General features: G+C 38.8%; 1 protein-coding gene across 5 annotated transcripts; it reads left to right on the forward strand.

Moving 5' to 3' along the window:
• The first annotated feature begins 30,418 nt into the window (after positions 1–30,418).
• On the forward strand, positions 30,419–121,395 carry LARP4B (La ribonucleoprotein 4B). Of its 5 annotated transcripts, XM_081297551.1 has the most exons (19): positions 30,419–30,744; positions 58,298–58,417; positions 60,214–60,273; positions 67,098–67,166; positions 73,086–73,230; positions 73,476–73,616; positions 84,926–85,004; positions 86,247–86,383; positions 93,350–93,453; positions 97,773–97,883; positions 99,112–99,165; positions 99,253–99,462; positions 103,678–103,784; positions 104,285–104,536; positions 111,965–112,010; positions 114,817–114,981; positions 117,314–117,438; positions 117,535–117,643; positions 118,915–121,395. In XM_081297551.1, exons 2-19 carry the CDS (start codon positions 58,337–58,339, stop codon positions 119,200–119,202), a joined length of 2,283 nt encoding a protein of 760 aa, XP_081153677.1. In that variant the 5' UTR covers positions 30,419–30,744; positions 58,298–58,336; the 3' UTR covers positions 119,203–121,395. The 5 variants fall into 5 exon arrangements, 3 of the variants coding, with proteins under 3 accessions (XP_081153677.1, XP_081153678.1, XP_081153676.1); XM_081297552.1 differs by lacking the exon at positions 67,098–67,166 and having other exon boundaries at positions 30,420–30,744; XM_081297550.1 differs by lacking the exons at positions 30,419–30,744; positions 58,298–58,417; positions 60,214–60,273 and having other exon boundaries at positions 63,904–67,166.
• Positions 121,396–142,182: the final 20,787 nt, after the last annotated feature.

Genomic DNA, 142,182 nt, shown 5'->3' on the forward strand with positions numbered 1-142,182 from the left:
AAAGATGAACAGACTGAAATTCAACAATTCTTCTTAGAACCACGAGAGAACTGAAGTCACAGGGCAAACTGCCACCCCCAAAACTGGAGAAGCGGGAGGACACAGGAAAGCTGAGTCTGCCCTGGAGCAGCACTGGGGAGGAACATGAAATGATAACTGATGCTTGCTGGAGGCTCACAGTAAAAAAGAAAAAAAACATGAATCTAGAAATCTGTGTCCAGAGAAACTACCCTTTAAGAGCAGAAGTTAAATAAAGACTTTCTCAGACAAACAAAAAAATGAGGGTGTGTGTTGCTAGGACATCTGCCTTGAAAAAAAAAATGTCAAGAGAAATTCTTCAGACGGAAGGATAATGACATAAGTTAGAAATTCAGATCTACATAGAGGAAGAAGATTTCTCAAGGAAAAATAGAGGTAAGATAAAATTTTTATTTTTCCCTGACTCTTAATAGGTAACAGTTGGTTCAAAATAGTAATAATAATAACAGTGATATAACAGAAAATTAGAGCTTATGGATGATGAGATGAATACCAGCAATGTTACAGGGGTTGGAAAGGAGGCAAAGGAAGAACTAAGTGCTGGGCTATGTATAAGTGGATTTGATTTAATTACAAAAGTCCACTGAAAACTGTTGTTAGGCAACCACTGTTTCATGTTTCGTGTTTAATTCACCTTCATCTATCATCATACTCCACAGAATTGGTGTACTTACTTCAAAACTGAGTAAAAGTTGACTTCCATGCAGATACATCTCTGATTCTGCTTTTCTGAAATCTAGACTCTGTCTCAACTTAATTTTTCAGAGACATTTTGGGCATTCATCGCTCAGAAAGGCAATTATAAGCCAGGGTGGCGCACACCTGTAATCCCAGCAGCTAGGGAGGCTGAAGCAGGAGGATCGGGAGTTCTAAGCCAGCCTCAGCATCTTAGTGAGGCCCTAAACAACTCAGTAATACCTGTCCCTAAATAAAATATATTTAAAAGGCCTGGGAATGTATCTCAGTGGTTAAACACCCTAGGTTCAATCCCTAGTTCCAAACTTTTTTTTTTAAAGAAAGGCAATTGTAAGCACAAGGCGTAGTATAGGGACCCAGGGAAACCAAAGCTCAGCCTGGTGAGTGGGAACAGTAGAGTCTTTACCTCAGCCACGGAGCAAAGGCCATGCAACCAAAATGCCAGCAGGTGCTCTCCTCAGGTTCGCTGTACCCAGGCATGGGATCACAGGATGGTTAGAATGTTCCATCTACACTGGGGAGCATGTCTGGGATTCCCAATGATCCTTTCTAACCCTTTCCCCTCCTCCCACTGAAAGCTGCCATCCTTTCTGCTCCACTGAAGCATCATTGAACAACTTCACCAGGACATCCTCTTGCCAAATCCTCTGGCTCTTTCTAATGCTATTGACAGCTCAGTCCTGACAAGCCTCTCTTCTCACTCCATCCTGGGCTGGTCCCAGGGGATCTCTGGTAGCTCCACCAGACAATTACTGTCAATCCACTTTCTCTTCCTGCACCCCTCTATATATCCACAGTCCTAGCACCTTGTGGCTAGCTATTCATTGTCACTTCACACTCTTGGTGATCCATATGGTTTTAGTCAGCTTTTTCGCTGAAAGACCTTACAAAAACAATTTTAGAGGAGTAAAATTTATTTGGGGGCTCACAGTTTCAGAAGTCTCAGTCCATAGATAGCCAGCTCCATTCCTTGGGGGCTCAAGAGGAGGATGGACATCATGGCGGAAGTGTGTGGTGGAAGAAAGTGGCTCAAGGCATCACACCAGAAAGCAGAGAGAGACTTCACTCACCAAATACAAAATATATACCCCAAAGTCACACCCCCAATGACCCATTGGAGTCTTCCAGTCACACCCTACCTGCCTTCTGTTACCACTCAGTTAATCCTTGTCAGGGGATTAATTAACTGATTGGGTTAAGTCTCTCATAACCCAATCATTCCACCTCTATGCCTTCTCTCACTCATAAGCTTTCAGAGGAATGCCACATCCAAACCATAACACCACAGTTTCAGGACTATCTATATAGGAGTTACTCATAATTTTTATCTCCAATCCAGATTTCTTACCTGAGTTTCAGAATTAGAAAGGCATCTTCCCCAGCAGGATAGTCATGGGTATCACAGATCTATTCGGTCCATAATGAGACTTTCCTTCCCTCTTTTTTCAACACTGCAACGTCTCCTATTTTCTGGACTTTGAATAATGGCTCCATCCTCTATCTAATTTTTTTTTCTGTAGTGTTAATATTTTCCACATACAAATAACTCCAGCACAATAGGAAAACGGGCAAAATACATGAATAAGCAATTCAGATAAGTATCTAAAAACATTCATCATCCACAGTAATCATAAAATTGCCAATTAAAACTTTGAGATACTTTTCTTCCTTTTCAGGTTACAAAGATTAAACAGCATGATCACACTTCATATTTTAGGAAGGAAGCTCAAGGAAAAGGGTACTTTAAAAATTGGTTAGATCTTAATAAGTGCAACTTTCCCAAAGCATACTGAATGGAGACACATCAATGATTTCGTTTGCTGCATAACTTATAACCTGGTCATTTGACTCCCAGGAATGTTCCTTGTGTAAGTAATTATGAGTATGTACAAAGGTATATTTATAAGGACACTCATTATAGCATTATTTATAATGGCTAAGTGTTCTGAAGAAATGCCAATGTCTTAGAAAATAGATTGTTTTATTGAATTATGGTCCATGCAGAATTTGGCCTACTCTGCAGACTTTGCAGACTATTTACTGACATGGAATGGTAATTTTCATACAGAAAGATGAAAATCCATTTTATGAAGCATTATCTCTACATTGGAATGCCCCTTTAGAAACACCCATATCATTAGAAGGACTTACACCACCGGGCTGGGGATGTGGCTCAAGCGGTAGCGCGCTCGCCTGGCATGCGTGCGGCCTGGGTTCGATCCTCAGCACCACATACCAACAAAGATGTTGTGTCCACCGAGAACTAAAAAATAAATATTAAAAAAAAATTCTCTCTCTCTCTCTCTCTCTCTCCTCTCTCACTCTCTCTTTAAAAAAAAAAAAAAAGAAGGACTTACACCAACCAAATAGTACATATTTCTTGGGGATGAGGATATGGAAAATTTCTATTTTCCACTTTGAGTATATCTATATTTTTCACATTAATGGCAACAAACACTTATGCATTATTTTTATAAGCAGAAGAATCCAGTACAAATTATATCAAGAAAAGGGGGGAAACACCCTAGTCAACATGCAACAATAGCTGCCAAGAATCAAGAGGGTCTGAACCAAGGGGAAGGGAGGGGGCAACATCAAAAGACAGTTAGGAGAAGAGCCAGGGGCTGTTCCAGACTCCCTGAAAGGCCAACATCTACTCTCCCATTGTCAAAAATGTTTATGAATAGTGAGGAGGGTTGTAAGTTTGGGTTTAGGCTTAATTTAGAGTTTATTCCTTTTACAGAATGACAGAACGGAAAGCGGCAAAACAGACCACATTTCAGGCTATGGACTAGATCAGAAATGTAGATATCAGGATTTTGAAAATATCACACTTTTCTTCCAATATGTGTCTACATTAGAGCCCCATTTCTTTTTTCCCTTGCTTACTTCCCAAATGGAGAGTGCATGTAAAATTTTCTCGCCACCCTGAGTTTAGGCTGAACAAAATTATAAGTTAGGCTTTTCCCCAGTGAGACTCTGCTCAGGTCTCTTGGATGTAGGTGTAGCCTTGGGCACATAGACTGGAGCCCAATAAGCACTCTGGTAACAGAACTCTGTAGTTTGTAGTTTGTGGTGCAAATCAAGCTCCAAGCTGCCATTTACATCTAGCTTTAGGGGTTGGCGCATGTATAATTTGATTTAATCTCTCAAGGTTCATGGGGTCATTAACAGTTCCAGAGCAGAGAGGTAGTCTGAGTCAGCTCCCAGAGCAGTTGTACAAAGAAGGCGTCAGTTTGGTGGGTAGACCAGAAACCTGGCCTGGAGCCTTCTCTCCCACAGAGGGGTGTGTGTGTGCCACAGTCCCTCCCATGGCTGCTTGGCAGGCACCAGTATATACAAAGTGGAAGACACATGTTTCAGGGACCAGGGTAGGGAAGGAGAGAATTCTCAGCAGGCCAGGAGCAGTCTACGTCAGGTGGGATTAAAGAGGGAGAAATTGAGGCCCACGGGTTCCAAGAAGCCTCACACATTTTCCATCAGGCCAGGGTTTTCAAAGGATTATGTTTTTTTAAAAAATTAACAGTGCAGTTTCAAGTGATTCCAGTTAGCAGGGTAGTATTTACTTTGGTTCATTTCCTGCTACAACTTAAAGCAGAGTATTAAGCTCTTCCGATTTTGAAGTCAGGCAGCCTGGAAAAGATTTTTTAAATCCATGGGGTTAGAAAACAAAATAAACTATCAGGCCCAGGCAACAGGTAAAGAAACACATTGCTTGGGCAGTAAAATATTTGACTGAAAAGAGAATGACCTGAGTCAAAGTTCTCAGAGAATCTTAGGAGCAAAAATATCACCTGATAAGTACAATTTTGGAAGTTTACCAGTTACCAACATTGCTTGGTCAGCATCAAAACCAAGGGAAAAGGGAGCATTTTAGGAAAGAAATAAATGTCTCTAACCCTGTGAGAGACTGAGGGCCAGGAAGAAGATTCTGGCAGTTTACTCAGGGATCGCCAACCCATAGTTTTCCTGGCACCCGTGCTGCAAATTCATCACTAGCTGCAGTCCTGGGAGGAGTGCAGGGACCCAGGCAGGGTCAGAGGCAGGGGATACAGGATGACAGGAAAGTCAGGGTGCAGCGGGAGCAGGCTGATATGAGGGGCTAGAATTTGGGACCCTAAGTCCAGAAGTCACTGTGTTCCCTTTGCTGTAGTTGGAGCCTTAAGAAAGGGAAGAGAAAAGGAAGTAGATTCAGCTATTTGTTGAGAAAAGTGCCAAAGTCACTCTGGGAGGGAAGCATGTGGGATGGGACACATTGCAGGGGGAACTTGGGGAAGACATACGCCAAGCAGTGTAAATTCCCTTTGTGGTGTCGAGAGCTGCAGGACCACTTGGCCAATTGCGTTCTGTAGCCCCAGACTCCCTCTCTCATCAAGACCCTGAGCTCTCCATGGCTCCCTTCTCTGACTATCTAGTATAAATGAGTCCCCACTACCTTCACCACTGTGCCTCGTGACCATAGTGTAATTCCCAAATCACTACCTCAAATTGTAATTTTTGTGTATTTCTTTCCTAGTTGTTATTTATAGCCCTATCTTCCCTTGTCCCCACGTAAGTTTCATTAAGCAAGAACCCTTTTGTCCAGGTAATCAGGGGTTGGGACCATAAGAGGCCAGATGTTTTTGTTTTGAGGCTCTGGGTTACCTCTGCCTTTGGAGCTGAGAGTGACCATACACACATCAACAATGAGCTTGTGTTTTGGAGGGTTAAAGCCAGCCAACTTCAGGGCAAAAGACCTCTGGGCCACCTGCACAGTGTCCTGTTAGAATGCCAGCATCCTTGAGCTGACTTGCTCCTGGCTCGAATGACTTGTAGGTTAGACCCCCAGCGTGGTCTGCCAGGGCTCTGCCCATGCGGGACTGGTCTCAGCTCTTTATTCTCCTCGCTCATAGATCACGTGCAATTCCATCTTCACAGCTCATCTTTCAGATCAGCAAATACCTTCAGCACTGGAGTCAAATCCCCTCTTTCCCTGGCTCTTGTTTAGGAATCCCTGGTTATCTCGTTAGGCATTGGATATTTTTCAGAGGATTTCGAATATGTTGCCTCTGCTGTTTTCACAAGAATAGGTTAGAATTACAAGACTTCAAGACAGAAGCCGAAATCCTTGTCATTCTGTCTCTGTGTAATTTTAGTGTGTGTTCTAGAAGATTCCTTCAAATCAATTATATGCTGGAGTCTATTCTGTATTCATTTGGTTCCTTGAATTTTATAAGTTCTGGCTTATGTATTAAGTTGCCTAGAACTCTTTCTTACACTCTGATTATTCCTCCTTCCAGTCAAATCTGCCCTTTTCTTCATTCTGGTCAGTTTTGAGACTGGTTTTCCACTGGGCCCACAGATCAACTACAGGCAAAGAAGAAGCTATAAACACATGTGTTTTTGAGAAAAGCTAACACTAGGGCTTTGTGTGTTAAAGAAGGAAATGCTTCTGGATCATGAATGAGTCCATCAATTCTGCATTCTTTCTCTTTGGCCTAACTATCCGGTGGAATTCTAGGAGAAATAGTCATGGCTAGCAGGTATAAATGTTTATATCACACTTATTTACACAGCCTGCTGTAGTTGCAAAGTCCTCTTTGGAGCCGTTCTTTTTATATATATATATATATATATATATATATATATATATCTTTGTTTTTATTTATTTTTATGTGGTGCTCAGGAGGGAACCCAGTGTCTCACACATGCCAGACAAGCGCTCTACCACTGAGCTACAACCCCAGCCCCTTTGAAGTTATTCTTATCATGGATAGAGGGCTGTGTGCATGCTGAGAGGAGGTAGGAGATGGTTCACACTGGAGCTAAGTTCAGAACATTTAAATAGCTGTGTTGTTTGTCTACAGCTGCAAAACCCAGTAAGCAAACATCACATATTTCCTTCAAGCAGTTTCCACTGATAGCAAAAATATACACGCATCTGCTCAGGCTGAGTATTCTAAGTGCTAGAGTTTACTATTATGCTATAATTAGATGAAATGTGCCTGCACTGGGAGAAACCTAGGAGGATGTCATAAAAATACAAACTAGCAATATTTTCAGCAGCTGGCAGTCCCTCTCCTCCAGGAGTAAACATGGCTCCAGGCAGAAGCACACCAAGTTCTTGGTGGTATTGAGTTCACTCTGATATAAACAGAAGGGACCTCAATTATTATCTGAGGCTTTCTCAGGGAGTTCATCACTGTCAGTTTCTGTCTCTGATGGCGGGGATATTTCAGAGACATCTGCTCAGATATATCGCTCAGGGTCCTCAAATTACAAAGAAGTCCTATCCCCAAGCTAAGCCCTGAATGGTTTTGGGAATGACCTTACAAATGGTATTTCCACTCCCAGCTGACTCACCAAATACAACTGAGGGCTAATCCTGTGTCTTTTAAAAATATCTTTGTATGTATAATTCATACCAAGGGTCCACCATCAAGAGATGATCAATTGTGGAATTCAATGATAATGATGTCTTCTTTAGATGAATAAACAGAAGTTACTGCTGACTGAGTGACCACATGGGTTCGTTGCTTAATGCTAAACAACCTTCCAAGGCGGCATTGTGATCCCCAGTTGTAATAAGTAAACTGAGGTTCAGCAAGAGAAGCAGCTTCATCAACCCCCAATCAAGGCAAAAAGCTGGCAAAGCTTCTGAGGCTGGGTCAGCCAGACTAACAGGACAGGACACTCCATGTCACGCCACACTACTGGGCCTGAGCACAATATTCTGCAAATGTCACCAGCCCCAGGTTTTGAGGACAGAAGCTACATGGTTCAGAGAGGACGGAGGAACTGGGACAGGATGCCCTTGTCTTTCCTTTATGCAATCTGAACTTGAGCAAATGCTCTTCTGCCCTCAGGGCACTTGCCTCTGTGGCTTGTCTGCGTTGCTATGGGGATACCCCAAAGCTGGGCTTCAGTTTCATTCTCCTGGACCATCCTCCCTGCAGCAGCTGCTCCCTTATAGATGTGACTGGACCTTTCTAATGTGGTCACCTTCATGAAAGCTGGCAGTGCACCTGGTTGAAGGGGTAAATTTAGCCAGCATAAGGGGGACAGGAAAAGAAAGAGGTACCCTAAGGTTTTCTGTGGGTGCTTTTCTCTGAAACCACAGATCCCCTTGACATACTGCATTTATTCACCACAATGGCAAGACTGGAAGGGTTCAAGACCCCACTCTTTAATTTGGGATAATGATCTGGAGACTGCCTGTGAATTAGCATAAAAGATAGGAGAGTGGCACCTTTCCATGCATAGACCAGTAGGACCAAATTGGGGGTAGCACTGATTTCTAACTCGTCTAGTGAGATACTTTTGTAAAAAGAGACGCTGCAGTCTCCAAATCCAGTCATGTTATGCTGGTCTGATTAGGGATAGATGTTTCTCCTTCATCCTCAGTGGACCTCTTTGACCTCGAAGAACGTGCCAGAGAACCCTGCTCCTCTGTCATTGTTGTTCTCTATGGTAATTGCATGTTTCTCTTTTCAGCTGCTGTGTTTGTGTTTTAGTAGGTACATCATGCTTTACTAGGACAGCTTGCTTGTGTGACCACGTAATTTTGTCATTAATGAAGAATGTGAGGTATTCAAAGTTGAAATATGAAAGCAACAACATAAAACTACAGGTTCACACATAGAATGTGGTAAGCAAAAAAAAGAAAAGAAAAGAAAAAGAAAAAATTGCATCATTATACTTGTTAAGGTATGGGAAAGGCAGACTTTATTCAGGACCATCCTGATAGGTCCAGAGACCATTACCATGGGTAGCAATGAGGGAGAGAGGCCAGGCTCAATTCTGAATACAGTGTGAGAAGAAGGGATTTGTAGTAAAAAAGCAGAGTGGTGGTCAGTGGATTGAAAATTACTATGATCCAGGGTAAAGGGGATTCTAGCTAAATAGACCTAACAGGGTTCTTGGAGAAGACAGGCCAGGGTGATTAGACATCTCCTGGGGGATGGTGGAGGATGAGGAGCTTGATTAGATATTGAGGGGATCAGATATCCAGGATGGGGCAGCAGAAGGGGGATCAGTTCTCACTAAATGGACTTGGCAGGGCTCTTTGCCCAAACTTGACTTTATAAGGAAGTGCACAGATGGGCTTTACAGAAGATTTAGAAGGCTGACTAAAGTTTGACCAAGCAAAGAATCTTTGTCTGGTGTTTATTCCTATGATTATTCAGAATTAATCTTTTGCATGTTACAATGCATAGCAAGTATTAAGTCCACCTTGCATCAGGTCTTGGCTGAGTGAGTGCCACAAGTACGAAGTGGCCGAGATCCTCAGCAACAGTGGAGCCCCTTGATGACCAGAGTCCAGAGTCACTGTCAGGTGAGTACATTGGCTCAGAAATTTTCATCACCACACCAAGTGCTGCCACTCAGCCTGGACACATTGCTCCAGCACCATGAATCCCAAAGGCTTTTGATTATTCTAACAGATGCCCCTGTTTCCAATATTAGGTATTTGGTGAAGAGGATCTCAATTCAGTTTTTAAAAAGAACTATATTTTAAAATCAAAATAATAATTATATTGTAATGTAGAAAATGTCATTTTTTGGTTGACTTTGATGATTCAGAGTTTGAAGAATTTTTTATTATTACAGATTCATAAAGGAGTATCTAATGAATATTAGTGAATTTAATCTAGGCATACTTCAGGGTTTTGCCCTGAGTCCTTTCTGGCTTTCTCCTTATACTTTTTCTAAGCAGACACATCAGTTTTGGTGATTCCAGAACCATTCATATACTGAAGATGCTGGAATTTTTTACATTCAGTCCTGACTTGGCCTCTGAATGTCACACAGGAGACGACATCTGTACCTGAATGTCTTGTGGTTATCTCAAACCAGGCACATCGAAATGGAGTCCTGACCTCCATCCATGTTAGCCCGCCACCTGTATTCCCCTAGCTATCCCTCACTTCCCCAACCTCTGCCCTGTAATTCTCATCCTCAGCCCTTATTTATCCCCCTTTTCATGCAACAACAAGTGCTGGCTCCTCAGATTCTTCTGGGTAAAACACGACAGGAGATATGTTTCAGGTAGAGACAACGGCATGTACCAAAGCCCTGTAACAGTAAAAGAAGGCCTGTGGTTTATGGCGGAGAGTGAGAATGGGAAAGAAGATGGTGCCAGACCACACAGGTGCCTGGAAGACCACACTTGAATGAAATTCAGAGTAAGTCACAGAACCAGCCTTCCCTCTCTGGGAGGACCCAGCCTGGACTAAGTTGCCATGAGTCAGTGCAGAGAATAAATCTCTGTTCACTTGAACTAGAATCTAAGTACAAAAAAAATAACAAATGTGGAAAATGGGAAATATTCCTGAGATTTTTCCATGTTAAGTGGAAAGGGACAATTAGTACAGCTGATCACTCTGTTCAGTTATCACTGAGTGGGTATCTTTTTTTTTTTTCAGAGTAGAAATTAGAAGTTTATTAAAGGACAGCAGAAAAGACTTCTCCCGGAGGAAGAAGGGGACCCAAGAGGTGGAATCCCCTGAGTGGGTATCTAATGTCCCCTTTTGAAATGTAGGTTAAGAGGTCATGGCCCAAGCTCTAAGGCAAGAATTCAGATTATAGTTCATGAAAGGAGATGTAGGCTTATCTGTGTCATCTTAACTAACTATATGGACATTTTTCTAAAGTTACCACCACCTCCCTCAGAAGGAATATGTGACCTCATCAATATTTTAAGATCCACTAAGGCATTTACAACTTTTATCTCATATAAGATAGAAAACACTTTATCTCATTTCCAAATGTGACTCATTTATGTTAAAGTACTGGATTTTCTGATTCACAGTCACTGAATCTATAATGCAAACAACCTAAAGTTTTGCAAGTGGAATCTACTCTTCTCCAAAGGAGCAAAAAACTTGAAGAAATAGCATAGAGACCAAGTCTCTAGCATTTGCTGGGCTTTGAATAATTGGTTGTTTTTTTGTTTTCTTTTTTTAAAGAGAGAGAGAGAGAGAGAGAGAGAGAGAGAGAGAGAGAGAATTTTAATATTTATTTTTTAGTCTTTGGCGGACACAACATCTTTGTTTGTATGTGGTGCTGAGGATCGAACCCGGGCCGCACGCATGCCAGGCGAGTGCGCTACCGCTTGAGCCACATCCCCAGCCCAATTGGTTGGTTTTGACCCTGCAATTTTTGCCTTTCCATGTGTTGATTGGCCAGATGGACTGAATTCGTGTATTTTATTTGAAAGTTAGAAAAGAAATTATAGAATGCATAATTGAGGGCTGTTGTAGGAATAGAATAAGAAGATGGATGTTTTGAAATTGAGAACTGTAAGGGGCTTTTTTTTTTTTTCAAAGAAAGTAATGATAGGAAATAAGAATGATTCTTTACCATTCCTTAGTATCAAGAACACCAGAAAATAGTACAGCAATCCGCCTAGAACAAAGTGAGGAAAACTTCATTTCCGACTCCTGCAAAAAGCGTACAGTCAGAAACACCCTGAGTATTAGTTAAGTTCTTCCTATCCGCTTCCCAGGGATTTTGTAAGTAAACATCCTTTAACTTTCTTAAATGTGGAAAGAGTGGTGGCCAATTAATATATCTTGTCAGAACTACGTGACTTCCAGGGAGAAACTTGAAATAAGAAATGATCGTACTTTAAGACCTTCTTCATCAGCAGTTCCATTTTTATATCCCTGTTGATTAGCTTTATAAAAGTTTGCAAACACATAGAAAACTTCTTACTTAAAAACTGACTCTCTCTCTCTTTCTTTCGCTCTCCTTCCTTATTGCCATTACCTGAGCTGCTTTCCTCTGCCACACCTTTCCACCATGATGTTCTGCCTCACCTTGGGCCCAGTAATGGAATCGACCATCTATGGACTAAGAACTCTGAAATTATGAGATGCAAAGGCATTGAGAAATGAAATTGATCAAATTGTGTGTGTGTGTGGTTCTGGGGATTGAACATCCCTAGGGCCTTGTGGATATAAGGCAAGCACTCTACCAACTATGCTATATCCCCAGCCCTCAAATTGTGTTTTTATATGTGTGAATGTGTCACAATGCAACCTACGACTGCATAACTGATCTGTGCCAATAAAAATGAATAAATAAATACACTATGGATGATATTAAATATTTGAGAAATTTTCCGTGTCACAGGTAAAAAATCTAATGAAGAGATTAAGGTGTTTTAGATGGCTAAAATTCAAAGAACAGACTAAGGACCATATTGATGGTATTTACAGAATGCGATAACTTCTACTGAGTCAAAATGCATGTCAACTCTGTTGCTTTTACAGATTGGAGCCATAAAGCCCTGGCTGTGAGGAAGTGAACAGGAGGAAGCCAGACTCTCAGAGGATGGAGTTGGCCCAGAGTACAGGGTTGATCCCTCAGGGGGTATCCACAGTCCAAAGGATAGTGTTCAGACTTGAATTAAACAGAAATTTACTTCCTGGAAGAGGGCAAGGAGAAGGTGGGACTCCGAAGCAGAAGAACACAATGGATGACTCAACATGGCAGGAAGCAGCAGTGCTGTTCCTGGAACAAAGATAGAGAAGAAGCAGGGACAGGAGAAAGACTGGACAAAACTGCCAAATGTTTAGCCAGCCACGCCAGGTTTCTGGGCAAGACGTATTTCAGTAGGAAGCTGAGATTGGAGCCTGGCCCTAGAGTTGAGCAAATACACATGCATTAGGAGAAGGACACAGACAACCAAGAGTTTAACCAACCCCACTAAAGGTGCCAGACTGGACCTCAGGACGCCACAAATTATTTTTATGCAAGTGCTTTTATTTATATTACTCTATTGATTGAAAAAGAATGGTGCATATGAGGTAAAATAAATACAAACTATTCAAAATATGTATAATAAAAGTAGTTGATCTGAGTGGTAAAATACCCAGACCCAAAGATTTTCACTGCAGTGTTTTATCAACAGTTAAAGGATTAACTCCAATTCTACAACATCTTCCAGGAAATATAAGAAGAGGGAATAGTTGTTAATTAATTTCATGAAGCCAGTGTTACCCTGACACCAAATCTAGACAAAAACATTGGGAAAGAAGGAAACCTATAGACCAACATCCATCATGAATATAGGTGCAAAAATCAATATCAAAATAGCAAATATATGAAAACTTGCATAATTAAATTTACTCCAGGAATATAAGGTTGGCTTAATAGTCAAATATCAATCAATGTTATCTACCACATTACTTGCCAAAGAAGAAAATCAAATGATCATATCAATTTTTAAAAGAAAAATTATTGGACAAAATCAACAACCATTCATGATTTTTTAAAAAAAGTTACAAGCTCTCAGAAAAACAGAAATAAAGGGGAACTTTCTGAACTTAATAAAGAATATCTACAAAATGCTCATAGCTAACAATATACTTCAGGATGAAAGACTGAATGCTTTCTCCCTCAAATTAGGAATAAGGAAGGGTGGCTTCTATGATCACTCTTTTCAATATAGTGTTGAAAGTCCTAGCCATTGCAATAAGGCAAGAAAAGGAAATAAAAGATATATATATATGCAGTGAAGAAGGAATGATGAAGGGGGTCCTGTTTGCAGATGACATGATTGTCTACACAGAAAACTCCAAGGAATCTACAAAAAACCTTCTAGAACTAATAAATGAGTTCAGTAGGACCACAAGATACTGAAAACATACAAAAATTCATTGTATTTCTAAACGGTAGTAATAAATCCATAAGCACCAAACTTAACAATAAAGTATCACCTATAATCACTCAAAAAATTAAATAAGGAATAGGGATGTGGCTCAAGTGGTAGCGCACTCGCCTGGCATGTGTGAGGCACTGGGTTCGATCATCAACACCATGTGGAGATAAAATAAAGATATTGTGTCCACCTAAAACTAAAAAATAAATATTAAAAAAATTAAATAAGTGTAAATCTAACAAGACATGTACAGGATTTATATAGTAATAACTATAAAATGCCAAGCAAAGAAATAAATACAGATCTAAGTAGAGAGGTGTAGGGTGTTATGGATTGGAAGATTCACCATAATAAATTGTCAGCATTCCCAAACTAATATACAGAGATAATACAATTCTTATCAAAATGCCAGCAAGATGTTTTGTAGATACAGAGAAGATCATTCTAAAATCTGTATAGAGAGACATAGGAAATAGAGTAGACAAAACAATTTTGAAGAAGATGAATAAAGTGGTAGAATCAGCAAACCTGATATCAAGATGGATTATATATTTCAATGGAAATGCAAAACTTAATAACCTTTTAGCAAAAATAAACAAAAAATTTCAGAATCTAGAGCTAAACAAGAGTTCATAGACTTCACACTATTATCACAATACTTAAAAAGAAAAAAAAAATTGGTACTGGGGTGCTTAGCCACAGAACCACATCCCCAGCTCTTTTTATGTTTTATTTTGAGACAAGTTGCTTTGGGCCTTGCTAAATTGCTGGGCTGGCTTTGCACTTGCTATTCTCTTGCCTCAGCCTCATAAACCACTGGGATTACAGGCATGTACTGCCGCACCTGGCATCAAAGGAAAATTTGATAAATTTGACATCATTGAAAATAAAAATTTGGCTCTGTAGACTATGTGAAAATACAAAAATACAAGCTACAAACTGAGAGAAAATATCCATAAGCTACACATTCCACAAAGACTAATATCTCAATATATTAAAGAATCCTCAAAATTCAATGGTTATTAAAAAAAAAAAAAGCCTGTCCAGTTAGAAAACAGACAAAAGACATGAAGAGGGGCTGGGGATGTGGCTCAAGCGGTAGCGCGCTCGCCTCGCATGCGTGCGGCCCGGGTTCGATCCTCAGCACCACAGACCAACAAAGATGTTGTGTCCGCCGAGAACTAAAAATAAAATATTAAAAAAAAAAAAGACATGAAGAAACATTTCACCAAAGGCAAACATTTCACCACATACAGTCCGCAAAAAAGCATTGAATATGCTCAACATAATGATACTGAACATAGAGAGCCAGTAGGGAACTGCAGATGAAAACCACAGTGAGATGACACTGCATAGCCATAAGAATGACTGAAATGGGGCTAGGGGTATAGTTCGTTGTGAGCACTTGCCTAGTTTACCCACAGTCCTGGAGTCTCTCCCCAGTATGTGTGTGTGTGTACCTGTGTACATGTATGTAGGAACAGCTAAAATAACAGGGACACTACCAAATGTTGGTGAAGGAGGGGAGAAACCAGATCACTCATACATTGCTGGTGGAAACATAAAATGATACAGCCACTCTGGAAAAACAGTTTAGTAATTTTTTTAAAAAATAAACATACTAACAACCCAACAATTGCACTCCTGGGTATTTATCCAGAGAATGAGGACTCACGCTCACACAAAAACCTGTGCACAAATGTTCATAGCAGTTTTACTGATAATAGTCCCAAACTGGAGACTACCCAGTTGGACTTCAAAGAGTGAATGATTAACCAAACAATGGAAAGTTCATATTATGTAATACTACTCTGCAATTAAAAAAAAAAAAAGAAACTATACACACACCACAGCATGAATTGATCTCCAGAGAATTATACTGGATGAAAGAAGCCAGGGGCAAAAGGTCACATACCATAATGTTCTATTTAGAGAACATTCTTGAAATGACAAAATTATAGAAACAGAGGCCTTGAGTGGTTGCCAGAATAAAAGAAGGGGTGTGGGAGGAAGGTAGGTGGATCTAAGGAGGAAACAGGAGGCCCCCTGTGAGATGTTCCTTATTGACTGGGTGGATTATTGGATCTGGAGGCTGGCCCTTGGCCAGGTACCCAAGGACTGGTTCCTCCTGAGAGCTCTCCTTGGAGTACGGAAGCACTTTCTCACCGTGGGCTCATGTGGTATATACTCTAGTGGTCCATTGGCGGAATACAGGTATAGGGCACACAGGATTTCTTTGTGATATTCCCTACAAATGCATGTGTATTACAATCATCTCAAAATTAAAAGCTTAATTTTAGAAAGCAAGGTAGCACACCATTATATCTGGAGGCATGATTATACTCGGTAGGTCCCAGGAGTGCAAAACTGAGTGTGGAAGCACTGTGTGCTATGTTCCCAACTGCACAACAGAAGGACTTCCCTCTCCCTTCACAGTCAGCAGTTTTGCCACAGCATATTTTAAGCCTCTTTTGCTTGCTTTATTAATTTTTTTGAAAGTCACACAATTAACTTCGTGGTTTGGAGAACTTTTTATACTTAAAGAAGATGCCACTATTCATTAGTCAACCAACAAAATCCATGACTTCTAGTCCTTCCAGGACCAAAGGCTTGTTTGTTTTTCTTTTGCAGTACTGGGATTGCCCCCAGGGGTTCCTGCCTGCCAGGCAAGCTCTCTATAGTTGAGCCACATCCCCAACCCTTTTTACTTTGAGACTGGGTCTCCGTAAGTCACCCAGGCTGGCCTCTAGCTTGCAATCCTCCTGCCTCAGCCTCCAAAGTCACTGGGATTACAGGTGGGCACCATCATGCCCTGCTAAACATTTTGTTCTCTGAAAGGTTAAGTGACATCTTCCCATATTCCTAGCACTGTGAAAGCCATCCATAATTGGGGCAATTTGATACCCTTCATTAGAAGATGTGGGTCAGTCCCTGACCAACCACTGCCTGGAAAACCATAGCATTTTGCTGTTTGTATTTCTAATGCAACCGTGCCATATTTTCTCCATGCCCGAAAGAAGCAGAACAAAACTTTCCTTTGTTTGTTAGCAAGAATTGGCAAACGTGCTGGTTTTGATGAAGAAATGATGGTTCTGGCTTCCTTTTCAGGCTAAAGCAGGTTTGCTACTGGTGTACAGCAGATAAAGGCGTCTCAGAATTAAAGTTGTGATGGTTCTTGTGTCCTTTTATCTGGAACCCAAATTCTCATCATTGATTGTTTCCCGCCTCCCATCCCCCAATTTTTTTTTGAAGTTTTCTTTTTTTTTTTAATCTAATGTATCTGCTCTGTTTAGCCATGGTATAGTTTCTAACTAAATCTTTTGATTTAGCAAACAGGGGGAACAAGTTCCAAAGATATTAAATAATGTACCAAAAGTTAATAGAAATGGGATTCCCCCGGGGGCAGGCGGGGGGCGGTGGAGTGCTGGGATTGTGGCTCAGAGGTAGAGCTCTCGCCTAACACATGGGAGGTGCTGGGTTTGATCCTCAGCACCACAAAAAGATAAATAAAATAAAAATTTAAAAAAATAGAAATGGGATCCTGGGCCCCATTCTCTGCACTTACTGCCCTTCATCATGCTGCCACACTTAATGAGAGGATGCACTTTCAAGGAAATTTTATTTCCCTAAGTTAATATAATTCATTAATAACTGGAGAAACTACCATATTCGTTGCCATAGATGTTATCAGGAAAGTAATTTGCTCACTTTTTTTTTTTTTTAGTTTTAGATGGACACAATACCTTTATTTTATATATATATATATTTATGTGGTGCTGAGGATTGATCCCAGTGCCATTATGATGGCTAATTTTTTAATGTCAACTTGACTGGATTAAGGATCACCCAGAAATCTAGTGAAGTGTTATTCTGTGTATGTCTGTGAGGGTGCTTCCACAGGAAGTTAACAGGTGGGTTGGATGAGGACTGGGCCGGAATGAGCCATTCTTAGTATGGGCAGGCACTATTAGCCAGAGAGAACAAACACAGAACGTGAATTGATCTGTCTCCCTGCCGCAGTCTTGGCTGGGCACAAGATCACGAGCCACCACACACCTTGTAGATTCAAACAGCAATTCTTTATTCCCGAACTCACACCGGCCTCCACACACGCTCTGGGGCAATCCCGTTCTCCTCCGCCCAATTCACCTACTCCACGAGGCTTTTTTCAAATCCCATTTGAATCTCACGAGAACTCAAGGGGAACAAATAGCAGGAACACCCTAATCCCAGCAGCAATAATCTTCAACCTCCAACTTCCCTAAAACCCCTATTGTCTTAAACCGGGAACGCCTTAAAACCAAATTATCTTAAACCCGGATACTTCCTAAAACCTGGATCCACCCTGGTCATTGAGCAGGGTCACCTTTCTCAAACACACATGCAAGGTCACAGCAAATTTCCAAGGCAAGTCCATTTAACATGGGGTACGCTGGCAAGGAAATATCGATGCGTCATTCCTACTTGGCAATGGCCCTCAGCATCTCCCAACAGCTGGGACATACTCTCCTGTCACAGAAGTTAGAAGTCCGGACTCTGGCCTTTGGACTCTAGGTCTCCCACTCAGGGCCTCCTCCCTGGGCTCTCGGGCTTTAGGCCTCAAGCAGAGAGGCATCCCAGGAGCGCCAGCTTGCAAATCACCTGCCCTGGCACTTCTCAGCTGCATTAGAGCAAGAACTAACCCCCTAATAAACCTTTATCTACAGATCCTATTGGCTTTGTCTTTCAAGAAAACCCTAACTAATACGTCTTCCTGCATCCTCGTGGACAATTGTACATTTACTTCTAAAAAGAACAATTATTCCCTAATTTGACAACTTAAAAATCTTTATATTTCCATTGTTAAATAAACTTTTGTAATTAAGAATTGATATAAGACACATAAGCCAGAAAAAAAGTACTATTATAAGAAAGGATGTGGGCTGAGGTTGTGGCTCAGTGGTAGAGTGCTTGCCTAGCATGTGTGAGGCACTGGGTTCCATCCCCAGCACCACATAAAAATAAATAAATAAAATAAAGGTATTGTGTCCATCTAAAACTTAAAAAAAAAAAGAAAAAGAAAAAGAAAGAAAACAAAAAGAAAGAATGTAAAGATCTTGAGAAATTTTCAGAAAGAATATTATAATTAAAAAGATTGCTTTTATTTTTACTAGTTGATTTTTGTTATTCTTTGTGTGGTGTTGATCAAGAACAAATACATTTGGAAAAGTACCAAGAAACCAATTAATATCCAAAGAGAGACTCTTCCCACTTTTTCCATTCTTTCATAATTGGATTTTTCCTGGCTGGAAGTTAACCTCTACTCAGATGTTAAAAAGGTCAAAGGATATACTGTTGGAGAGTGTCTTAGCCTATTCTACCTGCCACCACAAAATACTACAGATTAGGTGTGTTAAACAACAGACATTTGTTTTCTCACAGTTCTGGAGGCTGGAAGTCCAAGACGGGGTGTCTTTGGGGCTGGTTCCTTATAAGGGCTTTTCCTGCAGTGCAGACAGAGCCTTTTTGCTGGGGCGAAAACACTCAGGTATCTCTTCTTATAAAGACACTGTCCCAGCAGACCAGAGCCTAGACTTATGACCTCATTCAATTTTAATTATCTCCTTACTCAGAATACACTCACACTGGGGTACTATAGCTTGGATCTGGAGTGCCTCTCCCAAAGTGCTAAAGGCCTGGTCCTCAGCTTGGTGCTAATGGAAAGTTGTGGAACCTTTGAGAGGTGGGGCCTAGTGGAAGGGTTTAGGTCACTGGGGACGTGCCCTCCAAGGGAATGGCGGGGTGGACACTGGCCTCTTCCTCCCTTCCCTCCTTTCTTTCTCATCTTGGCCTTGAGGTGAACAGTTTGCTCCACTGTGTACTAGTGCCACCTCATCACAGGCCCAGAGCAACAGGGCTCATCAGTTATGGACTGAAACCTTGGAGACTCTTAGCCAAAGTAAAACTTCCCTCCATGGAAGTGATCTCAGATATTTGTTAGAGTAATGGACAGCTGATTAACCCAGGGGATTAGGGTGTCAACATATGAATTTTGGAGGAACACTGTCAGTCCCTAACAGTAATGATAAAATGTCTTTAAAATATGTTACATAATAATGTGATAAAATATGAATTATAAAATAGGTTATAATATACACTTATATTTTAATGGATAAAAAACTGGAAATATTTAAAATCCACAAGCATAAGAATCAACAGACATTTATTGAATTCCAAACTTTGTTAAATACTATCAGCAATTTACTGACCTCCAATTTTACATATGATTTAGATTATATAGCATACCCCCTGGGGTTAAAACTGTCAGGGAATTAACCTTCAGATACTGACTTAACAAACAGGTTACCGACTGAATTTAATCAGAAATCAAAGAATACCAGAAACAGAAACTGAAACCTGGGGCAAGGAACTTCAAGATGAGAAAAAAAAAATAATAACTCCAAGCCAGAATCCAGTCAGTGGTATCTGTAGGGTAAAGTGCATCCCAGGGCAGGACAGGGTCATACCAAATAAGAGTGGGGTCAAAAAATATGTATCCAAAGGAAAGATCAAAACCAGAAGGGTTTTGGGAGGAGAGGAAATCCACTTTCCCCTAATATTTATGGAATGACCGGCGCTTGTACGTGGAACTGCCTTCTACTTTTGCAGTAGCCAGAAAAGTTGGTGTTGCTTTCTCTCTGCAAGTGAAGAAACAGAGACATGTAATGCAATGGTAATGGGGCAGAGGGCAAGAATGTGGGCTGAGGGGCTGGGGATGTGGCTCAAGCGGTAGCGCACTCGCCTGGCGTGCGTGCGACCCGGGTTGGATCCTCAGCACCACATACCAACAAAGATGTTGTGTCCGCCGAGAACTAAAAAATAAATATTGAAAATTCTCTCTCTCTCTCTCTCTCTCTCTCTCTCTCTCTCTCTCTCTCTCTCTCTCCTCTCTCACTCTCTCTTTAAAAAAAAAAAAAAGAATGTGGGCTGAGATTCAAACCCAAGTCTGCCAGTGGTAGATCCATGCCCCACCACCAGCTTTTCTAATATTTAGAACCTCGGAATGATGATGTTTGACAAAGATTTTCAAGTTCACCTTGTAATGAAAACCAACAAACACCTCCCCAATATAAAAGGTTTGATGAGCCAACAGTTCATGTAGTTGAACTTAATAAAAATATTTAAATCTCCCTACTTAAAATTTAGGTGACTACCAATTCACTACATAGCTACTCTCGAGGAGTGGGTAACAGATGAATATTGAAATCTTAGTCCATAGCTACATAGTGATACGTGAGTGAATAATTAACTCAGACTACTTTATTGAGATGTTAAAGAAATTTAATCATGTTGGTGTGTTATGTCAGATTCGTGGGACCCCAATAGACCTCCAGGAGCCGCATCCTATGCAATCACACAAGAGTCTTTATTGCAAGCTCGAGCCTGGACTCACAACCGTTCCCGATGCAGCGGTCCCAGGAGTGAGTCCCAGGCCTTTGCTCAGTGAGATTTTATAGGTTTTGGGGGGATACTCTATGCGTCACAACATCACACAGCAAATCATTCCATACCACGGGAAAATCAAACAACAACTCTTAACATTGATTAGCACATTCAATGGTGGGAACAAGTTGGGTAGGGGTGATTAGTTAGTACAAGAGGGGGATTCATTTGAACTGATTGGTTTAGGCCACGAGGGGTGTACATGCTAAACTACATGGTTTCACAACATGTTATCAACCACCATAAACTGTCATCTGGCATTCCAGGTATTTTCCCTGTCTCATGCTGATTGGAGGTTGCTAGGGGGGTTGCTATGGGTCCTCACCTAGCCTAACTGAGTCAGGGACACCTGGCATGGCAGACCTCTCCTGTTATTTACAGACAAACAATTCAGCGGGGTGGGTATGTGCTTAGGAGTGCTCTGTGGGTTTTTCCAAAGACAAGGGTCACGCCCCCTTCCTTAGGACAGGCCTTGAGGTAAAAGCTGATGTTATTTATTTATTTTTAAAATGGAGTCACATCAGTTTCTTAGGTGGAAAAGTTTGACCTTAGAATTCATTGTCTCTGGTTTATCTCTTCCTAATTCACATCAATCATACACTAGTAAGATTTGGGGATCAGCTGTTAACATTTTCCCTTAGGGCTGGGGATGTGGCTCAAGTGGTAGCGCGCTCGCCTGGCATGCTTGCGGCCCGGGTTCGATCCTCAGCACCACATACCAACAAAGATGTTGTGTCCGCCGAGAACTAAAAAAAAATAAATATTAAAAATTCTCTCTCTCTCTCTCTCTCTCTCTCTCTCTCTCTCTCTCTCTCTCTCCTCTCTCACTCTCTCTTAAAAAAAAATTAAAAAAAAACATTCTCCCTTAATTTTCTAAGACCTCAAAGTCAGTCACATCTACTCTTCCACCATCACCCCTCACCTTGTACCTCTCTTCCACTGAGTCAGGATGCCCTCCTGCTTACCAAGAATGCCGATCAGTCTACCTCTTGTAGTACCTCATATCATCCACTTCTCTTGAGAGGGATGGCACATGTTCCAAAGTATAGTGTGCCAGGAGCTAGAGGTGAAAGCATGGATCCAATGTCTTGGTGCCTTCAGGATGCCAATGAGAAAGCCAGGAAGCAAATGTTATTACTCTTCAGATGGTGCTGCTTTCCCCGGGGTCTCGTACATCAGTCCTGCCCAATTTCTCCTTTACAAATCTGCTTAAACACACACACACACACACACACACACACACACACACACACACACAAGATCTTATAGCTAGGTACAGTGGTGCATGCCTAAAGTCTCAGCTACTCAGGACAATGTAGAGAGAAGATTTCTTGAACCCATGAGCTCTAGATGCCTCCTCCAATTCTAACATCTTTGAGAGCTCAGCTGTATCACATGTAGTATTTCTTTTTATATTTACAAAAATATTAAGTATGCTGTTGTGTAGCCCTTAACAAAGAACATAGTGTCTGAGATCAGAATGGACCTTCCTCCTGTGTACTGAATAGTTCTGCGGGTGGGGTGGGGGTGCATATCAACATGAGACACACTGCCTGAATTAAATCAAACACACTAGGATATAGTGATACGATCGAGATCTCAAGACTGAAGGAATTCTGATTTCTATTAGGTTTCAAATAACTCACATCTTCATTTAGCAAAAGGTTACATAACCAGAGCTGAACCCATGAGACACATTTTTTATCTTCCAGTAGAATTGAAGCTATTCTGCTCTGAGCAAAGATATCACAGTCTGACTGAACTATCAGAGAGCAATATATTAAGCCTGATTACTTCTTTATATAGAAAGCCATTTGTCTTCCATTTGCTATGTTAAGCAAGGTATATAGCAAAAAATTTCCACTGAGTGAAATGTGAAATTTCCATATTTTGATGGAATTTCCATTCTGCTGACAGAGAATATAGAACACATGATAGTATAATGGGAAAATGCCAGAATCTAGCATGCTAGTTAAGCTTTCTATTTACTGGCAAAGGAATCCTGGGTAGATTATTTTATTCTGAGTTTCACTTTCCTTGTTTATAAAATTATGATAATTTACTTTCCAGTGTTATTTTAAGGATATAAGATACTGCATATGAAAACTATCTTGCAAATTCAAAGTGATAAATGATATTCATAATTACTTACATCATTATATAAAAGCACTTGGATTGCTAGTAAAAATCCTGTCATATTGGTAGAAATTTCAAATAACATCTTTATCAATATTAACTTATTTTTTTTTAAGTGTAAGAGTAGGATTTATTCAAGTGTGCATAGAAACAAAACTCCTGCAGAGTGAAAGGGACCCATCAGGGGTTGCCCTATTAATGTGATTTATTCAAGTTAGATTATCAGATCCATAAGTAGAGTCATTACAGTTTTGCATTTGAAGTCTTCCATTTTGCACACTCAAGTTTGCTCATCTTAAAAAATCTCTCCTTCTGCCCTATACTTACTCCTTGATACTGTCATCTCTGTCTCCTTCGGGGTTTTTATGAACAAACTTCATAAAAATACTGTTTATAACCAAGATCTCAAACTCGGAACTGTGACTCAAATAAGTCCATTTGTCAATCTGCCAGTTTGGACCTTTTTTTTTACAATGCTGGAGATTGAGCTCATGGCCTTGTACATACTAGGCAAGTGCTTTACCACTGAGCTATATTACCGGACCCTTTTTAAAAAATTTTATTTGAGACAGGTCTTTCTAAGTTGCCTAGGCTAGCCTTGAGTTTGTGATTCTCCTGCCTCAGCCTCCTGGGTAAGTGGTATCCCAGGTATGTGCCACTGCACCTTGGCCATTTGATTTATAAGCAAATGTGAGTGCCTTCAGGTTGGGTACGTACTCCTTATTTAGCCATAGACTCATCACTCCCTATTACCTCACTCTAGCCAGTTCACATGCTGATTGATGTTCACTGTCAGGTTCCTAAAGGTATTTGAATTTGAAATCCTTAGCAATAAATTTAACAATATAAATTAACTTACTCACACACTCAAAAATTTCAAATTAATTAAGAAAAGATTTGTACATTGAAACATAATTTACTAACCGAATTAAACCACAATTTCCAAATACTGTTTCAAACTTGGCCTACAAAAGCAGTGAATTATACACACATAGGGAATTATTAGCTTGGCTTTGCTCACTTGTTTTAATTATGCTGTTCCAAATTCTTTGGAGAAGCACAGAGTCCAATGAGCTGTGTGAAAATCAAAAGAATTAACTTTGTTCTCATCCTTTAGTTCAGCATTGCACCAACAGCACGTTGTAACCAGTGGTGAATCATAGATTCACTTAAATGGTTGCATCTAGAATGAACAAAAATAAAAGAGAAAGAAGATATCAGAGAAAATTGCACAAAGTAAAAGTATTGTGAAGTGTTTTTGGGAGGCGGGTACTGGGGATTGAATCCAGGGGTGCTTTACCACTGACCTACATCCTCAGTTCTTTTTATTTTTTATTTTTTATTTTTTTTTATTTTATTTTTTTAAAGAAAGAAAGAAATATATTTTTTTAAAGATAGAGTGAGAGAGAGTGAGGGAGAGAGAGAGAGAATTTTAATATTTATTTTTTAGTTTTTGGCGGACACAACATCTTTGTTTGTATGTGGTGCTGAGGATCGAACCTGGGCCGCACGCATGCCAGGCGAGCGAGCTACCGCTTGAGCCACATCCCCAGCCCAAGAAATATTTTTTAAAGAGAGAGAGCGAGAGAGAGAATTTTTTAATATTTATTTTTTAGTTTTCAGTGGACACAACATCTTTGTTTGTATGTGGTGCTGAGGATCGAACCCGGGCCGCACGCATGCCAGGCGAGCATGCTACCGCTTGAGCCACATCCCCAGCCCTTTATTTTTTATTTTGAGAAGGGTCCCACTAGGTTGCTGAGGGTCTTGTTAAGATGCTGAGACTAGGGGCTGGGGCTGGGGCTCAGTGGTAGCGCACTTGCTTAGCATGCGGGAGGCACTGGGTTTGATTCTCAGCACCACATATAAGTAAAATAAAAGGTCTATCAACAACTAAAAAATATTAAAAAAATAAAAGATTCTGAGACGTTTTGAACTTGTGATCCTTCTGCTTTAGCCTCCCGAGTTGCTGGGATGACAGACATGTGCCACCATGCTCAGCTTCATTAAACTTTTTTAAAAGTGTGTTTAAAATATACATAATATGAAACTTACCAGTTTAACATTTTGAGTGTACAATTCAGTGGGATTTAGTACATTCATAATGTCGTGCAACCATCACTGATATTTCATGAAACTTCTGCTCCAAGTGTTGTTTTTTCCCATTAGAATATTCCTTTTGTTTCTTAAGAAGTTGAGTGTTTTAACCAGCATGGTGGTACACACTTGTAATCCCAGGGATTTGGGAGGCTGAAGCAGGAGAATTGCAAGTTTGAAGCCAGCCTCAGCAACTTAGCAAGACCCTGTCTCAAAATAAAAAATTTTAAAAAGGGCTGGGCATGTTGTTAAGTGCCCATGGGTTCAATCTCAGCTACTCCCCACCCACCGACAAAAAAGAAGTTGAGTGTTCACTGGTGTTGGACTAAAAATAGTGTCCACTTTGCCAGGTCTCCAGGAGCTTACACCCTACTTGAGTGAAATGAACTTTTTTTTTTTTTTTATTGTTGGTTGTTCAAAACATTACATAGTTCTTGATATATCATATTTCACACTTTGATTCAAGTGGGTTATGAACTCCCATTTTTACCCCGTATACAGATTGCAGAATCTTATCTTATAATATGCTTATGAAACCTCCAATCCCAGACTGGGAAATCTCTCCAAAATCTCTTGTTCTCATAGGCTCATTCTTTTTCTCCATGAGAGCCACTGTCGGGCAGGCAATCAAGGTAGAAATGCTATCTTTTCTCAGGAATACATGATGATTTTATGCCTAAATACATAGGTCAAGTATTTCAGCAGGTACCCACAAGAAACAGGATGAATATAAGCTGCAGCCCCATCCATTCTAGACCAGAATGGTGTTAACCTTCAAAAACCCCATAAATCCAATGTCAGAAGGCTTGACTAAGGAGCCGAGGTCTTTTCTGTGGGTTTCTGTAAACGGGCTATCCCTGTGGTTTTACAAGCACACCGAGGGAAGCAGTTTCTCAGAAAATCTCTCTGGATATGATCCTTCTTCCCAAAGTTCCATGTCCATGCAACCCTGCATCTCTAGTTTCTTGCTACTTCCTTCCGAAGTCACCCTCCCCGGGGTCTGGTGTACTTGTTCACACGGTTCTACCATATCCGTCCCCAGTGTCCTAGGTTGTAAGTAAGGAGGTATGAGTATCCTGGGAAACAGTCCTCTTTGTGTTTTGAGCAATGCATTATCATGGAATATCTATAATAAATTAATGTATTCATCCACATGTTTTGATTATTGTGGGGAATTAAAAACATGCAAAGCAGGAAGAAGAGCTTTATGAGCCCCCATGTATCTATCACATTCAGCTTCAATAATTTTCAACATACTTGCCTATTATTTCCTATATATCTCTAACAACCTTTCAGATTATTTTGGAGAAAATCTTAGACATAATAGATAATATTAGGTCATTCATCAATACTTCAGTTTTATATCTTAAATATAATTTTATTTTGAAGAATTTTAAATTTACAAGATTTACCAAGATTTTTATCATTCTCCACACACACACACACAGCCTTTGTGTGTTTTTCATAAAACTATTTGAGAGAAACTTGTAGGTATCTTGACTTTTCATTCCTAAATAATTCAGATTATTATTTCCTAAGATCAAAGACATTCTCTTGCATAACCATAAAACAATATTCAGTTCAGGAAATTTAACCTTGATTATAAGACTTGTATAGAATCCATATTAAAATACCAATAATATCATGATAGCAACTTCTACTGATCCAGAATCTACTCTAGGATTACACATTACACTGAATCGGGTTTTCTCCTTAACCTTTAATTTGGAAATGACCATTAATCTTTCATTGTCCTTTATGACTTTGAAATTTTTGAAGAGTAGGAGTCAATTGTTTTGTAGAATGCCCCTGATTTAACTTTGTTCCATTGTCCTTATGATTGCATTTTTGGCAGGAATGCCACTTAACTGAGGTAGTCACAAAGGGAGCAGCACATGAAGTCAGTCAGGATGCCATTACTACTGGTGCTAACTTTGATCACTTGATTCATATGGGGTCTGCGTATTTATCTGCTGTAAAAATACTCTTTTCTGTTTGAAATACATAAGCAATAGACTTTGAAATGTTTAATAGAACATGTTTCTCACTGTGCTTTCACTCAGTGATTTTAGCATTTATTGATGATTCTTGTCTAGAGTGTTCTATTATAGTTGCAATATGGTAATTTTTGAAATAATTCCTTCTAAATTTATTAATCAGCATTCTACTGTAGAGCTTTCCCTTTTCCTTCCTCATCTTTTTTTTACTTACCTATTTCTTTTTTAAAATTTAAATATTTATTTATTTTTTAGTTTTAGGTTTTATTTATTTATTTTTTAGTTTTTTATGTAGTGCTGAGGATTGAACCCTGTGCTTCTTGCATACTACATGAGCATTCTACCATTGAGCCACAACCCCAGCCCTTACTTACCCATTTCTTTGTATTTCTTATTATCTGTACATGCATATTTTTAATTCAAAGTATTCTAATGTATTGCTGTCATTTATTTTGATACTTTCCCCAAATTTGACCAAGCCAGTTCCTTATGTGTTTCTCTTCTGATTACTTTAGTGGCAGGAGATAACTTTACAGCAAAAGTTTTTAAGCACACCTCCTTGCCTCCTAATAAATCTTGGCTCACTGAACAAGACTGGCCTGTCACCTACTTCCCATCTGGTGTTTCTTCCCTTTAGAAGGCTTGTGGGCAGCACCTCCATCCTTTGTCTTTGGCCTTGGGCTTTTATCACTTTCTGGTTCCTTCCCTATGCTGGCTTAAACCTCCCCTTTGGTTTGCCTGCTTCCCCCCCCCCCCCCCCCCGCCCCCAGGCTCTTAGCAGAATTCCTAAAGCAGACTAGGTACTTATTAATGGGCAAATGAGTAGTTCTAAATCATTAGAAATAAACTTTTGAGTACTATGGCTAAATAAGTGTGCTACATGAGAATATACAGGATGAAACATGTTTATTTTTCACAGAATATACAGGGAGAATGAAAAAACGTTCTCAGCAACTGAAACACTGACCTTTAAAAGGGAATGATGTTTTGCTTTTCTCATTGGTTAAATCAACATTCATTCATTCAACAGGTACCTATAATGTTACAGAGATCACTGAGCTGCATCTGGCCCTGGGAAACTGATCATTTTATTGAAGTGACAGTCATGTCAATTGAAAATTAGAGTGTAATATAATAAAGCTTTAATAGAGCTATGAACGAAGCACAAAGAGGACACAGAAGGGAAATCAACCATAGACAGAGAATAGATTTAAATGGTTGACATTTGAGCTGTTATTTGAAGAATAATCAAGGGAATACTTGTGGCAAGGGAAATTGCATTCTTTAGAACCTAGGGGCTCATGAAAGCATCATACATTTAAAAAAGAAATTCTTTCCTCTCAAATGCAGTGCTGGGGATTGAACCCAGGGCTCTGGAGCATGTGAGGCAAGCACTCTACTACTGAGCCACATCACCATCCCTGTGTTTTTATAGGACTTATCACAAATCTGTTGATTTGCCTTTCAGTAAACTGTACAGTCTACAGTGCAAAGCTTGTGCTACATTCCAGAGTAGCCCTAGCAACTCACCCAATGTCTTAAAACATGTTTGATACATGAAGGTGATCGGAAAGTTACGATGTCTAACCCCACAGAGTAGGAAAGGTAAGTGACTGGGTGGAAGGAAGACAGGCTAGGACTTGTTTTGTGAAGGGCCTTCTTTCCATGAAAGAGTGTTGGTTTTACCTGTAGGGAAAACAAAACAAAACAAACAAACAAACAAACAAACAAAAAAACAAAAACAAACAAACAAACAAAAAACAAGGAACCAGTGAAGACTTTTAATGAAAAGGTGGTGACAAAAATTTTTAAGGAAATGCTTGTTGGCACTATGAATGATGGATAGTAACAGAAGGCAAACATACTAGGGAGAGGGAGAAATGTTTTAATTCATTTTTTTCTCCTGAATTATCATATATGCTTTCAATATTAGAGGAAAACTCAATCTTAGGTGATTATTATCTGTAAAAATATAGCTATGAATATTTGCGATTTTTTTCGGATGTGACAGGTATTACAAGGATGGCATTACACATCTACCCAATATAAGGGGGGAGGAGTCCAGGAGGCTTTCTTCCAAAATGTAGAACTGTCAGAATTTGAACATCATGGATAGGAAGGAACAAGCAGCACAGGTAAACAAAGACCACGAATAGACATACCCAAACCCTCCACCATGCTAGGGGCAGAACCCAAAGCTCAAATCCAGAATAGTCTCCCCCCCTGTGCTTGAGGGGAGAACCCATGGCTAGGCAAGCACTCTAGTACTAAGTCACATTCCCTTAGCCCAACGCCTTTTTAATGGGGACGGGGGAGGGGGACCACAAAATTTGAAATAATTCATGTATGATATATATCATCAAGAGCAAGGATACAGAAAACCAGGCAATAAGCTTAAAGGAAATGCTTTGTGGTTTCCCCCCTAAAATTGATCAAGGGAGGGTAAGACATTCTTGTTTTGGAAGTCTTTCCATTCTCGTTGAAATCGCACGGAGTTTTCGTGGACCCCGCACAGGAGCTACTGAAAACACCTTTAGTTTCTCTGATCCAACCCTTCGTCCACATTCCTCACTTGCAAAAGCCAGTCTTCCAGACCCAGGGCCTCGCTGGGGGCGGAGGGGCGGGGAGGGGACTCTGGGCCAAGGTCGCCATCGCGAAAGGCGCGAGGGTCCAGGATAGGGGTCGCGGTCCCGACGGGCAGGGTTAGGAAGGGGTTTCCGTCCTGAGGCACGCAGGCAAGAATGGAGTCCAGGCCCTGGGGAAGCGACACAGGAACCAGTCGCAGTGGTGGGGGGGGCGCAGGCGTCCCTCTGTCGGTGGGTGGCACCGGGGCAAGGGCAGGGGTCGAGGTATCTGGGCAGGGAACAGAGGCAAGCGTCGCGGTTACAAGAGGGTCCTCGACCTGAGTGTTCCCTGCTGCCTATGAGAGGTACAAGCAGCGACCGCAGCACCAGGGTCTGATCGCTCCCAAGACCTGAACAGAAACAACCTCCCAGCCCACCGCCTGCAGGCGGGGCTGCGGGGCGTGGCGAGAGGCGTGCGGCGGCGTGGGGCGGGTCGGGCAGCGTGCGTGCGCCGAGAGTGCCGCGGGCGCGGGGCGGGGCGCGGTAGGGAAGGGAGGTGTGCGCGCCGCGGGGCGGGCGGACGGCGTGCGCGCATGCGCCAATCACAGATGCCGCGAGAGGGGTGCGCGCGGAGAGGCCAAGGGAGGCGGAAGGGCGGCCCGGGTGCCGCGCGCATCCAATCACCGCGTCGCGCCGCCATGACGTGAGACTCTCCCGGGTACCGATCGCCAGTCGGCTGGCCCGGCGGGTGAGTGCGCCGGAGCAGGGCGCGGGGACGCGCGGGGGCGGGACTTCCGCAGGTCCCCGGAAGTGGGAGCTGTGTGTTCTCATGCGAACGGGAAGGAGCGTTGGGGATCCGGAGTCTCGAGGTTGAGACATTTTCTGGCCCGAAAGGGGAAGAATCCATCCCCGCCGCAGCCAGCCAGCGCCCGCACTTCTTTCCTGCCTTCAGCCCGGCCCGGCCGCGCCGCCTCTTCCTGCCGTCTCCCTCCTCGGCCGTCCCCGCGTGTTGCGCGGTCGCCGGGCACCGGGGCTGCGGCGAGGAGCCCGCGGGCGGCCGGTCGGGCGGGGCGGGCGGCGCTGACAGGTGAGCCGGCCTTCCTTGGCCATCGGCTGGGCTGCCTCCCTCTTCGGCTGGTGCTCGGACCCGCGCCCGCGCCCGTCTGTCACCGGGCCGCCATCTTCCCGGAGGGACGCGGGACGCGGCCCGCGGCGGGCAGGGCAGGGCCGGGCCAGGTCGGGGAGGACCTGGGCAGGGCCGGGGCCAGGCTCCGGTCGGGGACGACTGCGGCTGGGGCCTGGGTTTGGAGGGTCGGGCAAGACTGGGGCCGGGGGTGACCAGTGGGGCCGGTGCTGGGGTCAGGTGGGGCGGGGAGGACTTGCGGGCCGGGGCCGAACGGGACCAGCACGGCCTGGCCGGCAGGGTTGTGGCGCGGCGGGGCGGGTCCAGGGGCGCCCCCGAGGCCGTATGCTTTAGGCCCGGCGGGTTCGCCCGTGCATCCCGAGGAGAATGGGCTGGGGTCGTAGGCCGCGAGCGCCCCCGGGCTGGGCCGGCGTCGGGACCCGCAGTGCGGCGCGGGGCCTCGCCCCCTCCGTCCCGCCGGAGCTCGGCCCAGGCGGCCTCGCTGCTGCTCCGTCAGGAATGGGTCATTAGGGAATCGCATTTCTTTAGAACCAGGAAGTTGGGATCTTGTCGCTCGAGTGTTTGGAATGCTACTTTTCCCACTTGATAGATCCGAGCAGGGGTACATCCTGAAGGAATTAAAAAATGAAAGTCAAACGGGTAGATTCCCAGCGTTCGTCACAGGACTGGGACCTACAGTCTGCACAGGAACTGGTCAGGAACTTCTTAGCCACCTCCTTCTCGGTGGTGTACGGTTGGAACGTCGAGAGCAATTTCGACTTCAGGTCATTGCTTATTGTAACTTTTAGTGAATGTAATCTGGCCTTCTCCCTCGTTTTCATGTAAAACGGTTTTGAATTTTAGCTGAGATGGAACCTGCGAAAATTATCTCTGCCTGTCTTTCATTTGAGACCCTTTCACTGGCAGCAAAATATCTGGACTTCATCATAAATTCAAAGTTTGAGGTTTTCTGTAACTGAATAAACGGATTTCCCTTGACTGTGTAGTAGAGTTAGTTTGTAAGTATGAACATAAAGTGCAAGGGGTTTGATAGAGATAATAGCAACTTGAAGTGAATATATAAATAAATATTAAAGTCATTTTCTCATTTGAATTTTTTTTTTGTGGGGGCAGGATATTTAGCTATTATTTTCGGTTGTGTTAAATACTGAATTTGTGCTGAGTTGTAGTTTGCAAAGGCCACAAAGGGAGAGAGGAGTGATGTTCACTTTTGGAGGGTGGTCAGACAGTATGCGATTTCCATACTTCCCCAACCTGCCTGGCTCCCCTAATTTACAGAAGTTGAAATGGTTGTGGCTTTTTCCTCTGTGTTTAATGTACTGAAAGGCAGTTTTGTAATCAAACTATACAAGAAATGACTTAAGGAGGTTTGCTTGAGTTGTTAAAGTGAAATACTTTCTTGAAAGGCATCAAATTAACACGTTATTTAGTCAACCATAAATTTAATTTATATACTTGCTTTGAAGAAAGGGAAATAAATTGTATTCTCAAATATTAATGTGACTGTTTACAGGAATAAAAAAATGACATGGCTTCTTATTTATTAGAAATTATTTTCTTGGTGCTTTGATTTTCTGTTAAAGAGGGATGATAATACCCTTATAGTCCTGTTGTATCACAAACGTGTAGATGTTGGCTGTTTTGGCCATTTTCATTATTGAACTGCTGTTTTAATGTTTACTGTGTAACTGTTAACTTTATTAGCAGAATTTGTTTGTTTGTTTTCCTTGATCAGGGGTATCTGGGCAGAGAAGACAGGTTCTAAAGGCAGAATGTAAATTTGGACAAAGGTGTAGGAACCAGAGAGAAAATAGATGATAATATAACTATAGAATTTTCTTAGCATTCATTTTGCCGTGTTCTCTAGATGAGTAGCTGAAATTAAGTGGCAACAAATTCAGGGAGAAAATTTATTTTACTTAATGTTCCTGGGAATTGCCCTTGGAAAAAATAAGATTTAGAGAATTAATTGAATTTAATGTGATTACCATAAATATAAACAAATTTTGACAAATTATATTTAAACTTGAAACATTTTACTTAGTCACCTGTTTTTATGAAATCATCTTTATCCTAAAACATAATTCTCAAATACTAAGTACAAATTGGGATATCAAATTGTTAATGGTAATTACAATAAATTGCCCTTAGTTACCAGAGTAGCTGCACTCTCTGGTGTAGATTGCAACAATATTTACAAATTTTTGTAGTGATCAAGAAATGGCTGACGAGCTGCTTTCTTTCACTGTTTTAAAAGTGTCATGTTGGCATTCATACTTTTCTACGAAACTATGAACTAGTATTATAATCTGGGTCTTCAGTTTTAGTAAGGTGTTATCTTTTTGATGGTCTCTTGCGGTTGCAAAAAATGCTGTGTTGGAACAAATTCCATATGTTCTTAAGCTAGAGTAAATTTTAAAATGTTTTATAACCCTGGCTATACTCTTGCAGATTTCTCTCAGTTTTAAGGATGTTCTTTCCGATTGATAGATGTAAGAAAATCCTAAGGTATACTTCTGTAATTTCTCCTATAAAACTATCAGAACAACCTTTTTATATTGTGTAGAAGAAAATGTCAACACTGGAATTATATTGGTGGGAAAGACAGTGTTAAAAATGGACCCTGCTCCAGGGGTTTGCTTTCACTTTGTTTTGGGACTTTTTTCATATGAAAGAGTTCTTCTTTTTCTGTAAGAGTTAATTTTAGAGTACACAGTACATGAAACACTACCTTCTAAGAGGGTTAAACTCATCAAATCTTAATTTTACTTTACATTAGTTCAGTTTAAACTTTTTGCTTTAGGCTTGTTGATATGTTTGAAGTTGCTGTACTTCTGAAGTTGTATTGAATGAAAAATTATTATTATTTTTTTTTTAAATCAGGACATGGAATTGTAAGGTAGAAAGGCATTGGGTTCCCTTGTGAAGAGAAGGAGGATAAATTCTGTCTTGGATTTTTTTCCCCTGATGTTCTAATGCTGTTTTCCCACGTGTAAATATCTCCTTTAGGAACAGGGAAAAATATTAGCTCAGCTGTTTCCTTCCTTTCTCTTCCTTGTCCTCCTTCCCCCATAGCTTTTACCTCTCAATACCTTATAAACTGTCCTTATACTGTTTTTTCTGTGAATCTGTCATGACTCCTATTTTTTTTTTAAATTTTTTTATTAGTTGCTCAAAACATTACAATGATCTTTTTTTTTTTTTTAAAGATAGAGTGAGAGAGAGAGAATTTTTTTAATATTTATTTTTTAGTTTTTGGCGGACACGACATCTTTGTACGTGGTGCTGAGGATCGAACCTGGGCCGCACGCATACCAGGCGAGCGCGCTACTGCTTGAGCCACATCCCCAGCCCTACAATGATCTTGATATATCATACATTTGATTCAAATGCGGTACGTAATCTTATTTTTCCACGTGAACAGATTGCAGGATCACATTGGTTATACAGCCACATTTATACATAGGGCCATACTAGTGTCTATTGTATTCATGACTCCTATTTTAATCATGAAGGATTTGCAGTTGAGTGATGTTGCTGATTTTACATCTTTCGTAGTCTTGTTCTTTCTTTGTTGTCAGCCTCAGCTAGTGTGATGTGGCCATAGAGTGCACAGTAATATTGACAATATTTCATACTTAACCTAAATTTGAAAGCATGGTAATTTTTTAGGGGGCATTTAATACTTACTGATATAACACCTAGTCTTCTCTGAAAATGTTTGTGAAATCAAACTTATAAGATAGGATGGTATTTATTTGCCTGATCAAAATAATTTATTATTTGCATATACTAATTTTGTTATACTGTAGTCAGATTACTATAAAGTTATATATTTATTGCTTGGCCCTTTACAGAACCTCATCAGACTGTCCCAGGTGCTCCTAAGCATAGCATGCCTCCCACTGTGTGACTGTACCACCTCTGTCTTCTTTCATTTACTGCCCCATCTTTCAGGCTGGACCACTGCCTCTCTCTTCTCTGCCCTTTCTTCTCCCCCTCCCCGTCAACTGAAGTGTTGCAAACATAGGTGCCTTTGCCTGAAATTGAATGTCCCTCTTTTAAATTTTTTTAAAAAAATTACTTAGTTCTTTAACTTATTTTTAAGAAAATATTTCAGGAGTTTTTGCCTCAATTTCCGAGGTTAGACTCAGGGCTTCTCTATTTTCATAGCACCTTATGTATACTTTGTCTTATTCAGCAAGTAATTAATATAAGCTCCTTGTGAGCAAGATCCTTTGTACATACCTCATTACCCAGTTCAGAGCCTGGTATACTATATATGTTTAGTAAACTTAGTTCAACTAGAGGGATAAAAGCATGCCTAATGACAATTTCCACCTTAGTTTTAGAGAAATTGTTTCCGGATCATGTATTTGCTTAAGTATATAAACAAATGTGAAAATCTTCACCTAAAAAAGATACATTAGAGCCAAGGCTTGGCATAGATTTGTTTTTTTTTATTATTATTATTGGTTGTTCAAAACATTATTGGCATAGATTTGTAATCCCAGTGACTTAGGAAGCTGAGGCAGGAGGATTGCAAGTTCAAGGCCAGCCTCAGCAATTTAGGGAGTCCCTAAGCAACTTAGTGAGACCCTGTTTCAAAATAAAAATAAATAAATAAATAAATAAAAAGGGCTGGGGATGTAGCTTACTAATAAAGTGCCTCTGGATTAAAGAAACTTTCTCCTAGTGCATAAAAGTTATATTTAAAAATTTTTAACTGACTTTTCATAGCTGCATCTAGTGCATAAGTGGTTTTGGTACAGTAATTTAACTATAGGACCTCCAGATTTTACATTCTCAGTCTTCCAATCTTGCCTTTTTTGTTGTGCTTTAAAATTAAAACAAATTAGCCAAAATCAAAGCAGTTATAATATTGGAAACATTTTTAATGCAGTGTTCTATTTAGTCATGTAGACTAGCATTTGGATGCTGATGGCTCTCAGTTCCAAGGTTCCTCAGGTAGATCCCTGTAACTGTAACTGAGTTTTAATAGTGAACAAAAGGAGTAATCCCCACCTCCTTTGGAGTTTACTGTCCCCTGAGGCAGGTAGAATTTCACATAATCAAATACAAAAGTACAGTGTGCTAAGAAAGGTCATAGATGTAGACCTGGAGGGGTGGGTCAGAGAGGCTTCCCCAAGAAGTACTGAGATTGAAAGAAGTGGGGTGGGATGGCAGAATAGTCTTCTCAGCAAAGAGAATAACATGTGCAATGACTGAGATGGGAAGGAGCAGAGATGTGGCTTAAGGGAGAAGGTGGCTCAGAAAAGTAGGTGTGGATCTTAGGTCCCATGTAGGTTGAGACTTTTGCTCTTTATCTTGAACAGTAGAAGCAGTTGGAGGGTTTTAAATGGGGAATTATATGGTCAGAGTGCTGTTTTAAAATGATTGTTCTGGTTTATGGACAGTATTCTTGGCAGCAAGGTGGAAGGCCCTCTTGCAGTTTATACTTCCTGTTGTCATAGTTGAAAAGGCCCATCCATCCCTGTCTAAATGAAGGAATAGTTTACTTAGAACACCTTTAATTTGTATTTCACAAAGCCATGCATGTTTAAAAAAAGACTTTGAAAATGACTTTAAAATATGCCTTAAATCTGCTTGCATGTGTCAGTTGTTTAAGTTATATTTGTTATTTCAGATTTTATTAAGGCAAACTAATTATTGGATTTCCTTTTTAGGAACATCTGAAAAATGGGAACATTTTGTTTTCATATTTCAAAATGCTTTGTTTTTATTGTCAATACTCAAAATGTAGGGATTAAAAACAGTGACTGATTTGATATGAATTTACAGGTTGCCTCACTGATTGTTCTGTGTGAACAGGTTAAACATTTCCTTTTCAAAAATATGAAATTCTTTTAAATGCTAAGATACCATACTTTTCTTAACATTCTTTTTTGATTGTGTTGATGAAATTTTTATCTATGTATTTTCTGCCTTACCAGTTCATTTGAAAGCTTGCTCTCAGTGTGCCTGTGTGTATTTGTATGTATTCATGCAAACAATAGTACTTCTCTATAGTCTATAGGAAGCCTTCAACACATTCTGAGTTTATTTATTTATTTTTTTAAGTGGGTCCTTATAAAGGGAAAGTTTAGTCACTTTGGGGAATTGTGGCACTTCTTCCTGAGAATCAAAACCAGACTCTCAACCTTGTAAGGTCCCAGTAGATTACCTTTTAAAAAGGAAAAGCCAAAAACCGAATTCAAACCTACATGGGGAAATAGTCCATTGCCTTAACCATTTGACTGTGATTACATGAAAAACTTAAAAGTCTCTGTGGGAAAAAAAAATGGCCTCTTAAAACTCTAGAACTTCCAAAGGTAAAGGCATTTTGTGTTTTTAGGAGGCCACTGTGTAAATGAGCAACTGATGAATCAGCAGTATTTGTCTCTTCACAACTTTAGCCATCTAGGGAGGGAGAAGACCATCAGGACGACCCAGGGGTGAAAATACATGAAGCTGTGGCACCAGTGGTTGTTGCATATGCTTGTATCCTCAAGTTTTTTTGCGGCTCTTCCCATTTTTTAGTATACCTTGATGAACTTGATTTTTTTCTTCTGTAATCATTATCCCATAGTGCAGGTGAATTAAACCTAAGCATGCAGGGACCAGAAGTAGAAAATAGAATTGCCAAAACCAATAAGCTGCAGTAGCATTTAGGCACATGGAATTTAAAAGTCATTTCAGTTAAGAGTGAACTGCTGTGTGATTAGAAATGTAAGTTCTGATAGGCTTTAGTCAAGCCTAAGGAGGCTCTATTTTCTTGTTTTTTGGTGGTACTGGAGATAGAACCCAGATCTTGCAAATCCCCAGCCTCCAAGTTCAGAATATTGAAAGTGTTTGTTGATGTGGTAATTTTTAAACTATAACTGGGCATAAGTTTTTCATAAAAATCATGTGAGGTTACAGCTCAAGATAGAGTCATTATATGCCCACAAATTGTATGCTAGATAATTTTTTGCATGAAGAGGTGAGGGTGACAAATAAATGCTGGCTCATTTAACTTCTGATTTGGTGTGTGGAGATGTGGTTAGATAAAGTTTATTGTAAGGAGTGTATTTACGAAATGTTTGATAATAATGAAAGCATTTAGTAAGCTTTAATCCAAGTGTATGAATTATTTTGTTTTGTCAGTGTCATTGCTGACAGTCTGGAGTTATAACATTGAAAGGGGAGACCTTTCATTCTTTTTGACTATTCATAAAATGTTTGGTGTGAATGAAATAGTACTTTGAAGTAGTATAGCACTTCAGAGATTTCAAGTTTTTATTTACATTATGTCAACTGAGGTTTGATAACTAGTTTCTGAAAATAACTGCCAGGAAAACAGTGTGATATTGTATTTGCATTCTCAGAGTTTTAGAGCTCTACAGACTCAGAAATTGAAGCCCACACTGGTAAACTTAGAAATACGGCTGGCTGGTTGGTGGCAGGGTAGGTCTGTAACTGGTCTTCAAAATTCAGTATCTCATTGCATTCTCAGTTACAGATCTTACTGTGAGAATACTTTCAAGTGAAAACATTAACTTTGTCACAGAATTTTAAACAATAATTTTAAAAAATGTAATTTTTTTAAAGATAGATAGAGAATTTTAATATTTATTTGTTAGTTTTCAGCGGACACAACATCTTTGTTTGTATGTGGTGCTAAGGATCGAACTGGGGTTGCACGCATGCCAGGCGAGTGCGCTACCGCTTGAGCCACATCCCCAGCCCCCCAAAATGTGATTTTTTAAAGCAGATTCTTCAAACAGCTATTTGTACTTTTTAAAAGTTTGAAATAATGTACATTCATGCATTGCTTAGGATGGGAATAGGTTTTTGAGAAATGTGCCTTTGGGCTATATTGTTATGTGAATATCATGGAATAAGTAAAAACCTAAATGGTGTAGATCAGTTAGTGCACATACACATAGATGCTGCTGCTGCTCCTTTTTTGCGATATTGGGGATTAAACTTGGGCCTTTGCATATGCTAGACAAGTACTTTACTACTGAACTACACATGTGAGGGAAGTGCTCTACCACTGAGCTACAACCCCAGCCCTTCATGTGACTTCTTGATGCAGTTGGGAAACTTAGAACTTGAAGTATATGACATTGCTGCTAGTGTAACAGAGTACTATTTTATAATAAAATTTAAAAAAATAGTATACCAATAAAAAGTATATTATGGAACATACATAAACCAGTAATGGTCATTTCTCATCACTGTCAAGTATTATCTACTGTACAGATTTGTGTGTGCTATATTTCTATACACCTTGCAGTGCAGTAGGTTTTTACCAATATAACCACAAATATGATTATGCATTACATTAGAACATTAATTATGCCATGATATTTCAATAGCTACAGCATCACTAGGCAATAGGAATTTTTCAGCTCTATTATAATTTATGTGACCATCCTTGTATATGCTGTTGATGATTGACTGAATTGTCATTTTGCAGTACCTGCCTACTTTTATTGTGGAAAATTAAGAATTTTTGTCATTTTAGATAATCCATTAACCTTAATCCAGATAGGTAAGTGCTAATGAGTGTTCTGATTAACACTCTCTAGTTTGTGTGATAGATACACTGCAACTTAGAGTTCATCTTTGAGAAATAGCCTAAGAGAAATTCATATCAATTAAATTATTTTCTTCCTAAAGTATTCGGACAGTTGGTCCATTTTAGTACCCACAGTTGCTAATGTGTGTTTGTGCTTAGGCTCAGGGGTCTAATGTGAGTTTTTTGCCTTCTTACCCATAACCTTTTTCTAAAGAGGAACTCAAGTTAGAAAATAACTTGCAATGAGCTCCCTGGCTTTTGATTTACCATCATCAAGCAACTTCTGTGTGTGTCAGGATCTCAAGTTCAACACAAGACAGCTTTCCTTCAGAGTGAGAAATTAATGCAAATTGCAGCTGCTCCCACTCTCAACACTCTTATTTGGCTCATAATTCAGAGAACTGAAAGCTCTTTCTTTCATTGTTCAGAACACCTGTTTTACTTTTTGGAAATCTGAAGTCTGGAGAATGTGCCTTATATCATGCAATATAGGTATAGCAGAAAATGGCATTTTTCTAGCTTACCTCCAAGCCCATTGCAAATAATACTCAACTCTTAGAAAGGGTTGATACCTGTGTTGCACTTTGGATCTAGGTGACATGATAGTGCATATTTGAGGGCTTAAATCACACATCATAGTTAAGCAAAAGAGATGTAGACTCTAACCAGAAAGTTAATATTGTCATTGAAGTTGGAGGCATCCCACACTACATTAGTGAGACAGGTTCGTTTACTTTGCTGAATAGTTATTCAGAATTATTGGTGCTGATTGGAATTTTACCAAGCTTTTGAAAAAATTGGTTGTTTTAGGGATTGAACCCAGTACTCCCGCATGCTAGACAAGCACTACCATTGAACTATGTTCCCAGCAGACTGATTGGAATTTTAAATGGCTGATTTTCATAGTTTACTTGTGACTTTTATTATGTTAGGCATATTGTTCAGTGAAATGGATGTGTAATCTTATGATGAGTTGTAATTTGGTTTATAAAAATAGAGATGGTGCTGTCTAGGATACATGTATTTTGGAATATTAAACCGAAGTAAGATATGTTTTTGAATTCATAATTTTGGAACTTCACTTTTTTTAAAAGAAAGTTGTATCACTATTGTAAATAACAATGTTAGGGAGTATTCATCACTTTAAAATTATACAGTTTATGTTAGAAAAGTTGAAAATGACTGCAATTATAATGTCTAATATTTGAAGATCATAGTTTGATTCTGTGTTTAGAGTCAGTAGCTCTAAGTTTCTGAGAAATTTGGTGTTTCAGAACTTTCCCAGGTCTGGCTGTTGACTCTCTAGTAATAGTCATGCTGTATGCCCTCAAACATCATCAATACCAGTAATAAGGAAACCAAGGTGAGATATGTATGCCTGATGTCATTATTTGGCAAGTGAGGAGCCATACTCACAGGATTCAAGCTTGTTGTTCATAGAGGGACTTTTAAGGAGTTCTTGAACTCTGCATTTATTTTTAAAATTTTTAGTATGTTTTTCCAATGAGAGGATTCATAGCTTTCAGCAAATTTTCAGAAGGACTTTTTTTTTTTTTTAATATATATTTTTAGTTGTAGATGGACACCATGCTTTTATTTATTTATTTCTATGTGGTGCTGAGGATTGAACCCACATGCCGGGCAAGTGCTCTACTGCTGAGCCACAGTCCCCTGTCCCAGAAGAACTTTTTGATGTTCTTCTAACACAAATAATCATTTTAGTGGGGCTGGGGCTGGGGCTGGGGCTGGGGCTGGGGCTGGGGCTGGGGCTGGGGCTAGGGTTTAGGCTCAGCAGTAGTGCACTTGACTGGCATGTGTGAGGCACTGGGCTTGATTCTTAGCACCACATATATAAAATAAATAAATAAAGGTCTATCAACAACTAAAAAAATATATTTTAACCCCCCCCCAAAAAAAAAAAAAACCACAAATAATCATTTTAGTCTGTGCTAGTCACTTAGGAAGTTCTTCAATGATTTGTTTTAATAATTAAATTTTAATGTCAGTATCCCTTTCTATTCAACTTTTCTGTATGTTTTGATCTCAGGTGCACTCATATGAACACACATTTATACAAACACTAAATCTACATTATCTACAATAAAAATGAAAATTTACTCGAAGTAATTTTACCCTAATACATATATTGCCTTTCCCCACATTAACCCATCCTTTGCAGTGTGTAGTGGGGGACACTTTTAGTTGAAAACATCTCATTCTCCGTTTATTGTAATTGGTAGGCATTTTTATCCCATAGGTATAGTGCCATAAAAGGAGAAATTATTAAACATGTACTAAGTGAGATTCTATTCTCTTTGGTACTGTATTAGGAGTACTGTGGTGAACAAGTTTTATCCTGCTCTCATAGTGATAGAACTTTTGAGTTGATGGGATGCTGATAATTTGATTGTGCTATCTTCCAGGGTATTAAGGGGTGTAAGAGCACATAGAATAACCAACCCAGACTTTGTGGGGAGAATGGGGAGTAACATCTCAGTAGCCATGTTTATTTCTATTTTGTCTTGGGTTCCATCTACTGGAGAGTTTCATCTGAGATCATGAGATGATTCACGTGCTCTAAGAAGGTCATTTTGTGAAACAATGGGGTCCTGAGAGACAGAAAGACAGAAGTCTGTTTAAGAAGTTGGGATAGTAATTGAGTTCAGAGATGGTGGTTTTCTTAACAGTTTAGTGGCAGTAGGAATGTGGAGATGAAGTTAATTTGAGAAGAGGTTAGAAATGTTTTCATAGTTTCCTGGCCTGGGCAACTAGGTAGGTGGTATATGTTTCCTTGAGATAATGATTGGTAGGTAGTTTTTATTTGTTTTAAATGACACGTGAAGTATCAGAGTGGCTTTCTTTAAACAATTGATTTATAGGAGACTAGAGGTTTATAAAATGTTTTCTGGACATTTGCTTCTAATAGATAGTTGAATTGAAATTCAGCATTTGGTTATGAACGGAAGCCATGGGAAGGTGAGAGCATGAGGGCATAACTCCAAGGAGACAAAGTAGGAGAACCTCCTTCACCATAAGGTGCCCTTTGTTACTATGAAATCTGGGACACTTGTGGAATACTGAGGGCTGTGGATAGTAGGCTCCTCTTTGATTCATGTCTTCTTTTCCTAACCAGTTAAGTTCTGTGCTTACTAAAACCAGTTCAGTTTGCTCCCAAATTGTTCCTATTGGTTGTACTCACTAGTGCAATTGCCATAATTATTACAAACTAATATTGTATTCTGTAAAACAAAATGACTAGAAGAAAGGGTTGTAAATGTTCTTATGACAAAGAAATGATAAATGTTTGACATGACAGTTAACTGAAAAAGAAAACAATGTGACATGTGGTATAGATACTCAATGGAATATTGCTCAGCCTTAAAGAAGAATGAAATGGCATTTGCTGGTAAATGGATGGAACTGGAGAATATTATATGTTAAGCGAAATAAGCCAATTCTAGAGAACCAAAGGCTGGAGGTTTTCTCTGATATGCGAATGCTAATTCACAATGTAGGGGGAGAATAGAGGCATTTAGGAATAGATAGGGGAGTGAAGGGGGGGGGGTGGGAGCATGGGGGTAGGAATGATAGTAGAATGAATTGGACATTAATACACTATGTGTGTATATGATTTCATGACCTGTGTAACTCTACAACCATGTACAACCAGACAAATGAGAAGTTAAACTCCATTTATGTATGATGTATCAAAATGAATTGTACTTTTTTGGGGTTAAAATTTATTTTTATTATTTCTTACATCACAATAGAGGAGTGCATTATGTTCATAATTTTTTTGCATTGCAGTGAATCGTACTTTTATGTATAATTAATTAGAACAAATTAAAAATATTAAAAATTTAAAAAACTGCAACAAAGTTACTCATTTGAAAACTTTGCAGTCTCAAAAATCACTAAGAAAATTTGTTGAATTAGGTATATGGATAAGATGATGAAAAATTGTAGGAGAATCATTCTAGAAGCAGTAGGCCATTTTATTAGGGGATGCACTGTAGATGTGATTTATGTTAGAAATAAGAACATCTAATAGAGTGACTGAATCTAGGAAATAGGTCCATGTGAAGGAACATACATAAGTTAAAATGGTTAATTATACATGTACTAGTCTTTATAATTACCATTTTAATATACTTTTTATAGTACTTTCAGTTGCACTGGACAAGAAAGCTTTTCTCTACTTAACACAGAGGACAAGCATTCCAGGGATGTTGAGAAAGTGGTTTAAGGAAGCAGTGGAGCAGGCCCCACAGCAGGTGGTCAGTCCTGTGCTGCTGGGAGGTTGGTCCCATTAAGTAGCAAGCAGGAAACTGGTGATGGCTGGTGATCTTGAGAGGAGCATTTTGGCAGAGGTTGAAGACAAAAGCAGCCTGAAGGAGGTGCCTATGGGAGAGCTTGCTTCCTGCAGTCCATGCCAGGAGGGCATCCAATCAGTGTTGGTGACCTGGCACCTGTTTTTGTCCTCCTCCTTCCCAGTCCTTCTCCTCCTCATGCTCCATCCCTTTCTTCTGTCTTTGAGACAGAATAGGTTTGGACATGTTTAAATAATGACCGGGAGGAACCAGAGAGGGAAAGATTAAAGATAATAGGAAAAGATGGACATAATTAAAAAGATAATAGGAAATGAGATCTTGACTATAGTTGGAGGGGCTGATGTTAGAGCCATTGCTGCTCCAATTAGTTTTTCTCCAAATCATCTTTAATGTACAAACTACTGAGAAATGAAATTCATCCATTTTTAACAAGTTTTTAAAATGGTCATATCCAGGCTATATTTAGGGAGTCTTGACCTGTGAGGTACAGTTTTCAAGAAGTATATAGGATTGATTGATATGAAATATTTCCCTTTCTTTCACTAAAGTACTAATATATCTACTAAGAATGTTAAATTCAAGAAGAGAAGGCTGCACATCCATGTATATTGGAAATAAGACTTTTTTTTTTTTAATCTTATAATGCTTTTATTTTTTACTTCCCCTGTCCTCCCCACCTTCCCCCTTTTTGAGATGAATTTTCCTGTGTTGCCCATACTGGTCTCTTAACTCCTGGATTCAAATGATCCCCACGCCTCAGCTTCCCAGTAGTTTGGACTCTAGGTACCTGCCACTGCTTGGTTCAGCTAAATAGCTTTTCATTTTTAAGGAAGGTGATTTGCATGTTCAAATAACAAGACTTGAGAGACTATAGTAAAAGCTGTGGTTTAGGGGCTATGGTAAGGACAAGAGAAAGAGAGGTTGCTGGGTTATTTTTTTTTGTTTTGTTTTGGTTTTTTTTTGGTACTGGGTATTAGTATTAACCCAGGGTTGCTTTACCTTAGCCCCCCACCTTTTTAATATTTATTTATTTTTTTAGTTTTCGGCGGACACAACATCTTTGTATGTGGTGCTGAGGATTGAACCCGGGCTGCACGCATGCCAGGCGAGCGTGCTACCACTTGAGCCACATCCCCAGCCCTACCCTAGCCCTTTTTATTTTATATTTTGAGACAGTGTCTCACTAAGTTCTGAGGCTGGCCTTCAACTTGTAGTCCTTCTGCCTCAGTCTCTAGGTGCTGGGATTACAAGCATGTCTTCACTGCCATATGCTTTGTTGTCAGCAACTATTATTTACTGCTTTAGAGCTTTGTAGACCCTTTGAAATTTCTTCATGGCCTGCTGCATTTCATTGCCCTTCATTATACATTCAAGATGTTCTCACTTTGTTTTGATTTAATAGTTGTTTGAATAATACAGATCAGAAGTACCTTTTCCACAAAGCAGAGTTTTCTTTTAATTTAACATGCTGCAAAACTGCATGAATGTAGTACTTAAATTTGTCTTTCAGGAGCACTTATACACGTTGGTTGAATTGTAAACTAGTACAGTCACTGAAAATTAGTACCCGGTTTCCTAAAAAGACTAGGAGTAGAATCATGTGACCTAGCCATATCACTCTTTGGTATTTATTTAGAAGAACTAAAGTCAGCATACTACATGCATATCCATATTTAGAACAGCACAATTCATGGTGGCTAAGTTATGAAACCAGCATAGGTGCCTGTTGATGGATAAATGGAGAAAGAAAATGTGATATATATATATATATATATATATATATATATATATATATACACACACACACACAACAGAGTTTTACATAGGCATAAAGAAGAACAAAATTTTGTCATTTGAAGATAAATAGATGGAATTGGAGAACATCATGTTAAGTGAAATAAACCCAACTCAGAAAGTCAGGGGTCTTATGTATTTTCTTATATGTGGAAGGTAGGAAAAAAGTAGGGGGGTTATGAAAATGGAAGACTGTTAGAGGAGATGGGGATCGGTGGAAGGGAAAGAGGAGGTACTAGGCAGTGAAATAGACAATTATTTAATGTGCATATACAAATATATCAATCCCACTCTTTAATTACAGTGCACCAATAAAAAAAGATGGAAAATTGATTTTATGGAATGAAGCAGTAGAAATAACCTGTCAGACTCAAGTGTACAAAATTTTTTTGCTAAAGCATTTTATATGTTGTCCCAAAATTCCAGTTTTTATTGTAGAAATTGGAATGTATCCCCACCCCCACCCCTGCACACAGAATAGTCAGAAACCTTAGTTTCTGGTTCCGTTCTGATTCCATTCCTAGGAATAAGCATGCCCCAGTTTGAGCAGCACAGGGTTAAAGCAGCTTAGAGCTGTTTTCCAGCTCTGACATTGTCATTCTTTAAAATGTTGAATTCTAAATTTGCTCTTTACTATCCCCATCTTCCTCTTTATGTTCTGTACATTTAAAAAATTCTTTTTCTGTTGTACAGGGGTACCACTGAACTACACTTCCAGCCCCTTTTTATTTTGAGACGGGATCTCCTTAAGTTGCTGAGGCTGGCCTCAACTTGAGATCCTCCTGCCTTGAACTTACTTTCCTCCCTCAGATTTAGGATTGCAGGAATGTGCCACCATTCCTGGCTTGTTTTCTACATTTTCAGTTGAAAGACTATTGCTATGTGATTATAAATTGGAAATCACAGCAGAATATGATCTATAGTCCTTAAAGAAATGCACAATGTATTCATAGGTTGAGGTCAATACTTTTTCTGTTTATTGGAGTGAGACAGTACACTCTTTTTTTTTTTTTTTGTGAGAGAGGGGGAGCGAGAGAGAGAGAGAGAATTTTTAATATTTATTTTTTAGTTCTCGGCGGACACAACATGTTTGTTGGTATGTGGTGCTGAGGATCGAACCCGGGCTGCACGCATGCCAGGCGAGCGCGCTACCGCTTGAGCCACATCCCCAGCCCGAGACAGTACACTCTTTAGAGTCTCTTTCCAAAGTGGTCCTCTGGGTCTCTTCCATGTTATGTCACTGATTCTGACTTTTCCTTGAAACAGTTGTGTTCTTATATTACTGCCTTGTCCATTGGCACTTTTGTTTTCAAATGAGAAGATGAAGATTTTTATGGAGAGTATCAATAATTGCAAAACGATCACGGTCAAAATGTAGTTACCAAAGTTACACAGTAAAAGAAGGAGAACTATATATATGCAGTTCTCTCTCTCTCTCTCTCTCTCTCTCTCTCTCTCTCTCTCTCTCTCTTTTTGGGGGGTGTGTGTGTGGTGTCGGGGATTGAACCCAGGACCTTGTGCATGTGAGGCAAGCACTCTACTAACTGAGCTATATCCCCAGCCCTATATATGCAGTTCTCTAAGGTAAAAATAAAATAGAAAATATATTGAATCAGGCAGCTCTATTCTTTATATGAGATGTCAACAGTAAGTTGTTCTTTTCCTTCTCTGGACTCTACATTTTGCTTGTCATCAAATCAACAGTCAGTGTGTGGCAAAGTTAGTAAAGAGGCACAGAATTTTGGTTGGAAGAGTATTTGTGCAAATGAACAGACCCGTCTAACAAAGACTTGAGAATGGGTTTGAAAATGAGGGGACACTTGGGGCTGGGGTTGTGGCTCAGTGGTAGAGTACTTGCCTACCACATGTGAGGCATTGGGTTCGATCCTCAGCACCACATAAAAAATAAAGGTGTCCAAAAAATGAGGGGACACTAAATAAGGCAGGTAAGATTTGAGTTTCTAGCTAGGCATTTTGTTAGGTTAGGAACAGCAAATTTAATCTATATCTGGGATTGACACGCTTAACGTAGAAAGTAGTTCTTAATGAAGAAAAATGTTGATAAAACAGAAAAATGAAGGTCAGAATATATTCCAAACACTGAACTCAAAGGATTAACTGTCTTTTCAACTATGGAATTTAACATTTCTATAAAGTTTTTACTTATACTTTACTCCTTCCACTTTAGGTTAACTGAAGTAAATGTGCTGCATTGTACCTGCAGAGGCTCTAGGTTTGGGGTTTAGCACTTCCTGGCGGCGTGTTTCCTTTCTGATCAAGGAACTATGTATATTGTTAAGCCTGCATTTTGGGAAGATAATCCTGATGTAGTTGTCTGCTTTTCCTTCTTGTGACAGTGTGTGAAGAACTTGTGGAAACACTCAAAAGGAGTGCAAGGAGGAGCAGAAAGGCAGAAAGGCTGCATCTTGGCAGGGCTGATTCCCTTTATACTGCAGCTTGGGGGTTGTGTAAAATAATGTTGTTCAAGGGCCATTGAAATTCCATTATAGCCACTTGCAGAGTGAGAGGAGAGGATCTCCACCCCTAAATCATATTGTTGCCCTTGGTTCACATCAGTTTTATTTATCACTGGGTGTGGTGGTGGTGCATACCTTTAACCCAATGACTGGGGAGTTTGAGGAAGGAGGACTGCAAATTCAAGGCCTGCCTGGGCAGTTTAGCTAGACCCTGTCTCAAAAAATAAGAAGGTTTAGGGATGTGGCTGAATGGTAGAGTGCCCCTGGGTTCTATCCCCAATGCTGCAAAAAAGTGTTTTATTTATTGGAATGGTGATTTGGTATTTGTAAGAGACTTAATGGTAAAATACTTCTAGCCAGAGGGTTAATGAGATGACCTAAGCTTTATATTTTGTGTTGTCTTTTAATAAGAATCTTAACTAATGTGATTCTTTAAAAACATTGTCCTCTCTAAAATGTGTCAGAGAACCAGGTCTTTTTTGAGGGGGTTGGGAGGTGGGGAGGTACTGGAGATTGAACTCAGAAGTGTTTTAGAACTGAGCCACATCCTCAGGTGCACACCCCTCCCCCCTTTTTAAGACAGGGTCTCACTAAGTTGTTCAGGGCCTCAGTAGATTGCCAAGACTGGCCTCAAATTTGCAATCTTCCTGCCTCAGTTTCCCAAACCTGCTGGGATTACAGAAGAAAAAGGTCTTAAAGGTGGAGGGGACTTTTTTCTTTTTTATGTGTGTGGTAAGTTCTAAATTAAAATCTATTAGTGGAAGATTTTTAAAATTAATTTTTGTATGTTATATAGATAACTCTTTCAATAAAATCTTGCCAACAAATAAAATTTTTAAGTCTTGTGTTTGATTTTACGCCTTTCCCAGGAGCAGAACCAACTCCAACTATAAAAAGTAAATTACATTTTCCCACTACTGGCCTTTTCAGTAGAAGCACAGGTATATACATATAAGAGGAAATTTTAAAAAAATTGATCTTGAAGTTTATTGGCAGCATCTGTTTAGGAATATTCCAGTGTTGGGTGCCAATTTAAGTGTATAATTAAACAACTGTTTTACTGAGGTTGCATTCATTTGAGGTTAGATTTCTTTCATCTGTCAGTATCTTTGACATATTTACTCGATGGAAAGAACTATGACAGATACTGAGAGTTAACAGTTTTCTGGCAAGTAGGAAATTTTGCTCTGTAAATGTTTCCAACTTTCAAGCCTATAAATTCATTTGAGTATATAATCTGTACAAGATATGCAGAAGAAACAATAATTTGCACTGAGGTACTCCCAAATTATTTGGTTTTGAAATAAGAATTTGCATTTTAGATATTATAGAGTGTTGCTGGCAGCTATGAGATAAGCAATATAATCTTACCAACAATGCAAGACGAATGAGGAATTAATTCCAATTATTATATCTCTGTTTAGAGATGGGCATATTGAACTTTTAAAACAAATGCTATTATTAAGAAATGTCCTTTTGGGATTCCATCTCTTGGGTCCCTTTCTTCCTCCTGGAGAAGTCTTTTCTGCTGTCCTTTAATAAACTTCTATTTTCCACTCTGAAAAAAAAATCCTTTCTTCTAATCCTAAAATACATGATTGTGCTTTTAATGACTTGTCTTTTTTTTTTGTAGTGAATTTATTTAGTTATAGAGATTAAAGTCTAATAGTTAACCTCTTTCTACATAATATGTTTAGACATTGAAAGTAACAAATTTAGACTTTTATTTGATCATAGTACTTAGTACATCTTTAAAATTCTTAGCCTATTTTTCTTATTTAGGTAAAGCTTTCACTTAGCTAGTTGAATTTTTTTCTTCCCCCTTGGGAATGATCCTAATGGTTATTTTGGAGTTCTTAGAAAAAATACATGTTTGTAGTAGCATCTTGTATCTCCTTTGCTCATGTTCCATCCTTAACTTTTGCTTTTTGTCATTGACATTTAGAGTTAGAGGAAATATTAGCAAACTTGACCCTTCCCTCATTTGTGAATGCAGATAGAGACATGGACTGCTTAGACAACACCATAATAAGAGTGTTGTATATTTGGGTATAATCCTAGCTACTTAGGAAGCTGAGGCACAAAGATTTCAATTTCATGAGTCTGGACAGCTTACTGAGACTCTGTCTCAAAATAATGAAAAGAAAGGACTAGAGATGGCTCCGTAGTAGAGTGCCCCTGGATTTGATTCAATCCCCATTACTAGAAGGTTTAAAAAAAATGATTTTAGCTATTCAGAGTCCCTTACATTTTGAAAGGAATTTTAAGATGAGCCCATCAATTTTTGCAAAAGGTTTCTGCAGCAAAAAAGCAGGTTGAAGGCTGGGGTTGTGGCTCCGTGGTGGAGCGCTTGACTGGCATGTGGGAGGCACTGGGTTCGACCCTCAGCACCACATATAAATAATAAAATAAAGATCCATTGGTAACTAAAAAAAAAGCAGGTTGAATTTGGTAGGGATTGTATTGAATCTGAGGTCAATCTGCATTTTGTTGTCATTGTGAAAATATGTTTGTCTATGAATACAGACATCTATCCATCAGAAGCAAGTTTTGAAATTTGTCTTAGAGCAGAGTTCTCAAACTTTTCTTCTGAGAACTTGTGTACAGTTTTATTACTGAAGACTCCTGAGGGTTTTAGATTATATGGTTTCTCTGTCAATATTGGCCATATTAGAAATTAAGATTCAGTCATTTTTAAAATGTATTTTCTTCAATGATAATAATGTCAGACCTGTTAAATGTAACATAAACAATACTTTATGAAAAGTAGCAGTTTTTCCAAAACAAAATAATTTAGTAGGAAAAATGTAAATCTCTTAAATAAGCGACAACAAAATCTGCTGGATTCTCATCTTCATCCTAATAAGACATCACTCACAAATGAAATACCATGACACATGGTGATATGTTATTTTGGTTGAAGTATGTGACAGAAATCTGGCTTCAAATGATAGTTGGAAAAGTGAGGAGTATTTTCCTACAGGCCTGAATGTTCTTTGATCCTACACCAAAAGGTCACTGTAGTTTTTGTTTTTGTTTTTTGGGGAAAATGAGATAAAAAAACAAATAACATCTTGGCATTATTTTGAGAATAGTTTGATGTCCTATCCCCACTGAAAGGGTCTTTGACATCGTTGTCCAGCTCACGCTTTGAAAACCATATGCTTAGAGAACAAGACTGGTGTAATTTTACAGGGAAGTTGCTCACCAAATGACATATTTATTAATCTTGATAAACATGGAATTAGTAAGTTGGATCTTTTATTAAGATATATAATAAAAGTAAGTTATTAAAAATTGAAACTACCTGAAACTTATTAGGTCTTAACAATGATACATTGTTAGTTTTTTGGTTTATTTCCTTCTAGTTTCTTTAATTTTCACTTGCAAAGTCATGTGAATTTTTTAAAAATATAGGTACAGGGGCTGGGGATGTGGCTCAAGCGGTAGCGCGCTCGCCTGGCGTGTGTGCAGCCCGGGTTCGATCCTCAGCACCACATACCTACCAACAAAGATGTTGTGTCCGCCGAGAACTAAAAAATAAATATTAAAAAAATTCTCTCTCTCTCTCAAAAGAAAGAAAAAAAAATATAGGTACATGTTTACTGTTGATAGTTTTACATCATGCTTTTTGCTTTATGCAGTTTTTTGTTAAATAATTATATTGCACTTTCTGCTTTTCCATAGTTATTTTGTCTTTTTTGTTTTGTTTTGTTTTGTTTTTGGCCTAAAACTGCTGTGAACTTTGTCCATAAAATGGTTTATACATTTTATATTTTATTATTGTAGGTTTTAAATAGAAATAGCTTAAGAAGTTTGAGGTATGTATTGACAATATATCCAAGTTATATTTGCTTTTTACTTCCATTACAGACAATTTTAAGCACACAAAAGTAAAGGGTATGCTGTGGTGATCCTCACATTGCCTGTATACCTGCCGTCTGGTTCTAGATACCATCAACCTGCTGCCATTCTTGTATTTTTTTGTTTGTTTTCTCCCTTTGGGTTTAAAATCATTTGTATGTATTAAAAGCAAGTGCCAGATATATTTGTATATTTCATCAACAAATCTTTTTATCCCTTATATTCAAGGTCTTTAAAATAAACATAGCAACACCACCTTGATTGAACTCAATAAAATTAGTAATTATTCTGTAATGCCCTTTATTACCTAGTCATTGTTCAGTTTTTACTACATCTAAGTGCCATTTTAAATTTAATTTGATTCAAGATCCAAACTCAGTAGTCAAATTACATTTGATTATTTTGGTTAAAGCTTTTATAATTTATAGCAATAAAAATCTCTTTATAAATGTATTTTATTTGCTATAGAAATGAGATCATCTGTCTTGTCCCACATTTTGGATTTAGCTGATGACTTTGTACTTTGTGTTATTGAACATGTATTTCCTCAGGATCCTCTTTAAATTGGGAGTCAGATCCAAAGGTATGATTAAATATAGTTTCTTTTTTGTCAAAAATAGATGGTGGTATTTCATCACATCAAGAAGTATATAGTACCTAGAGTTCCAGTTTTAGTGGTAAGACTGGAAAGTAGTTTCAGTCAGTGTCTGATTCAGCCATTTGTGAAGTTCCCAGTTGTTCTTCATTTGATCATTTTAACAGACATGATGATCATTGCCTTCATTGTTTCTTTAGATGTTAGAATATTTCCATCTTCTCGTTTTTCTATAGTTCTTGACTTAATCAGTTGTTTGGTTTTTCTGAAATTTGATTTATCTAGAAGGGCAGACAGAATGAATGAGATTCTTAAGAACCTTTAGAATAACCAGTTGGTACCTTTTTTTTTTCCTAAAATGTTTTTAGTTGTAGATGAACATAATACCTTTGTTTATTTTTTTATGTGATGCTGAGGATTGAACCCAGTGCCTCACACATGCTAGGCATCTGGTTCTAGACATCATCAACCTGCTGCCATTCTTGTATTTTTTTGTTATACCACTGATATAACAGTGATATACAACCCTAGACCTCCAGTTGGTATTTTAACAACTTCCAAAGATGTGAGCAGTGTGATGGTGCTGGTAATTTTAGCTCTCATGTGCTTTTATATATTGTACTTGTATTCCATTTATTTTGATCTTTACATATCCCATCTTTGGCCATCAGGAGTCCTTCCCTTCCTCCTCTCTTATGGCTCCAGTGTTCTAGTGACATTATCATAGTAGTCTTCCTTCCTTTCACAATAAGATGTCCCAGGTTCATCTGCAATAGAAGAATATTCTATAAAATAATCAGCCAGAACTAATGAAAAGGAACTGGGTCAGTTTGGAGGGGACTAAACAGAAATTTTGGCTTCTAAATACAGTGTAAGACCCTAGATTGGATCATGAAATAGGAAGAGGATGTTTGTAGGAAACACTGTTTTTATACTGTAGTTTAAAAAGATTCTCTGGGTCTTATTTAACTTCTTTAATTTTATATTTGTATCTCTTATATGTGAAAATCTGTGTGCCTAATAATATAATTTCTATTTAGTTTGTTCTGTGTGGCATGTAGATGTGTGTTCTTGCATACAGACAGATTATAAGACAATTTCAAAATAATTATGCCAACATTTACCTCAAAGAACAAGCTTAATGAATGAATATTAGTAATTGTTGAATTTTTAGAATTTCGTATGCAAATAGTCTTAAAATTGCAGTTCTCTGAATAGTTATATAACCTGATTATAAGTAAGTTTGAGGTCATTTATGTTCTGAAGGATTGCCTTGAGTGTCCAAAAAGAACATAAAAATATTTAAGAAATACCATTCTTGTATGTATGAAAAGAATACTTCAGAAACTGATAAGGCCTAGGAGATTTAACCTCTCCCAAGTGGTGAACAGGATTGAGAAAACTTCCTTTTTAGGCTGTAACTTTGATGGATGAAATTAAAAATGTACTGCTAGGTCACATATGAAGTTTAGAATACTTGGATTTGCCCTCATTTTGCTTTTTATATAAAGAGAGATTAAATCAAATCAAGAGAGTAGCTCCTGTGTAACTCGATTAAAGCTTTGTGAAGGATGTGAGACATTGAGGAGTGTGAAGATGCCTCAGACTCTGAGGTTCTGTTTCAGGAAATATTTGCTTTTGGTTGTCACATTCTTCCCCTCTTCAGTATTCCTTCCTTCCTTCCCTCCTTCCCTCCCTGAGATTCAACCCAGGCATGCTTAACCACTGACCCATATCCCCAGTCCTTTCTTATATTTTATTTAGAGAGAGGTTCTCACTGAGTTGTTTAGGGCCTCATTAAGTTGCTTTGAACTCTCAAGCTTTGAGGATTACAGGTATGTGCCACTGCACCTGGCAGTTATTTCTCTTTACAATCTAAAGATCTGCTTTTTGAACAGAAGACAATATAGTAGAAGACAATATAGTTTAAGTATCAAACAATGTTGGTCTCCTAAACCAGTAGTGGAATGTGATTTTGTTCTTTATTTAGACTATTATCAATACTTGCATTATCATACTCAAGTTTTATTTCATTCTAGATTTAGACATTTAATAATAAAGTCTTAAATTTTGTAATTTTTAGTGTTTACATCAGGTAACTATCAGTAATTATTCTGTTAAACTTCACAGTTGTAGAACTTTTTTGAAAAATTTAATTACTTTCTTACGAAACAGTTGCAGAGTAGTCAAATCAGAGTCACTGTTTCATTGTAAGATTATGCCATTATTACTTTTTAAAACCTCTTATATAATATTTCAAATGTGCAGAAGCCTAGATAGAATAGTGTAATGAATGAACCTCTGAGAGTACTCCTTTTTTAAAAAAATTTTTTTTTTTTTTTTTAGAGAGAGAGAATTTTTTAATATTTATTTTTTTAGTTCTCGGCGAACACAACATCTTTGTTTGTATGTGGTGCTGAGGATTGAACCCAGGCCGCATGCATGCCAGGCAAGCACACTACCACTTGAGCCACATCCCCAGCCCTGTACTCCTTTTTAAGATAAACAATTATGGGGCTGGGGATGTGGCTCAAGCGGTAGCGCGCTCGCCTGGCATGCGTGCGGCCCGGGTTCGATCCTCAGCACCACATACCAACAAAGATGTTGTGTCCGCTGAGAACTAAAAAATAAATATTAAAAATTAAAAAAAAAGATAAACAATTATGGACTTTTTTTTGGTCTCTGTTGCACATATTTTTGAGTAACATTGCAGACATCACGTTATTTCCCCCTGTTAATATTTCAGTATGCATCTTTATTTTTCACAATTATTTTTTAGTTATAGTTGGACACAATACCTTTATTTTATTCATTTATTTTTATGTGGTGCTGAGGATCAAACCCAGGGTCTTGCACGTGTGAGGCAAGCACTCTACCACTGAGCCCCAGCTCTCAATATACATCTTTAAAGAGAGATCTCTCTCCTTATGTATATATTAAACATAACCACATCATTATCACATTTAAAAAAAAAAGTCATTCTTTAGTATCATCAAATATTCTGCAAATTTTTTATCTTTTTTAAAAAATTGGTTTGATCCACTTATCTAAATAAAGCCGTTGTGTTGCTGGCTCATTGTGTGTCTTCAGCCTCCATGTTCCTCTGTCCCCTCATGTACTGTAAATATGTAATGATGATATTTGTAATTCAGTCTAGGGAATTAGAATGCTTATGTAGCATGCCCAAGGCCATGTGTGTGTGATCCCTAGCACCACAAAAGGAGAGGGGAGGAAAAAAAAAGATTTAAGGAGCATGATATGGTGGTGGTGGTATTTCCATCAAGAAGTGCATAATTTCCAGTTGTCTGTAAAACGTAGGTAGCATGTAAAGGATTCTTCTAGTCAAATTTCCTTTTGGATGCCATATCTTATTTTTAAGCATAGGTGCTTCCTTAAGAACAAACATCATTTCTTTGAGAATCTAAAAATCTTGGAGTTAATAGGGGTAGAAGCATTTAAACCATCTAGGACTTCTCTAGTTATTAATCTGCATCTTTATTTTCTGGATTTGATGCTTCTGTGATAATTGGTGTTTAGTGATACATAGGTTTTTTACAAAACTAGATCCATCTGTTTCAAAGCAATATCACAGAGTCACCCTCCCTGTGTGCTACGTCACCATTTCTTGGAAGTATGTCTTTGTTCAGGTGTTTCAGAATCATCTGCGTAACTTTAAAAAACACTCATATTTGAAGAGTTTTGATGTATTCCAGCAGTGTTCATAGTGGTATTTCAAATGGACTCATTTTTTTGCTTAATTTAACAAGAGGTTAATCAATGCCACAGACACATAAGAAAAGGATGCACATTAAAATGAAATGCATAACTGTTGAAATCTAACTTGTCATTCATTCCACATTTTGGAAAACAGTGATCTCCATGAAATAATGTATTTTAAGTATTTCTTCTCTGCTAGTTTATGTTTTCAGATCTGTTTTACAGCATTTAAATGTTTTGTGGTTTTTGTGATTTATGATACCATTTTGGCAATTGGGTGAGATTGGCTGTGATCAGATGTGTTTAAATTAACAAGGGTTTTGAGAATTTATCTCATATAGGCTATTGAGAATAGGAGGCAGCATTAAAGAAATGAAAAAACCTGTATGATTATGTAGTGAGAAATAGTTTTGACTTAAAGTTTATTTTTCTGGCCTTCTGATGACTCTGTTTTCAAAAGTGCCTGAAAATATACCTGGGTTAAATCAGATTCTTTGTTTGTGAATCAATATAGCTTATAGTGAAAAGAAGAAATGCTTATAGTGAAAAGAAGAAATCCTTTTCTTGGATTCCTAGGAGTCCTTATTATATAAATTTATGAAAGTTACTTCCTTTCAAGTCATTTCTCAAGTTAATTGAGGTATTATACATGAAGTTCAATGTTCAGCCATTGAGTTAGGCAAATGCTTTCCCAAAACTATAATATTTATTCCATTGCATTCAAATTGTTTTTAGTTTCTTGTGATTGAGGATTGTATTTTGGTTCATTTTGAATTATTGTTTTCCTGACAATAGTTATTCTTGAATAAAATAAAATTAATGGGACCAGTTAAAAACAACATGTATAAGTTAGGGACTCATCAAAAACTATGTTTTTATTCTGGAATTTATTGATTGTGTAATTTTGAGTTTTTTTTTTTTTAAACATGTTTAAGGTATACAGCACATTTTGATAAACATAGTGAAACGGTTACTATAGTCAACTAATTAAAATCACATTTTCACCTGTTTATGTATGGGTACTAAGAGCACCTGAAATCTTTCTTAGCAAATTTTTAGTGTATAGTGTAATTCAATATTGTAACTATAGTCCTTGCGGGTATTAGATCATAAGCTTTTTCATCCTACATATCTGTAGATTATGCCCTTTAATCTATTCCATGCCTCATTCCCTGCTAACAACCATTTTATTTTTTATTTCTGGGTAAATTAGTTTGCACATAAAGTAAGATTGTGCAATATTTGTCTTTCTGTGCCTGTCATGTTTCACTTAGCATACTCTTTTCTAGGTTCATCTATGTTGTAGCATATGACAAGGTTTTTCCCTTTTTTAAAGACTGAATAACATTCCTGTGTGTGTATACACTGCAATTTCTTTATTCATTCATCCATTGATAGATAAAAGTTGGTGCCATATCATGGTTATTGTGAATAATGCTTCAGTGGATGTGGGAATGCATATCTTCATGAGGTGGTGGTTTCATTTATTTCAGATATAGACCAAGGAATGGAATTGCTAGATGTATTATGTTTTTTTTTTTTTAATTTTTGAGGAATCTCCTTATTTCTTTTCAATAGTGACTACCCCAACTTAAATTCTTGTCAACAGTGTGCCCTGTTCTCCATGCCCTGAACAGCCTTTCTTTTTCTTGTCATTTGGGCCGTTGCCATTCTAGCAGGTGTGGGTGACATCTTGTGGTATTGATTTGCTTTTCCTTGTTGATTAGTGATGTTGAGTACTTTTTTATTTATTGGTCATTTTTATGTCTTTGGGAAAAATGTCTATTTTGGCTCTTTGGCCATTTTCAAATTAGGTTATTGCTTTTTACAATTGAGTTTGCAAATTTCTCTTATATTTTTGAATATTAAATTCCTTAATTTTCTGTTTTTTAAAAAACATGAATTTCTGGGCATAAAGGGATTTTTCTGTGTTATCATTATCACCAAATTGGTATGAAGAAGAATCTTACTTAAAATAAGTATTATTACTTCTTGGTGAGTAAGGTGTTAATTATGGTCAGTTTTTTTTTAAAACTACTTATAGTTCAGAGGGATAAACATGTCCTGGATTTAACTTTTTAGTAATTTCATTTAAGAATCAATCATACTGTGCCCCTCAAATGACTTGTTCACTTTCTTTGTCATTTTGCAGCATCCTGAGGTTGGCATTAAACTTATCCCAGTGGAGCCCATGACTTCTGATCAGGACACTAAAGTTGTGGCTGAACCGCAGGCGCAGCGAGTCCAGGAGGGCAAGGACAGCTCTCATCTGGTGGGTGTTGTGGGCCGGGAGGGCCGGGGGCAGCCATTTCTCTTTCTTTACCTTGAACTTCAGAAGCAAATCAAAATAACAGCACTTGGCGTACCTTAGGGTCTACGTATAGGTGGTATAGTCTTAACAGAGGGGAAAAGACTTCTCATCCATCTGAGGCTGAGATGAATAAGAGGAAAACATATATTTATTTAGTAATAAGTTTTATGTGACACATAGCCTTCAGAAATAAAGATAAGGAAAGCTATGTATTTTTCACAAGTCTCATACAGAAGTAGAGAGTTATGGAAAAGCATAGACAGAAGTGGTTATGATCTAATAGTAATAAACTGGGGAGAACTTAACAAGGGCACTTTGTTCTCATTTTTCTTGCCTTCCTTGTGTGGCATTCCTGTCCTCTGAGTGTAGAGCAGGACCCCCTCTGAAATGAGGGTCTTAATACTTATTTTCAGGAGAAGATTATCAGGTTTTATAACCCACTTCGGGAGAAAAAGAATGAGGTGAATATTCTAGTTGTTTGTGTAATCTATATATGTATATATTTAGTTGTAGATGAATATGATAAGTTTATTTTTTTATGTGGTACTGGGGATAGAACCCAGTGCCTCACATGTGCTAGGCAAGTACTCTACCCCTGAGTCACAACCCCAGAATGAATATTCTAGTTTTTATGGCCTGAATCTGCTGTTTTCTTCACATGCGAAGATGCAATGATTGGGATCTTGTATCCAGAACCTCATCAGTCTGAAAAAATGTCTGGGTAGCTTAATAGGGAAAACTGTAAGAACCAGGTGATAGAACAAAAGGTTAGTTGTAACTATAAATACTTGAAGTTTTGTTACTTATTTAGTTAGTACATTCTGTGGATTGAACCTAAGGGAGCTTTACCACTGAGCTATATCCCCATCTCTTTTTATATTTTATTTTGAGACAGCGTGTAAGTTTCATAGGGCCTTGTTAAGGCTGGCCTTGAACTTGGGATCCTCCTGTTTCATCCTCTCGATTACAAACATGTGCCACACTCATTTAAAATTTTCATATTTCAAAACAAGAAAATGCAATTGTAAATCCTAGACTAACATAGCCACTGTAATAAAGTAAAGCCATTATAGCCATTGCAGTAAAGAGTTAATTAGGATTATAAATTTGAGTACTTTCTCTTTTGGGGGAATACTAGGGATTGAATCTAGGGACGTTTACCCACTGAGCCACATTCCTAGTCCGTTTAGAGACAGGATCTTGCTGAAGTGCCTAGGACCTTGCTAAGTTGCTGAGGCTGACTTTGAACTTATCTATTCTTCTGCCTCAGTGTCCCAGGCCTCTGGGATTACAGGCATGCACCACTGTGCCCAGCTTGAGTACCTTCATTTTATCATCTTAGGAAATAATATTTCATGTTTCTGAATTGATTCTAGGAAAAGTCACTTAATTTTTTCCTTTTGAAACTTACAAGGAATTTTACTTATAATGTGCTATGAGAATTTTAAAAATCAATTTTAAGACTCCTATAGTCTGAATCTTATAAATTTATGATTTTAAAAAAAAATATATATATATTTAGTTGTACTTGGACACAATACCTTTGTTTACATTTATGTGATGCTGAGGGTGGAACCCAGTGCCTCACATATGCTAGGTGAGCGCTCTACTGCTGAGCCACAACCGCAGCCCCAAAATTTATGATTTTATCATATGAAAATATATTTCCCAGGAGCTTTGGTTTTGCTTAATTACTGTAGTTTGAAACTGTTGTCTTTATATTGCAGTGATGGTATCTTTTGTTTTCAATTTTACAGATGAATGGTCCTATATCTCAAACCACTTCTCAAACAAGTTCCATCCCAGCTTTGAGTCAGGTAATTAATTTCCAAGATTATCAGATTGTTTAGAGTCAGGTTATTAATTTCTAAGATTATCACAGATTGTTTAATCACAGTGGAGGCTCACAGATAGCTCCTCACAACAAAAGTTTATTGTTTAAAAACATATATGTATGTATACACACCCACGTGCATATGTGTGTGTGTGTGTGTGTGTTTATACACACACATAAATTAAATGTTAAATGTTTCTCAAAAAGATAATGGGGACCCGGTTCATCACTATATCCTCCCATAGTAAATGTCAATATTGCGTGTCCTTTTCTGTTCTCTGTGTAATGTACAGTTAACAAGCAGTGTGCTATATTTATTCTTAAACATTCATCATGTTTTTAATGGTTCACTGTTAGTATATGATTAGCCTTACATTTTGATAATCTCTTTAGAGCACAGAAGTTAAATAGTAAATAATAAAAGAATGAGGAAATGGAATTCCATTGTTTTTAAATCCCGATTTTTTTGCATAGGCATATGTGATGTGCATCTGGAGTATTCCAAATTCAATTCTTGAAATATTTATAGTAATCCTCATTTATTTGCTCAAATAAGCCGTTTACATAGAAATTAAAGGAGAAGTTGGGTTGGTAATCTCGTGTGTGTGTGTGTGTGTGTGTGTGTGTGTGTGTGTGTGTGTGTAGCTAGGGATCAAAACTAGGGCCTCATGCATGTCAAGCAAGTGCTCTACCACTGAGTTACATCTTCAGTCCTTGATCTAATTTGAATAAGGTAGAATTTCTAAAATAGAATTTAAAAACACTACCCTAAACTCGTGTATTTCATCATTTTATTATTCCTGTTGGATTGGAAGTATGCAGTTTGATATTCATATTTACTGAGTTGTGCAACCATGGTTGTAATGTAGTTTTAGAATATTTTCATTACCCCCCACCATGCCCACTTATAGTTAATCCCCCCATTCCTCCCTTATTCCTGGTCAATTGCAAGTGCCTTTTCTGTATCCTGTTGGCTTCCACAGTGGCTTGGTGTGCTGTTTCTAGTAGGCAGATAGGCAGTACTTTGAGCGAAATTTGAGTATTAATTTATTCAGCAACACTGAGTGCAGTTGATTAAGATGGTTAAGACAGTTAGTTCTATGGGGACATTGTTTACAGATTAGCATGGGATACACATATATCTATTGTAGCTGTATTACACCAGGAAAGTTTATTACCAATTTTTGTGTGAACTTTAGATACAGAATGAGTATAGCCATGGAGATAGGAAGCATTGAGGGGTAGTTGTGTCTACAGGAGAAATGTTCTTCTGTTTTGTCTCTAGTTAAATAAAGGAGGGTCATTTTGAATGTTCTGACTTTGATGTAATAAAGGGCTACTGTCCTTGAAGCATATTGTACTGATAGAGTTAAAGTACTAAATTTGCATTAAATTTCCCTTCATTTACAGAATGGGAGAATGATAAAAACTCTGGAACTCTGTGAGTATTTCAGAAATTGGAAGGAGACTAGGAAGGGAATGGTCAGAGAGATGTGAAGAAAAACAGATGGCAATGTTTGATTGAAATGGAGTGAGATAGTGGCCAAATGAAGTGACATGAAATAAGGATCTATTGATTAGATAGATTGGAGCAAAGTGGGTCTTCAGTTGTAACCTTAGCAAGAGCAGTTCCAAAGGGCAGTACAGGCAAAACAGATTCAGGATGTGGTGATGTAGTGTAGACAAGAATGTTCTACATAAGATATTTGCTTCCATGATGAGAGGATGGATAGGGAGAGCAAGAGATGGATCAAAAGGGCTTTGAGGCTGTTTGAGATGAGGAGGCAGCCATTCTGGCAGTGGGTCTCCATGAAGGATCTCCTTCATAAGGAAGAAACAGTATCTGACAGTGGGCATTTGGCAACAAGTCATTTGGTTAAATACCTTTAGTCTTACCTGTTAAGGCTACAAACTCCATCTGTAGCAAAGACCATTATCAAAGGTTTTGTGCTGCTGCTGAAGTCTATTCAAGGATTCCAGATTCGAAATGCTACTGCTCAAACAATACACCTTGCAGCCAGGTTGCCTGATTTTCCTTGGAGTAACTACTTTGACCTCAGAGTCATTTTCCATCTTGATGATCCTTTTGCATTTTACCATAAATGAATGGCAAGTTTGAGAGAGGAATGTAAGTGTGTGATGATGTTTAAAGTACAAGTAATATGAGGTAGAAGTGTTAGTGTTAAATTATATGCTGGGAAGAAAAATAAATAAGTCATGCCACATCTTTTCTAATCATAATGTGAAACTTAAAAGCTTAAATCGAAAATCAAACTGTTCTGCATACAAAACTTATGTTCTGTAAAATGTGATCTATACCAGAATAGTCTTTTAAAACTCCTTTAAAGGTAGTAAGATCAGAAAACTTGAGTCTTTCCATTTATTCATAAATTAAATTAAAAACCATTTCACTTTTTTTCTTTTCTCTTTGGTAGTGCTAGGGGTCGAATTCAGGACTTCATGTGTGCTAGGCAAGTGCCTTACAAATGATCTCTAGTCTCAACCCAAAACCTCACTGTTGATCACATAGTTTCTGAATGAATATTTATAACTAGTAATTCAGATTAATTAGTACAGCCTGTGTCTTGAATGAGAGTAGGCTAGCTATCAGAAAGTTCGAATTTCCATGAAAATATCCAGTGCCTATTTCTTATATATGGACAATAACTACCTCTTTTTAGCACATTATTTATCTTGCAGGTTAAACTTGTCAGTAGCGCATAGTGCTTTTGAGATACTTCCTGCTATGGGTACTAGATTAATTTCTTCTTTTTCTTTTTTCTCTTGCTTTTTTTTTTCTTAGTTATGATTTTCAGGCATCTACAGAATGGAGTGAATTATATAATGAGTCCTAATGTTTCCTTCATGAAAAATTATGACCCCTTCTGTTGAGCTACTCTTGTTTGGTTTTTCCTCTGCCTTATACCCATAATCATTTAGAATTTTATGTTTCTGTTTACTGGAGCTTGTGATGCTCCTGCCTCAGCCTATCATATAGCTGGGATAATAGGTGTGTACCACCACACCCAGATTTTCTGGAGTATTCTTAAGCAGATCCTAGGTAATTTGTCATTTTGCCATAATAGTTCATTATTATCTCTAACCAAAACTGTTCATTCCCATATCTGATATTATTAGCAGTAATTTCTTTATACTCACAAACATTATTTCTTGAAGCTGGAAAATTAGATATAACTGTAAATAGCTATGAATTCAGAGAAACAAAGTTCTAGAAATTGTTTTCTTTTGGGGAATTTACAGACTAACTTCTTTGGTTGACAATTATTCCATGAAAAGTTATTCAGAAAATATTAAAACACTCCAGAAAAACCAGAAGTCTGAAAAATTTTTCCTTTGGCTGAGATAATAATTTTAGTTGTTTCATAATTTAGTTTATGAAAATAAGAAAAACTAATGTAGCTCTGTGTGTGTTTTTTTTCTCTCTGCTGTTCTGAACCTTTGGCTTCCAAGGACTATTTGTATTTCAGCACATGGAGTATGATAGTTGTCAGGCAGGGTTCTCTTGTCATTAGGATTTGGATTTGAGTGGCAGGAACATGTGACTGCTGTGCAAGGAGTTATTTTTGGTGTCTGGGTGTTGGCTTCTCAAAAACCAAGTTTGTGTGAGATGCATTTGTAGAGGCTCAGAAAGGGACAAGCATTGTAATGTGAGTTTTTGATCTTTTGAACATGGGTTGTTGCTTCAGCACAGAATTAAGTAGTGACGATGACAATGAGAAAATTGGCCTGCTACAGAAATCTGTGGTGGAGAAGGAACCGGAGAACAAGATAAGTAAAACTTTATCTTCATTATTTGATACCCTTGAGGGTGAGGAGCTTCACAATGTTGAAAATGGAGCCAGCAGAGCAGCTGCCGGCATTAACGTGTGGACTAGAACTTTTACAAGATCTGGGTACAAAGGAAATCAGAGACCAAATCAGTCACTGAATTCTATTTCCTCTTCCATATATAAGTTCTTAACTAGATATCACAATTTAGATGAGAGAGATAAGAATTCAGATATTGTTGTTACTGAGCAGAATTCTGAGAGTATCCCTGACCTGCTGTGCATGGGTACTGACAGACAGGGCTGTTCTGAAGATGGCCAGCTCCTCTCATGTATGCCAGTATGTTCTGACCAAGGTCTCCAGGAAGAAATTTCTCCAAGTGACCATCTGTGCTGTTACATAGGCACTTGTGAGAACTCTTTTATAGAGAAAGAAAGATTGGTAAATGTTCAAATCAGTGGTTTTAAAGAGAATAATAACTCTTTAAATGTGTCCAGTAGGGTAAGGCAAGGTGAAAACCCTATCTGTGTTGATGACAAACAGTGTGAGAATTCAGGAAAGGAGTTTTATAGCATTTGTGTTGTAGACCCTGACTGCCTGCACATGGAAGAGGAACTGTGCACTCTCATGTATGGAGCAGCTGCAGGAGAAGAATGTCATTCAGCTGTTACTTCTGAGGGGATTCATAGGGTGGATTGGCCTCTAGATAACAGGAAAGAATGTTCAGTCTCCAATGCCATACAAGGGGCAGGAAAGTTACAGCTGCAGCAGCAAGAATTGTCACCACAGGATATGCTGGGTCTAAATGAAGCGAAGGAAATATTTAGTAAGGTAACTAAACCTAGTGTTGAGCTTTTGGTCGACAGTGATCCACCTTGTGAAGCAAACGTTGATAGCCTTCAGGTTGAGTCTTTAAGGGCAAAATCTTACACCAAGCCTCCTAAAGATTATACAGAAAGTAGTACCTTACATAATACTGGCCAACTCCATGAATTAAATATTAACATAGACAGTGAGTCGCTAAAATGTATGTGTGCCATCCCTGAAGAAAGAAAGAGCCATTTTTCAGGAATAGGAAGTCAGATACATGATTCACCTATTAATTTACTTAATGACACTTCCTCTGTTGAAGAGAACGATGAATCTGAAGCTGTCACAGTTAATGTTGATCAAAGTTTAAACTCTAAAAATGAAGGAGAAAATCAGTCCACAGAACTACTAAAAGACATTGATTATTTCCACTCCAATGCCAGGAGACCAGATAGCTTTCTTTCTTTTGATCTAGATGGAATTAATTTAAATCCCCAAAGGTTTATCACTTTGGAGGGCTTTGGAAATGAGTGTCTCCTAGTTCATGCTAATTTTGGAGAAGTGGCTCTGAGTAGACTTGATGACAGGCTGGATCCTGTTCCTCTCCCTGGGCCATTGTTGATGAAGGAGAAACACCCATGGAAAAGCATCTTAAGAAGTGGAAGTCCCCGACTGGTAAACAGAGGAGCACTGTCATTGCAATCAGAAAATAGTTCCTCTTATCAAGATGAGAATAGAATTCATTTTTTGGAGACTGAAAGTCATGGCAAGGAGAGCGTCTTTGCATTGAAATCTTGGTATCAGGCAGATCTGTGTGCAAGTAGCAAGGCAGACAAAGTTCGGACACAAATATGTGACTTAACTGACATAGGGTGTGAATCAGATGTAGAGGGGACAATCCAGATGATAGACAAATTGAAACTTAGAATTTCACAAGGAGTTCCTCCAAACAGTGAGTCTCATGATAACTCTAGATCTCTTCAGGGTATCTTTGTGTCCTCTGCATCTGTTTTCACCTGCATTGGTAAAGAAGAAAGGGAAAGAGGCCTGCATCATAAAACAGAAGATAAAATATGTGTGAAGAATTTGGTCAGTGTGTTAAATGACCAACTAAGTGATCTTCACAGTTTAGAAAATGCCAAAAAAGAGTCAAAAGAAACTATTTGTAGAGAAACAAGTGAAGAGGACATAGAAAATGTCAAGTCAGATTCTAAAACAACCCTTGACTGGGAAATAAAGTACAAGGCAATAGTCACTGAGGATGCACTAGCTTGTGTGTGTCCTAGTAAAATAGGAAATTCCGACCTAGAAATGAATCAAGTAGAAAAAATCAATGAAACCTATAGAGTGAATGAATACAAAGATACAGTTCTTAATGTTATACCAACTTTAAGCCAAAGTTCAAATTCAGACACACAGAAGACAAATGTAGTAGAGAAGAACTCTATTATAAATAGTGGTGAAAGCCCAAAACAGAAGAAGATTTATTCTGAACCAAATGAAGAAGTTTCTGATTCTTTTGGTAATAATTTATCTAAGTTGAATAAGCCAGAACTAACATGTGAAAAAAAGAGTGAGAGACTTTGTTTGCAGAAAAACAGTATTGACCCTAACATTATTGACTGCTTAGGTCCATGTGGGACAGTTGGATATGCAAATGATTTCAAACAAAGAAATGCCAGGTCCATGCTTAAAGAATCTCCTTTAAATGGTGAGATGCATTTTATGGGAAATTCTAAGGTAACTTTAAAAAATATAGAATTAAGCAACACTTCTGATGGACATTCCTATCTGGTTAATGCTGATCCCACCCAAGTAGACAGATACACAGCTATTCCTATAGTACCCCAAGTAATGCATGCTGTCCCCGTTGGCAGCAAAGAAATAGTAGTACCAAGTAGTGATAATGTTTTATCACTTACAGAAGATACCTTAAATATATCTGAAAATCCCCCAAAAGTGAATTGGCAGAGTTTTCCAGAAGACTTATACTCCCATTATTTAAATGAATTTTCCTATTACCCAGTGGAAGGGCTAACAGGTCAGATATTTTCTGAAAGACTGGCAAATGGATATGGTGGATATCAAGTGAGCTATCTCTTGACTAATACATTTGCAAAAGATGCATCAGAAGATGAACAGGTATTTAGTGAGGATCTACATAGTAAGCCACAGGACTTAGAAGATACTTCATTTTCATTGGAACAGACCCCTTATCGACTACCAGTGTCGGTGGACAGTGTTGTTTGGGGATGGCCAAGTAGAGGTGGACAGTTAGTAAGTATATTTTATCAGTGTTATTTTGCTGTGATATGATAGTCTTTACTTTTTGATGGCTTTTAGCTTAATATTAATGAAGTTTTATTCTAAATAGTGAGTGGTTATTTGAATTCTTATACAGTGCTGTGAATAACTGTAGCATCAATTTAACCATTTCCGAATAGAAGAATATGAAGTCTCTTGCTGTATTTAAACCATAGTTTGTGTGTGAACTCATTTGCATTGAAGCATGCTCCATTATTTACCCCAAATCAGCTTCGTGTACACTCTTCTCTGTGGATGTTGCTGCTGCTCTTTCTTCCTTGCCTCAGTGCAGTAGGGCCCCTTATGAGAGTATATGTTCACTTGGTGTGTTTCAACCCCTGACAATGCTGCTCACACTTGCAGAATATAAACTTATTTAAAAATATGTGCTTTCTGCTACTTTTGTGTTATATATATCTAAAGTAGGTAAATTTTGGTACTTTTAACTGGCTTTAAAATCTTGACTATTTTCTTTCAGTCAGAATCACTGTATGTAGCTCTTTCTCAGGTTCCTGAGATGGGGCTGATCCCATTGGTTTGGAAGAAGCTTTGCAAATGATTCTTTGGGCAGCTAATTTGAGTATCTTTCTAAAAATTCTGTAATAAATGCAAACATTATTCAATAATAGAAAAATAAATAGTCTTGTACATAAATCGGACATATCAAAATGTTGCAGTTGAAAGGACATATACTCGTTCCTCAGTATCCATGGGGGATTAGTTCCATGAGCCTGGCAGATACCAAAGTCCATGGATGATCAAGTCTCTTATGTAAAATGGTATAGTATTTGCATGTAATCTACGCATATCCTCCCATACTTGAAGTTGTCTCTGGATTACTTAACAATTCCTAATACAAAGTGAATGCTATGGAAATATTTGTGCTGTATTGTCAATGAAAGTAATGACAAAAAGCTGTACGTGTTGTTATACATGCTGTTGTTTTCCCAAATAATTTTGAACCACATGTATCCATGGACACAAAGGACTGACTGCTTGGAATACAAAATCTCATTTATTGAACCAGTAGTTTGTTATTTTAGTGATTTTTGTGGCATCAGACAAGAAAACCCATTGATAATATTAAGGCAGTAGGTACAATTCAAATACTAATATCTGTAGTATGGAAATAAACAAGTAGAAATCCCATCATATAATTTTAAGGAATTGCTCATTAACCCTTTTTTTTATCCTTCTACACCCATATTTAAAAGTGTTACCAGAGTCACTTTCAAGTTCATCCATTTTTCTCCTTAAATAGTTGTGGAGGAAAAAGTGTAAAATTAAGCCTTTAAAATAATATACATGGCTGGGTGTGGTGGTGCATGCCTGTAATCTCAGTGGCTCTCAAGGCTAAGAGGATCACAAGTTCAAAGTCAATCTCAGCAACTTACCAGAGCTCTAAGTAACTTAATGAAACCCTGTCTCAAAATAAAAAATAAAAAGGGCTGAAGATGTGGCTAAGTGCTTAAACACCCCTGGGTTGAATCCCTAGTACAAAATAATAATAATAAATAAAAAACATAGACACTTTCATGTAAGTACATACAATTAGCAGTTGGCTACTAATTGCTCAGTGTTTAGTAGTTGCATGCAGTGTGCAAAGGATTCCTGTTGCTGTCTATATTTGCATGGTTTTAACTGAGGTACATGCCTTCTATTTTAAATTAACTTTATTTAAATCATGAGATATGCCCAGTTTTATAAGTTGAAGCATTACCACATTTAATGGTGTTGCCTTACTTTTTCAGGTTATTTCCAAAGTGCTGTTACAGATCTTTTTAATACTAAATCTTAACATAGCAGCTGTTTCTCCATCTTACAAATAAACAACCAAAGGTGGACACTTCAATGGCTTTGAAGTCAGTGAATTGTTCTGAATTACTAAACTTCATTTAGTTCTACTTCCAAGAACAGTACAGACTTAACTTGGGGTTTTATTTCCCCTGTTATCTCACCTATTTTATGTTCGCCATCTAAGTGACACCTCTGGTATTAGTCACTCTAGTTCCTACTCAGTATCTTGTCAGATGGACCATTCTGTCTCCTTTCCATAAAATACAAACTTATGAATTTCTGCTACTTTTGTGTTGTATGTATCTAAAGCAGGTAAATTTTGCTACTTTTAACTGGTTTTAAAATCTTGATTGTTTTCTTTTAGTCAGAATCACTATGTAGCTCTTTCTCAGATCTCGGAGATGGGACTGATCCCACTGGTTTGGAAGAAGCTTTGCAAATGATTCTGTGGGCAGCTAATTTGAGTATTTTTCTAGAAATTCTGGGAGACCAAGTGTGCTGTAATAGCTCTTTGTTTTGTTTTTTAATTATTTCTCTATTCTATTATTATGGATTAATAATATTTTTAAAAATGGATATTTCATTTTGAGGGGCAGATGAGTTTTTGTTTGTTTGTTTAGAGTATCAGAAATTGGTGATTCTCTTCAGAGAAGTAGCATTAGCTGTTGGTGTAAAATCACTTCAGAGGGTGGCTGTTAAGGTCAGTCTGCTTCTGATTTTAATAACCATTGCTTGCTCATAAATTTTCAGTGTAAAAATAAGACTTGTATAGCCAAGCAGATGAAACTAGAGTTCTTGATAATTATTTAGAATTGTATATGACTACAAAGCAAATAAGCATATTTTAAAGAAATGCACCTTTGGATTTTTTAAAAAAATATCATTAATAAAAAATTCCGTATGTGCATTATTAGGAGTTAATGAATTATTGATTAATGTTTTGTTTTGCTGATATTAGAACACAGTGTTTAAAGAAAAAGTTAGCTCATTAATTGTATACATTAATGGGTTACACTAGAACTCAATTTTCTAATTGCCATTATTTTTGTTGGCAAGTTATTTAATCTTGCTCTGCCTTGGTTTTCTTATCACAGTATTTATTGAATATTGGTTAACTGCCTAAAATTGTGCTAAGCTTCTGATTCTTTTTTTTTTTTTAATATCTTCATTTTATTTATTTATTTTTATGTGGTGCTGAGAATTGAACCCAGGGCCTTGCTCGTGCTAGGTGAGCTCTCTACCGCTGAGCCACAATCCCAGCCCCTCTGATTCTTGATTTAAGCTAATTTACCACTTAAGAGATAATAACTTCTTAAGGGTAGGGTCCTGTTCATTTAAAACATAAAACTTTGTACATGTTGTCAAATAGTGGAAATTATCATTTTCTGTGTTGTCACTTCATTAGGTATTGATTCATTGAGCATATTTCTCAAGCACCTCCCTGCTAAGCTCTGACTCTACTAGGTATTAATGATACAAGGTGAGCAAACCATGGTCGCTGCCACCAAGAGTGTGTAGACAGTACACTCCAAGCCTAGACACCAGGGAGACCACATGTGCTGTAATAGCTCTCTAAGTGCTGCTCATGGCCACTTCACAGCCACCACAATGAATCATCTGCAATAATGAACTACAAAACATTGGTTATATAGGACCTTTGCTTGCAAAGGTGCTGAAACTGGAAAAGGTTAATGTCATTTGGTGTTAAGAATTTAAAGAATGTGCATTGTGTACATGAGATAAAAGGAGTCTTAAGTGGGAGGAATGAAACTGAGGTAGGAAAACTTGATTGTGTGTAATTGGATGTTGGAAAGAAAACTGGGCCTAATTAGAAGAGGCCATTTACACAAGTAGTAAAGTAGAAAATAGAATAGAGAAATAATTTAAAAACAAAACAGGTCAAAAAGATGCAAATACTTGTGAAAGCTTGGTGTGGTGAAGTATGGAGTGTCTTCTGCTCCCCTCAACTCTGTGAGGCAGGAGGCAGGTCATGTGTTCTTTGTTGTAGCCTGATGTCTTAGCACTGTGCTTGTCACGGCCAAGCTAGTGAGCATTTACTTGTTTGATGGGTGAGGGGATGAGAGAGGAGAGAGAGACTAATCTTGTACAGAGGTAGAAGCACAGATGAACTGGAAGGTTAGAGGTAAAAAGGGAAATTGTAGAATCAGTGTTTCTTGACTATAATATTCTTGAAGGAGAAGGAGAGCCCTATATTTTTCCTACTTAAAAAAGTAAAAGAATTCCAGATAGGTACTCATTTTAGCCTCTAATTTTGTGGGCATGATGTTTTAATTATTACCCAGTGCCTAGAAAAGCAGTCAATAAGTTGCTTCCAAAGCGTGAATATCTGGCATTTTATCCATAAGCCTGGTACTCTGTTTCAGAAAATGTTGTATGGTTTTCACTGCCAGCCTCAGCACCTGAACCAATGTGAATTTATTATGTCTTTAAATTTTCTAATCTGTGTGTTTCCTTGATAGCTTAATATAGTAATTATAAATAACTGGCGATTTCCTAGACTATCTAAGACGAATCACAATTTACAAATTTGAATACAATGTAGAGGGGTAAAATTTTAATTATATTAATTAATAATTATAAAATTTTAATTATTATTTTTGCATGCCGTGGAGCACAGAAAGTAGTACCATCAGCACTGCACCCTGGCATAGCACAGCAAGGCTGCTCTCAGCTGGAGTACTAGCCTGAAGAACACATGAGACCAGGACCCCATCCCTTCTTAGGTAGCTCTACCTCCCTGCACCATGGTGTGAAGGCTGGTGGTGTGTTTGAAAAGGCAGACAATTTATATAGGTTTGTCAAGGGATTGTAATGGCAAAATTGAAGTTAAAATTTGGGGAGCAATTGCCTCTGGGATGTTTGTTTTTTTCTTTAGACCTTGGAGAGTCATTCAAGGTCTTTAAGCAGAAGTAAGCTAGACTAGTAGAAAAACTATGAAAGTGGGGACTATCCAGTGTGTGTGTGGGGGGGTGGCTCTTAAGTATTTTAGGGTGTATCTGGGAATGGTATTCTAGACAGACAGGACAGGAGGAGACAAAGTGCCAGTGTATTTAGAAAGAGCAAGGAGGTCTACATGATGAAAAATTAGCTCAAAGAAATGGTGATCCCACAAGGGAGTTGGGCTGCAGTAAGAACTTCACCTGTTACTATGAATGAGCCAGGCAGTCTTTGAAGGGATGACTCCAGTGTTTGAGCAGAGGACTACCATAGCTAGTCTAAGCTACTGAACACTCTTTATTATAGTAATTGCTAGTCAGTGTGCCTGGTGTGTGCCAGGCACCATGCTGGGTTCTAATCCTAGAAGGTGGGAACTGCAAAGCTCATTTCTCAGGTGAAGTTAAGTTAGAGAGTAAATCACTAACTAGCCCCACGTTGCACACCTGTTTGTGGAGAGTTGTAAGCCCTAGTGGAGTGAGGGCTCATGTAAGAACTTTGGGTGAGCAGCATGGGGATCACCTGGAGTTCCCATTCCAATAGGATTGGGAAACTGTGTTCTGAGAATGCTCTGAAGGTGAGATGGAAGTCCTTTTAGGAATGGAAACAGTATTGTAGCTCTGCTGAAAATGTGAGAGATTTTGTTGTCTTGCTTAGTGGATATTTTAGCTTTCTCTCATCCTCCAGTAGCTGACAGTCCTGTTCTTAGGAGGAACTTCCATTTTGTATATCTTTGGCTTATGTGACTGTTTGAAGCTTTATATTTAAAATTTTACCCCTCTACATTGTATTCAAATTTGTAAATTGTGATTCGTCTTAGACAGTCTAGGAAATCGCCAGTTATTTATAATTACACTGTTTGTGAGACACTGAACTCTTCATGAAGGCAGGGACTATACCTGTCATTTTCAGCATCTAGAAGCCTTATGCCTAGGAGAAACTTAAGAACCTGGGGGCGAATTAAATGTTCTGAGCACTTCTTCTTTGTGACTTTTGGAATCTGATTATACTGAGGTATGTGTAAAGAGATAGGCTCAGCTTTTTAACCCTAAATTCTCTTAATGTAGATGCAGTTTTAACCCTTCAGTAGCACTTAGTTGAAATTTGGAAACAAATGTATATATATATTTTTTTTCCTAGGTACCAACAACTAAGGTTTCAGAGCTAAACCCGAATGCGAAAGTATGGGGGACTCATATGTTACATTTGGAGGCAAGTAGTGCTGCTGTTGGTGTGAGTGCTGCGTGGGAGGAGGTGCCCAGCCATCGTGACTGCGGCCAGCAGGGTGAGTTGTGAGCCTGGCCTTGACCAGGAACAGCCCTATTGTCAAATCTTTGCCTCTGTTACTATTTAATCTCTTTGAGAAGCTGTTGATTTTTTTTCCTTTGTTTCCTGATTTGTAATTGTACTTGGAGCCTGGAGATCTTTTATAATCCAATTAAAGATTTTGAGTATCTGCAAGTGTAAGTTTTGTATTAAGGGAACATTATTCTTCTAACACTGCCTTTTGGGATAAAATTGCAATTATAGGATTGGATGCCAGTGGTGATGGTGACAAAAGTCATGAGAATGCAGCATTACCGGACTTACAGGAGTCAGACCAAACAGACATGAACACTTTGGCTCTGGATCACTCAGAATATGAATCTCTGCCTGAAAATAGCGAAACAGGTGAAACTATTTTATGAATTTTTTTTTCATATAGAATGTGGGCTTTTTAATTATTTATCACTTAGCTTATTAAATATTTCCCTAAAAATGTACCTTTTGTTGCCTCCTTTTAATTCTCCTTTCAATTCAGTCTCAACATGGATGCAGAGATGAAAGACCCTGTGGGGGAAGCATCATGGAACATGTAAGACCCGAGTAGCATCTGAGGCGAGTGGCATTTATTTAGAAGTAGAAGATTTTTCATAGGTGAAGCATCAGTAAAGTGTAGAGATGAACCTTTAATGCTAGAATTGAGAGTGAAACAAGTTGGATAGAGAGAAGGGCATAAAGAGGGAATATAGTGGTAGATGAGGACAGTTGAGGTCACATTCAAGAGTCTTAAAAACCAGGTGGATATGAACTTTATCCCCATTATTGATGAATGAGTGACATAAAGCAAGATATTTGGGAAATATAAATTTTACAGAAATGTGAAACAGTGGCTTTGAGGAAAGAAAAACCTAAGAATCAATGAAATAGGAAGTTGTGTTATTCCTGTTTAGGGTTATAAAGACATCAGCATTAGAGTAATGGCCATAAAAATGGAAAGAAAATAGAGTAAGTAGGGAATGCAGATTTCTGGACTTAGTTACACAGTCTGCCAAATGACACTAGAAATGTGATTGTAAGATGCCCACTTGCTGTGGGCATTTGAAAATATGAGGAAGCATTTGGTTATCACAGTGACTTGGGAATACAGGCAGGGCCATGGTATGAGACATAGTGATGCACGATGACTTAAGACTCAAAATATGGCAAAATCAGCAGTGTCTCTTAAGCAGGAAAATACTGTCCTATAACACTATTCTTCTTTTTAAAACTTCAGTTTAGCTTACTGTATTAAATAATTTGATCACATGACTCAAGTATTTAAAAAGGAAAACAAAAATAAAACCACGTTGCTTTCCTTTAAATATAATTGAGATAAATTGCAATTATAGGATGCGTGAATTTAACTCGAATTACCCCTTTTTGTTTGGTTTGGTACAAAAATTGAACCAAATTTTGAACCCAGGGGCACTTAACCACTGAGCTACACCCCCAGCCCTTTTTTATTTAGGGTCTTGCTTAAGGACTTATTAAGTTGCTGAGGCTGGCCTCAAACTTGTAGTCCTCCTGCCTCAGCCTCCCAGGCCACTGGGATTACAGGTGTGCACTACCACACCAAGCATATAGTTTTCTAAATCTGATTGGGGTAGTACCAGTGTGTAACAAATTTAATTTGATTAGTTCCTCCTTGTTAACCCAATACTGTTTAATGATCTGGAAATAGCAAAACACTGGGATAAATTAGAGTTACTTTGAAGTTGAGTGAACTCTTTAATGGCAAAAGAAGGGAATTCTAGTCATTTAAAACATATTTCAAAAGAAAATAAAAATGTATAATAATCAAAGGGAAAGGAATCCTGATGGTAGAAAATAAAAAGGATTAAAAGTAATTTAAACATGAGGTTTATATCTAAATAATCCAAACCTTGGACTTGAGTCGGAAATTATACAAGATGAAAGATAGATAACATTACCAAAAATGAAATGATAAATGTTAAAAAATATTCCTGTAAAGTTTAATTTCAAAAGAAGTTGGTTCTTTGCAAAAGGTATTTAAAGCTGTTTTCAAAAGAAGAACCAAGGAGAAGGTATTAGTTTTCTTTTAGGGTCTGGGATGGGCCAACATAAAAATAGTTTGAGGTAATGGGAAACTGATTGTTCACCTCCAAATTTATTTCTGGCTTAATCTAAAAATCAATCATTAAAAAACAAAACAAAACCCACAGACCTATAGTTAAGCTACACTCGTTATTATCATTATTTTAGAATATTTTTTAGTTGTAGATGGATACAATACCTTTATTTTATCTTTATGTGGTGCTGAGGATCAAACCTTGTACCTCACACATGCTAGGCGAGTGTTCTACCACTGAGCCACAGCCCCAGCTCCAACACTATCACTATTACCATTTGGAAAGGGCAAATGAAGTGGGAGAAATGACTCCTGTAGATTGACTAGTAGGAATAGCCCAGAGAATGCTTACTGAATGTTGTTTTTAAGTCATTCTGGTTATTCTACCAAAGACTCACTTAGAAAACAGACCTTCCTTTCTGTTCTTGTTCACTCCTTACTACTGAGTCTGTGTTGTATATGAAGGATACTTAATAAACACCTGTGTGTTTGCTGTAAAGTATTTGCCTGTCTTCACTGTAGTATCACCAGTCCCTGTAGTGCCTTTATTGAATGACTCTGTTGACCTGTGTAATTGTCCATGACTTCCCCCTGCATCCTCATGTCCCTCCTCATTCTGTTTGTTACCCAAACTATCTTTCAATTACTTCATTGTGTATAACTTGAATTCCCTTCATAATTGCTTAACAAGTGCCTTGAATTCGTTTACCTTTAATTCTGTACCTACTGTGCGTCTATACCTGAGCAGATAGATAAATGTGGCTGAAAAAGATATGCAGCAGTGTAGAATGGTCTTGTTTTTAAGTTTATGGTCACATATTTCCAGTGAGCCTCAACATTGCTCCACAATGCTGTTGTGTCATCTAGTAAAGCCCTGTTGCTAGGCAGTGGTTTCACACTAACTCCTCTTCTTCCCTCCTCCTCTTCCCTTTTTTTTCTTTTCATTTTTTTAATGTACAGCGTAACATACAATCAGGGTACAATAAACACCATATATTTTAGGTATCCCTCAGCTTTTCTATAAGTTTTATGTTCTTTAGATTAAGGTGAGTTAAGGAAATATTCAGTATAGTATAGAACTGGTTTGATGACTCTTTGCTCATTATTTTCTCTGTCTGGTTTGGAAAGTTATAAAACTATCACTGCAGTGTAAATCATGGACATATCCATCACCAGGAAAACCTTCCTGTGCCCTTTCCTTTTCTCATGCAACCACTGATCTGCTTTCTGCCAGTATAGGTTAATTTGTATTTTCTAGAATTTTATATAAATGGTATTTAACAGTATGCTCTTTTTTTGTCTGACATACTTAGCTCATTAGTTTTGAGATCTGTACATATTGCAACAGACATGAATAGATTATTCCTTTTATTGCCAAGTAGTATTCCAAAATATGGATGTACCTCAGTTTTTCTGCCTACCTCTTGACAAATATTTGGCTTATTTCCAATTTATGCCTTTACAAATAAAGCTACTATAAAATTTATAAGCAAGACTTGGGTAGAGACATATATTTTCCTTGGTAAATATTTTGGAATGGAATGGAATGGATGGACCTCTGGGATCAAGTTTATCTTTTTAAGAAATAGTGAAGCTGTTTTCCATATGGAATAGAATGGATGGACCTCTGGGATCAAGTTTATCTTTTTAAGAAATAGTGAAGCTGTTTTCCATAGTAGCGGTACCATTTTGTATTCCCCTCCATCCCCCTTCCACCCCCAGTAGTGGATCAGATCTCCAGTTAGTCTACATCCTCACCAGTACTTTTGATTTTAGCCAATTTGAAAGGTAACATGATAGGTCTTATTGTGGTTTTAATTCATATTTGATGACTGATGATATCAAGCATTTTTTTTTAACAGACCTTTTTGAAAAAGTTTAATTTTAGGTTCACAGCAAAATTGAACAGAAGGTACAGAGAGTTCGCATACACCTTTGCCCCTATACTTTCATAGCCTTCCCCATTATCAACATTGCCCACCAAAGTGGCACATTTGTTACAAATGAGGGACCTGTTATCAGTACATCATTATCATCCAAAATCTATAGTTTAAAGTAGCTCTTGGTGTTTTACATTCCAATAAATTCATGTATTATATACACATTTGGTAGCATACAGAGTAGTTTCACTGCCCCCAAATTTAAAAAATTCCTCCTTCTCCCTAACCCATGGCAACCACTGGTTTTCTTTACTGTTTTCATAATTTTGTCTTTTCCATAATGTCATAGAGTTGGAATCATACCATTTTGTAGCCTTTTCAAATTATCTTTCATGTAATATTATACATTTTAGGTTCCTTCATATCTTTATATGGCTCATTTCTTTTTAGTGCTGAATCATTCCATTGTCTGGCAAATGAGTTTATCCATTCACCTGCTGAAGGACATCTTGATTGCTTCCATGTTTTGGCACTTAAAAATAATGCTGCTGTAACAGTGTGCAAGTTTTTGTATATATGTTAAGAATTCAGCTTTTTTGGGTGAATGTCAAGGAATGTGATTGCTGTATTGTCTGGTTTGTTTTGTAGGAAACCATCAATCTGTCTTCCAAGGTGTCTGTACCAGTTTAGTTTTTTGGGGGGAACCAGTGGTGCTTAACTCCTAAGTCACATCTCTGGCCCTTTTTATTTTTATTTTGAGTTAGGGTCTTGCTGAGTTGCTGAGGCTGGCCTGAAACTTGCAATCCTCCTGCATCCACCTCCTGAGTCAATGAAATTACAGACATGTGCCACTGCACCTGGCTGTATGTTAGCTTTTGCCTCATGTATTTTGAGGCTCTGTTGGGCACATACATGTTAAGCATTGTTATGACTCTTGGAGAATTGATCTCTTTATCTTTGTACATTATATTAAAGAACCTTTCCTGGCTTTGAAGTCTGTTTGTTTCTAAAGTTATTACTGCTGTTTGTTTTTGATTAATGTTAGCATAGTGTTTCACTCTCTATTAGCTTTTATTTTCTTAATTTTTTTTAAAAAAATTGTTTTAGTTGTAGATGAACACAATATCTTTTTGTTTTTATGTGGTGCTGAGGCTCGAACTCAGTGCCTCACATATGTGAGGCAAACATTCTACCGCTGAGCCACAACCCCAGCCCTTCCCATAATTTTTTATAGTGATAAAACGTATACAACATGAAATTCACCATCTTAAGACTTTTGATTTTGTAGTGCTGGCTGTCTAATCCAGCATGTGCTCTACCACTGAACTTCTCTCAGCCTCTTAACCAGTTTTAAGTTTCCCATTAAGTAATATTAAATACATGAATTCCATTTTGCAGCCATTACCAGCATTCAACTCTGTAATTCTTTTTATCATAGAAAACTGAAATTCTGTGCCTGTTACACTCTTCAGCCCAACATTCATCATTCCACTTGCTATCTAATTGAGGGCCCTCCATATAAGTGGATTCATATAGCATTTATCTTTTCGTGACTGGAATGTTTCATTGTTAGCGTAATGTCCTTGGGGGTCATCCATATTATAGCATAGGTTACAATTTTTTTCCTTATTCAATAATTGCTATTGTATGTAAATACCACATTTTGCTTATCTGTTTTTCCACCTGGAGTTGCTTCCATCTTGTAGCTATTGTGAAAAATGCTGCTACTTTTATAGGTGTACAAATACCTCTTGGAGATGGTTCAATTATTTTTTTGTTTTGTTTTTTATAAAGCAGGGTTTACTTAAAAAGAGGTAACATAGATTTCTTCTGGGAGGGAGAAGCGGGTCATAGCTGATATCCTGGTATCCTCAATTATTGTTGATAACCAGAAGTGGAATTTGTTGATCATATCATAATTCTATGTTTAATATTTTGAAGAACTACCATATTCTTTTCCATAAAGGCTGCACTATTTTAAATTCCCACCAGTGGTGTACAAGGTTTCCATTTTCATAAATCCTTGCCTGTTGTTGCTGTAGAATTTTAGGAGGTCTCAATATATATGCTAGACATTAATTCCTTATCAGATAAATAATTTGCAAATATTTTTTTTTTTCATTCTGTGGGTTGCCTCTGAAATTACGTTACTTTAGAGTTACTACTCACTTTTTTGCATGTGGATACCTACTTTTCCTGGCACCATTTATTGAAGAAACTGTCCTTTCCCCATTGAATGGTCTTAACATCCTTAAAAATTATTTGGGCTCTTTGTTCTGTTCCGTCAGTGTATCTTGTTTTTATCCCATTACTTCCTCAACAGAGGTGTAGACACAGTGGAAAAAGTGTAATCTTTTCAACAAATGGTGCTAGAATAGTTTGTATCCATATGCAAAAATAAAGATAACTTTCAACCATATCACGCATGGTATACAAAAATTAACATGAAATGGATAACAGACCTAACAAACATAAAACCTAAAAAATAAAGGAAAACCTTTGTGACCATGGGTTAAGCAAAGGTTTCTTAGGTACAACACTAAAAGAAAGACCCATGAAGGAAAAAAATGATTAATTAAACTTTGTAAAATATTGTTCAGTTTCTGCTTTTCAGAAGATACTATCAGGGAAAAAAATGAGTATGGTGACTCACCTATATCATTATAGATTAGGAAAATGTATTTGTAAATCACAGATCTGATAAGGGTTTTTATCCAAAACATAAACTGATAAAATTCAGTAAAATAACCCAGTAATAAAATGAACAAATAGCACCAAAAACACAGGCATATGCAAGCATGTTTGAACTTTGTGTTCTTTAAAGTTACTGTTCTGTCCTAACAAGTGAAGAAGCTAAGAAAGGAGGAAAAAAAAAATCTCTTATTAGAAGAAATGTGTGATCACAGGGTAAACCAACTGCCTACAAAGTTGAAAAAGACAGAGAGGTGAATAGAGAATCAACAACTTACTGAGCAGAAACCTCTGCAGGAACCTGAGCCAAAATAGGAAAACCTGAATTATAACCAGTGAGTTGCTAGAGCCACGGGGTGGACAAGACTGAGTTAAAGACCACTTAGAGGCTCGGTCAGAATGAGGTCCCATGATTTTTATAAATTTTTACTTCCTGGAGTCATCCAGATACTTAGTGAGGGAGGGGAGGGGATCTAGTTTTTCTGGCAGGAGAAAGGGGAAAAGGAACCATTTTAAATTAAGACAGAGCATTCTGTTCATCTTAATTAGCGTGTGCCCCCAGGACAGACTACTTCAAATCTAGTTTTTCCTGTCAACATCTTACATTAATATATTTGTCACCAATACTAAAACAGGAGCGATACCTATTACCCTGATGGCTTTTTTCTGTATCAGAATCCTAGGATACCATTTATATTTAGTTAGAACACTTCCTTAGGCTTCTCTTGGCCTGAGTTCTCAAACTTTCCATGTTTTTGGCAGTCTTGAAGGTTTGAGTACTGTCAAGTGTCTTGTAGAATACTCTTCTGTTGGAATTTTTCTGATGTTTTTCTTATCATAATGTTTGTATTTGGACTAGGGAGGAGGACCACAGAGGTAAAGCACCATTTTCATTATATCAAGGGTACACACTGTCAAAGGGACATGTCTTGATCACCTGACTGAAGTAGCATTTGTCATATTTCTGAACTGTAAAGCTACCCTTTGGTTTCTCTTTCTTTCTGTATTCTACTGTTAGGATGGAAGTTCCTCTGCATAGAGAAAACTTGAGAATTTATGGTCTTCTTCTATAAAAGCAGAGTCTAACTAAATTGTTTGAAATTCTTGTACATGGGTGATTTGTTTCTTCTTTATTTATTTTTGCATCTATTTACTTGTATCAGTATGGACTCAGGAATGCTTATTCTGTACTTGGGTAATTATCCAGTAGTATTTTATTGCTCAAGTTGTTCTGGCTTTGGCCTTTGGGAAACTCTTCTTAGTTGGCTCCATTTGACTATTCCTGTCAATGTAGGACTTTTTGGGTTTTTTTGTTTTTTCTTTTCTTCCTACCATCAGCAATTTCTCCAAGGATCCCTAGTTCCTTGTATGGGAGAATGACATTAGAACCCATACCCTGGGCTCCAGGCATGTTCTCTTTTTGTCTCACATATTCTTTGTTCTTCATTTCCCCTTTCCATTAGATAGGCTGCTGCTTTTGTTGTTGTTTGTTAAACCAGGAATTGAACTCTAGGTACTTAACTACTAAACCACTTCCCCAGCCCCTTTTTATTTTTGGATCTTGCCAAGTTGCTGAGGCTGGATTTGAGTTTGAAATCCTCCTGCCTCAGCCTCCTAAATCCATGGGATTGCAATTGAGGGATTATCTGGACTGGCTGGATTAGGTTTCTTTTACTTCAGTTTGTTGCTTGAGTGGTTCTTTGGTTGGTGTTTATATTCTGTTAATTAACAGAGTATCCCTTCAGGCCAGTGTGTATCACTTTACATGGAACGCAGGAACCACCTTGCCTTGGTGCTTTTATCACTGTTCCATGTTACAATTATATTTATTATAAACTGGTTTTTAATTTTTAAAAAATTTTTATTTTTTATTTGTTTAAAAGATAGTAATTTGCTAAAGAGATTTAAATAGTACTAAGATAAAAAGCTTACATGTTTACATATGTTGTTACCATCTCTGGTATTCTTTGTTCCCATGTACATACAGGTTTTTTCTCTTTATCAGTGGCTTTGAGCATTTTGTAACATTGTCTCTTGTTAAATTAAGCTATTTGAAATTATCCCATAATTTATTTCTTATATTGCCCCCTCTGTCAGTTATAAAAATTGCATTTATTTTGAGAAGTTCCTATTGCTGAGTCTTCAAGTTTACTAGTCTTCTATAATGTCTGATCTCTTAATTTCAAGTATTTTTAATATCAGATATTATAGTTCTCATCTTTCGATGTTCTGTTTGGTCTAGTTCTTCTCTCAAGGTAGCGGGTTAAGGTCACCAGAAGGTTAATGCACATATTCTTGGTGCTCAGGGTTTCATGTCCTTTGTTGCCTGATGTCCCCTGTCTGGAAAATTTTATTTGTTTTGTTGTTATCATTGTTGTTTTTAAAAGGAAAATAAATCCAGTCTCTGGAAGCAGATGATCTGGTGTCTGCTGACACCACCCAACCTAGCAATCTCTCAAGTGAGCCCTCCTTTTCTACATTATCACAAACCTGGATCCTTTGTTTTGTCTACAGAGTCAAGGATTTCTTTATTGCTGGATCATTTCCTATCATTGTAATGCAGTTTCATCACTTATCTGAAGTGGAACCACCCTAGACAACCCATCTTCCCCCAGCAGGATGCTTCAAAACAGTTTTCTCTGCTGGCTGCCCCCACATCCTTATCTCCTAGGCAGTCCCTTCAGGCAGACAGTTGTCTTTTCAGCCCCCAAATTGCATTTGTCAAGCTCTGTAGTGATCCTCGTATGGTCAGATCCAGTAGTTAATTCTCACTATATACTTACCTAACATTACCATGTCTTTTTTATAGCTGCAGATCCTTCATATGAAACGATTTTTTTCTCTCAGCTCTCAACTTGCTGATACTATTCTTGACTTTTGGGCAGCTCCTCTGTGTCCTTTGGCCTTCCTCCTCTTACTTTGTACTGGAAGTTGGAATGCCCTGGGTCTAGATGCTGGTACTCTTCTCTATTGCACTCTTGACCTCAGTACTATCTGTATTTTGAGTCCTAAATGGTGTTGTCTCCTTAATTATTGTGTTAGCCTCCCAACTGGTCCCCCTTTTCCCTCTTACACCTTTCACAGTCAACATGCGCCATCAAACCGAAGAGGTCTTTCCAAAATGTCAATTCTGACCACCATTTGACCCAGCTATCCCACTCCTCAGTCTATACCCAAAGGACTTAAAAACAACAAATAGTAATAGTAATGCAGCCACATCAATATTTATAGCAGTTCAATTCACAAAAACTATAGAAGCAACCTACATGCCCTTTAGTAGATGAATGGATAAGAAACTGTGGTACATATACACAATGGAGTATTTATCACCATTAAAAAAGAGAATAAAATCATAGCATTTGCAGGTAAATGGATGGAGTTGGAGAATATCACGCTAAGTGAAGTAAGCCAATACCAAAAAACCAAAGGCCAAATGTTCTCTCTCTGATAAATGGATGCTGATCCTCAATTGGGGGCGTGGGGTGGGGTGGGGGGTGGCATGGGAAAAGTAGAGGATTTGTGATTGGGCAAAGGGCACACAGGGGTAGGAGGGAGCATGGGGCAGGAAAGATGATAAAATAATTAATTTAAAAAAATGTCAGCTCTGAATTGGTGTCCTATTAAATTCTGACATCCTTCTTGATCTGATTCATAGGTGCTCCACTTTGTGACCTCACTTACCAGGTTCTCTCACTCTGCTTCTCAGTTACCTTTGCCTCCTTACTATCTGTTGACTCTACCCCTCTAAGATCCCTGTACCTGCCCAGTTTAGAACTCACTTTCCACTGCCTGGCACATTCCACATCCTTCCCATCAGATCGGATGTCACTTCCCATCTAGATCAGCATCATGCAGCTCTGGCCTCTTATCCTGGTTTGTTTGTGGGTTTCTATCTCACATTATGTTGGGTAGTTATTTATTTAACTACCTATTGTCTGGCTCTCCCTCTGGAATGTTGGCCTTATACAAGCAGAGGCCTTGCCTTATTTGGACTGAATTCACAGTTCCTGCAACAGATCCCAGTATGCAGGAGATACTTAGTAAGTATCTCTTAAATATAGAGGATGGGATGTGAATTTAGATGGAATGACTAGGAGAAGCCTCTGAATGAGGGAATGATAGGTTATTTTTAGTTTTCATTTTCATGTCTTGTGGTTTCCTTTATTTTACTTTTGGTTGTTTTAGCAGTTTTGTTTTCTTTTTGCTATTGAAAGTGGATTTTGTTAAACCTCATTATATAATAGTGGCCTGAACTTTCTGTCCGTTTGTTCTAAATGCCCCCGCTTTGTTTTTTTTTTTTTTTTTTCATGCTCTTTAACATGAATCTTTCAAATTACCAATGTCTCTTATGTTATTCTTGCACATATATTGTTGGAACATAATCACATATATGATTGACACATAAATTAACCAGGCTGATTTATATGGCAGCATATGAAAAATCTTAGTGTTTCAGCACTCCAGTTCTTTTCATTTCAACATTATTGAAACAACCTGTGTCCAGAGTGTTGCAGGTGGTGGTGGAGTGTCTTGGCCTAAACCTGGGTTCAATTCAGTAGAAGGCCATGATCTATTGCCTGGTGTTATCTATGACCATACACACTTAAGTCACCTGTCATACTGGCTGACACCTTCTCATAAGCAACTTGTTCTGGGATTTAGAATGAACTTTTATGTCCTTTGAGTGTCTGATTTGTTTATCATCTGACAAGAACGTGACAGTTTCTCACTTATTGCTTTGCCTATCTGGAAATTTAAAGGCAAATTTAATGCTCTAGTGTAGAAGCTATTTAATCCTTAAAGTGTGATGTTTTAGATTTAGATGGAAGAGAGGGAGACTGTTTTGTTTACACGACTTACCCTTTTCTAATAGGTAAAATAATAGAAGTCTTCTTTACTTCATGCATGGGTACAAGTGTGTAAATAAGTATATTGAAAGTACTAGAACTGCCATACTAAATTATCAGGTTGGAAAATTTTAAGCTATTTTTCCTGAATTGATTATTACTTTTATATAGGAGGAAATGAGTCTCAACCAGAAAGCCAGGAAGATCCCCGGGAAGTACTTAAAAAAACATTGGAATTCTGCTTATCTAGGTAAGACTAGTTTTTCTAGTACTGAATATCCCTGCTGGTATGTATTATTTATTATCTATAAATGTGATTTTACATAGAAGACCATGTATATACTAAAAGATATGTGTGAATACTCTGTGAATTAGATATCTAGAATAATGAGTAAATAGGCTTTTGGCATGTTAGGTAATTGATCATAATCCTCAGGTCAGTGGTCCCCAGAGTTGGAGCCTCAAATTCATCTTGTTAGCTATTTGAAATAAAGATTCCTTGACTTCCTTCCTACCTGCTCCCTCCTTGCCCCCATGCCACTGCATCAAAGTCTCAGGTAGTCTTAGAATCTTGAGCCTCAGTGATGTCTGAGAGCAAATTTCCTATGTTGTCATCACAAATTAGAAGCATTGAGTATATTGTATAGTGGCATAATTTAAGAACAAAAGATGGGGTAAAAGTTGAAAAACCTATGTCTCTTTTACTCACAAACCTTTATCTAGCCTTCACGAATCTAGAATCACCCACATCTGTGCAATGGCTAGGTGAGATGAGGGATAGAAGGGTATTTCCCTCACAAGGGACATTGTAAGAAGAGTCCTATGAAATCCATTATTGTGCTTCAGTTATGAGGTGTTTTTGAGGGCCTTGCTCATTATATCACACATTGTCTGTTTCCTGCGAATTCACAGGAAACTTTTAACTTTGACCAAAATACTAGGAAGTTGTTCATCTTGACCTGAACTGCAGATTATTTGTGGCTTACCTTTTGACCCTGTGCATGAAGTTATACTGATCCTGTTTTCTTCCTTTTAATTCTGGCTGCTAGGAAGCCAGAGCTGGATTTGCAGCTTCTCTAGCAAGTATCCAGATTTTATAGCATGCATTTTGGGTACTGACTTTATCTTGGCCTTTATATATATATATATTTTTTTTCCTTGTTCATTCATTTAGATTTCCTTACCATAAGAAGAAGAAGAAAAACTTCTGTGTGTATTTTTAATAAATTACTCAAAAACTATTTAGAACAAAGATAAGCCATAACTACATTTTAAGAATAATTATCTGCTCTATCTTTTGCTCTATCTCTCCAAGTGTCTTGGAAAAAATAAACCTATGGACAGAGAAAGAGCAAATAACAGATGGGAGGCCCACATCCAACCCCAAAGTCGTACCGTGCCACATTTGTACATCTTGTGAAACTGATATTGCACTAGATGAAACTTCTTTTTAAAGAAATATCAATTAAAAGAGATTGTTTTCTTTCAACAGGGAGAATCTTGCTAGTGACATGTATCTCATATCGCAGATGGATAGTGATCAGTATGTGCCAATTACAACGGTAGCTAACCTTGACCATATCAAAAAACTCAGTACTGATGTGGATTTAATTGTTGAAGTGCTAAGATGTAAGTAAATGACAATTTGAAATGAATTACACTTGTTTTTACACCGTTTGTCTTATCAGGGACTCTTTACATCTACCAGTCACCAAATGGTACTTTTTGGGAAATCAAATATTCCTTAGCCTTTCATTCCTTTCTGACTGGTCCCAATAATGGGAACACTGAATTCATAACAAAATCTCAGTCTGCTTATTTGTCATCTGAAGGAGAAAATGAATTTTTTAAAATGGAGATTATAAAGACAGCTGTTGCATTCATGAAAACAAAGTACTTAAAATAAAATACATTTTAATTAGCATTTTGGCCACAAAAAGAGTTTCTTTCAAATTTCACTTCCTTAAGTTCCTTGTTTAAGTTTTGATGAAACATTGTAGCATTTTTCCTTAAAGTATATTCTGAATGAAGCCCCCCCCCCAATTTGGCAGCATCAAATGTATAAACATTACATCAGTTAATTATAGGAATTTCAGGAAATGTAAATATTCAGTGTTGGCTTGTTGTACCAAATTGTAGGTTGTATTCTAGTTTGCTTTGCACACTTAAAGCTTCTATAACCTGTTTTATTTTTTAAAAGAAGAAAAACAGCCTTTATGTAGGCATAAGTGACTTGGAGTGTGCATATTCAAAATGTATACTCAGTTTTGAATGAATGCATCGCTGAAATCATAAGAGAACACCACTTTCCCTATGTTCCCTGAGTTTCCGGAGCCCTGGTGATTCCTCCTGCCTAAAGGCAGATTCCTTCTTTATTAAGTGTGTGATATTTGGAGCTCCTTTTGAACTGGATTAATTATGGAAATTCACATTTTATACTGTAGCTACAAATACCAGGTGAATAGCTTCTGTAGTTGCCCTCATTAGACTCAACTTGATGGGTGTCCTTCACAGTGTGAACTGTGCACAATTCCTCTCCCACCACTGCGTACATATCTTTGAATGATTGCACATTGCTATGCCTGAATTAAAGCTTCGTTTCTCTCACTATCATCATGCCTTTTCATTACTTACACTTCTGTAGAGGCAATTGTTTCCACCTTGTCTCTGTCCCCGTGTACTGAAGATACAGTCAGTGCACATATTTTTTTCTTGTGTGAGTTTGACTTTACAGTATTGTAAAAAGATGAACATCTTAACCTTTGAACTTGTAATTTTATTTTCTAGTCACAAGTAAAAGTTTTGTTTTCTGTTTTTCTGTTGCTTTATAAAAAATGAAGAAATTGGCTAACATTATTACCATTAACTGTGAGTTCTGAATGTCACCTTGGTGATGTTTTTACTTCCTACTTTTGCCATTTAGAATAGAAATCCAATTTTTAATCTACTTTACAAGGCCAATAACTTTCTTGTACTTGTTTGTACTCTGTTAAGTCTTTTGATTATTCTTAGGTATCCCATATTTAATTATTCCTCTTGAGTATACAGTGCAAACTTTGTTGCCCCTTTGAAGGTAATTTTTCAGTTGTAATGTTACTTTTTATCCATTTCAGTTTAGCACTTTATTATCTAATGTTCTTTTTCATTCAGTTTTTGAACAGAAAGAAATGTGCACATATAATCTTTGTGATCAGAATATAGTTAGAATATTACATCCATTGTAGTTCTAAAGAGGGTGACATAAATAAGCCCTCAGAAGCTTTTTTCATCTTATTGTCATCCTCAAAATATTTAGCAGAGTCAGATATACAGTGGACACTTTAAAATTATTTCATTTGAATTTGAGTAATGTAACACTGTTGTTATTTAGATAAAACTAATTTCTAAACTATTTCTGTGTCATAATACATACAGTACATATCACAGTGTATCTGCTTCAAATGTTTTGTTTTACAAACCCATTTTGGTTAAAATTGTCAACTTGAAAAAAAGCACCAAAATACTTGTCATCAGAAGAAACAACATTGTGTTCTGTTCCTGTGGTATGTGTTAGAACCAAAAAGTGAGTTGGAACTACATGTTCTCAAGAAGAATAAAATTTTAAATCCATAATGTGATTTAAAGGCATATTTCCAAATATTTACACGATGAAATCAAGTGTATAGATATTGAGTATGTGTAAAACAGAGCTCTTTTTCTATGGAATCAGTTGCACATGATAATAGTATAAAAGCCTGAATAAGAATGAAATTTCTAATTCACGGTAAAATGTTATAGAGGCACATGAATTAGGGAAGGGAGAGGCACTGAGGGTTTCATTAGTATTTATTTTATTGTCATTTTTTGAGGTAGAATTTACCATAAACTATACATGTTTAAGTGTACATTTGATAAGTTTTGACATTTGTATACCCATGAAATTATCACTGTTGTATCTCCATGACTCACCAGAGGTTTCCTCCATTCCCTCACTAGGTGTTCTGGTTGCATTCTATTGATTTGTTTGCATTTTTTTTAATATGTATTTTTTTATATGTAGGTGGACACAATACCTTTATTTTGTGTTTTATGTGGTGCTGAGGTGCGAACCCAGTGCCTCATGTGTGCCAAGCGAGCATTCTATCACTCAGCCCGAGCCCCAAATTAGTTTGGATTTTAATAGAATCTATTATGTAATTTTTTTTTTTTTTGGAGGAGCAATGGCTGGCTTTATTTACTCAGCACAATTGTTTTGTAGTTGAGTGTATCAGTAGGTCATTGCTTTTTATTGCTGATCAGTATTCCATTGAACTGGAATTGACAATTGGTTTATTCACCCACTCATTGTAAGATATTTAGGTTATTGCCACATTTTGACTAGTATAAGTACAGTTGCTCTGAACACTTGTGTAAAACTGTATGAACATGTGCTTCCCTTACTCTTGGGTCAATATCTGGGAGTAAAATGTCTGCATTGTGTGGTAGAGTTATAATTAACTTTGTGGGTTGTGGACCCACCCACTTGTTTTCCAAGGTGGTTGGACCATTTTACAGTTGGATATCACCAGAAGAGAGAGAAGCTGCAGTTGGTACATATCCTAACCAACACTTGAATACGCTCATTTTAATTTTAGATGTTTAGTGGTATCTCACTGTGGTATTAATTTCTATTTCCTTACTGTTTTTTTTTTTTCTTTACTATTTAGTGGGGTTTTGTTGCTGTTGTTGTTTCGTTGTTTTTGGTTTTTTTTTTTTGTGGTGCTGGAGATTGAACCTAAGCCCTTGTGTATGCAAGGCAAGCACTCTACCAGCTCTATCCCCAGCCCAATATTTTTTTTAAAATATACTTTATTTTTCAGAACAGTTTTACTGTCACAGCAAAAGAAGGTACAGTATAAGTAACAAATAACATCTCCCACCAAAGTGATAGCATGTATTACAGCTGATGAACTTATATTACCATACCATTACCACCCAGAGTCAATAATTTACATTAGGGTTCATTCTTGATGATACATTTTATGGTTTGGACAAATATATAATAACAATTATTCACCATTATAGTATCATACAGAACAGTTTCACTGCTTTAAAAATCCTCTATGCTTTGCTTATTCATTTTCTTCCTCCTGAACCCGTGTCAATCATTAATCTTTTTACTATCTCCACAATTTTACCCTTTTTAGAATATTTTAGGGTTGGAATCATACAGTGTTTTATATACTGTATGATGGGTTTCTTTCACTTGATAATATACAAATTTGCTCCAGGGATTGATAGCTCATTTCTTTTTAGTGCTGAATATTATTTTATTGTCTGAGTGTACCACAGTTTATCCATTCATCTACCAAAGTACATCTTGGTTGCTTCCAGGTTTTAACATTTATGAATAAAGCTTCTATAAATGCTTGTGTACAGGTATTTGTGTAGATTCATGTGGTTAGAATATTTAGTTTTATAATAACCCACCCAAATTACTTTTTCTTGAGAATATATTCTCTCATGATTATTAGCCATCTGGTGAAGTGTCTTTTCAGGTTTTTTGCCCATTTTAATGGTATTGTTCCTTTTTAATTTTTTAATTTTTATTTATTTAGTTAAGTTAGTTGTAGTTGGACACAATACCTTCACTTTATTTATTTTTTACATGGTGCTGAGGATTGAATCTAGCACCTCATGTGTGCTAGGCGAGCGCTCTACCACTGAGCCACAACCTCAGCCCCCTTTTTTATTTTTAAGCTTTGAGTTCTTTATTTTAAACAGTCCTTTATCTGATGTGGTTTTTGCAAATCTTTGCTCCCAGTCTGTGACTTGGCTTCTCGTTTTCTTGACATACTTCACAGAGAAAGTGTTCTAAATTTTACTGTAGTTCTGCTTATTGGGTAGTTCTTTTTTGGATAATGTCTGGTGGTGTGTCAAAAAGGTCATTGCCAATCCCAGTTTATCTAGATCTCACCTATGTGTTCTTCTAGGATTTTACACTTTACATTTAGGTCTGTGATCCATTTTGAGCTAATTTTTGTGACAAGATTAAAGTCTGTATTTACATGAAAACAAAAATTTTTTTTTTTGCATATGGATGTTTAAATGTGAATTATATGTATTCTTTCAGTCTGTCACTTTTTTGTTCTTATCTTTTGAAGATATGTGTGTGTCTGTGTTTTGTTTTTTAAGTTCTTCCTTCCGGTGGTATACTTATGTTATCTTTGCCTAGTTCCAGGTTACAAAAGTTTTCCATAAGCTTTATAGTTTTAGGTTTAAGATTTGGATTTGTGGGGCTGGGGATGTGGCTCAACCGGTAGCGCGCCCACCTGGAATGCGTGCGGCCCGGGTTTGATCCTCTAGCACCACATACAAACAAAGATGTTGTGTCCGCCAATAACTAATAAATAAATAAATATTTTTTTAAAAAAAATATTTGGATTTGTATGTGTATGTGTGTTTAAGTTAGGTTTTGTACATTGTGTGAAGCATTGATCTAATGTGCAACTGTTCCAGCACCATTTGTTGAAATGACTTCTTTTCCTACTACATCGCCTTGTGCTTTTGAATTTTAGAATCATCATTGTAATTTTTCAGAAAGGCTTGATGGGTTTGTACTGGAATTACAATTGATTGTCAAAATTTGAGGAGAATTGATGTATTACCAATATTGACTTTTCCACTGTATGAACACAAATATCTCTTCCTTTATTTAGGTCTTTTAAATTGTTCCTAGCAATGTTTTACAATTTTTAATATATAGATCATTAATCTTTTATCAAATTTATAATTACTTCACATTTTTTATTTTATGATATTTTTAGTTTCTAGTTTCATGCAAGTATATAGAACTACAATTCACTTATATATTAATTTTGTAAACTAACTAAATTCAAGTTTTTATGAAAATTGTATTAGATTTTCTCTATAGGTAAACTTGTCTGTGAATGCCTCTTTATGTCCAGTCTGGGTGTTTCTTGCATTATTGCATTGGCTAGAAGATCTAGTACAGTATTCAATAGAAGTAGGGAGAAAGACATTCTTGCTTTGCTCCTGTTTATGGTGTGTGGGGGAGTCATTTCAGGCTTCTTGCCTTAAGTGTAAGGCTATTTCTAGGTTGCTCACAAGTGACATTAATCTAATTGAGGAAGTTTCCTCTGTTTCTAGATGGCTGAAAATATTTTCTCATAAATGAATGCTGGATTTTGTTCATTACTTTCCCTACATCTCTGTGATGGTTGTATTTTTTTTTAACTCATGAATATGGTGATTTAGATTGCTTGATTTTTTTTTAATTGATAAGCAAAAATTGCCTTACTGAGATAACCCCATTTTTATGTTTCATTACATTTTTATATATTGTTGGATTCAATTTGCCAGTTCTTGAGGTGTTCATGAGGAATACTGGCCTGAAATATTTTTTTCATACTGTCTGTTTAGTTTGGGTGTCAGAATTATTGGTGATTTGTGTCTTGATGGTGGTAGATATCCCTGAGTCTAGATTGTGACCATAATGTGCTGTAAGTGGAATTGATACAAAATAATTTCATAGAAGTGACACCAAAACACAAACTTAACCAAAAAGGGTGCACATAAAAACTGGTGAAATCTGAATTAAGCCTGCTCCTTGGGAGTATTGCACCAACATTGGTATCTGTTATGGTTTGGATATGAGGTGTCCCCCGGAAGCTCCTGTTGATGCAGGACTATTCAGAGGTGAAATGATTGATATGTAAGAGCTGTAACCTAATCAGTTTGAACGGACTGTAGGCAAATGAGTTATAACTGGAGGAAGTGGGGTACACATACACATTTCTGTTTGCTTCCTGACCTGATCATGAGCTGAACAGCTTTCCTTCAATGGGCCCTCCCCTTCCCCTCCCCATTTGCTTCCTCACCTTTGGAAGCAAATAGAGCAGTAGAGTTGGCCATCTGTGGACTGAACTCTCTGCAACCATGAGCCTCAAATAAACTTTCTTCTCCAAGTTGCTCTAGTCAATGTTTTGGTCACAGCATGGAAGGGGAGGGGGAGCTAACACCATTTTTACTGAGATACTACTAGAGTTATTGCAAGATGTTATCATTAGGGAGAATTGAGTGAAGGGTATGAGAGAGCTTTCTGTAAGACTTAGAATATTGCAAAATAAAAAGTTACAATAAGACAATATTTTAGGGACTTATAGAAAGGAGGAAACCATTAATCCTGTGTTTTAATCTACTAATATTTTAGCTGCTGCTCTTTCTTTCATAGTGTTAGATACATTAAACCACTTGTAGGACTTAAAATTTCCATGTTTCTTCATTTTGAAAAATTTAAATACAAGGTTGATTTAAAACTTTTTGATAGCTTTATTAAACTAACAAAACTGGGCTGAGGTCGTGGCTAGAGCACACGCCTAGCACATGAGGCCCTGGGTTCCATCCTCAGCACCACATACAAATAAATAAATAAAGTAAAGGTATTATGTCCAACTACAACTAAAAAAATAAATAAAAAAAGTAGATAAACTAACAAAACTTGTGATTTTCCATTGTATACAGGTTTCTTCAATGTGTTTAGTAATATGGTGTGATATTTTCCAATTAAGTGTCATGTTTTAATATTTATGGGTTTTTCCTCCCACTCCTTTACAGCTTTACCTTTAGTACAAGTGGATGAGAAGGGAGAAAAAGTAAGGCCAAATCAAAATCGTTGCATAGTAATCCTGCGTGAAATCTCTGAATCTACCCCTGTGGAAGTAAGTGACTATTCCTCTCATGAGTACTTGGACATTTTCCTGAGGGTTTTTGGTGGTTTTGATTATTTTTATGTCTATGTGTTTAGGAGGGCTTATATTTAAGAGTAGATACTAAACAGTTAACACTTTTCCTAGGATTTATACACTCTGATAGTTATGATGTGCTTTCCTCGTAGAAGGAACAATCCTCAATTCTTTTAATCTCAGAGCTCCTTTACACAGTTTACATTAAAAAGATAGGGTTTGTATATTTCAATATTTATAAGTTAAAATGAGTTTAAATATTTATCTAATAAGAAATAATGATAAAGCCCAAATTAAGATACAGGGCACTTTTATGATAAATAACTACTTTAAATAAATATTTTATGAAGAGGGAGTTGTGAAGAGATCCCTGAGCACCATTGATGTTGCTGCTGAATCCAGGCTACCATGCCCCCTTTTTTATTTGCCAGTGAATTTCCACCATCAGTGCAGATGTCTTCAGAGTAAAAAGGCAAAGTCATCTTTGTTCATGAAAATGGAATGTGAAGATCATCATTAGAGAAGCAGTGGCTTGGGGCAGTAATTTTAAGGAATAAATCATAAAATTTGATAGTTTTAAAATATTGAAATCACCTGATTTGCATTGCTATAAAATCTGTTACTTCTCCAAATGGTTAACTAAGCTGCACTGGTGCTAGGGATAGAGCTCAGTGATAGAATGCTTTCCTGGCATGCATGAGGCTCTGGGCTTGATTCCCTAGCACAGCAGAAAGAAAAATAAGTTGCAAAGACAAGGATTCCAAAAAGGTTGTAGGTGTAGGGTAAGAAATCATATTACTTTTTTGAAAAGGTTTTTTTCTTAGAGAAAGTTTACTTTCTGTTTCACCAAGATACTTAAACTAGTTGTATGTTGTAAAGTTTTGAATATGAAGGACTATGATATTATTATTATTATTATCATTATTATCATCATCATCATCATCTAGATACCTTTTTTAGCTCAAAATATTTAAAACATAGATCCTGTTCTTCAAGACTTGAAATGCTTATAAAAATTATAACTGAGTAGAATTTTCTACAGTTAGCTGTAGACATTGATCTTGGTATCATTTGTATTCAAAACTGTACTCACTTAAATAAATCTGTTGTCAAAGTTTGAGCAAAATTAAGAGAGAAGGCTTGGAAGAAACCCTGTGATAATTATAAAGTTGAGAAATAAAGAAGGAAAGTAAGTAGTCCAAAACAATTTGAATAGGAAATAAGTTTCTAAGGGCTGTATGATGCAGAGTCCATCTCTTGATGCTTAGAAGTATGGGGTGGGAGTTTCTAGAAAGTTGTCTTTTCCTTAAATGTAACCAGATGCTTCTCACTGATTAGAACATTTGAAATCTTGATCCAGTGTTTCATATATATATATATGACAATGGAATGCATTACAATTCATATTACACACATAGAGCACAGTTTTTCATATCTCTGGTTGTATACAAAGTATATTCATTCCATTTCATGTCTTCATGTATTTTGGATAATGATGTTCATCACATTCCACCATCATTTCTAACCCCATGCCCCCTCCCTCCCCTTCCCACCCTTCTGTTTATCCAATTTTTATAAAATAGTTTAGAGAGAAATCTCACAGAGGCAGAAGAATGAACCACTCCAATACAGTATTGACAGCCTAGTGGTACTAAAGGACTATTGGTTGAGTTTAAAAGTAGTAATACTAACTTATGTTAGTCAAGTATGACTTCTGCATTAATGTATTAGTTTTCTCTTTTAGCCAAAAATTATTTATCAGGTGTTACATATCAAAATAGGTGTACAATTCTAGGAAACAATTTTTATAGTCATTTGATTAATTTCTTTACTTTGTGAAGGGTTTACTGGCTAATAATTTTTTAATGAAATGACCCTATTTTCCCTTTTTATTTTTCTCCGGAGTCTACTTTGTGTGGTGTGAATGTAGCCACTGCAGTTTTCATTTATTATTATTATGGTATGTCATCTCCATTTGTGTCTTACATTTAAAATGAGTTTCTGGTAAGCATTGCATAGTGGAGTTTTGCTTTTCTTACCCAATCTGAAAATTTTTGCCTTTTAATTATGAGTGTATCCCATTTATATTTAAATGATTAATGATGCTGCTGGGTTTAAATTTGTCATTTTACTATTTCCTTTTTGCATCTGCTGTTCTTTGTTTTCTTTCTTCCATCCTCCAACCCCTTTTTGGCTTACTAGATATACGTGTTATTGTTGTGTTTGTATTTTTTTGTTGTTGTTGTTTTAGCTGTAGTTGGACACAATACCTTTTTTATTTATTTATATGTGGTGCTGAGGATCAAACCCAGGGCTTCCCATGTGCTAGGCGAGCGCTCTACCACTGAGCCACAACCCCAGTCTGATATACGTGGTTTTCAGTGCTTGCTTTATGGTTTATCAGCATTAAACTTCCTAGAGTGTACCCTTAGATTAATGTAATACTAATTTCTCTTTAAAATAATATTCTTCTGATTTTGCACCTTCAGCCCTGTACTCTTGTTTTGCACTTTAATTCTGTGTGGCCATAAGCCCCACAATATATTGTTATGTTTGCTTTGAACAATTTAGTTTTCTTTTAAGGAGATTAAAAATAATAAAAATATGTTTTTTACTTATCTAATATTTGCCATTTCTAGTGCTTCTCCTCCTTTGTCTGGGTCTAGACTTCCTGTCTAATATCACTTTCTTTTTGCCTGAATAGTCCTTTAAAATTTCTTGTGTTAACAGGTCTGCTAGTGATCCCCTCCCCCCAGCTTTAATATACTTGAGAAAGTTTTTATTTTAGGCCCATTTGCTGGGTATAGATTTCTAGATTGACCAGGGAAAGTTTTTTCCCTTTCTGTTGTCATTCTGTTCTCTTCTGGTATGCATTGTTTATGACAATGAGTCTTCCTTTTTTTAAATCTTCATTCCTGTGTATGTGATAAATCATCTTTCTCTGTGTGACTTGAAGATTTTATCACTGATTTTAAACAATTTGATAGCAGGTTACCTTGGAAAAGCTTTCAGGTTTCTTGTACTTATTGAAGCATTATTTTTCATGTGTTCTCTCTTTTCCCTTTTTTTTTTTCCTTCAGAAAGTATCTCAGTAGCTGTTAATCCTCTTTATTGGACTTTTCATTTCAGACATTGTATTTTTCATCTCTAATTCGGGTCTTTTAAAAATTCCTCCATATCTCCATTTAGCATTCTCAGCCCAGGTTTTGGAGCATATAAAATATATAATCAGTAACTGTTTTATTGCTTTTGTCTACTAATTCTGTCATATGTGTCACTTCTAGATTTAATTTGATCTGTTTGATTTTTCTATTTCTTTACATGCTTATTAGCTTTTGAAAGAATGCCAAGCATTTTGATTTTTACTTTACTGGGTACTGAATATTTTTGTATTCTGATAAATATTGTTGGTTTTGGTTCTGAGATGGAGTTAAATTACTTGATGATGGCATATTCCTGTTGTCCCAACTACTCGGGATCCTAGGCAGAATTGCTTGAGTGATCTGCCAACCTGGGCAAAACAGCAAAACCCCATCTCGATTACTTTGAACCAATTTGATCCTTTAGGAATATTAGTAAGATGGAATCAGAGCAGTCTTTTCTCTGGGGTTCATCTTTCCCCACTGCTGAGGCAGTGCTTTTCTGAGTACTGATTTTCTGTGAATTTGGGACAGTTTTCCACTCTGACTGGTGAGAAGGCAAATTATTCCCTGCCCATGAGCTCAGTCTGGGGTTATTCCTTCTGATCATCACAGGTGGTATTTTAAGCTCAAGCTGAGGACCTGGGGAGAGTCCTCCATGGAGCTCTGGAATTTAGGCATGAGCTCAACATTCTAAGGGTCACCTTGTTCACATCCCCTCTCTCAGGGACTCTTCTCCTAGAATGCCTGATGGCCAATGCTGGAAAACCCAATTTCATTTGTAATTGTTTGTATCATGTCATATCTTGGCCAGCAGCAAAAATTGAGCTAATATTTTTTAGATTTTAAATTAACTTTTTTTCAAAATAATGTACTTATTATTATTAGCCTGGTGGTTAAAATGGTATCTTATCTTTCAAATTAATTTAGCATAATGATATCTTGGAAGCAAGAAAGCTGTCAATAAGTTGTGTAACTATGTTCCTGTGTCATTGTGTTCCTAATTCTGGAAGCTGCACTGAACCCATTATCCTTTTTTGAAAAGAGATTTACCAGGCATCATATCATGTTGAACTGTGCTTAAGAGAATGCTTTTTTTAGTGAGGACAAAAAGTGGCATAGTTGAGAATTAATATCTAACCTCTCTTCCTGTAGGAAGTAGAAGCACTATTTAAAGGAGATAACTTACCGAAATTTATAAACTGTGAATTTGCCTATAATGATAATTGGTTTATTACATTTGAAACAGAAGCTGATGCACAGCAGGTAAGTTCTCTCTTTGACCTCCCTGTGAAGTACATAGTTTACCAGTAATTTAATATCAGTACAAAGTGAGAGTAAATTTGGGCATTGAGGTTATTATATCATAGTGTTAAGTTTGGATATAAAGTGCAGACAAAATCGAGTTGTATAAACCTAAACTGGATGTTCTGTGGATAGTTTATATAGCAGTATAGAAAGCATGTGACATTATGGTCTAACAATATTGTAAGATCAGCAGCTTAGGAAAATCAGTTGCATCTAGGTAAAGAAATGTTTTACTGTTTGCAGAGTGTGGAGAGATTTGAACCTAACCATAGTCTTTCAGTGGGCTTCCCTGTGCTATATAAATAAAGTGCTTTCATAGGCACTGAGGAGTGTTAGCACCTTGAAGGAGACATGCTGAATTAAGGGACTTATATTTCTTTGCTCTTAAAAGAGACTCTTGTTTGAGGGAAACAAATTAACGAGAGTTCAGTATTAAATATTGCAGCCCCTACTGGAAGTCCAAAAGAGAAAATGCAGAAAGCTAAAGATAGGTTTTAACTGGATAGAAGGAGAGAAAGAGGAATGGGAAATTGGAAGCGCTATGCTTACAGAACAGAGCGGAGTGCTGCTGACCTGCTTGGAGAACATGTTGGATGAGCTTGAATGGGAATATGTGGATCCTTTGGACTTATGTAAGGGACTTGATATAGATCTAATTTGGAGAAGGGACAGCTATACATAAATAATGACTTTCTAATATTTTAGTTTTCATCTTTTTTAATATTTATTTTTTAGTTATAGATGGACACGATGTCTTTATTTTACTTTATATGATGCTGAGGATCAAACCCAGTGCCTCACACATGCTAGGCGAGCGCTCTACCTCTGAGCCACAATCCTAACCCTAGTTTTCATCTTTTCTCCCTCTGTTTAGAATTTCATGTTTCTGATTTCAAATTGGGATTAATATTAGGAACTTTGTATTTAGTATTCTTTATTTCCTCCTAGGTCTTTGATAGACTTTAATGGTTTCAATTCTTATAAAATTGGTATATATCTTGTTTATGAGAATTTTGTGTAGTGGTTCCGTAGTTGCTGAGGTTATTTTAAAGGATTTGTGACCCAAAGAGGATAAAGAATCATTATTATTGCTCCTGTTTATTATCATAGAATCCTTTTTTTAAGCTATTGAATTAACTATTAGTTCATGTTATTTATAAGGCTAATTGGATGATTTTGCCCTTAGGCTTACAAATACCTGCGAGAAGAAGTAAAAACTTTTCAAGGAAAGCCAATTAAGGTAAGCAAGACCAGTTGATTACATTTTCTTTGTTTTCTAATCATTGTTCTTAAGCATTGTAATAGAAACTTATATATTTTCAAACAGGCACGGATAAAAGCAAAGGCAATAGCTATAAACACGTTTTTGCCAAAGAATGGATTTAGACCTCTGGACATGAACCTTTATACACAGCAGCGTTATACAACATCATTTTATTTACCTCCAGTATACAGTCCCCAGCAACAATTTCCTCTGTACAGCCTGATTACCCCCCAGACATGGTCAACAACACATAGCTATCTTGATCCACCCTTGGTAAGTCTTTTTTTTTTTTTTAATTAAACAGACATTTATATTGTACATAGACACTCCACTGGGTACTTTGAAAGTTTAAATGCCTTATCTAATACAGAAATCAGATATATATGCAGTTTGTTGTAATAAAGAAGATCTTCAGGCTATGCTGTGAATTTTAAATTTATTTGATGATATAGTCAGAACTATCTGCACAAAAACTTTGAAACACTGTGACTGTGATCCTTGCCCAGTCTGCATTTCTTCTCCTATAAAATGTAGAATACAGTGAAAACTCTGGTATAACTCATGTCCCTCTGAGCATAGAGGGAAATGGCAAGGGGGGAGCTGTTCAGGAGATAGGTATTTAAGTGAGTTTCTACTAGTCTGGAACAAGTGGAATATATGCTTTCTTGCAGAGGTTTTTTTTTTATATTTATTAGTTTTAGGTGGACACAATGTCTTTATTTTTATGTGGTGCTGAGAATCGAACCCAGTGCCTCACACACACCAGGCGAGCACGCTACCACATCCCTAGCCCTTGCAAAGCTTTATTTTACTTCTCACACCTGCCTCAGAGTTGGTTGGCATGATTAATTTTTACAGATACTGGCTTGTGGTAAGGTCTGTGGTTAGAATTCATAAATTTGTAATGGATCTAGTCATTTTTCTTTAGCCGTTACAGTTTAACTAGAGATGGCTAGAAAGATCAGCTGTTCCTAGTTGGAAATTAGCTTGAATTTAATTGCATGGGATGCAGGAAAATCAGCAATCTGTGATAAATGTCCTTGAAGTTGAGGTCTGGGTTAGAAAAAGAAGGTAAGTTCCTATATTGAAGGTTTGCATGGGGTGGGGATACAGATTTAGTTGGAATGAGAGAGGTAGAGCGGCAGAGTACATAAAAGTTGAGTTAGTAACTTTGAAAAGAGTTTGTATCCAGGATATGGCTGTGGACCGGGTCAGGGAGAGACTGGATAGTACTCAAGGTCAGATGGCTGGGAGCCACTTACTGGCAGAAAAACTGAGTACATGTGAAAGAGAGGGAACTTGAGAGAACTATTGTTTCAACTTTAATTGCTGATACAATGAAAGATGAAGATCTATGGGGAAAAACCTCAGTCTTGAAAAGACAGATTTTCCAAGGAGGTGATAATTGCAAAAAAAGGTCACATATAAAATACCATCAGTTAAGAACTTTATAGGATATTATATTGTCACCTAAATTGAGCCTCTCTGTTGGGTATGAGTTTTGAAAAGGGGTCAAAGATAAGGAAGCTTCAAGAACAAAAAACATGCACAAAAGTATGCGAATAACTATGGACCAGATTGTTTCTGAGCAAAAGTATAGTCTGGGCTCAGGAACCTGGGAAGCAAGGCTGGTAAGTTATCATGCCAAAGTATAGTGTTCTTACATAGTGTCCTGAAGCATGTGGACTTTGACCTTCTGGGAAGTCATCTATGGTTCTAAGCAAGGGAAATGAAATCATACTCCATTTAGAATATAGCTTTTACAACCTGTAAAGGATATACAAGGATAGTTGATTTATGAGAAGAGGTTCTCAAAGGTGTCGGCCTGTTAGCCCCCCAAATTCTAGAACTTCTGCAGCAAAGGAATGTTTATGCAAATGGCTAAAATTCAAAGTTACTTCTTTTTTGAACGAATCCTAATGGAAAAAAAGATGCACTACTTTTTAAAATATGGCTATGTCTATAAAATAGATATATAGTTGTTCTCCCCCTACCCCCCAAAAAAATATATCAAAAAAGAACCTTAGAGGAACTACACTGCTTAGACTCTCCCTAAGTCCTCCCCAAATGTGGCCAACACCATGTTTGTCAGACTCAGTTCTTCCTGTAGTCACTCCCTTTCTTTAGTTATATTCATCTGCATCTGGACTGGACCTTCTTGGAAATCCTAGGTCATTTATGGTCTTGACTGGTGTTTTCCACTCAGGTTGCTTTTTTAAAGATGGCAGTGTGGATTGTGCACAGTATGTGAGCTCAGTCCTTTTACCAGTACTCTTTTACTTACTCTGAAACATTGTGTCACTGGAGCAAAAGAAAAGAGATGGTGCCTGTTTATTCTCAGCAAGTTATGAAACAATTATTTCATTAAATTAAAACTATTAAATTATTTTGTTAATCTGTTTTATTTTAGGCTCCTAAGCAAAATTACTCAAAATACCAGAGTTCCATGTGTAAAATTACATATGTGAAATAATTAGTCTTTACTGGTCTCCCTATGATTTAAAATCTCCAAAATCTACCTATTCTGGAATGATATCTGTTTTTTGTTTTGTTTTTGGGTGGTGGGTACGAGGGATTGAACTCAGGGGTACTTGACCACTGAGCCACATCCCCAGCCCTATTTTGTATTTTATTTAGAGATAGGGTGTCACTGAGTTGCTTAGTGCCTCACTTTTGCTGAGGCTGGCTGTTTTGGTCAGCTTTTTCAATGCTGTGACTAAAGCAACTATGAGGAGGAAAAGTTTCTTTGAGGGCTCACAATACTCCTGGGGCTGGAGGCGGGGCTGAACATCATGGCAGGAGAGTGGCAGAGGGAAGCAGCTCACATCAGGAAGAGGAGAGAGACTCCAGCTCTGGATACAAAATATATACTGCATAGCCCTACCCCCAGTTAACCACTTCCGCCAGCCATACCCTATCTGTCTCAAGTCACCACTCAGTTAATCCCATTAGGGATTAATTCACTGGTGGTTAAGACTCACAATCCAATCATTTTTTTCCTGTGTGCCACCATGCCCAGCTGGAATGATATGTTTTTAAATAGTTTTTTAAATAGTCAGTCTTATTGATTGAAGAATTTTTCAAGTAGTGATTCTACTTTATAAGTTTTAAGTATTTCTCTTGTTGCATTTTTCTTTAAATCAGTAAGTGATAAACTATCTGTAATACCCTTTTTCTCTTACAACTTCAGTTAGCTCTAGAGAAAATCATTTGTTTTTTTTTTCTTTTCTGTTTCCCTTTTTATCAAACATGGAAGGGGCTATACATACTTCAGTCAGTTCAGTGAAATTTTTAAGAATGGGAGCCAGGTGCAATGGCACATACTTGTAATCCTAGCAATTTGGGAGGTTGAGGCAAGAGGATTGTGAGTTCAAGGCCAGCCTCAGTAATTTAGTAAGGCTTCAAGCAACTTAGACCCTTTGTCAGATTTTTAAAATAAGTAAATTAAAAGGGCTGGAGACATTGCAGTTGGCTAATAAGCAACCCCTGGTACCTAAATAAAAGAAAATAAAGAAAAATTAGGGTGGGGACTGGCAAGCTCCAAACAGCTAATGCCTTTGAAAGAATGTCATTCATACAGACTATTTGAGGCCATGGGTCCAGAAGCCAGAAAGTTAGTGATCTCTTTTTATCAGTTTTTCTTTTTTCTTTTGAAGAACTATTTCAACAATAAGTTTTCTTATTTTTGTGTATTCAAATCAGATATTTGAATAATTGGGTTATGTTTAAAAATCTGTGATTAATATTTTTAACCTTTTAGAATTATATTTAAGATTTTATCTGTAAAGGGCTCTATGAATAGACTCTTTATAATTGTCTTCTGAGTTTTACGTCAGTATATTAGTATGTCAGGTGTTACCTTAAACTGTGACTTGAGGAATAATTATTAAGGATCTGAAAATATGCTGCTCTTCAGAGCAAGACTTGCATGGAGGTAAAGGTTAAAAAATTGTACTCTCAAGGGCTGTGATAATGAAGTAAGCAAAATTAGAGTAAGTATATGAATGCTCCTAAGATTGAGAAATTTGATTATAAGATTTTGGGGAGGAAAGAATTGTTTACTTCTTGCTGGGATTGGAGGTAGTGTTATTATTATTAACCCTTAGGTCAAGCATTTGGATGTTTTCAGATAATGTCTGTGTCTAAGACTCCAAGTGATCTTGGTTAAGGTTCTGTCCTCACCTAGTGTCAGTTTTACATGTGTGAATTGTCTTCCTCATTAAATTCTCATAAACATAAACTGAGATGATGCAGAAAAAGTTCTTAGCACCAGTGTAATTGTTGTGAGCACTCAATAAATATCAGCCTTTGGTAATAGTCTTGCAAGATGCTTTTCTTAGTCCACAATTATTTTTAAGTATAATATGGAACTTACCATCTCTGACAACAGGAAGAAGTGACCTTGGTTGCCCCAAGATATGATAATGTAAACCAAATTGAAGTTAATTTCATGACATGTTTACTTTTTTTGTTTGTTAATTAATTTAGGTAACTCCATTTCCAAATACTGGATTTATAAATGGGTTTACGTCTCCAACCTTCAAACCTGCAGCATCTCCTCTGACTTCACTTAGACAGTATCCTCCTAGAAGCAGGCAAGTTCCACGCATGATTCAGACGCTTATGAGCTTCATGTTAACTGATTTTTTTTTTCAAGTAAGAAAGGTATATTTGCCTTATACGTTAAGAGGTAAATTTGACCACTAGAAATGCTCATCAGAAATAAAACTAATGAAAATATTCAGCTACAGTCTGCAAAGATTAAACACCAAAATTGGTTGCCTGCATGAAGGAATAGATTGTCTTCAGAGAAGGCCTTTGAAATAACTGTGCCATGTGTGCCTGCTTTTTAACTTTGTCCTGGACTTAGAGCAGAGCAGGGCCTTGGCACATGATTACATTATACTGTGTGTGTGTGTGTGTGTGTGTGTGTGTGTGTGTGTGTGTGTGTGTGTATTGTACATTAACTGTTCCAAATAACATTTTTTGTATTTGTTAAGTAGAGAACAGATTTTAGCTTAGCTGTTTGGCTTTAAATGCTTGTTAAATAATGCCTTGTTTTATAACTCGGCATGTACAAACATTCCATTTACAGGAATCCTAGTAAATCTCATCTGCGCCATGCAATTCCTAGTGCAGAGAGAGGACCTGGACTACTGGAAAGTCCATCAATATTTAACTTCACTGCAGATCGGTTAATTAATGGTGTTCGGAGCCCACAGACAAGGCAAACAGGGCAAACTAGAACTCGAATACAAAATCCTTCAGCTTATGCCAAGAGAGAGATTGGAACTGGGCGTGTGGAGCCAAGTAGTCTTGAATCCTCTCCTGGTTTAGGGAGAGGAAGGTAAGTCGTTACATATGATGCTGAATAGATACTGTGTGTCAGCGAGGCTTGGTGGCATACCACTGGTACTTCCTTTCCCAGCTACTTCAGAGGCTGATGGAGGAGGATCACAAGTTCAAGGTCAGCCTGGGCAGTGTAGCAAGACACTGTCTTAAAATGGTTTTTTTGTTTTTGTTTTTTGTTTTTAAACTTTAAGAGGACTGGTGATATAGAGCGCACCTGGGTTTTGTCCTTTTTATTATATCTTAAAATATTAATATTTTAAAATTTCTTAAATATAGATGTTTTATAATTATTTTCTATATCTCAGAAAATTAAATTGAAAACTATAAATATTAAAGGTTTGTATACTTGCTGTGATAATTGTTAACTTTTAGAGCAGAGGATTTAAATGGTTTGTGTGTGTATATGTGTAGTATGAAATTTTATTCCATAAGAACTGCAGATGGAATTGAACTCTTCTAGGTTGCAGTCATCACTTGTAGGGACTTTAGAGCTCTGCAGTTCTCAGACTCCAACTGTATGCCTGCAGTCTTACTGTGGTTGTTGTCTTTGTCCCATGGGCTTCTTGATTGTTCCCTTTCCACCTAGCAGTGGCTTAGAGTTGACACATACTAGAGTTTGATATTTAAGCAAACCAGCATTTAAATTCTATTCCTACTAAATTTAACTATCAAGAGAAGCTGTCATGGTGAAGTGATGTCTGTCTATCATACATTTTCATACTGGGACAAGTAGTCTCATGCTCTTGGTGCCTCAGTGTCTTTTCATTACCTGGGACTCTTACCGTGCGTCATGAATGAAACAGAAACAGCTTCCTTCTCCCTGTTTGCATGACATAGCTTGATATCTTTCTTTCTTTCTCTATCTCTCTCGTTCTTTTTACATATACATACTTCCCTCTATGGAGAGGTGAGGTTATAAAAGGTGAAGGTGGAGCCTGGAGTTTGCCTCCTATATAGTATTAACTAGGGCAATTCATCTCCTTAGTTGCTAATTTGATAGGGACTATCATGATTCTTTTCTGATGAATGATGAGCAAGCAATTCATCCTTCCTGAGCCTTTCTTTTTCTTTTTTAAAAATATTTTTTAGTTGTAGATGAACACAATACCTTTATTTATTTATTTATTTATTTATTTATATGTGGTGCTGAGGATAGAACCCAGGACCTCACACATGCAAGGCAAGTGCTCTACCACTGAGCTACAACCCCAACCCTGAGCCTTTTCTTTTAACCTACCTTGAAAAGTTTTAAGTGAAGATGTTTCTATGGTTTCCCTAAACAAAGTTTATAGTACAATGACTGACATACAGAAGCTCTAAAAGTGTTGGTTCCTATTTCTTCCTGGTACAGTAAAGGCACAGCTCCAAGATATTGCAGGTTTGGTTACATGCTACTGCAGTAAAGCAAAAATTGCAACGAAGTGAGTCACAAACATTTTATTGGTTTTCTAGTACATATAAAAGTTATATTTACCCCATGCTCTAGTAGTATAGTAAGAGTGCAGTACCATCTGTCTTTAAAAAAAAAAAATAATAATGTATATACCTTAATTTAAAAATACTGTTTTGGGGGCTGGGGTTGTGGCTCAGCGGTAGAGCGCTTGCCTAGCACATATGAGGCCCTGGATTCGATCAACCACATAAAAATAAATAAAATAAAATATTTGTCCAACTACAACTGAAAAAAATTAAACAAATAAATACTGTTTTGCTTAAAAATGCTAATAATAATCATCTGAACCTTTAACTAAAATTCCAATCTTTTTGCTGGTGGAGGATCTTGCCTCCATATTGATGACTGGTAAGTGATTAGGGTTGCTAAAAGCTGGGGTGGTTCTTGCAGTTTTTATTTTTATTTTTAATATTTTTAGTTGTAGATGGACATAATGACTATTTACTCATTTTTTTTTTTTAATGTGCTGAGGACCAAACCCAGTGCCTCACACGTGCTAGGCAAGTACTCTACCACTGAGCCACAACCCTAGCCCATGTTGCAGTTTCTTAAACTAACAGAACTAAAACTCTTGCCATGTTGATTGACTTTATTTTTTTATATATATGGCACAAAAAAATATATATATATAAAGTAAATAATATATAGTATATATAAGTAAATTGTGTGTGTGTGTGTATAAAGTTGTAGATGAGCACAATATCTTTATTTAGTTTTATGTGATGCTGAGGGTTGAACCCAGTGCCTCACCTGTGCAAGGCAAGTCATCACTGCTGAGCTCCAGCCTCTTGATTGACTCTTTGTTTATGCTGTTTTACAACAACAACAGAATGTCTTTCAAATTTGAAGTCAATCCTCTCAAACCCTGCTATTGCTTTATTACCTAGTTTATGTAATAATATAAATCTTTTTCTTCTTAACAATATTCAGAAGACCTTTACTAGGATTAGATTCCATTTTAAGAAACCACCTTTTATGCTCATCCATAGGACCTACCACTGTTCATTAAAGTTAGGTCATGAGATTACAGCAATTCCGGCTACATTTCTAATTTAGTTTTCTTGCTATTTCCACTAAATCTTCTAGTTATGTCCTTCACTGAACTCTTGAGCATTTTAAAGTCAACAATGAAAGTTGGAATCAGCTTTTTCCAAACTTTGTAAATGTTGATGTCTTGGTCCCATCCTTTGAATCACAAAGGTTCTTCATGGCATCTAGATTCCTTTCCAGGTTTTTAGTTTACTTTTCCCATATCATCAGAGGAATCATAACCTGTGGTATCTGTTCCCTTATGAAATGTATGTCTTAGAGACCTTAAAAGTTGAACTTGCTCCTTGATCTGTGGACTGCATAATGAATGTTGTGTTAGTAGGCTTGAAAACTACATTAATCTGCATTGCCAATGAATCAATAATATTTTGAAAGAAGTCTTCCCCCGCCCCAAGCAGTAGATCTCACTGGTAGACTTAAAATATTCAGTAAGCCATGTTGTTTACAGGTTTTGTTGTAGCATTTATAGAGCACAATTAGAGTAGAGTTACTGTAATTTCTTAGGGCTCTGAGATTTTCAGAATGGTAAATGAACACTGGCTTCAAGTTGAAGTCATCAGCTGCCCATCCCCTACACAGAATCAGCCTATCCTTTAAAACCAGACATTGACTTTTCTCTATCTAGATGGCAGCATTTTCCAGTAGAAGGCTGTTTCATCTACCCTGAAAACCCATCACTGAGTGCAGCCACCCTTGTCAGCCATCCTAGCTTATCTCCTGGGTCACCTGCTGCAGCTTTTCCATCAGCACTTGCTGCTTCACCTGCACTGTGATGTTATGGAGAAGATTTCTTTCTTCAAGCTTCCTGAGCCATCCTTTGCTAGCTTCAAACTTTTCTTCAGCTTTCTCACCCCCGTCAGCCTACCTAGAGTTCATCTCTGAATTAGGGTTTTTATTAAAGGAACATTGTTTGATCTTCTCCCCAGACCACTAAAACTTTTCCATATCAGCCATAAGGCTCTTTTGTCCAATTATGATGCACGTGTACTTTTATTTCCTTCGAGAATTTTTTTCTTTTGCATTCATACCTTGGCTTTCAGCCAGTTATAGCTTTTCATTAGGCTTTCCTTGCTATGCTTTTTCGTTTCTAGCTTTTGATTAAAAGCAATAGATGTGTGACTCGTTCTTTCACTTAAATATTTGAAGGCCATAGTAGGGTTAATTTCAATATTAAATTCAGTATTCTTGGTAGTCAGGAGGCCTAAGGAGAGGAGTAATGATTGGTGGAGCCACGGGGACACATTTATCAATTATATAGGCAAATGCTGTACCACTGACTGCACTGGGATCCTGTCAGCAGTATGATCAGTGTCCCTCACAAAATGCTCTCCTTGCCTTCACAGCACTTCACTAATACATTAGAAACTTTCTGATATACTGGGACCATGTGACTAGTCCAAGCTGAAATCTGCTGACTAATCGCCCATCACTCAGAATGTGAATAGCTGAGTGAAGACAGAGCTACAGGCCTGAGATGGGTTCTAATTCACAACCACAAAGTGTGACCCAGTGTGGCTAGAGATGTGGTTGCAGATCTTGGCACTCAAAGCAATTGCAATAATAACCTCAAAAGTCACGTCACCATAACAGATGTAGTATTTCAGAGTTAACAAAATGAGACACAAAGTAAGCACATGATATTGTAGGAAATTATACTGATACTTCTGCTTCACCCTGGATTGTCACAAAACCTTCTGCTATTTAAAAAAAAAAAAACAGTGTCTGAAAAAGAATAAGAGGTTAATACAATAAAATGAGTTGTGCCTGTATGCGCTTTTGGTGCAGTTTGGAGTTAAAGAGGAATCCAGAAGCAGATAGGATTAGCTGCTTCTGGATTCCTCTTTAACTCCAATCTGTACTGATTAAATCAGCATCTGTGAAGCTGGTGGTGAGATTGTAAGAGTGGCCACAGGCAACATGGTTTAGTAGAACTGGCATTGGACTGAGTAAAGTCAGGAAAATAAACAACAGCAGCTGTTTTGATACACATTTGGTTCATCAGGTTTTGAAGACTGAAAAGATGAAAGGGGAATATTGAATACTACTGAGTTAGTGATGCTAGCTGGAGCTACCAACCTTAGGGTGGAGTTTGGGGTTGTTAGACCTTGGAAGCTTGGAAGGAAGGAGCCTGCAGAGCTAGGCACAGACTTCTAGGGACAGGGCTCTGCCTAGCTAGCTCAGTGCTGGTACCTCTCAGGGTCCATTAGTCATGGGCATGTGTAAAAGAGTACAAACTGGAAAGACAAGTTCTTGTGCCCTCTCCAACCTCCCTGTGCCTCTCTAGTACTCTGTATTAATAAAAGCTTAACAAGAAGCTTCTTGGCAAAAGGACAAGGGGATTTGCATAATCCCAGCCACATCACAAAGTAGTTTAAAAAGGTAGGTAACTGACACCCTATACTTCTTAGACACTGTCACCATTTGTATCCTCCAACCGTATTTGAACTTTAGTGTGGCAACTCTCTGAAGCCTGTGCCTTTGCCTGCAAATGCAGATTTTGTACAAAAGGAGACTCCAACCGTCTTCTCAGTCATGGAGTCATGCTCCCACCTAAGTAATTGGCAGCCTAAGGATATAGCTGCCATCAGTGATGCAGGGGAGAGAACAGAGCTTAGCTAGCACACACCATTAGAGTACAATAGCCAGGGACGGCAGTATAGTTCCTACAGTCCATTTTTTTGTTTGTTTGTTTGTTTGTTTGTTTTTTTAAGCCAGAGAAGGTACAAAGAGCCTCCGTAGTCCTTGTTTCGGAAGTGGGCTATGAAGTAGAGGTGAAGCATGTGATTTCCTTCTTTTTTTTTGCATTATGTGCTGTCTTCAGAGAGAGAATTGAGTGCCCATTGGCCCTTCAGCAGGGTGATCCAGGCTTTCCTTCTTGAAGGACCTGATCCACGGTGGTCATGGCACCCTTATGCCTCCTTGGTGGGTTGGTTTGGTTTTTCATTAACATTTTCTGTTGTACTGAAGCACTAAGAGGCTTCCAAAGAGCCCCCCATGGGTCCAGTCATGCTCTTCCTACCTTCATGCACAGCAGCTACCCATAGTTTTTGTCACCCCAGCCAGGTTCAATGCCAGGTGGCTGTCTAAGGTTTTGTCTCTGGAATCATGATGTTTCACGTGATAGAAGCTTTTGTGTTTGGGGTCTAAGACATGCAAACCACCAGAATTCAAAGTTGTGGGAATGAGAAACACCAAATCTGGTATAACAGTGATTCTCCATGATGCTGCAACCACACCTCTGGTTATAGAGCCACACTGGGTCACACTTTGTGGTTGTGAATTAGAACCCATCTCAGGCCTGTAGCTCTGTCTTCACTCAGCTATTCACATTCTGAGTGATGGGCGATTAGCCAGCAGATTTCAGCTTGGACTATTGTCACATGGTCCCAGTATGTCAGTAGGTTTCTAGTGTATTAGTGAAGTGCTGTGAAGGCAAGGAGAGCATTTTGTGAGGGCCACTGATTATGCTGCTGACAGATCCCAGTGCAGTCAGATTGACCTCCAGGACACTGCTTCTGTTCCAGTATGAAGGAGCTACTGTGGTCAGACACCACAGTGGTGATGAGCTAGCCACCCATGGTAAAGGGCTGTCCCCACATGGGTTCCTGCAGCCCTGTCTTTTCAGCAGCAACTGCTTACACTGTTCACCCAACACCCCTCTTTTGAGATTATCTCATTCCTGTTCCTTGCATCTCTCATCCAGCCAGATCTGTAGCTCCTTTGGAGGTCAGGGTGTGGATTGAAGGCAAGGAAGGACTGTTGGTTGAGGGCCGTACTCCCTGTTCCTGCAGAATGGTGGATTGCTGCATCCATGCCCTACCCATGATGGATGGCTCAAGTCAGTGGTCACTAGTTCCATATTCAGGAGTTTAATCTCTACTAGGGCCCAGTAGATAGCCAGAAACTATTCTGGATTAGGTTTTTGTAGAAGGAGAGAGTATATTTTCTACTAATGATGGCCTGGCTTTGATCCAGAATCTTAAAATGTTTGTTGTACTTCTCCAAAAGGGGCTATCCCCCACAGGGTCCATAGAGTGTCCCTATTTGGTACAGAAAGTGAGGTTTCAAGCTTATCCTTCTAATTAATAATGCCATCTTAGGTAAGACCACTTTTTGGTTTTCTGTAAATAAAGGAAGTAAGGTTATTTTTATGATCTTTGGGGAAGAATTTGTAATCAGTTGAAAAGATAAATGAATAAAAATAAAATCATAAACTGAAATTCATTTGTGTCTTGTTAAACCACAAATCTTTCCAGGGCAGTGGCAATGTCTTAGCCATCTTAGTGTTCTCAAGACCTTACATGATGTTACTACTTAATAAATGTTTGTTTATGCATTTATAAGCTGCAGTGCTGCCTAGCATAGCCTTGCTGCATGCAGAAATCTAATTTTGAATGCTAGGAATCTAGAACACTCTTCATACAACACACAGGTAGGAAGAGAAAACTCTTGGGATTTAGATAGCCTTGTGTGTTTTTTGTGGTAAGGGAAGTCATTGAAGCATAAGAGAGGTATGAGGGAGGGAGAGTGGGACAGGTTATCTGGGGTGTTTGAAATTTCGATGATAAGCAAATATGCATTTGATGAATTTCTTCTACATTTAGAATGTCATTCCAGCTGAGTGGATTTGTATCTTAACAAAAATTTTAAGCAGACACTAGGTAAATTATTTTTAAACATATTTTTATACCTTTTAATGTTTAGCTTTCCAGATATCAATTTTAATCCTTTACTACACACTTGTTGTCATTTTGTTTATCCTTTTAAAAGTGGGGCTTTTAGAGTCAAAATTCATCTTTGAAAGTTTACAAAGTAATTAAGTCTGGTTGATGCATTCTTTGAATATGTAAGTATAAATACATGCTCAGTAAATTTTCCAAATGGGGAAAAAATAGCCTTTTTTGCTTTCCATTCCTCTAGGAAAAATTCCTTCGGCTATCGGAAGAAAAGAGAGGAGAAGTTTACAGTGAGTATATCAAGCTTATGTCATTTTCACAAGACATTAATACTGAATAAACATGACAGGTAATCAAATGAGTTAAGGCTTCAAATGAGAAGGAACCTTTCAGAAAAGTTTTTCTTTTAAGGTGATATCTACAAGGAATAACCAGTGTTTTTGGTGGCCTAAAAAATTGTGGAGTTTTAAAAAATATAGATTGCTAACTGTTTTGTTATTCCGTAGTATATAGATACGCACACTGTGGAGTAGGTGCAGCCAAAGGCTGATTCTTAAACATACTGTGGTCTACACATGTGTGTCAGGCACGTTCCCAGTGTAAATAAATTAATTGTAGAATTTAGAACAAAATAGCTCCCTTCCTGATCCTTGAGGAAACATCACAAGACTCCCAGTGGATGCCTGAACCTTTGGATAATAATGAAACCTATAATTTAGTGCCATTTCTATCTTAACTAAGCTCTCAACACACATTGTGGTTGTAATTTTGCAGTTTGTGGTGCAATAGCAAAATTAGTATGAATTTCTTTTTTCTTCTCAATTTCATAGATAGCAGATTTACTCTTACTGTTGATCTTAGCAACCACATCATGCAATTTTATTTTTAAGAGAAGCATTTTGTGGCTTAACCAAATTTGCACCATCACTGTCTAAAACTTTGGAGCCATTAAGTAAAATAAGTGTCCTTTGAACATAAGCACCGCAATACCACAGTCCATCTGGGATAATAAAGATGGCTGCTAAGTGACTAAGGAGTAGGTTGCATATACAGTATGAATACACTTGGCAAAGTAATGGTTCATGTCCCAAGCAGGTCAGAGCAGGACAGTGCAAGATTTCATCATGTCACTCAATATGACACAGTTTAAAACTTACGGATTTTTTTTTCTGAAATTTTCTTTAATATTTTGGGACACAGGTAATGGAAACTGGAACATAAAATCATCAGTAAGGAGGTACTGCTGTAATTAGAGCCCTTAAACAAATAAAATAAGATTCAGTATAGAAATTTGTTCATCAGTTCTTTTCATTCAAAACATTTTGTCATCTACACAGTATATGTAAAACATCATTGCCTTCTGCTATAATTGACAGGACAGATCCCCAATTAAGTATAAGTTCTTATGTGTGGTAAGTATATGAGATGTGGTCAGTTTGCTTAAATGGATTAAGACAGAGTTTGTCCTGTGGAATATATTTGTTCTGGGATTCAAAGTGGAAGCTGGGACTTTTCAACCCCAGTGATAGGAGAATATTGTAGCAAAACCATTGTATATAAAGACACTTAAGGAAGATATCCAGTGGACTTGTAGATAACAGAATTCCACACTTGGAGAACTAGAAAAAAAACCTTGAGAAAATTCTTGGTTCAGCCCCCTTAGCCATTGTGTGTGTGCTTTATTATCACAAAAGATACATTCTCTTATAGAACTCAGAAATTCTCCTGGTAATAAGGTCAGTCTAGTTTTTGGCTAATCCTTTGGCAAGGCAGTTCATGGTGGTTAGTTACATTTGTAATTAGTGAATGTCTATGGCCAGTTAGACAGAGTGTCATCTGCCTGTCCATTATGAAATATTCTACACTCTTGCTCTGAAGCATTTTCATTCCACTTCTGGTTCATTTGTTTTCCTGATTGATGTGTTCATACTTGTTAACCACTTACAAGTTCAGGAATATAACTCATGTGTTACATTTATTGTAGAGAATACACCAATTGTAACTGCATACTTTAATTTACAGACAGGTACAAATATGTGAACATTTGAGCCCAACCAGGAACAGCAGTTTTACCTCAGCCATAGGCATTCAAATCCTAAACTCTGCCTTCAAAGTCAAGTCCTAATCACTTTGTAACTCCAACATACTATCTTCTCTTGCCCCTAAAAATTAAGATTTAGTAACTTTTTTGTGAAGACTCAAAATGCTTATTCTTTGAAATGGCATTCATCTGAGAAACAAGTAGGTGTTTTTAAAACTCTAAAACTGGTTTGAATGCCAGGCACAGTGGCACATAACCTGTGGTCCTAGCAGCTTGGGAGGTGAGGCAGGAGAATCAAAAGTTCAAGGCCAGTCTCAACACCTTAGCAAGGCCCTAAGCAATTTAGTGAGACTCTCTCAATATAACAACAAAAAGGGCTAGAGATGTTGTAAAATGCTCCTGGGTTTAATCCCTGGTTCAAAAAAAAAAAAAAACTTGCTTTGAGGTCTCAGTGACTGTGTGTGTAACTTAGAACTTTGCTGGATTATTTTGAGCACTGTGTTCATTTTACTAGATCGTAGGGAGCATGCAAGTGGTTAATAAGTAGAAATCTAAGGGGCTGGAGTTGTGGCTCAGTGGTAGGGCGCTCGCCTAATGCAAATGAGGCACTGGGTTTGATCCTCAGAACACATAAAAATAAATAGAGGTATTGTGTTAATCTACAACTAAAGTATTATTTTAAAAAAGAAAAACCAATTAAGTATAAGTCTGGTCCTGAGAGAACATAATCAGGTAAAAGTGGGCACTTCTACCACTTAAGGATTGCCCAAAATAGTTGTATTCTTTTAGCTTAGATCTATGTTCATCCTTTAATCTGCTTTTACTCGAGTTCTGACATATTTCTTCTGGATTCTGCTCTCATAGGGAATAATCCTGTTGTTATAAGTTTCTGGGAAATGTTGGCCCTTACAAGTTTGGTACACTCCAGGAATTATTGTTCATTGTTTGCAGACTTTTTTCAGACAGATGTTTAATCCAACAAATATTCTTTGCCTTACTCTTGTGTGTTCTTTCTTCACACTCGTGTGACTTTGTGGGGTGTTGTTCTGTTTCAGAGCAGCCAGACTCAGTCTCCAACACCACCAAAGCCTCCATCACCAAGCTTTGAACTGGGACTGTCCAACTTTCCTCCATTACCTGGAGCAGCTGGCAATTTGAAGACAGAGGACTTGTTTGAAAACAGGCTATCTAGCTTGATCATAGGACCATCAAAAGAAAGAGTAAGACGTTACAAGTCAAACAGTTACTGACATACACTGAGCACTGATTGTGCCTGGAACTTTGCCAAGCTCTTTACACTATTATTTCTAATTTATTTATTTATTTTTAAATCCTCGTGTGAGGTTTGGAGAGGTTGAGTGATTTGCAAAGTACACACAGTGTTGTCAGTGTTGTACCCAGGGCCAGGGTATGTGTGACTCTGCCATCTGCTGATGTCAGAGGTAGAACCTGTGCATGGTGTGCTATGCAGACTGTCACTGGAAACCTAGGTTGCATTTTCCTTATTGTCATTTTGATCCCCTTTATTTCACAGGACAACAGGATGAAATAGAAAAATCTGAATTTATTAGAAGTAACAGTTTCTAATAATCTCCATGGGACAAGTAGCAAGAAGCTTGGAGTAACTTTGCTATAATGTAGTAGATTTGGGTGACACTGTAGGCCACCATACAAGGTGCCAGGAATTAGCACCCCAAGGATCAGCCTCAGCTACCTAGGTCAAAAGAGCTTCCCTCCTGGCGCTCCTGCTACATTCTAATGTAGGGATTTGTCCTACTGCAGAATCAGTGTTTGTGAAAGTTGCAAAGAAACCGCTTTCTCCCCATCTGTTAATTGTGTGTGTGCCCCACAAGGAGTGGCCACAGTTCTCACCAAATCAGAATCGCCCGTATATCTTTGTCCAGTGTAATCCACTACCTCCACCTTTTCTGCTGTCACCTGACAGCAGAATTTCCATGGCCTCTGGATTTGGGGGCAGGAACCATTCCACATCCCACATTAAGAACCACTGTAGTGGACATGAATGTTCCTCATTTACTAGAGCAGAGTATAAACTGGATTTTGCTGCAGTATCTTGAGACTAAGATCAGGTGAAATTGCTTAGTCCTTTGCATATTGGTAAGTGATAATTTCTCCTGTTTTTAACCCTGGAGGTTGTGTGTATTACAGAGTTCTAGATTTTATAGTAAACAATGGTGTTAGAGAATTGGTGCAATTTAATAGCCCTAACCACTGGTTTTCAAACGTGGCCTGCTCCCCCAGAGGATGGGTAAGAGAGAACAGGCAGGCTCCACCCTGGCTTCAGAAACAGTAGCTACTGCTTTGTGAGTTTTGAGTTTCTCTGTAACATTTCTCTTGAGGAAAAAAAAATCACTACCTGACGAAAATAGGAGCCTGATTGCATGGCCAGGGGATATGGTCTGTATTATTCCTGCTTAGGGGTACATCTCTAACAGCTTCTTGCATTTACTTGGATACTCAAATTTTAGAGCTGCAGAGAAGGACTTCAGAGGTTAGACAGTTCAACCCCTCCTTTATTGATGTGGGGCTTGTGAGCGTCACTCTGGCTCTTTCCAAGCTCAGTAGTATATCTTTGTTGAGTGACATCAAGGCTGGACATATCTTGAATTTAAGTATCCTTTACAAAAAGGAAGCCTTAGCTTTCCTCAGTTCTGCCAATTGTTTATTTGTCCTGTTGCCTTTCTTAAATTACCTAACAAGTATGTCATTATGTACAACATGAATAAGATTGAATTTGTATGAAATAGTTGCTGCACAGGAGTTGCTAACTGGAGTAAGAAGATCTGGATTCATTTAGTTCTTTACTTTGTGGCCTTAGACAAATTAATTTGAATGTTCTAGGCCTCAGTTTCCTCACCTGTTAAACTGGGAACATTAACACATCTGCTTCCCCAGGTTGTTTGTGAACTCAAGTGAGGACTTCTGTGAGTACCTACCACTTACCACAAAGTACTCAAATGCATTTTCATAAGTTACAAGAATGAGTCATATTTATCTGTGTTAGGAGCTCTACACTTAGCAGACTTTGAGAGCTTGTTAGATGCCAGGCTGAGGTGAGTCCTCAAGTGTCAAATGAGTAAGAGGTGTTTAATAGCTATTCAGTCGAGAAAATAAGCTTGCAGATAATTATCATGGGAATGTAGAAGAGAGCCCAGGAAACTAGCAGTTTCTGCATTTGCTGAGAAGAGGGATGAGTGCTCTATAGGCAGAGGAAAAACTTGGAACCTTTTTTGACAGTTTTGCTGGAGAGAACCATCTGCTCTGTCCTTACGCTGTGATTTGACTGTGTTTCAGCCCCGGAGGATGGGGGGGATCGTTATTCTCATTCTGTTCCTGAGATAGGATGAACACACAACTGTATTCGGCATTCAGCTCTGCTTGTATCTCTGACAGGAAAACAGGAACCAGGCTCTGCAGGCGCATTTGGGCTTTCTGTGCTTGAATTAATTAATAGATCCTTACCTCCTTTTACCAAAGATCTGATGATTGCTGCTTTAGCCTGTCTTAAACTGTTATTCTGGTGATTTTCAGAGCCTCAATGCAGATGCAAGTACGAACACTATTCCTGTAGTGGTCCCTAGAGAGCCCTCAGTGCCAGCTTCCTGTGCTGTATCAGCAACATATGAACGAACCCCTTCCCCAGCCCATTTACCCGAGTGAGTATTAATGTTCTACTGACAGTGTGCGGTTTACTAATTTGAGTGACCTGTAATGTCACATCAAATTCACATACTGGCTGACATTTTTTACAGGGATCCCAAGGTGGTAGAAAAGCAGAGGGAAACCCACAGCGTGGACAGACTCCCTTCTTCCCTTACTGCAACTGCATGTAAATCAGTGCAAGTGAACGGAGCTGCCACTGTAAGTATTTGCTCTTGTCTTTTTCCCCCAACAGTCACAGAGACTATAGTGTGACAAAAAGTCACAGCACTGCCCTCCTGCTCAATTTTTGTTGTTGTTGTTTGTTTTTTTAATTTAAATTTTCCTTTGTAATATAGGCACATTTTTTTTTTTTAATTTATAGTTGTAGATGGACAGCCTGCCTTTATTTCATTTCTTTATTTTTCTATGTGGTGCTAAGGAATGAACCCAGTGCTAGGAAAGTGCTCTGCCACTGAGCCACAGCCATCAGCTCACTTTAATCCAATCTAATGTGATGGGTTTTTTATGTGTATCTGTGTGTATTGTTTTCTGTACAAAATACAGTGTGGATTGATAGAGGTTTCTTGAGTAGTAACAATACTCCCTAACTCCTGTTCTTCTATAGAAATTTTGATCAGTTTAGCATTTACTCTGTGATAAAAAACTGAGAAGAATATTCCAAGTTTAGCTGCACACACCTGTAATTCAATTCCAGCTACTTGTGTACCTGAAGCAGAAGAATTGCAAGTTCAAGGCCAAGCCAAGCAACTTGGTGCCTTAAAAATTAAAAGGACTGTGGATGTAGCTCAGTGGTAAAGCTCTCCTGCGTTCTAGTACCAAAAAAGAGGGGTGGCAGAGTAACTAGAAAGAAAAAAATGGATGAGCTCTTACCCTATGGGTCTAGCAGATCTTCATTCTGGATTCCAGTTGCTCTTCCTTTCTGTCTGGTAGATTTATTTTTGGTGAGAATAGCCTTTCTTACTCTGACTTTAGTCATTCTCAGTTTGGGCTTGGGTGAGCTGTTTAGATTTGGAAGTTAAAGTTTTCGCTTTTATCTTCCTTGTTCTTAAGCTTATATTTCCTGCCCTCTAATTTGAAATGTGTTTAAAAAAAAAAGTTGCGAGGGCTGCTGTATGACAGCTGGGCTCCCCCTTGTGAGCACCTTGGAAAGTTCTGCCTCTGTGTGCTGAAGGAAGTAGTGTTGGTGTCTTTTTCTTGAAACATCATTTTTTCCCCCTTAGGCCTCTTCTTAGGCTTCCACATTGCCCAGGAACACTTAAAGGCTGCACAGTGGACAGACTTTGGGCACATTTGGTTCACATTTCATTGCTATACCTTTTCTAATTTTACCCATTTTATAAAAGTAAAAGCACTTGTAAAGATGAAAATTTACTTATAATTGAAACTTTCTTTTTACTTTAACTTGATTTCCCATGTCATCCTTAGAGATGCCATTTTGTACTTGTAATTTCACACTTGTCTGTTTCCAGGAATTTCGAAAACCCAGTTATGCAGAGATTTGTCAGAGAACGAGTAAAGAGCCTCCTTCCTCCCCGTTGCAACCCCCAAAAGAACAAAAGCCAAACACTGTTGGTTGTGGGAAGGAGGAAAAGAAGCTCGCTGAGCCCATGGAGAGATACAGGGAGCCTTCTGCCCCCAAGTCCACTCCTGGAGCCCCCAAAGACCAGAGGAGACAGCCGGGGCGCCGACCCTCACCCCCAGCTGTCGGGAAGCGTCTCAACAGAGAACAGAACACTCCCCCAAAGTCTCCTCAGTGAAAACTGTATGCCTGGGAGGGGTCACAAAGAGCTGTATTAACCACAAACAAAACTCTTCCCACTCAGTACAAGAATGAGTCGCTGGTTAGGAGCTTGCAGTGTCTGTGAGGCCCATGGGATGCCTGCAAGTTATTTTTCTTCTGTGAGTCGGATTCTCCCACTCTTGAAAAAAATCTATTTTTCAGGATTTAATTAATATAAACCTTATTTTAGGTTGGTGCTTAACTGGAGGTGATGCATAAGTCTGATTTTTTTCAGGGTAGAAAAATGCATTTATCCTAACAAATTGATATTTTTTATTAAGCCTCCACGTGGCTCTGAATGCAAGCTATATATAGTAAGTTTTTCTAAATTAAGGGAACTATGCTACTTTTTTTTTTTTTTAATAACTGGTCTGCAAGTGCATATCTTTAGGTGTCCCAGCAGATGGATGAGGGCTGATGGCGCTGACAGAGGCAGACCCAGCCTCACAGAGGAAGGGGCTAGCAGTGTCAGGGCGCCAACACACTGGCATGGAGCTGTGTTTTCATCTAGACCATTAACAGGTGATTCTAGATTTTTGGTTTTAAAAAAAAAAAGTCCTTTTTTTGACCTAGTGGGCAGAATGAACCTGCAGAGAGCACCCTAGAAAGATTTAACACCCTAGAATTTTGAAGTACTGCAAGCAAGTAACCAGCTTCTCACTCCAGTTTCAAGTGGCTATTATGTAAAATAAATTCAAAGCACATTGTGAATAGAACCTAAATGAAAATATAAACTTTGTTGCCCACTGACACATTACCACAAGTTGTACCATGATGTTGTTTTGATCCCTGTGAGCTGGCTGCCTGGCTCCTGGCCTTGTGCCTGCTCTGTGCACATTTCTGTCCATGTCCCCCTAAGCACTCTCATTGAAGAGTCCACATCTTTAGTCAGCTCCATGTGGATGTCTTCCTGTACCTCTGCATCGGCACATGGATTTAAAAGTATGTAACCGTGAAAGAATGGTGTTTGTGGTTTTTCCCCCTCTTTGGCTGGTGGAGGACAGAAATTCCTGCTCTTTTTACCTCCAAGATGAGGGTTTCATTGATTCACTTCTAGAAGTGTTGCACTTCTGATGAACAAGGATGCACTAAAGTTAGCAAGTTTATAATAAAGTTAAATATAAATTATTTTGTTTTAAAATGCCTAAAATTTTTCTTTAAGTATTCTAAGCAGCAGACATTAAAATATTTCCTGCTAAATGTAACCATACAGTTTATTCCACAAAATGTTATTTAACAAGACTGAGGGTTTTTTTAAAAAAAAAAAAATTATTTCCATCCAATATTTAAAGACTTGAATTTTATTTAAACTTGAAAATGACTTTGCCTTAACTTTTGTATAAGACAGCTTAGAGCTCATGGAGACCGGCCCCTGGGTTGGCAGGAGTGGATCAGAGTTACTCAGTTACCGGTGTGGATCTCTTGTTGTTAGCTTTGCTGAGTAAGCATACTGTAGTACAAGAACTAGCGGTAGTTTTTGTAATATACCTTAAAGATCTTCAACAGTTGATCTTTTTTCAGATTGTTGAAAAATCCTGTAAATGCAAATAGTCGATACTGTATTAAATATGTGCACTTGGGAGTGTGCTTTGCTTGTACAGTTGTAAATAATCAGAACATATTAAAAAGGTACCCTACAGAGAAAAATCTGATAAAAATTATTGATATATTATAAATGTTGCTGTTGAGCTGGATGTAGATAAACTAAATGTTGTGGTTTGAACATTATTTTAATTTGTTGAGGTTCCCCCCCCCCCCCTTATTGGTATGTTGAACTGATTCTGCCTCTTTGCTGCAAAAGGGAAGTGGAAAGTCTTTTAAAAGCCTTCAGATGTTTTCATATTCTTAAAAAGTATATAAGTACATGCTAATCATATCTAATGTGAAAGGGTTTTGAAGTATAGAAAGCAGAAACTAGCAGGATATGCAAGTGAAAGTTAAAAAAAATCTAATTAAAAAGTACACTGCTAAGTGTGGTTTATCCTGCCAGGGGAAAAAAAAAAAAAACATGCTTGATGTATTTGACCATTTCTTTCAGAGCAGTTGTCATTATTCAAATATATAGAAATAAACACAATGCTGATAGGCTTCAAATGCCCATTAAAGGAACATGGGAATTAATTTCTTTATAGTTGTCAGATCACTGACCAAGAAGGAAAAAAGTCAGAAATGATTGATTTCTTAAACCCAAGCTAACAGATACTGTAAAAGCTGGAAAGGCAAGCTCTGAGACCTAGGGTCCTTCATGTCACATATTTGCTGGAAGAGGTGCCAGGGAATTGATAGCCACCTCATCCCCAAGGCGCAAGCATTGCAGCGCCGTGTGTGTAGGTAGCCAGCTATATAGTTTCTAAGTTTGTTTATGAGCTGAAAGTATAAAGGTCAGCAGCTGCACACAGGACAGAGAGCAGGTGGGCATGTGTTGGCGTAGGTAGTCATGACAGTGAGGGTGCTGTTCTGGTAGGTTCTGCTGCCATTTAGAGGAGGTCAGTGCACTGTTGATTTCTGCTTAGCCAGGGACCGTCTGGCATCAAGAGCTAAAACTATGCTCAGATGTCATTTTTATTAGCACTCTGTTTAATTAAGCAAAGGTGATATGCCAAATAGCTACATGTCAAAACAAACAAGACAAAAAACAAAACAACCTTTCTGATAGTACCTTAAGATTTTCCATTCAGCTAGAAAATGGGAGTTATCACTATAGGAAGCTGTGAGGGCGCATGCAGACTGTTGCTATGTCACATACAGCAAATGATATGTGGTTTTCATACTTTTTATTTACTCCTTCATTTTTCAGCAGTATCTTGAGTTATAGAATCAAATACTGCAGTCACAAATGACATTTTAACTTGTAAAATTGTGTGATACTAATCATTTGGAAATATAGGAGTAAGAATCTGGCCCGTGTCACCAGACATGAATTTTGAGTGGTCGCTCTCTAAGAATTGGTGTCATGATGTCTCTGATCAGTCCCTCATGTCATTGCATCACTGGTTGCCACTAGTGGGTGGCAAAAAATGTCTTATGTTGTTGTATTGGTCAGGATTTTTGCAGTTTACATTTAAAAACTGGTTTGATGTATTACAACAGGTGACTGATGGTGCATACCTGTCTTTGTGTCCCCTTCAGTGAGCTATAGTCGTGGGTTTTGTGTGCTTTGTAGCCTGTTAACACGGAAAGCAGCAGACAATCGAAGATTCAAGGAGTACTAACAGCTGCCAAGTCACAGAAGTGTAATGTGGAAGCTTTCTTGAGGGTTTTCTTTTTGTTCTACTTCTTTTCATTAAGACTGGAATCAAGCTTACATGTAAACTATTGGTAATTTAAGTTTCCTTTTGTGTCATCCAGTGTAAAACTGTCTAATTTGGAAAAAAAAAATGTAGGTTATGAAAAATAAAGATTTAGGCACTGTTCAGTTTTTCTTTTGATTTTTTTAATTAAAACTTTCTTCAAGAATGCATCTTTTTTAAAAATGATTTTTTTGTTTTGTTTTTGGGTTTTTTTTTTTTTTTTTTTTTTTTTTTTGGTCTGTTCCCATCAGTGTGCATGAGAAATACACAGGTGCCCAAACTTAGTTGGAGTTGTAAAGTGTAAGTTGATCCACAGCGCACAGGTATCCCTCTTATGTATTAAAAGTGTACAGAGTGCACATTAAAATCAAGTATTCATGAAGAGGCCATCATTAAGCCCAAGGTTTAACACAAAAAGTGAATATCCCTGGGTAAGGATCTCCTATTTCTTTTGTTAAAATGGTGACACCTCTCCTAACAAGTCCCCAGAGTTATTTGGAATTGCTTTTGAGTTGGTGTGGTCTCCAGATCACAAGTGAGTGGTCTCAGAAAACAAAGTTATGGACTCCTGCCATAAATACTGGTGGTGCCAACATGCATCTGAGACTAAGGTAGGTGAAACAAACCTACTAGACCTTGGTCTGTTTAATTGTTAACTGACTGGTTTTCCTTTGCTGCAAGTTGCCTTTTCATATCTTTTCCCCATTTTTCTACCAGGTTATCTTTTCTTATTGAAATAATGATTATCTGTTTTGGCTCTGAATCCATTGTTTTACATGTACATATATATAAAAAATATTTTGTCAGTGTACCAGTTGTCTTAACTTTATTTAGAGTAGTTTTTTTTATAGTTTTTCATTATTATGTAGTAAAATTTATCAATCTCCTTTGTGGTTTGAGAGTCTTGGTCTCGTTTAAGAAGTCACAAAAGTAATATTTTCCATACTTTTGTCTTTAATCCAGCTGGAATTTTGATTTTCTGAGTGTCTATGTAGTCTGAGGTAGGAATCCAGTTTTAGTTTTTGCTAAATGGAAAGTTTTTTTCCAGTATCATTAATTAGTTCATTATTTCTCCACAGGTTTGTAATGCCACTTTTGTTACTTCAGAGAAACCACCCACGTATGGCTGGATCTTTATCTGGTCTTTCTGTTTTTTTCTCTCTCTTTGGACTGACACCATAGTGTTTAATTCACCCATCATTCTGTATTACTAAGATTTTTTTTTTTAACAGAATTCATCAGAGTTGAAATAAAATGTGCTCCGTGAAGACAAGAATTGTTTCCATCTGAATCACCATCACATCTCCTGTTTTTAGTGCAGTCTATAGCACAGTATATGCTCAATAACAATGTTAACTGCAGTGTTTATTAATTATATGTTCTTGGTGCACAGCGCTGGCCTTGGAATTTTAGGAACAAATAGGCTGAGGTTGTGATTTGCTATTGCCATGTAACAAACTACCCCAAAACTCAGTGGCTTAAAATGATAATTGTACCTCTGTAGGTTGACTACTACGTTTGGTCTGGTCAAACAGCAGAACTTAAGACATGTTCTTTTCATGGTTGTGGAAGTTGTGCAAGAACTAAACCTTAAATGTTAGCATCCTTTTTTCCTCAAAAAAAGAACTGTGAACTTGAATGCAGCCATTCCTTGATATATCCTCATTTTAATGTTGAAATTCTATATTTCTCTAAATTGTTGGATAAAACTGATAATTGAAGGAGTACCACTAGCACATTGCCATGTGTTTCCTGATTGGGTACAAGCCATTTCTGATCCAAGTAAACTGTTGTCTGCTTAGAGTAAAATGTATGTGTGTGTTTTCCTGAATGCACTGTATTCCGGGTTTACCTTAGAGCCATGGGCAAGAGGGAAGGGCACAGCAGGAGTGTCCAGATGATGTAACAGAGATTTCATTCACTTCCCAGTGGTTAAAGAACTTGTGCTCTCAGGAGCTGGTGGGAGGCACACTAGAGCCCATGAGGACGTTGGTCAGGTTCAGATCACTTGAGTAGTCTGCTGTTTGAGTAAAGGAATGATGAATGAGTCACAGGAGAGTATGTTCTGCTTGACCCTAAAGAGGACAAGTTTTTTGTTGTTGTTTTTGTGGTTTTTTTTTTTTTTAACAGAGTATATTGAATTAAGTGAGAAAAGGCTATCAGCAGTAGAAAAAGAATGACCACAGGGTCCAGAACTGAACAGGGAGCCTCCTGCAGACAGATGCAGCCCAAGGAACTAGTTCCCCCTTTGCATGGGCATGGGCCCCGAGATACTCAGTTTAGTTGAATACCAGGGTTTCCTTGCATAGGTAAAAAAAAAAAAAACTTAGTTCATTGAACATGTGTACTGAATTAACATATAAGTGTTTAGGTCCAATGCAGGAGAGTTTCTTTTTAACAAAACGTGGGATATTTACAAACAAAATTAGTCAACTCAGAATGGATTGACCTTGGGCCACAGTGGTACTTCCTAACTACCCCAATCCTAAGAGAGCTTTGCCCTTATGCATGGCCCAGAATGCTTATTTTAAAAAATAAAAATAAATTTTAAAAAATCTGGCTCTCTCCCTGGCCTGCTGAACTAAGATTTCAGGCCTAGAAATTTCTTTAAGGCTCCCAGATGATTTCTATGATTGGACATGTTTTGAGAGTCTGAGGAATGAAGAACTAGCTAGATCTGCCTGGGGCCTCCATGGTCACAGCCACCAACAAAGTGTCTTCACACAGACTTGGTACTGACCTGTACCAATGAGTTACCTAATTCATAATTTCTCTGTGACCTACCATGTGTCCTGGCAGAGAAGGATTGGGTTTACCATGTCTTAGTCTAGGAAATTGCATTGTGAACCATGGAGAGAAGCCGGTAACCAGCAGAGGGAATATGGCAGAGATATCAAGGGGGCCTTAAGCACACATCCTTAAATTCCTTCCTCTTCCTTCTCTACCCATTCTCTTTGCCGCACCCTCTTTGCCTCCTGTCTGCTGCCCTTTTCTCTTCCTCTTCTCCCTCCTCCAAGTAGGAATATGAGCTGTTTAAATTTAGCTGTTGAGTCCTACACACTGGCAATCCTTACTTCCAAGACTGTTGAGAGGAGAGCCTACAGTTAGGCTACTGGCTGACTATCCTCAAACCTACTCCACATGTGTACCCCAAGTGTAGGAACAGTACTTTGGGACAAAGAAAATGACTACAGTATAATGCATTGGAAGGCAGTTTCTTATCAGTAACAGAAAAGTTCAGAGCCTGATGACTGGCCTAGCAGCAGGTGATGTGGGTCGCCAGAGCACCCTCCTGCTCTGTGACCAATTTTTCCCAATAGCACAGGAAATCACACCATGAGTTCTGAATTCATCATGATCCTAACATTAGTGAAGCTAATTTACATCTTTTTCCTGACTCACTTCTTCACAAATAGGAGACTTAGGATGCTGCTGAATACCTGAGCCTTGTTAGGGTCATCATTCAGCACAGTAGCATCTGTTGAGAATTAGTGGCCAAGAAGCGGAGCATGAGGGGGCCTTGGCTCTTGAGCAGTGGAGTCATTGGAAGAAAAAACAGTCTCCACCAAAACCCCAGGCCTGACACCCAAGTTGGATCAGTACCACTGGAAGCTGCTAATCGCTTTTCCTCCTTTGTTCTGCTGCTTTGGGTTTATTTTGCTTTTCCTTTCCTAGTTTCTTGAAAAAAAAAACTTAGATTATTGGTTCAAGACCTTATTTTCTAAGCATTTTAGTATCTAAATTTCCCTCCCAAGTTTCCTTTGAATTATTAAGAAGTGTGTTGTTTAACTTCCAAGTATTGGGAGATTTTCTGTTTCATTTCTGTTACTGATTTCTTATGTATGGCCAGAGAAAACAATGCTTTTAGTTATCCTTAATGTTTCCAGGTTTATGACTCTGGATCTGGTTATCTTGGTGAATGTTCCATGTCACTTGCACCCTTGTGGTTTATCGTATTATTCAGTTATGTATGTCTCCTCACTGGCTTTATATCTAGTCATTCTGTTCATTCCTGAAAGTGGGAGTGTTGTTGAATTCCCAACTAAAATAATAGATATAACATTTCTGTGTTTTGCTATTTCTTTTTTTAACTCAATGAATTTTGCTTCATATATTTTGAAGCTCTGTTGTTTGGTGAAGCAAGTGTAAGGGTCACAGTGTCGTCTTGTTGGAACAACCCTCTAATCATTAACCTCACTCCTAGACTCAAGAAATTGTGTTTGCTCTGAAGTTTTATTGTTTTAAATTAATACACCCTTTTCTGTTTTTTGTTCTTCATTAATGTTTGCATGATATACTGTTTCCTATCCTTTTCCCATCAATCTACCTACATCATACTTTTGAGGGTTTTTTTCCCCATGTTTTTATTGGTACATTATAATTGTACACAATGGTGAGATTTATTGGTACATATTTGTACTTACACACAATATAACAGTGTGGCCAGTATCATTCCCCTGTATTTCCCCTTTTCCTCCTTTCTCCTTCTGTTCTACTGAAATGCTTTTAATTTCTAAGAGATCCATCTTGCCTACCATTTCCTTTTTCCTCTCTACCATCCACATATGAGAGAAAAAAATCCGAGTTTAGCTTAGTTTGCTTAACATAATGTTCTCAAGTTTCATCTGTTCCTACAAATGGCATAATTCCATTTTTCTTCCATTTTGTATATATACCATATTTTCTTTAATCCATTCATCCGTTGATGGACGTGTAGACTGGTACCATAATGTGGCTATTGTAGAATTTTGTTTCTGTAAATGTGGGTGTGCATGTATCATATCATATGATCACTTTGATTCTTGAGTATAAATACTGAGGTACAGCTGGCTCATATGGTATTTCCATACCTAGTCAGGTATTGTGATACCTCCAGCATTTTAACTTAGAACTGTTTTGCCTATTGTGGGGTTTAGTAATATTAATTCTGCCTATCCTTAAACATGGAAGGTCTTCTTTCTTGTGTCTTTAATTTCTTTTCCTCAATGTTTTATAGTTTTTATTGTAGTGATCTTTTACCTCATAATCTTTATTTTAACCATTTATTATTGATATGTTAGAGCTGTATTTGCCATTTTACTGTTTATTCTTCATTTGCTCTCCACTTCTTATCTTTTTCTTGCCTTCTTGGGCAATTTCTTGCTTTCTTGGGCTGATTCTTAATTTTCAACCAGAAGTTATTACAGGAAAAGAGGGGGTCAGCAGAGTAGAGCCTGCCATCTTCCCATGTTCATGTTCTACCAGCTTCAGGACAGTGTCCTGAAGGCAGCACAGGTGCTCTGGCAGTTTGAGGTATTATAGGCAAACATTGTAATGTTAGCAGGGAAGAAGTTTCTGGGTGGCTTTTAGGAATAAGGAAAAGTTGTCAATAATTTCACATCTTCTAGACCACAGTTGGGGCCCATCACTGTCAAAGGACACTGGCTTTCAGGCCAGTTAGGGCTACCTTGGGCCTCTGGGAACCTGTGCACCCCCTGAGGCATATGCAACATAAAGAGGTGGGTCCCTGGGCAAAATCAGGACTGTTAAGAAAGAAGGAGCAACCCATGTGTCCAGACTGGACACTTTAGTAACCTCCATCCCTAACCTGCCCTTAATTCCAGGTTTGTGGGTCTAACTGCTTACTTAATATGACCCACCTCAACTGGTACTTCTGCTAATAACTCAGGCCAAAACGCAAGCCATCATGAGTTCCCATGTTCTCTCTCAATATATTGAGTCCTGGCAACTCTGCCTCCATTATGTCATTACATGTGGTTCCTGACATCCATATTCAGTACAGCCATCTCTTGGAAGCCCCTCTAGTGGTACGAGCCATGCTCTTCCCTGCCCTTGCTTCAAATCCTCCAGCTGTCCCTATGGTATAGAGTTCAACCATTTAGCATAGTCTCTGACTCTCCAAAATGAGCAGTTGCTTGCCTGTGCTGACCACTCACACCCGATTCCTCTTCCTCAAACGGCCAACTTGCTCCTTCTCAGACCTCAGGCCTGCCATCTCCTTAGCTTGGGATACTCCCTAACTCCATATTTCTGCTTTTCTAAAATTATTATTAATGGGAATGGAACTCAAGGCTTTACCAAGCTACATCCCCAGCCCTTTTTTATTTTGAAACAGTCTTCCTGAGTTGCCCAGGTTGGCCTTCTAAGTCGCTGAGACTACAGACATGTGCCACCACACCTGGCCTACTTTCAAAATGATACTTACCCTGAGATTGGCAGGTACCCTTTGCCACATTCCTATCTCACTTTGTAGCACTTAGAACAATTTAAAGTATCAAAGTTGTTTACTTGCTTTTGACAGAACTCCACAGACCTGGTCAGGCAGGTGTCCTCTCCTCCCTGCATTTGGAGCCTCCCTAGTATGGGTCAGGTGTCTTGTGTCCATCTGTAACCTGCTGTTCTCCGAACACTCTTAGGCCCTGTAGTGACAGCGGTAAGCATGTTAGCCACTGGCCTCTCCTGTCAATCCCAGTCTACACGATATCCACAGGCAGCCTATGTCTCCCATGTCTACAGCCAAAAGTCTGCTGCAGCACTGTGCATCTCTATCACAGCTGAGTCGCCAGCCTCAGGCTTATCCTTGACTGAACTCTTCCCTAACTGAGGTTTCAAGAAAAATCATTTTTCAGTGCTCTCCCTGTTTACTACCATGATTCTTCTCAGTCTTTTCTCCACTGTCATGGTCTTTAGACATCCCTGCCCTCTACCCCCATCAAAACCACCCAGAGGCACGCAGCTCATTCAGTAAAACCTGAGTGCCCTCACCTGCACCTTCACTCTTCTGGCCATCTGGTAGCAACTTCCCGTGTCTGGGTAGTCTGTAATGCCACCTTCCCTCACAATCCTATCCAAGTTCCACCTGTCCTTACAAGGCGTTCCTTTCCTGCCATCCTTTGTCTCGTACTGTTGATCACCGTCTAATAGATTGCTTATCTTGTTTACTGTGTGCTAGCCCCTGCTAGGATGCACACTTCCTCAGGGCAGGGGTTTTTCCATATATATTTTGTTAGTGCTGTTTCTTCAGTGCCGGGAACTGTATAAAAAGTCTGTAATGATAATTTCTGAATAAATGCTAAATTAAGCAATTTATGTTTTAAGATCATTCTTGATACCTTATGGGAAATAAAGTAGAAGAGGTTGAAGAGTGACAGAGATGGGCTGAGGATGTGGCTCAAGTGGTAGGGCGCTTGCCTAGCATGTGTGAGGCACTGGGTTCGATTCTCAGCACCACATAAAAATAAAATAAAAATATTGTGTCCACCTAAAACTAAGAAATAAATATTTTTTTAAAAAGTGACGGAGAGAGCCCTACAGATGTGTCCCTGGAGAGCAGCAGCAGCCAGGTAGATGGAGCAGGGGAAGGAGAGTGAGTTGACAAGGATAATTCTTAGTTTCTGGCTAAGCTACTGGCTGCATCCATGATGCTCACACTTGCTGAGATGAGGAAGTTGGGGCAGTAATAATCCTGGGCTGGGGGAAGCAACATTCTCTCTTTAACTTTTGAGATGCTTGTTGAGTAAGAGAAACAGTGCCTGAGCCCAGAGCTTGGAGGAGCATTATAAACTACAGCTGAAAATTGGCATAAATTTAATCCAGAGGAAGCCATAACCTCCCAGAATTTCAAGGTGCCTTTGATGAGAGCAGTTTTAAATATGCCCAGTGTTTTCTCCAAAGAAAGAGAATTATCGTGGCTAAGGAGTGTGAGGTTCTGGCTCCTGAAGTCCCGCTCTGCCTCTCCCCACCTGTGTAAAAATTCATGCTGTCTAGTTCATGGCTTCTGAAGGCCCTGGCGGTGTCCCTGAGGACTACTGCTTGCAATCCCAGAAATACTTTTTCACTGCCACAAAAAAGAAGGTCAGCCTCTTCCTGTCCCTTAGCAGGTGGGCCTGTCCCCAGTGGCAGCCAGCGTTCATCAGGATGCAGGAGCTGCTGAAGGGCCTGTGAGGTAGGCAACTGTGTCACAGGGCAGTGTCCAGACCGCCATTTCTGCCGCTTCAGCATCCCTCCAAGGAGCCCCATTACTGAGTCAATCAACAAAGCAGCAAACCAAACCCTGCACAGTGGGGCAGGTCTTGGGTGATTGCATGCCCAGCACACTTCATTGTTCTGAGGAAGTTCAGTCCTACCTGAATGGACAGGGCCCCTCTGCCTCTGGTCAGGGCTGTAGGGGCAGGTCAGTTATCAAGCCAGGTAGGGGAAGGCCAAAACACCCAGCTGTCTTCCTCCCTCCTTGACTCCATCTGCCTCTCCTCAGCCAATTTTTCAATAAACACAAAGCTTTTAGCGGAGCTCCACTGCCCATGGAAATACAGCACGAGCCTCGTGGGGAATTGTAAACATCCTAGTAACTAGAGTAAAGCATTAAAAAGAAACAGGTGAAGTTAATTCTGAAATATTTAACTCAGTGTGTTCAAAATATGGTTTCAATGTATGATCAATGTAAAATGTTTGACATTCTTTCTTGTTGCCCCTACAGGTCTTTGAAGTCTGTTGTGTAGTTTGCACTTCAGGGGCCCCATACCCTCAGTGGCCAGCAGCAGCCTGGGTTTGACCTCCTCCACCATGTGGGGAGCTCTTCCTCCTGGGTTTCTTCTAAGATCTGAAAAAAGAATATTAGGCACCCATTGACAAGAACTGTGGTACTTGTCACTGACTTGTGGCATATTGGACTTGAAGCGTGGCGGCCAGTCTCGGATCCCAGCTTCTTGTTCAGGCTGCAAAGGGTGTGAATTGTGACTTGCCCTGTTTATGTGTTTTGGAGCATGGTAACTTGACTGACTTATTATGTAAAAGAAAACAAGAGAGAACTCTGAAGTGTTGTCTTTGGCCATTCAGAGCGTTTTATTTTGAATAGCTAGTGTGTCCCCCAACTCACCAGGATGAGTGAGGATAGGATGTATTGGGCAAGTTTCTGCAGGCAGCACCTTCAGCTGGGCCGGAGGACCACTACCCCCCCTACCCGCCACCCCCTCCAGGCTGGTCTTGACTTCTAAAGGTCCACTCAATGATTGTGAAGTTCAGAGCCAATGGGACCACCAGGGGGCACCAAGCCCTCGCCCTGAAGCATTCCCTGCTTGTCCTTTGTTGGGAGCAATGGAGGAAGCAAGACAATCTTGTTTTTGTTTTTGCTTAAAAGGCAAAAAAAATTGGAACTGACTTTGAACACAGCTCTACCGTATTTTCTATGGAATGTTCTTTTCTGTCAGCAATTGTGCTATTTTTGAGGAAATTCCATGGGGCCCTTGGGAGGTGCCTTGGATTTCAGCCATCAGAACCCTTAATTTATCCCAGTGGGTCACAACTGAGTTGTTCTTTCTGACTTCTGCTCCCCAAATGATTGTGAGTTTGCTGCAGATGTAAAATGGCCTGCAATGCCAGGTGACTCATTAGGCCCACCCATTTAAAACTTGGTCCTCAGATTCCTGGGGCCCTGAGGAACAGTGGAGATCACAGGGCCCACACAATAGTACTCATTTCCTTGTGTCTTAGACGCATCCTTAGACACACATATGCCTTGAAACTATTTCTCTGTCACTTTATTTTCTGTTTTTGTAGCTGCCTTCTCAGAACAACGTTCTCAATTCTTTCAGGTGCAGTGGCACACCTATAATCCCAGCTACTCCAGGGACTGAGGCAGGAGGATGGCAAGTTCAAGGCCAGCCAGGGCAGTTTAGTGAGAAACCTGTCTTCAAATGAAGAGGGCTGAAGGTATAATTAATTTAGTGACAGAGTGCTTGCCTAGCATGTGCAAGGCCCTGGGTTTGATCCTAGTACAGGGGGGCAGGGAGTGCAGAGGAGGACTTAATTCTGATAAACTGCCAAACCCAAGATCACCAAGATTTCCTATCATTTTTCCTAGATATTTTATAAGTCTAGTGTTACATTTAAATCTATGATCCAATTTTAGTTTGTTATTTTTTCCATATAGTTCTCTAATGTAAGAAAAAAATGCATTCAATACCATTTGACAAATATCTATTTTCTCATTGATTTTCTTGGGCACATTTGTGGGAAATCTGCTGGTCACATCTGCAATGGATGTTCCTCAGCCATTGTGTTCTATTGGCCTGTTCCCCCATTGGGTACCATCTTGCTGACGGTGGCTCTACAATAGGTCTTGAAATCGGGAGGTCCTCCAGCTTTGTTCTCTGTTCTCAAAGTTATTTTGGCCATTCTCAGTCCATTGTGTGTCCATAAGTTTTAGAGCCAGTGTGTCATCTAGGAGAAAGCCTGCTGTGGCTGAGATTGGGGTTGTAGTGACTTTCCATATTAGGGCCTCTGATCCCCCATTTTGGTCTTAATTTCACTTGGTAATGTTTTGAAGTTCTAACACACAGGGCATACACAACCTTTTAAAAAATTTATCTGTAAGGATGTCATTTTGATGCAATTGGTAAGTGGTATTTTTTTAAACTTCTTACTGTTCACTGCTAGCATACAGAAATACAGAGGTTTAGCTAGGCATGGTGGTTCATATCTGTAACCCCAGTGACTTGGGGATGCTGAGGCAGGAGGATCCCAAGTTTAAAGCCAGCCTCAGCTAACTAGCAAGGACCTAAGCAACTTAGCGAGACCTTGTCTCAAAATAACAATTAAATAAAATAGAATGTGGTTGGCTTAGTGGTTAGGTGCCCCTGGGTTTAATTCCCAGTATTGGAAAAAAAATGTAGATTAAAAACAATTATGGGGGCTGGGGTTGTGGCTCAGTTGGTAGTGCTTGCCTAGCATGTGTGAGGCACTGGGTTTGATTATTAGCACCACATGTAAGTAAATACATAGAGGTCAATAAACAACTAAAAAAATTTTAATAAAAAAATTATGTAAAAATATAGAGGTTTCTGTATATTGAATTTGTCTTCCTTCAACCCTCAGCTGATTCATAGCCGAAATTTACCACTTCCTATGGCCCATTGCCCACTACCACTTTGCTTTCCAGCCTTAAAAATGTGCATTTTATAGAATACTGAGGAGCAAAAGGAAAAGTCCGAGGACTAACATTCAGCTGTGTACACAGATAGCTGTAGGTGCTGCTCTGCTAGGTTGAGGCCCACGTGCTAGGCCAGCCACATGGCTTTTAGGGGCTGATCAGCAAGGGGAAGTGTGAGTGGCTATTTGAAAACACCCAGAAGCGTGGTTTAAAGTCTGAATCAGGTGGCTTGGACCGTTCTCCCTCTGACTCATTTACTCAGACACTGGACAGGAAACCATGGCTTTGGTTCCACATTTGAACATCTATTTCATGATCTGCCACTGCTCTCTGGTTCTAAGCTCCATCTTATCCTATTCATTTCTTTGCATGTCTTGATACTAGAAACAGGTAACACCAGTGGACTGTCATCGCCCAGCAACCTTGGTTTGATTTGACACAGCTGTGACTCGGGGTTTGGTCTTTGATGCTGCTGTCAGCATGAACAGAGATACCAGAGAGGTTTCCAAACAATGTTTAAGAATATTTCAAGGGGGCTGGGGTTGTGGCTCAGTGGTAGAATGCTCACCTGGCACGTGCGAGGCACTAGGTTCGATCCTCAGCACCACACAAAAATAAATAAATACAATAAAAGTATTGTGTCCACCTATAACCAAAAAATAAAAATAATTAAAAAAAGAATATTTCTAGGGTGTCCTAGAGCTAGGGGTGTAGCTTAGTGGTACGACATGTGCTTGGCATACATAAGGTCCAGCGGTCAATCCCCAACACTAAGAAAAAACATTTCTATTTTTTTATCCATGTCATGCCAGAAGGTGGCCAAGCCCTGATATGCCACAGCCACACCCCATTCTAGGGGCACACCCTCCTGCCCAGCTATAAGGAAAACAGAAGGATGCAGAGACAGGAAAAAAAAAAAAAAAAAAAAAAAAACCCTGCCTCTCTAAGCAGCCATGTTTATTTATCTCAAAAATTACATAGCTCATAGTACCATGACTATGACTATAGTATTTAGTATGCCTTTAATCCCAGTTGTTAGATAATTGAGATCAAAGTCCGGGCTGATTGAGCCCCCTTTTCTCTAAGGACATTACCATAGTAACTAGATACTGCACCTATATGTTATCTTACTACCTTCAAGGAGAAGCGGCAGGGCATTCCAAGCGTGGGAAACTGAGTGCCTGTTACCCCCTGGGAGTTTGCTCACCAGAGGAATGCTTCCCTGTACATTTCCACGGTCAGAATACCTACAAGTCTCTATATTCCCAGGAGCTGTGTGCCTGAGATGAAGGTTGAAACTGATAAGGCTCCAACACAGTTTCCTCACGAAGGACATTGCTACAGCAGCCAGGCATCCTGTGTCTTTGCACAAGAGTTTTCCAGCAGCCAGGCATCCTGTGGCTTTGCACAGAAACTCCCTAGTCACCAAGCAGGCCACAATCACGAAGTTTATCAAAGACCCCAATCCCAAACACCGAACCCCTACACCCCGCTGTGCTCAAAGCCATGTAGGACCACATAGGACCCTTCCCAGCTGCTGCTGACCTCACTGAGGGTAGGCCCTTGGCCAGTCCATTCACTGGTAAGCAACCTGTGACACCATGTTAGGGTAAACAAGTAAAGAGCAGGCCCTCAGGAGGAGGGAGACCCCAGCTGGCAGCAGCATCAGGGCTCAGTGCCCACAGCTGTCCCTGCACCCCATCCCTCAGGAAGCAAAGCTATTTCCCTTTTCCAAATAGGACTAATGTTTGGCAGTCTGCCTCCACCTGTGGCTCTCAGCCTTCAGCCTGCATCAGAATCACCTGGAAGCCTCATCCCCAGATTTCTTGATAGACTTGAGAACCGTGGCTCCATAAAAACAATAATTCAGTTGTATCGTTGTTTAACACATCGTTGTCTAGGGTGAGCAGGTGTGATCCAACCAAATCTGTTTTGATGCCTGCACACAGACACACTTGCACATACCCTGGCCCTCCGGGCAGCCGGTGAGAGCCCTGGCTGTTCCTGAAGCTGATCAGCTGATCAGCTGGAGCAGGCTGATCCCAGCGTCTCCTCCCTCGGAAGCTTTTCCAGGTTTGCCTGTGGCTTGGTAACACAGGCTGAAGGGTTGATGGACATCTCTCATGGCTTTGTGAGCCAACGACAGTCCCACACAGGGAACAACTCTTCAACCAGGTGAGAATCACTCCCGGGATGCTGGGTAGCAACCCACAGTGTCAAGTCTCACCGCAGATGAGTTGGGGATATAAACAGGATAGCCAGCCTGCCACGGACCCCTTCTGGGGAGTGATGCTTCTAAGGCTTTCTCAGATCATCACATACTGGACGCTGTCCTCCGCCCACAGTGGACGGGCCTCATCCCCCAGGATGACCCATGAGCCGTGGATCTGCTGTGAGCTGTTAGCAGAGGCCAGCAGTGCTTGAGGTAAGAACAGCCATCAGCCCTGACATGTGTGGCCTGAGAGCTGGCTACTGATTCATGTCTCTCTGAGGTTCCACATCAGGGATGCTCCCCGCAGACTGTTTCCTAAGAGTGTGACCTGAACGATTGTTAAGGCATACACACACGCACAGGGACATGTGGGGACACTGAGGTGATGTGAACTTTTCAAAGCCAGTGGTTTCAGCCGCGCTCCACGGGCTTCTGAATCGGGTCCCTTTGACTCAGAGTCCACTGCTGTTAGAACCGGGTTCCGAGGCCTGGATATGACCTCCTCCTGCTGAGAGCTGAGCAGCTTGCTGGAGAGAGCATCCCCAGGAGCGGGCAGGCAGCCCCACTCCAGGAAATGTGAAAGGGGCAGGAGGAGCTGATGGCAGTAAGGGCCTGGCAAAGGAGGGAGACTCACCATCTCTGTGGCTTCACCTTTGACGGGGATCCCAGATTGAGGTGGCTCAGACTTCAGGCTCAAAGGCTGCATTCCTGTCCTCATCACGTAAGCCTATCCCTCTTACATCAGCCCCTCTGTCCTCCCCAGGCCGCTGTTGGCCATGGACCCCTCCTTCCAGCATCTCCCCCTACATCCCCAGGGGCTTCTGGAGGGACCATGAGTTAGTAGAATGGCCCTTGTAACTTGGGAATCAATCCACACATGGGGCAGGCAGTGCCAGAACTCCGACACACCATAGGTCTGGCCTTTGGCCTGGAAGGCACAAACCTCATGTCTTCCTTTTCCTCCCGTTTGTCTCACTGCTCAGCTTCCCACCCACATACAACTTTGTGACAAAATTCTGAGGACTTTCTAGTAAAATCTTTGGTATATACTTATTGAGAGAATTTTAAAAAGAAGTCCTAGAGCCAGCCTCAGCCACCCGAAGCTCAGTGCCTTCCTCCTGCACCCAACAGATGCCAATGCACCTGACCCGCGAGCTGGCTTTCCACCTCCTGCCTGCACGTGGCTCCTCCCTGTGGCTCCATCCGGGCTCTGGGTATTTGGAGGCACCAGGTGTGTTTCCTGGAGGGCAGCCACCTGAAGCAATCTCTTTCAAGCGCTAAAAGAATCTTTTCCCCATTTACTGGGCCATGAATTCCTCAAATGTTTTGCCAAATTACTCTCCAGGTGCTCATTAAAGCTAATCAGCTGAGTAAATAATATAGAATGAGGAGAAAAGAGATCAGCAATAAAATGGGGGGAGGGTGTCGGGGAAGGAGATCGCTTTGTGTGTTGTCATAATTAAGTTGCTCTCCACTGCTCTTCAAATGTGATCTTCATATGTACCTGTGAGTTCTGGGGAGGAAGACACAGGTCTGTGGTTCAGGAAGTAAACAACTCGCCCTTGAAACTATTCAGAATTGACTCGAAACAGTGCCACATGGAAAGGGCAGAGGGGCAGGAGCGCCCCAGGTTTGCTGCAGCAGAAGGGCAGCAAGGAAAACCTCCATCAGCCTCTCTTAGAAATGGGCCTCCAGGAGCCTCCAGGATTCAGGAAGGGCTCAGAACTGCACCCAGAGGAGTCAACCAGGAAGGGAGCCAGAAGCCCTCACAACAGGAGCTTCTCATCCAAGTGCAGAAGGCATCTTTGCCTGGGGCACAGGAGGGTCACACCCCAGGGGATCTTGGGGCGAGGCCCCCTCCACAGGCTTGTGCTCTGTGAGTACTAGGACTGATCCGTACAAGGCCCCAGCTGTGCTCCCAAGCCACCTTGGCTTGATGCCACCAGGTACTCAGGGGACTTTGGGAGGTGTAGGGGAAGATGACATCTCTCAGGCCACTCCTTGACCAGCTTAGTCCTGATTTTTATCACACAGATGGGGTGGCCCAAGGGACACAGGATCTCGGTGCCTGTATGGGTCCTTTCATCTTCAATAGTAGATTCTGAGATTCTGGTCACAGAAGTCTGTGATAGGCTGACCCAGAACTGAGAATCTTACCTGCCTGCTCCACAGAAGAATGTAAGGATGCTTTGGCCACTGAAGTGACAGTCTCCATGGATTGAGGCCAAGTGAACTGACTGACTGCTGGTCAGGAAGAGCCCAGGCCCTGGGCAAGGTGTGCACCAGACAGTGGCTGTGTTGCCCTAGGTGCCTCACAGGTCAGCACCCCCATCCTGGCATGTACCCAAGATGGACAGAAGGCAAGTCCTCTCCCCAGGCTGCCCTCCCCTTCAGGAATCCCCCACCCTCTTGTGGAAAGAAGCAATTTTTTTCCTCCTTCTTTCCTTTCTTTTTCCTTTCCACCCCCTTTCTTTCCTTCCTTTTTTATTGTGCTGCCCTGGCTCATCTTGACCTCATGGTCTCAAGTGATCCTCCCACACCAGCCTCCTGAGTAGCAGGACTCCAGACACAGGCACCACCACACCCTGCCAGGAGCAGGTCTAATTTCCCCAAGTCTGAGCAAGGCTGTCCAATGGCAGAATAATGGCAGCCACATGAAAGCAAAAGGAAACAGGCCGAGTGAGTTGTGTGAAATACGCAGTCAATATCAAAACCCACCACAGCGTGGTCTTTCTCCTGTTTCTCACACTGAGCCCTAAAGCACTCCCAAGTGCCACTCAGATCTCCCTGGCATGTTCTGAAAGCTCAGCAGTCCAAGGGACATGCCCACCCGCTCAACAGCATTGTCTGTTCCAGGCCATGTTATCCAGATGACGGTGTCAGTGCTGCCTGCTCTCACTGGCCAGCCAGGAGTCGTTTCTGGGTGGACGGGATGTGCCTATTGCTGGCTGAGCCCCACCCCCACCACTGCCTAGGACTCAGCAAATAATGGACTGGACAGGGAGAAGGGCACACAAGGTCACCACCCAGACTGACCACAGGTGAGAGACCCCACTCTGCCTTTAGCTGGTGTTTGGTACTGTGGTCTGGAACTGTGCCTGCCCAACTTGGAGCCCGCCCAAGCCTTCTCCAGCTCCTTGTATCCTCTGTTGTATGGGTGTGGGCAGCCCGGGCTGAGGCCATGCTGCTGTCCTAACATCTAACCCTGCCCAGGTGAAGCCAGATGCTTCTGGCTGCACGTGGCTCCTCCTCCTGTTATGCTCGAATTCAGGACCCCCAAAAGACCACCAGAAACTAAGATCGATGTAAACAGCAAAGAGGTGTTTATTGCGAGCTAGCTCGGTCCTCCGTGCGCACACAGCAACTGGTGACGCTGAGAGGCCCCGAGCCCAGGGTTTGCTGCAGTTTTATACATTCTTTGGAGAAGGCAGGGACCCCCACATACATCATAGCATCTCTTAGCAAATCATCACACACCGCAGGAAAATCAAATAACAACTAAAACATGATTAGCACATTCACTGGCGGGAACAAATGGGTAGGGGTGATTGGTTAGTACAAGAGGCAGATTCATTTGAACTGATTGGTTTAAGCCAAGAGGAATATTCATGCTGAATTACATGGTTTCCCAACTACCATACCATTTATGGTTATCAACTGCCATAAACTACTGGGAGGGTCATCTGGCATCCCAGGTATTTCCCTGTCTCATGCTGATTGAGGGCTGCTATGGATCCCTACCTAGCCTGACTGAGTCAGGGACACCTGGCGCAGCAGATCTCTCCTCTTATTTGTAGATAAACAACTTAGCAGGGTGGGAATGTGCCTAGGAGTGCTCTGTGGGTCTTTCCAAGGACAAAGGTGATGTCCCTTCCTTGGACAGGCTTTGCTCTGAGGTAGAGGCTGGTTTTTCACTCCGTGTGGCTCCATCCCAGGCTCTGGGTGTTTGGAGGCATCAGGTGTGTTTCCTTGGGGCTATGATTAATCATTCTGCCTGATTTCACTGTGGTAAAACACACACACAAAGACTTGCTGTCTGAACCTTCTTGAAGTGTATACTCTGTTGAGAAGTCCGCTCATTTGTGCCACTATCACCTCCATCTCCAGGACCTTTTCATCTTCCCACACAGAGACCCTGTCCCTATTAACCACTAACTCCATCCTCCTCTCCAGCTCCTGGTTACCACCATTCCACCTCTGTCTCTGAAGTGGACTAATCTAGGTGCCTCGTGTAAGGAGAATGCATAGTATCTGTCCTTCTGCAACTGCCTTATTTCACTTAGATATCATCAAGGTTCATCCACACCATGCATACGTCAGAATTTCCTATTTTTTTAAGGCTGAATAACATTATTCAAAACAAAGTGGGACTTATAATAATGTTATGATTATTGTTATAATAACATTATAATTATTATGAGTCCCATTTTGTATACTCATCCATCAGTGGACACTTGGGTTGCTTCCGCCTCTTGGCTCTTGTGAATAATGCTGCCAAGAACATGGATGTTTAAGTCTCTTTGTGATTCTGCTTTCAATTTTAAGGAGTGTACACCTAGATATGGAATCCCTGCGTCATAGGGTAATACTGTTTATTTATTTATTTTTTTAGAGGACTCACCGTACTGTTCTCCACAGTAGCTGTACCATTTTTGCACCCCCACCAGCAGAACACCACAAAACTTCCAGTTTCACCACATCCTTGAACACACCTGTAATTTTCTATGTTGTTTTCTTTTGGTGCTGCCCTGTCCCCTCTGCAGGCTCCTGGTATAGGTGAGGGTCATCCTTGGGCAGCAGGTAATTGGACCTAACTCACCTGCAGAGCAAAACGCTTGACCTTATAATTCACCTGGAACTACCATAGACATCCAAACCCTTTGATACCAGGGCCATATTAACAACCAAGTCTGTGGGGGGATCATGCCCAGCAGAGGCTCTGTCCACTGGCATGGTGGTTAAAGGCAGCAGTTAGTGCGGGTGGACGGTTGTCCCCTCTGCGTGTTCTGAGCCCCTAAGTCACTCAAGGCAGCATCTCCTTGGGGGCTTCTTCCTGGTGAGGAGGGTGTAAGCCACCTGAAAGTCTAGAATAATTAGTGAAGAATAAAAGACAAAGAGAGTCAGAAATATATTTTCAAAAGTGGAGCCCTGATAGGTTTAGTCCATACAGGAGCTGGAGCTAGACAAGGAAAAGATGGCTCCCATGGTTTATTTAAGTAGGTACATCAAAGGCAGGGGTAAGGTTTCGAGGGCAGAGTCTTGCTTGGTGACATCCTGCAGTCAGCAGGTTGATTGGTATCTTGGCAGGTCACACCTATCTCAGGTGCTGTGTGGGACATGGCAGAGTGTGATAGGAATTCACACTGTGTCAAGGCAGTTAACCTGAGGAATGTCACTGGTCATTCCCAGACACCAGCTGTTCCTATCCCCTAGGCTCCATGTGCAGAGGCCCACACGCAGCCCATGGATGGTTTGTGACAAAGCACGCCTCCTGTCTGCTCAGGTACAAACTGAAGAGGGGCTCTGAGTGGGGAAAGAGACCCAGATCTGCACTGTGACACTGGGCCCCATGCATGACTCAGGTGCTGGGGCAGCTCCTTGGCCAAGATGTCCTAGGCTGGAGTGAGGCTCAGAATCAGTGGCTGCTTCTCCATCTGTAGAGAGGTTGGTGAAGTTCATGGTCTGGATGGAGCCACAGCAGCTGGTGGCCTCCTGTAGGTCCCAGGAGACCACAGGTTGCACAGTGCATGCAGACCACCCCCTCCAAGAGTTTGGCTAAGGACTAAACTCTCACACTTTCAACAGCATGTGACCTCCACAAGTCACTGAGGCTCTCTGAAAAGTGAGGAAATGGAACCTACTTATTGGACCTTTGGAACGAATTTGAGGAAATCATACATAAAAGCTAAAAGACAGGGATCTCAGAGGAGCTCAGTGAGCATTTGTCCCCACTTTGTGAGGGTGAATCATGTTGCCTGGAGCCCAGAAGGGGAATCCTGGATTCCAGAGAGGACTGACTGGGCTTCACTCAGGAAGGACCAGCCTTGGGCCAAGCAACCACATCCCTCACCCTTTGCCTTCAGCCTCAGCCGGTGTTCAGAATCTGTCTACCCCATCTCGGCCTCCTCCAGTGCCACCTTCTCAGGGGTACAGCCACTGTGTACCTGTTTAACCTATCTTCACTTTCTCTGAGGACTGCCCCCATTCCCACCCCTCACACTGGGCCAAAATGACCATATTTGATTATGTGCTCACCAGAGACGACGAGAAACAGGGACACAGGAAGAGAGCCAAACAGAAACAGCAAGAGAGAGAGTGAGAAAGGTAAAGGTACTGAGAGAAAGACAGACTGAGCAGTTTGGCCTCATTCCTGGGTCTAGCCCTCCCGAGACACACCACACCTCCTACCCATTGTTCTCTGGACATCCCTGGAAACTAAAACATGCTCCTTTCTGTTAAACTTCTGAGAGGTCTGTTGTTCTTTGGCACAGGAGACCTGGTGATAGTTTGAGGGGATGTCCCATTGTA

The sequence above is a fragment of the Spermophilus citellus genome (genome assembly GCF_964194105.1).
Source record: "Spermophilus citellus genome assembly, chromosome: 6".
NCBI classification, from domain to species: Eukaryota; Metazoa; Chordata; class Mammalia; order Rodentia; family Sciuridae; genus Spermophilus; species Spermophilus citellus.

Excerpts from the sequence above, each read along its gene's own strand:
- LARP4B (XM_081297550.1), top strand. The coding sequence starts at position 63,981 with ATGGGTTGTTGCTTCAGCACAGAATTAAGTAGTGACGATGACAATGAG. Across the intron at positions 99,463-103,677 it reads GCTATCTTGATCCACCCTTG|GTAACTCCATTTCCAAATAC; the intron begins GTAAGTCTTTTT and ends TAATTAATTTAG. Across the intron at positions 103,785-104,284 it reads CAGTATCCTCCTAGAAGCAG|GAATCCTAGTAAATCTCATC; the intron begins GCAAGTTCCACG and ends TTCCATTTACAG.